A 144,179-nucleotide genomic window follows, 5' to 3' on the forward strand; every position below is an offset into this window, starting at 1 on the left:
TCCTAGTACTGCTTTGCACGCTCTGTGAGTGTTTTTGTATTCCAGGAAGTCTGTATTCCATTGAAGTCTGATAATGCCTCTTGCACCCTTGGATGGAGAACAAAGAAAAGTGTCTGAATGTGTTTGGAAACTAGCCTACTGTACAAAGATACCTTTGGCATTCATTGCTCATTCTGCTCTTGCTTCTAGCCCTGCCTGCCATGTGCTCCTCAGAAGCCTTACCCAGAAGCGAATGGCTGAAAAAGATTCCCTACCCCTCAACTAAGACTTTGGAATCCAGAATTCAAATCCTGATTCAGCCATGAAGCTTGCTGGATGACCTTGGGCCAGTCATTATTTCACCCTAACCTATGTCACAGGATAAAAAGATATTGAGCTATGTACGCCACCTTGAAGTACTTGGAGGAAAGGTGGGATATAAATGTAAAAAAATAAAAAAATGCCCATTGGAGAGGTCCAAAGACTAGGGGTGGGATCACAGCAGCCAGCTGAATGATACAGAGGATCATATGAAATGAGGTAGAAGGCCACGTTTCCCAACTCAGGATTAAATTAATACCCTTTGGAGGCCATGGTTTTGGAGCGGGGGAAATGGAAGAAACTCCTTGGGATAATGATTCTAGTACATACTTAAAGGTAAAGGTATCCCTGGCCGTCAGGTCCAGTTGCGGACAACTCGGGTTGCGTGCTCATCTCGCTCTATAGGCCGAGGGAGCTGGCGTTTGTCTGCAGACAGATCATGTGGCCAGCATGACAAAACCGATTCTGGCGAACCAGAGCAGTGCATAGAAACACTGTTTACCTTCCCGCCAGAGCGGTACCTATTTATCTACTTGCACTTTGACATGCTTTCAAACTGCTAGGTTGGCAGGAGCAGGGACCGAGCAATGGGAGCTCACCCCGTCACGGGGATTCGAACTGCTGACCTTCTGATCGGCAAGCCCTAGGCTCTGTGGTTTAGACCACAGCTCCACCTGCGTCCCTAGTACGTACTTACTAATAGCCTTTTGGAAGCTGGCATCTAGTGAGATCAGTTCAGCTGTTTCATTGCCAAATGCCTATGGATCTGACTGAGAAAAACTAGAAATAGAATGTGCTGAAAGAGCTTTCCATAACAGACAAGCTGAGTGGCACTGTCTATAGAAGAAAATGCTGCATCTGTAGTAATTGAGAGGATTTGCTCATGAAAAAATTCTTTTGTTAGCAATCTGTAGAGTTTGCAAAATTCCATGGAAAAACAATTCTCAGTTGCTTTTTAAAGCAGCCAAGAGAAGGGGAGAATCTAGAAGTACCTATTATTTTTTGTTTTAAATGGAAAGTTCTTTTCTAAGGACTTCCCTCACAAATTTTACAAATGCCATTTCTTAAGAACAACAACAAGCCCCCAGCTCTTTTTTTAAAAAAAAAACCTTGTCGTAAATAAAATAAGTTTCTGTCCTAACTCACAATTTTGAAAGCTTGCAATAAAATAGATAATAGATAATAATTTTTATATTGCTTTTTCCAAACCCTAATAAAATTTATTTAAAAACAGAAAGTGTGTGGGGTGGGGGTGGGGAGAAAGCTTGCAATGAAATAATCAGAACCAACTTAGTGCCCTCCATATGTTGTTAGATTCTAATTACCATCCACCCCAGCCATTATGGCCAGTGGTCAGATATTACGGGAGTTGTTGAAAACATGAAAAGCACCACATCAGAGAAGGTGGGAGTACTGATTCACTTCAGTAGAGCTAAACCTATAATCCATGCTGCCTAGCTCAAAATGTTTGCATTTGTTTTAATCTTGCCTGAAGTGCTGGGAGGGGTCCTGCTCTTTTACCCACTGGATATTCCTGAAAAACAGGGTCTAGAAAACTACCGCTGAGTGTCTGACTTGGCTCGGAGTTCATTATGTTGTTACCTGTGCAACATGCATTGGGTAGTGACCTGAGAAGTGAATACCTTTGCTTCCCTAAGTGGTCCTTACCTCACCTACTAGAAAGCAAAGGCCAATTGATTTAATATACAAAGTTAATAGCAGATAACAGTTAATTATTTGAAAATGTAATGGTATTTTATTTTAGTAAACAGTTTGTGGAGACATGATGGAGTGTGTGTATTCTGTGGTCCCCAGGTGACATTGATCCAGCTTGACCATCAGCTGTTCAGGCTGGGATTGCAGGGAGTTGAAAGTTCAACAGCATTTGGTTGACCACATGTTTCTCAGTCCTGATTTAATATTATGAGGATGATCCTAATAAGCCTTGGGCTTATGCCTCACTCCTCCTCTGGTTCAGCCATTAGGAGGTTGGAAGCTTTTGCTTCTTTTGTTCATTAACCACAGCTTGCTGTGTCATCTGTATCTGAACAAACTGTGGCAGAAAGAAGCCAACTTCAAGGTATAGTTTAAGAAGCTGACTCGTTTCAACATACTGTAGTTCAGATTAATCGTAGTTTAGGGTTAATGTAATGTTAAACTGCGGTTAATGCAGAAACTCTCCCAGGAGGAGGGGCAGAGCTTGTCCTCATTGCACTAAATCATTGTTTTAACGTTATGTGCAAACTGGGCCAATGGATAGAGATAATATTTTTCTCTATCTTATAATACTATTTAGTAATACTGCTTTAAGTTAGTTAGTAGTAGGTTCAGGGTAGAGAAAAGGAAGTGCATATTCTCACAGTGGAAATTCTGTAGCACAATATGTGGGGGATTACTAGCTTAAATGACTTTTGATGGAGACTTTGATAAATTGATGGATAGCTAATTAACATCATTTAGCCATGGTAGTTAAGTGAAGACTCCATGTGCAGGCCAGACAGGATAGCTCATCACAAGAAAGTCCCAGACCTATTACCATGCTGCTAATATTGAGCACTATACAACCTCAGAATTAAGAAGTCAAAGTTACATCAACACTAGGCCATTTCTAATGAATCTTCATTATAATCATGTGAAGAAGTACAACAATTTAGGGCTTGATCACACTTCTGCTTGTCCGGTGCCTAGAAAGCATAGGTCCAAGCAATTTTCCACTGGTCCAGTGCATTCTAGGCATGAGTCTGAGCAGTTTTGCCTTTACCCCACTACTTTCCCCTTGAAAATCTGCTCTTTAGTGCTAAATCAGAACAAATGGCAATCCACAGAAAGCCTGATTGTGTTTGTTCCAATTCAGCTCTACAGATTTGGTTTTCCCTGAGGGAAAGCAGCAGGGGAAATGGAGGTGTGAATAAGTCCTTAGGTAAAATAGGTAAAGGTAAAGGAACCCTGGACAGTTAAATCAAAGGTGACAATGGGGTGTGGCACTCATCTCGCTTTCAGGCAGAGGGAGCTGGTGTTTGTCCACAGACAGCTTTCCGGGTCATGTGGTTGGCATGACAAAACTGCTTCTGGCACAACAGGACACCGTGATGAGTGCCAGAGTGCACGGAAATGCCATTTACCTTCACAGGTCCTAGCCCCCAAAGAAGGAGAAAACAAGCTTGATTCATCTTGCATGTGGTGGCCCTTTGAAGAGGGCTGTCATAAAGAACAAAGAAATGGAGGAACAATTACTATAAAACTCCAACATGGGGGGGGGGGAAGGAAAACGTGTCAATGGCCAATCTAATCTGTATGTTGACACCAACATTTTTTTTTTTTTAAAAAACTTTTCATAACATACTTGTGAAAACAAGTTAATGAATGAATCGATTTATTTTGGTCATTGACGAGAATGGAAAACAGTCAAAGAACTTACTCACCTGTTCCTAAACCAAAAAAGAAACTGCACTGGGCCCTGCAATATCAGGTCAATGCATGTAGTGGGTGGCATAGCTGTCAAGTTATCCCTTTTTTAAAGGGATTTCCCCTTATGCTGAATAGGCTTCCTCGCGAGAAAAGGGAAAACTTGGCAACAATGGTGGGTGGACCAAGCGTCATATCCAACTCCTGGTTCCATAATTGGCTTAACACTGTCCTTACATAGAGAACATACTGTATTACAGGTATATATTCAACTGTTAAGAACAGATACTTCACTTTGATTTTAGCCAGAAGGCTGAGAAGCAATTATAAATTGCTATTTGAGGTGGCATGAATTTTAATGTCTGTTTGCTTGCAGAGTTTAAAAAGTGGTATGGATTTCTTGCACCCATAGCTGCCAAGTTTTCCCTTTTCTCACGAGGAAGCCTATTCAGCATAAGGGAATTTCCCTTAAAAAAAGGGAGAACTTGGCAGCTATGCTTGCACCATGTCTGGGATGGTGAGGGTAAAGCACAGGATGTTATGATGGCCTGGAAGTAGGTTGGGTGTGGCAGTTAAACAAAATACAAACAAAACATGTAAGGGTTTGTTAAATCCTCAGATTATGGCTATGTGATTACATATTACAGTGTGATGTAATTGCTAGGTTTGTGGGCCTGGCATGTTCTCTCTTGAATAAAGCAACCTGACCTTATTTTTATTAGGAAGCAAGCAGAAGTGGCAGTGTTGCATTCTGAGAAGTACAGAATAACCATATATTCACAGCAAGGCTTCTGGGAAATCAGCCCATTTTTGAGGTGAGTAGTCATAACTTGGGCTCTTGATGTTAAATTACATGGTTTTAAGCTGCAAAGACATGTGTACTTGGGAAGCACAATGGGAAGCTAGACCATAAAATGCTTGAGCAGAGATCTCTTTTGGTATCTACTGTATCTGTAGGATTTTCTGACTCCTCTGAACCTTTATGGAGAAACATAATGCAAAAGAAAAGACAATGCAAATGTGTCATCATTTACCTATCCCTATTATTTGAAGACTGAAAATAACACAGTGAATACCAGTTGAATTCACTGGATTGATTTCCTTTCCAGACATGAGATGAATATGTGGGCATTGGCAAATTCCACTGCCATTTTTATCACACACACACACACACACACACACACACACGGTGGAACCTCAGTTTTTGAACATCTCGGAAGCCGAACAATTTGGAAGCTGAACACCGAAAACCTGGAATTGCTTCCATTTTCAAATGTGTCTCGGAAGTTGAAAGGCTTCCGAGGCATGTTTCTCAATTTTCCCCATAGAACTTGCTGACAGCCCGTTGTGCCTCGGTTGTTGAATGTTTCGGAAGTTGAACAGTCTTTCAGAATGGATTACATTCGACAACCAAGGTTCTACTGTAAATATAATATATATAGATACAGACCATGAGCTGTGTTATTGATAAGAATTATATGATGATGTAAGCAGGTTAACTTGATAAAATGTTTTCTTTATTGGTATGTTTGGGTTTTTTGTGTTTACCAACTCAAGTATTTTCTAATTGATGTAATTCCAAATGTGTCATCAATTCCAAACTTCGTGAATGTGTGTTTGTAGAGTGCCAGAATACAGGTGAATGGTGTATTGAGTCCAGATCAATAAAGCTTTGGTTTGCATTGTTTTCCTTCTACTATTTATTTATTCAGACAAACTCTTCAAGGTAGATGATAAGATATATTAAACATAAAATCATATGAAAGTTACATTTAAAAAACCAAAATACCTCCTAAGAACTAATTGGTAGAAACATTGCTACATTAATCAGAAACATAAAAATGAAATATTAAGGGCAACTCAAAAGCTCTCCAGAAGATGGCCATCTTAGCATGGTGTCCAAAAAACCTGGGAGCAAGTTGAACTCTCCTTAAGGCTGCTGGATGTAGGCTTGAATAAACATAGTTTCAGTGAAGTTTTGCCAAAGTTTCTTATGCAAGGTTACCCTTTCCATTTAATAATTTTATACAGTTTTCATTACCGAGAAAGTAATGCTGGCAGTATAGATTATCTATTTTTTTCATATTAATTTGCTTTGTGATGTGTGTCTGTGTGTGTGCACCCAGAAATAAATTAAAATTTATTCACTATAGTGACACATTTCGAGTCTGAGAATATTCAAGGCAGGGAGATGGCCCTGTCTGAATCAAAAGGCAAACATCTTATATGCTGCATTATTTCTAAAAGAGGATGGGGAGTGAAAAGCCACTCCAGTTCAGCGAAGGTAACTCATAGTTAACAGTACAGTATTCAGCTACGATCGTGCAAAGTAGTGTATCTGCTGGGGGCAGGGCAGGAAACAGCAAATCTAGAGCATGCCATGTTTTCATTTGGAATAAAGTTATTTGAGTGTATAAACATTTAAAACTTGCCCTGCTAATTCCAATACTGTTCATTTTCCATATGTTACAGGTATGGACATACACCTATATATGTAGAGATAGATAGATAGATAGATAGATAGATAGATAGATAGATAGATGATAGACATAGATGTATAAACAGGTATTATGCTCCATTTATTTTCACGCAGACATGTTGCATTTATTTTGAATTAATATAATTTTAAAAAACAACAAAAAAGACCTAATTTGCAAGATCTCAGATCTTCATTACTATTGTTTGTATTTGGGCAATAATATAAACAAATACACCCTCCAAATTACTGTTAAAGTATTCAAAAATCTTGGTTTCTCCACTATTTGCTACACGCAGCACACACTTCAGCCCCTATGGTAAACCAGAAGTTGCAGTTGAGCTCTGTTTGTGAATCTACCCATTAAGGCTGTAATCCTGTACACACAGCCAGATAAATGAACTCAGTGGAACTTTCTTCCAAGCAAGGGATGCAAAGGATTTGGCTACAAATCAATGTTCATAAAAGAGATAGAATCTTCCCTCTCAGCAATTAACAGATAGTGATCTTTAAGATTGCAAAAATAGTTGCCCTAAGCAACATTCTTTACATATTTCATATATCTGGAGTTCCCAACATGGTGCCCACAGGCACAATGGCACTCCAGACACCCTACTTGGTTCCTGTTGAAGTTCCTTCTTCTCCCAATGTTTTAATTCATTTTGGAATTTTACAAGTTTTTCTTCTTGGTGGTGCTGCATTGGCTGGAAAACTAAATATGGACCTCCAGCCACCCCACCCTCTTCCTTTCTTCAGAATGCCTTTTCTCAGCAAAGGCAAAGGGAGCAGGGTAGGTGGATGCTAATGCCTAACTACCCACCTGCCTGCCAATTTATTTATTTAAAAGGAAAGGAGACCCCATTGTTGCTTGGTAAGCAACGGAAGGAGTGTTTTGTCCCTTTGGTGGGAGGTGTCTGCTTGCTTTTTGATATGTGCATGCACACACACTTGTTTGTGTAATGCCTGTTTTACCTTTTGGGGGTGTTTTGCTTCTTTCTTTCTGTGTGGGTAGCTTTTTGGGGTGAATTTTGCCTGTTATTTGTGATTTTCTGCGGTGGAATTTGCATCTCTTTTGCAAGGGGGTGCGTTGCTGGTGGCTGGATTTTGCGTTTCTGGTGTGGTTTTGAGGGAGTGTGTGGTTGAGTTATTCCTGTCAATTTCTTTTGTGATGGAGTTTGTATGGTTTTTGGACTGTATATCTTTCATCACTTTTCCTTTTGTTTTGTTGACTTTTGTGTGGCAAATATGTGGCTTGGGATTGGGATTGAATTCATAATTTTGTCTTGCACTTAGTTTCTTGGGAAGTTATTTGTGACAAGTCACGTCTCCTTGGCAGCCATTTTGTGACTAGGCAACCCCACCCACCCACCACAGCCATTTATTGGTGGTGCCTATGACAGTTTCTCAGATTTTTAAATGTGCCCCTTATGGTGGATCCAATTAATTTTGACCATATATTTGTATGAGAAGTACTGCAGGTAAGGCTTCTAACCTACCAGTTGGCAACCAGTTCTTTTGGCCAAATCCACACCATACATTAAAACCACTCTTATTCATGGCTCCCCTCCTCACTAAAGCATCCTGTGAAATGTAGCTTCAGGGTCTCCGATCAATTTAGTTCGCTTAGCAATCTATAATTCCCAGGATTTTTGGTGAAGGTAGGGAAGCCATAACTCTTAAAAATAGAATAATAAGTGTGCTTTAAATGTGTGGTGTGGAAGTGGCTTTAGTTTAGGTATGGGAACTTGTGGCCTTCCGGGTGTTGTTTGACTACAACTACCACCATCCCTGTCCATTTTACCAAATGTCTGTTTCAGCAGCGATATCATAAAAAGCCAATTTTTGTGAGGTTGCGAATTTAAGCCGCACTTTAACTTTTCATGGTCGGAATTTGGAAAAAAAGTGAGGCTTATATTTAGGCCAATACGGTATCTAACCTTTTGATGACATTTGAAGGCAGCTCTGTATGGGGAAGCCTTTTAATGTGTAATGTTTTATTATATGTTGAAAGCCGCCCAGAGTGGCTGAGTCAAACCAGTCAGATGGGCAGGGTACAAACATTAATTATTATTATTATTATTATTATTAATTCTATCAGACTAGGACTGGTGAGTGTTCTCAGCCTAAACTACCTCGCAAGATTGTTGTGAAGATAAAATGACATGTGGTTGAAGGGAATACCATATACCGGTACTTCAGGGGTGGGCGATGTGATGCCCTTCCGCCAGTGCTGGAATACAACTCCCATCAGCTCCAGATGGTCAGGGGTAATGAGAGTTGTAGTCCAGCAAAATCTGAAGGGTACCATGTTAGCCACCCCTGATGCACACCGCCTAGTGGAGGAAATATGGGAATCTAAAATGTGGTGACAAATTGGCTTTGCCAAATGGGCCTAAAATCCCGCCTATGAATCCCATCTGGCTCTCAAACAACAGGGGCGATAAGGTTGTTGTTGTTTTTTTGTAAGGGTGGGAAACAAGCAGTAAAATTTGGGTTAGGGCGCAAGCATCCTCGACAGTATGGGGAGAGGGAAGCAAACGTGTCGCCTTCTTCATAATACCTGGCTGTGAGAAATCTCCAGGCCCTCCCGGTCAATCCATAAAATGAAATATTGCGGCGGCGGCGTGAGGGGATTTTTCCGAGTCCGCCTCGAACTCCCACCTCCTGCCCAGTCTCCAAAGGGGGGCGCTTCCCACATCAACAACCCGCCAGCAAGTGCCTTTCAGAGGGAGGCAGGTGGCCGCCTCTGTCGCCTGCCTGCTTGCCTTTTTTTAGCGGGCCGGCCGGCGAGGCGGGCTTGCTTCTTTCTGCGGGCGCTCGGCGGGCGGCCAGGAAGGCGGTGGTGAGAGCGGCTGGCTGGCCGGCTTCCCCCTGGGCCCTTCCCGCCCTGCGGCAACGGGGAACTTTAGAGGCGGCGGCGGTTCGGCGGCCCCTTTAAGGCTGAGGCCGGCGTAACGCGATCCCGCAGTGGGTGCCTGTCGTGGCTGCCGCAGGAGCAGCAGCAGCAGCAGCGGAGGCCGTTTCCGCCGGAGAAACCGCGCCGCGTGGGCGTGTGAGGGGCTCTTCCCCCGCCGCAGGGACCCGTCAGGAGGAATGGCAGGGCCGCCCGCCCGGCCGCGGTGATACTTCAGGTGAGAGCCGGCGGCGCGCGCGGGGGTGGGGGGCACGGCTTCTCCCATCGACAAATAGGAGAAAACGGGAGAAGACGCGTCTGGGCACCGGGTCGTGTGTCGGGCACGTAGGCCCTTTGCGCGGCGGCGTGTCCGGGGATGCCGCCTTTCTCTATGCGCGGCTGCAGACACTGGTGCGCGGCGCGCGCTTCAGGGCGAGTGCTAGGGCTTATTGAAGGCAGAGGGGAGCCTTCGGGGCGCAGGTGAGGATGCGCGCCAGTCGCGCGGCGCCGCCGGAGAGGCCGGCTCGGGCTCGCAGTTGCCCGCACGAAAGCTGCTCCTGAGCGCGGGAGGAGGAGGCGAAATGCCGTAGCAACCTTTCCTTTCCGCGCACGACACACATATACACCCTGCCCCGCTCCCCGATGCGTTGTGTGGCTAAGGAAAGGAGGAGAACCTGCAGTTGCTGGATCGGGGGCGCGCGGGTGAAAAGGTGAGGGAGTCTCGGGGTCGGTGGGGGACCCGAGTTCCCGGGAGCGGGGGGTCTGCAAGGAGATCCCTCTTCTTCAGGCCCCTCTTTTCTTTCCTATTCGCAGCACCATGCCTGAGTTTGGTTTTGCCCCTCTCTTCTGGGAACTGAAAATGGGGCGCTGCTGGAGAAGAAATGAGAAAAGGGCAGGACCAGGAATCTGGTTGAATTGATAATAAGGACAAAGATAACTGACGCATAGGAGCCAGGGCTTAGGAGACGAGGTCCCTTCTGCAGCCACAATAAAACATTTTATTAAAGTTGGCACCCCTGTAAACAAGGAGAGAGGGCCCAGGTACCAACCACAAATTGAGTGTTAACTGTAGCTTAGGCTGTGCTGCTATTTCCCTGCTGTGAAAGTGGCCTGTCCGCTTTGAAACAATGCACCAAAGATTCGGCCCAGCCTTCTTACACTTTTGGACTTCAATGCTTTTAAGTTCTGTACAGATTTATTTACATCAGGGGTATACCGCTTCCTGGGCACTCCAAGTAGTAGCGGATAATGCTGATTACTTGGATCCATTCCAGCCAGATTTCTGACCCGATGTGGGGACAGAAACAGCCTCGTCACACTGGTGGATGATGCTAGGAATGGACCAGGTTTGCATGCAATGCTGTTAGTTCTCCTGGGTCGCTCACTGGCCTTGGATTCCATTGGCTATGGCAGTGTTTCTCAACCTTTTTTGGGCCACGGCACACTTGTTCCGTGAAAAAAATCACGAGGCACACCACCATTAAAAAGGTTAAAAAATTTAACTCTGTGCCGCCCTATATTATAATTATGACTGTAAGAAACACTTGCCAAATATTGCTTTCCGGTGGGTCAGTGTTTAGTATTGGCGGCCGCCAGGCTCATTTGCACTGAGCTTTGGGAAAGAGGAGGAGAAATATTGCTTTCTGGTGGGTTAGTGCTGACTATTGGCGGCCGCCAGGCACGTGACAATGCAAATCGCCCTTCTCGTCGCCGCACGTCGCGGCACACCAGCCAGCGTCTCGCAGCACACTAGTGTGCCACGGAACAGTGGTTGAGAAACACTGGGCTATGGTTTCCTTCTGGAATTGGGAGCCATTTCTAGAGGGGCAAGCCCAGAAAGTAGTGCTGAGAGACACCTGCTCCACCCTGTGGCCTTTCAGGTGCTTCAGGATTCCATCTTATTTCCTGTGGTTTTCAGCATCTAAATGAAGCCGTTGACTGAACTGATCCAGAGGTTTGAACTTGTTTATTTCATGCCTTTTCTCTGAAGAGCTCATGGTTCTCCCCACTCACATTTTGTACTTGCTGTGTAAAGTAGCTTAGGACTGAGAGTTGACGGCTGGCTTGAGGTCATTCAGCGTGCTCCTCGCTGAATGGGGATTTGAACCTCAGCACTAAGACTACTACACTACACGCTAAAGATGAGGGAAGGCACATTCTCCCACTTCCTGCTGGTGTGGCTCAAACTACCATTTACTGCTTCCCAAGTTTGTGCCAAAGGCTGCTGTGTCATCACCTGCTTGTCCCAGGGAAGCTGCGGAAGTCTTGAACAGTGTCTGGAGGTAGCATGAGATGGCTGAGGGCAAACAAGCTGGTTTTTAGATCAGATAAGACAAGTGTAATGTGGGTGGAGAAATGTGATCTGGGTGAAGGTGTGTGTCACTGGTGTTGTATTGGGTTGCACTTCTTTTGAAGGGCCAGGTGCATACCGGTACCTTGAGAGTGTGACAAGAGGTGTGAAGGCTGTGTGATAAGAGCCTGCAACACCAATTCTGCACCTGCTGCGCTGGCTCCTAATGCACTTCCAAGCTCAATTTCAAATGCTAGATGCTACCTTTTTAAAAGCCTAAACAGCTTGGGGTCAGGTTATTTAAAGGATCTGCAGCAGCCTTTAAGATTGGCTGTGGAGGCCCTGCTCTTGGATCTACCCGTAAGGTCTGTCAGGTTGTCAAGCCTTGTGGCTCCACAGGAATGGTTTCTGGTCAGTCAAGCCACACTAGTACTATTGTAGCCTATTTACTTTTCTGTGTCAAGCCTGTTACTGAAGTGCTGCCTTCAAGTTTCAGTTTTCCAAGTGAGAAAACATTTTGTATCACTGCTGCCATAATTGAGTATTGCCTTGCTGCTTTCTATATATTAATCCCACATGGGTCTTTTGATGCTAATCTCTTACTAGTTTTATATTTGTTTGAATCAATGCGGGGGGGGGGGCACCCTTCTATTTCTGTTTCTTTGTTAATATCATTCTCCTTTGCTCTTGATATGTAAATGTCCAGTACAGCTATATATGTCTATACAGTATATAGGAATAATTTAGGAATAACTTAGGAATAATTGCTACTGGGGCTTACTCTCAGGTAAGTGTGCACATAGGCTGCTTTAAGGTTTAAAATATATGTGAATTTCTTCAGGAATTATATTGCTTCTAATCTGCAGTGCATATGGAGTTCCCCATAATTAAGGCATCTTTGGGAACCTGAAATGCTGGCAATAAGCAGGTGCTAGGAGATAATGTAAACAAAATGAATGTAGTAAGGCAAAATGTCTTTTGAATATGGACAGTTTTGGATTGGAGCTGTTGGGATGAATGCCCTTATTTAATTCCTTTGCATGAGGCATAATTATGTTTGGAGAGGAGATGATGGTGCAAAGAAATGATATTTGGGTAGTTTACTATTTTCTTTGAAACCTGCCTGTTTGGTAGGGTACTTCCATTTGACTGGATTTTTTTCTTGTCCTTTGAACTTTTCACTCTTGCAATTTTATCCACATGATATTGCTTCTCTTGATGCCATTATCAGTCTGCATTGATGTCTTTGGTTTGGTCATAGCTTATTTGGTTGCCTTTTTCTTAAAAGCTGTGGTATCTCGGGGGGCCTTAGCAGTTTTGGACCAGCCAGTTGCGTTCTAAGGGAGATTTGGAATTCAAGTTCTAAGGTCCATGATTAAGACTTGTTAATTCCCCCCCCCCCAACAAATAGCTGGGCAGTACTTCAGGGTGATTTACACAAAAAATAGTAGAAAGCAGCCCCCCCTCACACTGATTGACAGTATGTGTCAGAAACTTTGGTGAAGAGATACAGCTTCAATTGCCATTAAAAAGTGTATAGTTGCATTTTGAATGGGAGGGGAGTTCCCTCACTGGGGTGCCACCACAGAGAAGGAGTCATGACACATCAACTATGATGGGCTCCCGGAAGTATCGTTCCTACAGATCTCTGGGCCCAGGCAGGTTGATGCTGGGAGAGGGTTGAGAGCAACACCTTGAGTTGGGCATAGCAGCAGTAGCAACCAGTGCTACTCTCATAAAACTACTGTTGTATGGTTACAATAAGCCACCCCACTTGGCTCTTGGGCTGCCACATTCTGTACTAGTTGTAGCTTCTGAACAGTCTTCAAGGGTAGCCCCATGTAGATCACATGATAATAAATGAAACTGGAGATGATCAGAGGGTAAGTTACTTTGGTGAAGCTGTGTCAGTCGAGAAATGGCCACAGCTGGTGAACCAGCAGTAGCTGGGCAGGAAATCCAGTCATGCTGACTGGGTATCAAGTGGCAATCCTGTTTCTAGGAGTATCCCCAGACTATGAACCTGCTCTTTCACAGGTAGTGTAGCCCTGTCTAAAACAGGTTGTTTACCACCTACGCATAGCATAGTTCTGCCTTACCAGGATTCATTCTCAGTTTATGTATACACGTAACAGTTTATGTATGTATAATCTATGCAAGGACCTTGGGATGGAAACACCTGATTATTGATTATCCTTGAATTAGGGTGGGTATGAAAGATGTGTGTATGAGGGATGTTGTATCTATTACTACAAAAAGCAGTGGCAAACCTTGAAACGGTATTTTGAAATGGCTGAGTCTGACAATTTCCTATTATCTTTGTGTTTTGTTGCCCCAGAGGAAATGCATGTTGAGAGGTCCAGAAGTCATTTAGAGGAGAATGGCCATGGACTATTTCAGTCAGGAGTGGCAACCTTTACCCACCTAATACTTAATGACAATTCTGAGGCCTTGCCAGTTGGTGAAAATGTACTGTCCAGAATCTGATTTTTATCTCTGTATTGAGCTGTTTCAGTCTTAGAAGATACGTGACGTGGTTCCTTGTTGCCAAGACCCATTTCTTGGGGTTACATTATGGTGTTGAAATGCATGCACAAATGTTCAGCTAGATGGCTGTTTTTTAAAAAACTTATTAGCAAGACTTGGCCAATTGTTAGCTGTTTGGGTTGCATGAAGGTAGCTCAAAATAATTGTCTGATATGGAGTTGGAATATTAGGTATAGGTTTAACATTGCCTTTGATTTTTGTGTAACTTTTACAGCCTAATCCTACTCATATTTATTAGGAAGTAAAACTCTCCACCTCTACTGGATTATTTGAAACTTAAGTGCAATCCTATACATATCTACTCAGAAGTAAGCCCCAGTAAATTCAATAGGATATGTACTCAGGTAAGTATATATAGGACTGCAGCCTAATTACGCATAGGGTTACAGTGTAACAGTTCATTCATAAGCACTCTGGAACAAACAAGAAATGGCTGCTTTTGGTAGTTAAAATCTGCTTACTGGAGGTTCTAAGTGTTAATAATATTTAAATGTATTAGTGTAGTCTTTAGTTTAAAAATGGTACATGTCTAATGTTATTGGTGTAGTGTTGCTCAATAGGATTGGAAATAAGCATTTGTTCAAACTAAAACAGAACTGGTGCACAGTAAAGGTGCACAGGGCGCTAACAAAATAAACTGCCTGTATAGCATCATTTTGCATTTGGGAGAAACAATTCAGAAGGGAAATATTGTACAGAAGGCTGCTTCTGCACATATATTTCAGCTTCTGGTTTTATGGATCAACAGGAGGCCATTAGCTTATGGAGAGTATTGGTGGCATTAAGAATTTTGCTACAGTACTGATTATAGTTGGATAGACCATGACTTTATAATTACTAAATCAGCCCTTAGTTTTAAAAAGCAGACTGGATCCACTCAGTGACAATTCATGCTAGATCTATTATTTTCAGTTGAATCTTGCCATCAGGTTTGCATGGGAAATTGGCAAAATGGTAAAAACAAAAATAGCTAAAAAGTGGTGCTCTTAGCACAGAATTGATAAGGATACGTCCCACATAAGGATATGTGCTCCAAACTTTGTTTTATGGTTTTGAATAATTTACTTTGAACATGAGCTAAACACAATCATGTTTGTTCAAGGTTTTGTTTGCTTTGCCTAGCAAATTAATTCAATGCACCTTGAAAAAAACATTATCTCATTTGTCAACACTCTTTGGAAATTGTTTCTTAATAAGGTCTGTAAATTGCCCCCCAAAGAACCTCATTTGATTTCCTGCTGAAATTAGAAATTGTCTATACAGGGTTGTGATCTAGTCTCTTGGGGTTATGGCTAATTAATACAACACTGTTTTGGTAGGCTGCACAAATCATGTCTGTTTAAACATATTTAATGTAAAGCATAGATACTCTTCTAAGTTATAGACTCTGTTTTTTATAGGTCTAAGCCTGGTTCTTATGAAGTGCTTTTAATTTGCACCAGGGATTTTCAAAGTGTTATAGGGAACCTTGGGCTTTACTGGAGGTTTATTAAGCTTCATCAATAAGATCAGTAACGGAGGACTAGTTTCCCTGAAAGTTTCTTCACATCACTATTGATCTTCCCCTGCAATCTATAACCACTTGAGAGTGTTGGATGTATCCTAGGATGCACTTTCGGTTCATGCAGGACAGTCTAACTCAGGCATCCCCAAACTGCGGCCCTCCAGATGTTTTGGCCTACAACTTCCATGATCCCTAGCTAACAGGACCAGTGGTCGGGGAAGATGGGAATTGTAGTCCAAAACATCTGGAGGGCCAAAGTTTGAGGATGCCTGGTCTAACTATATAAGTTAGACACCAAATGGCACCTTTAAACCTAGGTTACAGTCGCCACAACGGAATGTCTATTCACCAGGGAATTGGACTCGCTGACCCTTGGGGTTCCTTCCAACACTACAGTTCTATGATTCTATGATCTCAACAACATCACTTGACTGTAGCTTACAGTAATTCACTTGTCCTAGCATGCAAGAAGGAGGAAAAACACACAGTGGAAATGGAAAATGGTATTAAAAATGGATTAAGGCAGAGGTTTTTTAAACCATGGTTGCCAACCTGGTGTCCAGTAATTTCCACATAGTCGCAATTGGACCTGCGCCAGTAGCAAAACGTGCCTGACACTTGGGGAATTTCAAACACTGAGTAGAACAATGTGTCTCACTTCTCTTCGTTTTGCCCAGTGTGCCTTGTTTCATATTCTGCAAGGAAAAATGAGTTACGAGTGTGAGGTGGTCACCAACGGCATTTTGAGAACTCCACTTGTATTTTCCTTGTCCAAACTACATGGGGACAGAGTGATGTGGCTGCAGGCTGCAGGTCTTGGTTTGTGAGCTCTGCTTGTCTCCTAGTTTATGTTCCTGGGAAAGTCTTGTGATTGGCTACTGAGCTACTATTTTGCCTTCTGTGGCTTTGGGGTTTGTTGCCTTGAATCAGTGATGGCCAAACTTGGCCCTCCAGCTGTTTTGGGGCTACAGTTCCCATCATCCTTGACAACTGGTCCAGTTAGCTAGGGATGATGGGAGTTGTAGTCCCCAAACAGCTGTCGGGCCAAGTTTGGCCATCACTGCCTTGAATTCTTCTTTTTGTGTGTGTATTTTGCTGCCGTTAATTCACATCAGTGTTGCGGGGAGACCGGACCTAGCCCTGGAGAAGGATAAGTTTCCAACTAGGGTTGCCATATTTTGAAGAGCAAAAGAGAGGACGATATGGCGGCCATTCAAAGCAAATAAATGCAATTTGTCCCAAATTTTACCCCCGAAAAAGAGGGCGTGTTCTGGAAAAAAAAGGACACATGGCAACCCTAGTTCTGACTTACCTGGGCACTCCTCTTCAGCTCCCTCCCTCCCTTTCCCTCCCTTATGCTGTCACAGTTAAACTGTGTAGCTGGCTGACTTAAAGTTATGATGGCACAATGAAGACACTGCACTGTCATAACTATTACTTTTGAGTTATCCTGGTGTAGAGGGTATAGTGAAAACATATCCCTGCCCAGCTGGCATAACTTGAGAGGTCAGGGCCAATCTATTTAGTGTGTGTGCTGGTATTAGAAAGGTTTTAAAACTATAGTTGCAATTCAAGAAAGCTGAGCTGTGAGCAGGGGACAAACATGTATGCAGCAAAAGGTGTTTTTCTTTAGTAGAGACGACTCTGCTGGACACCTCCAACTTTATGCATGCTTGCTTCTCTTCTACCTATGGCTGTTGAGAGTTGTAGCTTCTGTGTTTCATGATGTTATTTAAATTGACATGATTGTTGCTTTGCTTATACTTGACAATCCATTCCTGAATTAAGGAACTCCCCCCCCCTCTTCTTCCCTTAACAGGCTGAAGAATGATGTCTGCCTTTAGTAAACTCAATTTGGGTGTTGCTGTTAGCAGTTTTGCTATATCTCAACTTCTCTTCCATGTGCTAAGTTCTTGGATTTCTGCACGTGTAACTTCTGGTTTTAGCAGTCTTGACCAAAAGAAGAAGATCGAATGGAATTCAAGGTAAAGTTTATAAACAATGGGATACAACTATTAATAGATTTTCAAAAACTTGTAATAATTCAGTTGTGCTTCCTAGCACACTTGCCAAAAGAACATACCTCCAAAACTCAATTGATCTTAGTTCCATTTTTTGGTTACCGTAAAAATACTTATTTTCTTTACAGAAAAGCTGCTTTAGATGTTATATGTTGAAAAGTGAGATATAAATTGAAATAATAAATAAGTACCGATAAATAAATTTGAAATTAAAGTGATTTGACTTAGAATTTAAAAATATTAATGAACCTTGGTTGCCATTTTGACAGTGTCTTTAACTTTGTTTACATAGTGTGCATATTACTGAGTTGCAGAAAAATATATGTGGTTACTTAGGGGTGCCATCTTATTTACTGGCCCTGCTCCTATGCTTTTAAGAGCAGTCAAGGTTGCATATAAACTAATGTAAGCTTTCTCTGTTACTTCAGCTCCGTACTACGGTAGAAAACGTGCTCTGCTGAGTGTTTACCGTTAAATGCACAAAAATGGGCAAAGTGGAAGCATTGTTTCTTGTCCTAAATAAACTGATAAGAACACAAGAAGTACTTTTAATGGAATTTAGTAGGAGACTTATAAGAAAATATTGGATGGTATCCTGTTTGCTGATTGCTTGCCTTCTATGAATTGACCACTGAGATGCAGTATGCTTTTGTTCTTAAATATGAAAATATACACAACAACTGATTTGTGATATGCACATCTTGCCTGCGATCCTCCTGCCCCCCACTGCAGATATCTGTTGCATTTTGTTGCCTAAGTGATATTTTGCAGTACTCTTGTGGGAGAAAACATTAATCTCATACAAAAATATAGCTTAATCAGTTCGCACGGCACTTTACAGAGTTCAAGAGGACAGGTCCCTGCTCTGAGGAATTTCCGTTTTAAAATTTGACACGGGGAAAACGAACTACTTAGCAATTTATAAAATAGTTAGTGCTCTAAATGCATTTTTCACGTTGAAAGTATTGCAGTTGAATGTGAGATCTGCTTGTGGTGTAAGGAAAAATACTACAGTACTCCATATTTCTAAGAGAATATACTTAGTGGTGTGAATCTTTCTCTGTTGGAATGGTGCCAAATGAATGGATATTGGAAGACTGTTTACCAACTGCCATTAAAAGAGTGCCATTACAATAGGCAAAGTTTCTGTTAGGCTTTTCTTAACTGAAGCCCCAAAGTGATTGGAAGATAATGTTTCTTCAGTGTTTTATCTCTTAAAACACTAGCAAACAGACGTGTGGTGAACCAACAAAAGACTAATTTTCATTCTGTAAATTTATCTCTCTGATCAGGGTTCTTATAGATGACAGTTCAATGCGCTGAAATCTATGGCTCCATTCCAAAGATTTGCTGGACCTCTGTATTTTCGAGGCTTCTCCTTGGCTTTAGTTTTGGGGAAGTGGTGACAGAGCTGCTGTTGGTGCCACCAATGGCCTGAATGAAAAAGCACACATAGTTTATGTATTAGTGTTAGAGTTATGTGTCGTGGTGTTGGAGTTCCTGTATGTGCTAGCTGTCATTCTTAAGCGAAGCTTAAACAACATTAATTCAAGTTTCTGATACCTGATGTGTTAAGCTGGCACAGTTATCTGCAGAGTGTATGAACCACTTTGAACCTTGGGACACAAATGACAATGGCCAGAGAGGGACTTCAGTCTTTCAAATTTCAGCGGCACCCTGTGAGGCCAAAATTTTGTGCCTCCCACCTCTGGTCTTCCATTCTGCTCAATTCTCTATGGTCATAGTTGTGGCGCCCTGTGGCACTCCCTAGACTTGGTGCCCAGTATGGCAGAACTATAGCTCTGCCCTAAATCTGCTTCTGCAATGGTCTTTAAAAAAAGGAATAGTATATAATAACTGGGAACCCCCTTTTGGTGTTATCCTACTCTTGTTTGTAGGGAGCCTGGTAGCTGAGGTCTCCCTCTCTCACTATGAAGTAAACTAGATAATGGCCTGCAATGGGTGAGTTCTTTGAAACTCATATCTGCCCAGCTTTTGGATGACATTGGCGTATAATAATAATAATAATAATAATAATAATAATAATAATAATAATAGTTTCCTACATGCAGAACAAGCACTTTGAAACATTCTAGTGTAGGTGACTCCCAACTCAAACTATTTTCCTTGGATACTATTTTGCAATCTGTATTAATGGCAGGCTTTTCCAACTGAGGTTTAAATATTTTGAGAATTTCTAGAAGCATATAATTGTTGCACCCCGCTCCCCCAATTTGAAATCCAGTTCATTCCTAATTGGGTTGTGTTTTTTCTTTTCTTTTTAGGACGGTATCAACATTCCATGCCTTGTTGGTTGGAGTATTTTGTTTGTATATTTTAATGTACGATGAAGCTGTTAATGCTGACCATGTTTGGTAAGGCACATTCTTGCTTGTAAATCTCCTCTCCCCTTTTCCTTGCCCCACTCGTCTGTTCTATTGCTCTTCACTCTGCTAGTCATATTATTATTTCCAAGCTTTATTTAAAGCATAAGACATTTACCTCTACCAATTGTACAAAAGTTCTAAAGTGCTGTTACAAAGACTTTCTTATGTACAAAAGTTCTAAAGTGCTGTTACAAAGACTTTATTTGTGTTGGCTATAATGTGGAGACGAATTCTGAGGCTCTGGATTATCAGAGTTGCTTATTGAAGTTGCCTTTACAGTGATAAAATTCCTGTAAGCTTCCTCACTGATACCATCATCACCACTCTCTGTCTAAATAAATATTGTTTACTGCTATGACCATTGTTTACCCAAGTATTTGATGGCTGAAGGATGCTGCTCCTGGCAACCATGAGACCACTGGATATTTTGAGAATGTTACAATGCCTTTTAATAATAATAATAATAATGATGATGATGATGTTTGCTTGTGGATGTGTTTGCTGCCCTGGGCTCCTTCAAGAGGAAGAACAGAATATAAATTTAATAAATAAATAATAATAACATGAGATACTACAAATAAAATGTGTGGATGAGAACTCTGTGGCAGCATTAAGAATTAGACAGCCAATACTGTGAATACTTTTTCTTAATAAGGTGCTGATGCAGGTAGCTGAGGTTCAACATGGTTTGCTGGTACAGTGGTACCTCGGGTTAAGAACTTAATTCATTCCAGAGGTCCATTCTTAACCTGAAACGGTTCTTAACCTGAGGTGCGCTTTCGCTAATGGGGCTCCCTGTTGCCGCTGCGCCATTCTTATCCTGGGGCAAAGTTCTTAACCTGGAGCAACCACTTCCTGGTTAGCGGAGTTTGTAACCCAAAGCGTCTGTAACCCGAAGCATCTGTAACCCGAGGTACCACTGTATAAACTCTGCATAAAATTATAGGTCCCTTTTTCAGAATCTCTGTTTGAGGCCACTTTGCTTCCTAAAATGTTTTGTAAAGATGACACAAAGCATTGCAAAATGAGGGTGGTCTTTCTAGAAAATGTATGTTGGTATTGATCTTGCGTTTTCACTGAAAAGCAGCACCAGAGAAATGTGGCTAGTTGCTATTGGAAGCAACTCCTTGGATTGTGTGCTTTGTGTTCCCTTTACCTGCTCTTAATTCCACCTGGGGAGCATTACAATCATAACGGCTTAGATTTCTGTACAGGGGATGGGGGGGAGGACTTACCAGATTTTAAATATATTGAGTAAGAAACTGACATAAATCTACTGACATAAACTTTATTAAATGCCTGATTATTCAGGGAGAGAACTAGTTTCTTTTGTTAGAACAGGAGTTCTTTGGATGAGCTTTGAAATAGTTTCAATCTTCAGTTGGCTGTGATTTAGCTAGCATGTGGGGGAATAAGAAGAAGGTTTAAAGGCTATATTAAGTTCTTCTTTCAACAGCATCTACTTGTCTACTGCAGTAAAAAATGCCTGCTTCTTTCTTCACCACTGCTACTAAGTTTTTAATAGCAAATAAAATGTAGGACCCCACTTCCATTGCTGAAGATCAAATTGGAGCTTCTCATTAATTTTGAAGCTTCGAGTTTTTGTTGCTGGTTTTGAGGCGTACAGTGGTGTATACAGAAACAATTCCCTTCTGGATTCATATTTTCAGCTAATTTGTGGAGTGGGACAGTAGTTCTTGGCACTGCAGTTTGTAGGCCTTATCTGCATATGTCTGCTGGGTTTCAGTTTGTTCTCATACTTTCCTTTTTTTTAAAAAAAAACCCAAGCAACAATTGCCAGAAATCTGTGCAAACATTATCACAAGAAAATTCAGCTACAACTTGCTGTTGGCTCGCTATCATGAGAATCAAGGTGAAATGTAATTCATGATGGGCAGAGCAATCTAAACCCTCCCTCCTTATGCTGGGCTTGGGGGAAAGAGTTGAAATGAATGGAGGTATCCCTCTGTCCAGCTTTCCCAGGTAAGCTGGTTACTGCTGGAGTAACACTAGTGTCACTTTGTGCTCACTTCCCCTTTCTCCACAATATGTGTGTGTGTGTGTGTGTGTGTGTGTGTGTGTGTGTGTGTGTGTGTGATTGGGGGAAGATTGCCTATAAGATCCATGCTGGCAGCAGCCTGTAGAAAATGAGGTGTTGTGAAAGTGATGAGAGAATGAACCACCCTGGATATTTTGGTTCCCAATCCAGGCCTATTTGTCGCTCTTGGTTGGCACAGCAGTCTGCTTGCTCCCTTTCATCCTGGCTGCAGATGCTGTGATAGCCTCACAGCTCTGTACATCCCTGCTGTTGGTGTTGGATTGCAACCGAAACCTAGGATCGTGTTTTTTTTTAAAGTGAGCACATTGTTTTAAGTGGAAACAAACTTGCTTCTACTTATTAGGCCTAAATAGTTTTATACAATTTACATTGGTGCAGCGTTTATACACTGTATAGAACCTGGACACATGTGGTCTATCTACGATTGAAATTCCCTTTGCACACTCCTTTTGATGTTTAGTACAGCACAAGTTTGCTTTCCATTTTTTGATTAGTCCGCCATGGTTTGCTTTTACTTGACTTTATGACTGATGAAAAACACTGAAAGAAATGCTGATGAAATTGAAACGATATTGTATGATCATGGTTTAAAGTTTGCCTTCTCCCTAGACAAGGCAGACCTAAACTCTAAAGTCAGGTTATGATAGATTTTCTTTTTTAATTAGGAACTATTTCTTGCCATTTGAGAATTGGAACAATTAGAGGCAAATATAATTAAGTCTGGGAAATTGCAGTTTAAATGTAGGTGAAAATTACAGGGGAATGACAAGCATGCCACAGCCACTTTTCTTCCTTTTATGTTGGCTACATTCTTCAGGTAAAATGTTGCAATGAAGATTCACAAAATTTAGATTTATTTAAGGCTCAAATATAGGTCTTACATTAATTTGAAGCCTAATCCTCTGTCTTGTCTATCAAGTTCTTATGTTGCATCACTGGGGATCATTGTGTACATGTGAGATATATCTGTAGTGTGTCTCTCCTCAAAAACTCCTAATCATTCTCAATTGCTTTTGCCTGGCTAGAATGTGTCCTTGAAGTGTGATAATGCCTTTTGCTTGCCAGGATGAAGGATAGAGAGATTTTGCAGGAGGGTGTATGTCAAGCCTCAGACTTTTGTGAGGCTGGAATGTGACTTTTTCTACATCTGTTGCTCCACACATTTTTACCTCTGGCCCCACCTACTCCTGGCATGTAGCCCATAGAATGGTAGCCCATTTGTTGCAGCTTTGTGTTTTATTGTTTATGCAAGTAAAGATGAACTACAAAGACAGGATAAAATAGCTTTTGACTCCCTGTGTCTCTTCTATGAGACAAGCAGGGGATTGTTTTGTACTATCAAACTGTATTAATAAACATGTTTTAAAATTTGAAAAACACACACCAAAACCCCCAAATGTTTGCCCATGAGATAAATGACTCTTGGACTGAAAAAGTTTCACCATCTCCATTTTCATCTATACATCTTAGCCTAATCAGTGAAGGTTAGGGAGCAGAAGACAATGTACCATTTCCTGCACACAGAGACACAACCCATTCCACCCCCATAAAGGGTGAAGGTGGCAGAAGAAAGATTGCTAAACTGGTTTGGCCATCAGTCAGTAATAGATTAGCATGCTGCTTGTCGGGCCCATAAAAACTAGCAAAGCAGCAGAAAGGAAGAGAAAAAATCCCAGAATGGCTCTGAAAACCATTGGTATAAAGAGGCCATGGAGTTCTATGGATTGTGTTCTATGGCTTGCAAGTGAACAAGACTAGAGAGGCCCAGGTAGTTTTACTTTTTCAGTGAAGAGTTTCTCCATCTTCCATAGTCCATACTCTTAATAAGCTCTTTGTTGAAGAGCTGCTACTTTACCTTATTGTCATATGTCACGGTTAGTTAAATATTTCTTATTCCCTACAGCATCCCAAATTGTGTGGGAGGGTAGAAAAGTGGGCATGAGGGCAGGCAGGATGATTTTTTGGGGGGAGGAGGCAAATATTTCAATATGTGTTAACTAATGTACATATATGTAGTTGTCATGCACGTGCTATAACTTTTGCATCCTTTGTGTCATTGTTTTTAGGGGCGAGCCTTCTACAGTGCAAATAAATCTTGCTATTACTTCAGGCTACCTCCTATCTGGTAAAGTATACAATGTTATTTGTAAAGTCTGTTGTAATTTGCACCATGCACAACTTAACTTTTTACAATAATAATATTTACCACGGTATTAGCCTTTAGGAAACTCGTGTTTCTTAGAAAGCAGAATTTACCTTCCTTGCCTTTTGTGTTAGTGGGGGGGGGAGCATGCTGGTGGGAAATATGATTATATGCTTACTGACAATATTGTAATGTTGTAAGCTTATAGGTTTTTGACATTTTACAATTACTTTACCTCAGATCTGGCCTTCATCTTTTAGTTCCTCTGCCAACGTCTCATACTCCAAGGCTGAATACAGCCAGTCATTCCTCTGAAGCAACAGGAATTACCCTCCCCCCCCCCCCCGCCCCACTGCAGTAACCCTGATCTGGCACCAGTAATTTGATAACTGTAGCAATGCAATGAAGGGGAAGCGAAGCTAACTAAACCAGATGGCAAGCATCTTCTGGTTGGTTCAGTTTTGTTCCTGTGAAAGTTGAACCTCTCCTCCCCCCCCCCATCTTAAAGGGCTGCAAAAAATGCATACGTGAATATGCATCTTTTCTTTTGGGCCCTAAAACATATGGCAAAACCAAAAATAATTTTCAAAAGTGCTTTAGGCATTGTGGGGTGGAATTTATTACTGACTGTGGATGCTGTGCAGGGGTAATGGATAGCAACATCCAAACACCCATATGGAAATTGGCTTGCTTATTTATACCTGAGGTTCATATTAGTGGGAAGCAGCACTGTCATATGATTAGGTGCCACAATCCAGGCTTGGGGCTTTATTTCCTGATGATATGCTGGAAACTATAACCCTGATACCACGGAGAAGGGTTGCTATCTATTTTATAGCTGCCCTTTGCCAATCTTTCACTTTTCTCATTGTCAGTAGTTTGACTGGTGTGCCCTCTCTCTGGAGGTGCCACTGCAGTGGGATGTTTGGACTTGGTTTTTTTTAATAAATTCCATTAAAGATATCCCCAATGGAACTGGCAAGTAGACTATTATTACTTTATCATTATAATTGATTTATCTATCTAGTGGCTCTGTTCATGGGTGCTTTCAGTTTTATTCTGTGATAGGAAGAAAGCTCAGCATGTTCACTAAAAATGTCAGCAGCACATGAAGCATTTCCCTCAGAATAAGATTGAAATCCCCTCTACACTTTATATTGCAAGTCCTCCGTTTCAGTGCTATGACCTCCTATGATTTCTTAAGGGAAACTACTATTGTATTCAATTTCTGCAACAAAATTATTCAACTCTCTGGTGAAGAAGTGCTAAACTTGAACAGCCTACCCAGTAATTGGCATGTGTGTGTTTTGAGACAAAATGGTGAACAACATTAATGCCTTCCAAGGCTGGTCCTATCCACACATACACAAAATCTACCTGAAACAGTGGACACCTCCTGCATTCAAGTCAGCACATGGCAGCAACATGGGAATCATGGGAAAGCTTTGACAGGCTAAGTATCGTACCATGACTACTCATGCAGAAAGGGTTTCATATAGTTGCTTAGGATGAGGTGCCTCACTGTTGTGTCACCATGCTATAGCCTGGCACTGGCTGGTGTGTCTTGCAGAGAGATGCACCAAACACTGTATTTATATTTCTGCTCTCAGCTTTCACTTCAGGAATTATTGCAGATTGTTTGTTGCATAGATTAGGAGAAGCATTATTTTGTCACTTGTTGAGTATTTGCATGATTGGATACTTATTTTAATTCTTCTTCCCACCCCCAAAATGATTGCCTATTAAATGCTTTAAGATGAAATACAATGATTGCAGAAAATTACTGAGCCTTTCCTTTTTTCTCTCTTTTAGATTTGTTGCTTATTATTTTCTACTGGAGTGCGATTGGGGATATATATTTTGTAATTCACCATTTAGTAGCTGTGTATGCTTACTACTTTGTACTGGTGAGTGCTGTATTGTTTTTTGTAATAGCAGAGCAAGGAGCCATGTGGGATTCGTAATTTGAACGTTATTAGTCATTTATAGAGTGCCATCCATGCGCATGGTGCTTTCTAAAGAATGAAAGGAGAGGTCCCTGCCCTAATGACAGAAGAAAGGGATGGCAATGGGGGTGGAGTAAAAAGGTGAGGGATATTAAAATATTTGGGCTACACATACTTAGTTAAGACAGTTTGGGGTCTAGGGGATCATAGCAATGTCTTCACAGAAATATAATTTAAAACAAATTTAAAACTTGCACATTACATAGCATCTCACTGTTCCAGCAGCCAGTGCAGATATTTGAGCAGTGTTGTAATATGAGCTGATGGGACATCACTCCTGTCAGCAGTTGTGTTGCAGCTTCCTATTTTTCAGGTGGCACCAGGGACCCGCTCACTTGGATTGGCTCCTCTTTGGTTCAAATGCCAGTTCAGGGAGCCTTTAGAAGAGGCATCGATGAGGTTCAGACTTGGGAGTTCTACTCTGTTATTTGTGTACATGTTGTTGTTGTTTTTGACTAGTTTGTAACTAACTAATTTCCTTCATGATTCAAAACTTCTCTTCTACAGAGCACAGTCTAATTTGGGACGATGTGCTGACAGTTTAAAAAAATTATGAGCATCCAGAATGTTTGTAAGCATTACAGAGCCAATGGCAAAAGAAAGCTCATCTCCATTAGCTGAAGCCAGAGCTCTTGCAAACAAGGCTACAGACGTCTCTGATAATGCAACTTGTTTCTGTTGAGTATGTGGTTAATGGGTAAAACTACAATTTGTCAGCAGATCTTAATTTGATATCTCATCTGATTTTTCTTGAACCATTTCAAGTATCCTAAAAGGTCACCAATCTGGGTTTGACTTTGCTAAAAGATATAATTCAATATTGAACATTATACAATTTTAACAACAGAATGCAAGGTATATTAAGTACTTGATGTACATAGGTGGTGTAGGGAACCAAACTGAGGGACTTTAAGCACTTTTCTAAAGTGTATTCTGTTTAATTATGTACATTTAATTTGGCATTTTGAACAAATATATACAGTATATTTCAATTTAGTTTATTTCATCTTGTATAATTTTGTTACTGCTTTTCTGAGACGTTCTCTCTCTCTCTCTCTCTCTCTCTCTCTCTCTCTCTCTCTCTCTCTCTCTATCTTTCTGATTGTGATAATGCTTATTTTATCTAGGAAAGAGGATTGTTGGCATACTTTGCTAATTTTCGTCTGCTTGCAGAAATATCTACCCCTTTTGTGAACCAGCGGTAGGTGACATTTTCTTACATTAATGAGCTGTTCTTAACTTGCCTGTTGTCAAAGAGTATGTATTTCAGGGACTACACAGCAAGACCTGTGTTCAGGTCTTTGCTCTGATGTGGTTCATTCAGTAGGCAGTATTCCAGTCCATATCAAAGTATATTAGAAATGGCAGTAGTCCACTTGAAAGGGTTGTTGTGAAGGTAAACATATTAAAGACTGTAAAAGAAAACAAACTTTGGGGAGGCATCCAAGTAAGTTATACTCAGAGTGTGTCCATTGAAATTAATATAATTATTTAGGCTATTGGTTTTATTCAATCTCGTCATACTAGTTTCCAAACACACATGTTAATGGTACTAGCCATTTTATATAATTCTAGCATTCCTAAGTTTATTTTATATTTATTCCACCTTTCCTCCCAAAGTTGCACAGGGAGGAAATCAACAAAACAGCAAAACTATACCCACAATGTTTTAAAAACATGTGAAAACATTTTAAAACAGTCCCATATCCTCACAGTTAATAATTTCAAGGTGCAGTGTATTTCAGCCATCAAATGCTGGGGTGAATAGGTATGTTTTTAAATTCTTCCTGAATGTTGATAATAAAGAGAGCCAGCCACAAGGATGAGCATTTCCTAAATGGGAACTACTTGCAATAAGGCCCTGTCATGGCACCACCAACAGGGCCTCTGCAGCTGTTTGTAGGGTTGAAGATGGTTGATAGTGGGAAAGACACTCTTTTACATACAGATAAATTATTTTAGTTATCCTATCAGAGTAATAAGGAACATTTTTAAATACTGGAGTATTAACTTTTTAAATAAAATTTTGCTTTGTATAATTAAATTTCCCCCTTTTTGTAACTGGCATAAATCCTCTCAAAGCTGCTACACAAAATAATATTAGCAATTACCAATTTTCAGCCAGTCTTCATTTCTAAGCAAGACTACTTTTAGTCACATAAACTGAGGAATCTTTACATACAAGATTGGAATTCCCTTGTACAAGGATACTTGAAATCTACTCAGTAAACTGATGCAATTTTGGCACTTGTATTCATTGTCACGTATTGTGCATGTGCACCCTAATCTTTTGCATGGTATAGACTATTTTTTCCCCTCCTGGTGGTGCTTTTTGTTAAACCATCACTTTAATAAATTTTGGAATACCGGACATCAAAGGTTTCAGTCAAAATCTATGACAAAACATGAGCAGCCTGAGCATTAACATGGTTGCATTTACATATTCCTGGCCAGCCGTAGTTTGGCTTACTGTGCCGATGCAGAGTGTATTCCACATTACCATACTTAACTGTCACAGCATTAATTAACTAACTAGTTTTCTATTTAATACTATTGCTGTACTTAAACAGGCAGCTTTATCCATTAAAAAAAATCAAGGTTCAACCTTGCTGCTTAGAATTTGAGGGTGCCAATTCATTTGCGAAGCGGCTCCCATAGGAACGCATTGAAGTGTGGTTTCCCATAGGGTGCCTATGGGGAAAAAAAGTCTTGCAAGGCACCCTATGGGACGGAAAAAATGCGTCTTGCGAAGCGCGCTATAGGAAACTTCATCTTGCGAGTCTCTATTGAAATCGCAAAATGCATTCGTCTTGCGAAAAATTCGTCTTGTGAAGCATTTGTCTAGCGAGGTACCACTGTATATTGAATTAGTCATGCCTTCACCCTCATTTGGTTCTCTGGGTATTTTTAGGTACAGCAGCCCTTGTGTTTTTTCTAAGTATTTTAAAATCTGGTTCTTGTAGTATTCCCTGATGCCATTGTCTTCCCACAGTCTGTGGCTTAGATACCATAGCAAACTGTGCAGTGGCTTTACATCCTGTGGAATGAAGGGCAATTAGGCTTCGGCTTTCTGCTATGTTAGAACTGTGCCAACATTTTTTCTGGCTTTCTCTGTCAAATCCTTAAGAGATAATGGGCCCAAATAATTTAATTGTTTCTATTAGAAGGCTGCTGAGGCTCTCTGCAGACAATTGAGGGCCCCTTCTGTCATTACCATTGCAATGTAAGAGCATTACTGTTGCACTGTAAGGAGGAATCATGTGACAGTTACTCCCATGCCACATTGTAATGTCTGAATCCTCAAACTGTACTTGATGAACTATCACCATGGCTAACTTCCCATGCTGCCATTACTGCTCCCAGATGTGGGGGCAACACTGGTGTGGGAACAAGCTGTGGAGCTGACATTTCTCATGTGGTGCTGATGGTGGCGTTTTGTAACTAATACACTGCTTGAAGAAGCCACATAGCAAAAGCTCCCATGCAGAGAACTTAATGTCAGAAGGGGGCTAAACTATTATAGGCTAAACTTAAAATTTAATGCAACAGCTAACCGGATAAATACTGCACCCTGTTGGCAGTTGCTTCTTTGAAATGAGGAGTTGCTGTATTTATCAGTATAAAAGAACCTCCAGGACTTCCACTTAAGTACAAGAATAGTCAATGAATGCACAGCCTTTTGTACGAAAAGATCTTGAAAGCTGTGATCTTGCTAATGTACTGAATACAAAATGCCTATCTGCCTGAGAGATCCATACTGAGGCTTTTGAGATTGTGAAGCCTTATCAGTGAAAAAGGACACATTCCTCTTTTGAAGCAGTGTTCTAAAAATAAAACTAACTTGCTACTTTATTTGATAAATGTTTGCAGAAGGTGGTGAGAGAGAGTGAAGGATTTGCTATCCCATCAGCATTCATATATAGATTTATTAAATTTGAGAAGAACCAGATGGTAAATAATGTAAATTGTTGATACTAGCTCACATATACATGTTTGTATCATTAACAAAAATGAAGTAGTCAAGTAATGCTACTCTGTTATATTTTTAACTTTTGAACTCAGTGACCTTTGCAAGCTACCCAAGTATCCTTCTAAAATTGCCAACAAAAAGTTTAACAAGCCTGACATGTCAAGCTAGTGTGTACAATATTAACCAGATACTATTCTGAAATTGGAAGCAACATATTTGATTAATGTGTTGGAGAATATTTCTCAGCCAAACCAAATCCAAGCTTCCTTCCTTCCTTCATATTTGGTAGTTTTAGCTTGTGGATCATTTTGCAGGAGCCTTTGTGGTTGGTGTGAAAGTTTGAACAAATGACATGCTTATTAGCATAAAAAATAGAATCATGGGTCTTTCTCACTTGCACTTTGTGAACACTGACCATCTGTAAGTCAGGCTTTGTTTAAATAAACTTGTAGCAAAGATCAAGAGCCTGCTAGAAATCCTGGTACCATCCTGCTTCATGTTTGAGCCAATATGTAACCCTGTGGGATAGCTCAGTCAGTAGAGCATGAGACTCTTAATTTCAGGGTTGTGGGTTCAAGCCCCATGTTGAGCCAAAGATTCCTGCATTGCAGGGGGTTGGAGTTGATGACCCTTGTGGTCCCTTCCAACACTACAATTGTATGATTCTATATACTTTGTGGGGTAGCATCTCTCGTACTCCCATGTCAAGTAGCTCTCATTAAGTAAAAATGCAAAAACTATTTGGGAGAATGGGATAGTGTAGGGAAAAATATGCCATTGTAAGAAAACTAGATGGGGGAAGAGGTATTGGCAGAGAAATATAATCCTACTTTTTAACAGAGTGACGTGGAAATCAGCCAGTGGAGTATAGTAACAATGCTAACTTGCTGTAACATAAGCATCTGCCCTAAATATGTTTTGTCTGCTCACATGTGGAGAGGGAGAGGCAAAGCTTTGATATTGTCTAGGATTTGGCAAGATATGGCTTTCACTTTTTTCCAGCACATGTCCTTTCTTGCAGGCCAAAATGGAGTAGTGGAACTTTTTGTACTCTGCTTCTAGAGCTTTCATGGATTTCATTTCAGTACTAAGGTTCCATTCGTTTGGATCTGCCAGGAAGATAAAGGACATTGTGTTACAATAATGAAGGAACCACTTAGATCTGGAACAGAGTATTTCACAAAATGCAGCACTGTAGGAAAAAATATCAAAGTACACTAACATTGTATCTGGTTACAATTTGGTATATATAAAAAAAGATTCATAACATTAGCAATTCTGAATATCTTTACAGATATTTTTGCAGCTTTCTAGCTGCATGAAAGTGATGAGAAATGAAACTATGATAAACATCAGGAATTCAGAATGCTTGTAGAGCTGATGGAATTTTTATATCCAAATCTGAGTCTGTATTCAGAGGTTGCACTCACAAAATTTGATTTAATTTCTGTTAATATTTTTTCTCTTGCAGATGGTTCTATGAAGTGCTGGGGTATTCCAAGGCATCAAAATCCAACATCATCAATGGACTACTAATGACAATCACATTTTTCCTAGGGAGGATCATAGTCATCCCAATTTATTATACCAAGGTTGCTGCTGAGGTAGGAACAGAAGGTTTCCAGAGATTAGGATTTGCAGTTCAAAGCGTCTGGTTTATCTCCAGCATTATCTTGGACGTCATGAACTTAAAGTGGATGGTCAAAATCACAAAGGGATGTTACAAAGTTATTTGTCTTATTGGACATGGAGAAGCCAAAGCTAATAAGAATGGCAAATGTAACTAGAAGATTTTTAATGCAACAACAATCTATAACGGGAACTTTGGTTTCTTCGAAAGAACAATGCACACTTTTGCCATAAAAAACTCCTCTTAAGGGAAAAAAGGTATTACCTCTGTTCAATGTAGCCTTCCTCTTGGCACACTGCCTGGGCACCCAGGGCCACTTCATTTGAAGACTTGTATTACATGGAATGGGAAACAGTAACATGCTGCATATACAACCTTGGCAGTGTGTTCTAAGCACTTAATAGACAAACGAACCTGTAAAGGAACAAACTTTTCTAGCAGTACGTTCCTATGAATTCTCACTCAGGTTTCTTAGACTAATGTGTTTTTAATGCCTGTGAATGTCAGGATCTTTGGTTTATATTCTGCTAATATGGCAACTTTCCTGGCATGTTTCTCTGCTTTCTTAATGTATGGTGTTCATAACTGAGGTTTCATCTTTTGACAACTTTTTTACATTTTTGCGATAATTTTGCGTTGAATCTATAATCTTTTACTACGTTTTCTGCTGCCTTGTATGCATGCACATGATCTTTTCTAATTTATAGAACAGTTTTACATAAATACATACCATAGAGTTTAGGGGTTCTTTTTCTTTTAAAACAATTACTTGTATTGATTCTTTCTGTACATAAAGGAAAACTGCAGGTTCCCCCCCCCCCAGGTTGTTTTTGTTTTTTAAAATGTATGTGAATTCTAGCACATGCTTGCATGGTAAACAGTATGGACATAAGCAAATTCTTGCACCAGTGTTCCTTCTCTGTCATGGCTATTGGAACCTATGTATGTCTTTAGTGTAGTGTCATATAACAAAAGGATTTTTGTGGGGTGTGAACTACAGCACTGAAGTAGGAAAAAAAACTAATGAGTCTAGAACATGTGAATCTCACAAGAACTACTGTGCTTGTTAAGATAAGTTTAAATTGTAGCTAATGCATTCATTTTCATTGACATTTTCATTGCTTTCTTTTTTCTTTAAAGCAAGTTAAAAAACATTGCTTTACTAAGTTGGAAAACCCTATTTTAAAATATATATACAGTAAATGCATTTTATTATTTTCAACTTTGGAGCAGCTCTACAAAACTGATAGGTTGATAGTTTCTCTCTAATGATAGAAATTTTTTTCTTCAAGTGGTTTAGCTCTCAACATACAGTATTTGCAAGAGCATGGTGCTGATGAATACTATGTAAAAAGGAAACACAAGAACAGATAATGGTAATCTACTTGTTTGCATTAATTTTACAAATGTTCTCAGCTATAGTGGCCTCCACTTTTATGGTGTATTACAGTCTTGTGTTGATCAACTATTCAGTTGACATGTCTTTATCTGATTGTTAAGGTTGTGTTCATTTTCATGTTTGTGATGCAAATATGCAGGAGTATTGTAGAGAATAAGCTGTTTTCCTATCCCATTGCTTGTCCCTTTCATGGCCCCTAAAATGTTACCGTAGTTCTTCCAATATTGTTAACAAAGGCTGGTGCAAAAGGTTATTTGTCTTACATAACAAATAATAGCCTGTGGTTACTAGTTAGTATAGGTTTTTAAAAGTGAGTTATTACAACATGCAAATTCCCCCTTTTCTTAAGAGTGCTTCTAACTCCTTATAGTGCTTCTAACTCCTAAATGTTGTTGGATTCATAAGATTATAATGACTGCTCTCAAAAGTCTTTTAAATTGCATTTTAAGTGTCATGACAATCAAGACAGTTTGGATCTGTTCTTCATATTAGTGTTATAATATTTTGTATATTTAATATAAACACAGAGGCCCTGTTCAGATACTCATGTTCATCCCTTGATAACTGTAACTTTTAAGTGTTGACTTGCATTTGTGAAAGATCATTGTAGACACCATGAATAAGAGGGATATAAATTTCCTATCACCTCAAATGTAATGTTTGTCCATGGAGGCACTCAACACATTCAGCCTAGGCTCCAAATTATGAGAGATCAAGTGATATTCATGCATGTGTCATTCTCTTTCCTGGGGGCTTTTTTGAGAGTCTGGATGAGAAGCCTAGAAATTTAAATAATAAATATCTTCAATTTTTCCTGGTAGAAACAGAAAGTTGCTAAGAAACATATTAGTTTAGACTCACCTTTTATGAAAAGACAACTGTTCAGTGCAAGCAGTAACAATATTGGGTGCTTTTTAATCCTTCTAATTTGATTTGCCTCTTTTGATTGTAAACTGCCTTCTTTTAACACATTTGTTAATCATTACCTACTTTGGGTTATCCCTGAAACAAAACTGAACACATTTTAACTTTCTAGATTAAAAACTTTTGAAAAAGCAATCCAATATTATGTGTTAGAAGAAATCATCCACTTATGCAGAATAATGGAAGTAGCTTTGAAAGCTCTTCCTGCTTGTAGACAAACTTATCCTCAGATTGCTGGTTCAATGACATGTTACCCACTGAGCTTTTCAAGGAACTACACATACTCTTATTCATTTCAAATGTAGCTATCAAGCAGGACCCAGCAACTTCTTAAGCCAGGTTGGTATGCTTTCCATCCCCCACCCAGTAGCCATAGCAGAGGTATCTCCACAGCACTACAATCGCGTGAAAGTAGTGAAGGTGCTCGTCTTCATGTCCTTATCCCACATTTCTCTGGAATTGAGAAAATAACCCAGTTACAAATTGAAGCACAGTTGCTTATAGGGAAATAGCAGGATCCTACTGAACTGCAAAGATCCATGTCCTTGAACTTGGCAGTTGGCTGACCACTGCCCCTTAACCAGACTCAGGATTTTTAAATATATCTATTATTGCCCAATGAATAGGCCAGCCCTAATTTTCTGGGTTCTAGATACAGGTAGGTAGCCGTGTTGGTCTGCTGTAGTTGAAACAAAATAAATAATAATAATTCCAGTTAACACCTTAGAGACCAACTAAGTTTGTTATTGGTATGAGCTTTTGTGTGCATGCACACTTCTTCAGATTTTTCTGGGGTAGGGGAAGGAATTTCAGTGTTTGCCCAAACAGTGTCATGCAGCAGATTGTGCTTGCAGAAGACCACTATTTATATATGTTGCAAATCACTTCAAAGAACACTTGCTTTGGGCTGGAAAAGTACTCTTTAAAATATTTTATCAGTATTCTTTGCAATTACTCTGTAATTGTGAATCACAATTGTGCTTATGCATAATTTATTTTCCATTAAACTTGCAATCCTGTATTTACATATACAGTAGGTCCCACTGAACTAAGTGGCCCTTGCTTCTAAATAGACATACATAGAATTGCACTTTAATATATTTTGGCTGTGTTGTGCTTTACATATTTTGGAATTTAAAATAACTTGATTTTTCTGGGCGGATGTGGCATGTGCTATTGTGGTATCTTACCAGAAAGTACAAGGTGCATAATTGGAGAGTCCTCTTAATTTCACTACTTATTTATTACAGTACTGTAATACATAAATCTTTTGAGCTGCTTTTCGATCCAGATATGCAATCATTGTATAGTCTTACTTCTTTGTTTGGATTTAAGTTTCCTTATACAGTATATGCTATAGCATGAAGGAGTTGGAATACTGAGGCATTGAGCAGCTTCTGTCATTATCCATTATTGTATATAGATCACTCTATTATACCATCTTCCTTTCCTAATGTTTAAATATGTATCTTGGATCAAATGTGTTGGATCCAGAATAAATCAGTTGCTACTGATTTAATTGAGACTGAAGTTTAACTCACTTAACCTGGATTCAACTCATTGTGTTTTACAACACTGTCATGTACAGCTGGGAAACTTTTACACTCTCAGAAAAGGGGGTGGGGGTGGGGGAGTAATACCGTAGATCAGGGACAAACAATGATTATTGAGTTGTATTTGTCCTTCAACATTATTTTTCTCCAACATTATGATAATTCTTATGGAGAAAGTGAACTGCACATATATTTGATGTCTGCAAGAGAGAAAGGTGGCATGAGGACAAAAGAGGATGGTGAAGCCAGGTTCAGTGGAAGCAAGTGCCTCCTTTATTACTTTTCCATCTACTCTAAGCCTGGTGGCTTGCATCTGTGTACTTAGGACATTCCTTTATCCTCTGAGATAACAGCCAGGAATATTCCAGCTACTCTGTATTTGTTGCTTGATGGATGGTGAGAGTGGGGGTATGGCTTTCCAAGCATAGAAAGCTGACTTTCCCTGCTGTGGGTAAAGGTGAAAAATACCCTATTGCCTCTTTTAACATATGCTAATATTTATAAATCACATTTTAAAGTCTAGCAAGGAACTTGCTCAAATATTGATGTGGCCTAATGTATTGTAACTTAAAGGTTGTTGGCTTTTTAAAGTCATTATTTCCTTGTTTAAAATATGGGTTAGAAGTTAAACCTAAATTTCATTTATCTTGGGAGACATGTGAGTAGAAAAGGGCACCTATAGCTGCTCTGAGAAGAATTACTAGCAGGAAGCCAAAATCACAGCACCGTCTTATGTGAGGATCCTCCTGTTAAATAAGCTTTGGATTCAAGCCCTTTATTATCTAATACAGATTCCTTTGAGCTTTGCTATTGATGCATTCTGATATCGTCCCTCAAAATATTTGGAGAAATAATACTGTGAGAGTTACCGTAATGCACCATGTAATACCGGTAACAATAGTAGTTCAGTATGCAGAAATAATGAATTGTAATGTTCCAGAAGAAGGGGAAGATTTTTTTTGCTACACAGCAGAAATCTTTAATCAAGGCCAGTTGATTAAACATCCGAATAACATGTGTGGGGTAGGGGCTTTGCATTTGTTTCTGGGACTGAAGACCCCATGGCACATTGCTGCTTTTAAAACTCAGATGAGTTTTTAAAAAGTTATTTGTGAACATTTTGCTTGCCGTTTTGAAAATAGAAAAATGAAACTTTATACATGTGTGCAAATCCTAAAGTAAATTGTTTGGATCTTGGTGAATTAGGCTGCAATCCTATACTCACTTACTTTGGCATACATTCCATTGAAATCAATGGGACTTGCCTTTGAGCAGGCATGTATACGATTGTGCTAACTGCTTTGAAAATCCTTTGAAATATTTACTTAAAACATGCCCTTTTGATGTCCTGCTTGAACAATTTTAAACCCCAAGATGGAATAATAAATATATTCTCTCATACCTGGTTGAAGGTGAGTTTTGTTATTTTGTACTATAATTAAAATCCTGTATGCTAGCATCACCATCTTCTTTAACCCTGCAAGGCAAATGAGCCTGATGGGAATCATTTTACTCATACTACTATAGAGATCATTTTATATTCAGTAATATCCAGTAATAGCTTACAAATCATGCCTGGGGTAACACTGGCATTATGAAGTAGACCCTTATGCTAGTGAATTCCAAAATACAGAAGCTGAGAATATATGTAATGTATACCTATGTTTTTGACTGTCTTATATTGTGGCCCCCCCCCCCTTTTTATTAGACATATCTCTGAGTACCAGTAATCAAACTGTGGGTTAAATTAGGGATAATTTGAAAGCCCCATGACTTTAATTCCCGTCACTTACTTTCTTCTTCTTTTTTAAAAGGCAGAAGCAGAAACACTGATCTGGATTGAGCAAGGCAGGGGAGTTAACCTGTTTTGCCTGTCCAAATTTCTGCCAAATATGATCTCACACATGCCCCACAACTGTCTGCTCCAGCATATGGAAAAAAACACATGGAGTGATGTTTCTGAAAGTTATTTATTGTTAAGTTGCTGCAAATATGTTCAGAGCCAGGGATTTCCAGCAGGGAAATACCATGAGGGCAGGTTATAACACCACCACCACTATCTATTTTGGATTAGCGCCCCCTCCCCCTCCATGGCTGTTTTTGTATAAGAAACAGATTTTTGAAGTTCTAGCCATAGAACTCCAGCATCTCACCTAGTTTGACCCTCTTCCTGACAGGGACATGTTTGTGGGATTGTGTCTGTCAGTTATGGAATCATAAGAGTTGAATCAAATTGTATCTTGGAATAATTTTTGATCCAGCAAAGTTTCTTTGAGAACAAAAAGTGGTGGAGAGGTGATTTTTGTTAATTACGACATTCTCTTGCAGCCCCCATACCACTCTTCTAATTTTTTTTCCATCTTTAATCAGCTTTAGGATTAAGCTTTAGGGATCTCCAAGAGAAAATGGGAAAATTACCCCACCCCTTTTCTGATCCTGGAAGCATCCTCTGGATTAAAGAGCCTTCTTCCAGCAGACGGACACAATCTGATACAATCTATAAATATTCACTACAAACTGAAGCAGATGTATAGTTAATGTAGTGTGTACTGCTGAATATATTTTTTAAAAAGCAGTTGCTACTGGTGCCCAAATTCTTAAGGAAAGTGTTCAGAAATCTGGTTCAAATAAATAAGTCACATTATTTTTAAGTTCATTTAAGTGCTTTTTAAAAATACAAGAACCAAATTTCTGTAATAGTTTTCACAGATGTTTCTTTCCAAGCACACTACTGAAATAAGTATAATGAGATGCGTTGCCTAGTTGTAAATCCATGCTGAAAAAGGGGTGCAATAGAATATGATATGGGGCCTTATTAAATCATAGCACAATGTTTGATAAAGGCAGCACTGAAAAGTCCCTAAAAGGGACGGAATAAAGATGATGGGCTATGAATCCTACTGCACTACATTGAAAGCCTACAATATCCTTGATTTGATAGCCCCATAATGATAATGCACAAAAGAGTGAGATAGCACTATTGACTTTCTAGGGTGGTTAAACAATTTGTGAACTTTAACATTTGCTTGAATATTTTTAAATGTTGCTTGTGATAGGCATATAAATGAGTTTGCTCTTCAGTGGTATTTGAAAGCCTTGCTGTTTGTGTAAATTTGTGTAGGCTGCTCTTGTTTGAGGTATATGCAATAATGTCTAAGCAATAAGTTGCATGTGTATCCAAGGCACTGGCAAATAAGAATAAAGGAAGAGAATGCAGTATATCTTCTTGGAATTTATTCATTCAAATTGTGTGTACTATGTTAAATAAAACAGCCTACTCCTGTTATGACAAACAGGAATGACTTGGCACTCATTGCCAGCTTCTGAATATGGCTACTTTATAAAAAGGCTTACCGGTATTTCCTGTGAGAAAGGAGTAGCCAGAATTTTCTTCTGCGAACAGTTTTTAAAATTATTGTATATGCAAGCCTAACACACTGTGAGGTAGAATAAGATGGCTGCCTCTTGTGGCAGAATTAAAGGTAAAGGACCCCTGACAGTTAAGTCCAGTCGCAGACGACTCTGGGGTTGTGGTGCTCATCTCGCTTTACTGGCCGAGGGAGCTGATGTTTGTCCGCAGACAGTTTTTCTGGCTCATGTGGCCAGCACGACTAAGCCGCTTCTGGTGAAACCAGAGCAGCGCACAGAAACGCCGCTTACCTTCCCGCTGGAGCGGTACCTATTTACTTGCACTGGTGTGCTTTTGAACTGCTAGGTTGGCAGGAGTGGCAGAATTAAGACATTATAAAAAAAGTAATAACGATCAGCTAAGTAGATTTTTTTATAGTGAAGTGTGAAAAGTTATCTTCTATACTGTGAAATGCTCTTACAACCAAATATAATACATTTGGTTACATAAACACAATCAGTGTGGACCCACAGAGTTGCTGTGTATCAGTGCTCCCCAACAAATCTGGAACAGGAATCTTGTAGTGCTGCTTGGAACATGGTGGGGGGTGAGGAGTGAGGAAAGGGTGAAATGGGTCATTTTCTGTATGTTTCTCCTTAAATGTTTTTCTGCTGTGCTATAGCACTAAAGTGGTCGGGTTTGCTATATAGTGGTAATGAGAAGATTTCTGAAAAGTGAAAATGATTTCTGATCCCATTCCTCTCCTGTGAAACCTCCCTATACTGTGTGAGACCTTTTTCTGTATAGCAACGATTACGTGTGTCATCAGATATCCTTTCTTCTTGCCGATTTTGTGGAAAATGAGAGATCTGTGATGTGTATCCAAAGACTCTGGAAAGAAGATCTTTAATATTAAACAAGTTGTTTGGGGGTTTGTTTGTTTTTTAATGGGACGTTATGCCCATAGTGTGCACAACCTCAGAATTGCACATGTATGGTACTTTTTGGTCTTAATAAGTCTGCTAATTTGATTTTGTGTGTGTGCCAATTTGAGTTCAAAGTCAGAATACATTGAATACTCAACAGTTGTTTCATCCCATCTATTAAGACGGGCTTTTATATATTTTAATTGTATGTGAAGTATTTTTAGCCTGCTTTTCAGGATGGTTTCCAGTGCATCTAACAAAAAAGAATATAACAGCAACAACAAATTAAAATCCATTCACGGAACTAAAATAATTACAACAAAACAGCAACACTGAAAGCAGAGAACTGCAGTAAGAGCATTGACGTTATAAGCAGAAATCCAGGTTAAAACTTGATTCATTAAAAGTGCTTGCAAAAAACAAAGCAGAATCATCCAAGTGACCTTTAGGAACTAATTTCACAACTGGGGCAGCACCACTAAGAAAGTTATATCTGCTGACTTCAGAAGGCAGGACACCTTGTGCAGGCCTGACCTAAGTGGTTGTTCCCTCAGTGTGCAGTGCTCATAATTTTTATATCATTTCTGGTTGTTGTGCCACTCCATTATTCTACATTTAGTGGATTTCAAATGTTTGCAGAATCTTCTTCTACATTTACTTGTTTGTTGATGAATTGTTGTGTGACTTCCACACAACCTGTGCCTCTTTGCAATCAGTTCCTGGGAATGTTTGAACCACATACAGTATGTTGCTCATGTGGGATGCTAGTCAAGCCTGTTGAGTATTATTAACATACCTTGCATGAACTGAGGATGTAATTCAGTAGGCAGAGCCATTATTTCCTCTGAAGCTGCTTCTACTTGCAAAGTTAGTAGCGGTAGGCAATCTTGTCATTTTGTCTACTCATTTGAACAGTCTTAATAGCAGCACTATAGTGCCATGTGGACATAATAAAGCAATACAATAATATGACTGTGTAACTACTGGCATTTGTTTTTCTATGAGCCACTTAGTTCATTTCTGTTCTCACTTGCTATTCTAGAATTTAGATCTGTATAGCAGCATTGAATAAACTGATAATTCTTTTTCATAGTCTCCAATTGTAGAAATACTAGCAGAAATGGATAAACGATTCTACAGATGTTTAAAGCTACTGGACTATAAAGCTTAATTGTTTTGTGAATCCAAGTAACTTAACGTGCCAAAGCAATAAGAGATGTGGTACAATTAAATATTGCTTTACTGTAGAAAGCAACATTGTAAGTGCTTTTGTAAACAATATTATTGATTATACATATACAGACTAATTCTGTGCACTTAATGAAATTCACTGCAGTCTACACAAGCTAATGGCAGTTTTATTACCGTGTTTCTCATATTATAAGTCATGTCTTATAATTTTTTTTACTCAAGAAAATAAGCCTATGGCTTATTTTCGGGGGGTGTCTTATTATTTTTTTAAAAAATTACAGTATGGTACCTCCCCTGTCCGGCGCCCGGAACTGGCTGCTGCTGCGCTGCTGGGCGCGTTGTCAGCGCTTCAGCAGGGCACGCTGCTGGGTCCCGCCGGGTCGGGGCTTCACACGGCGTGCGCTGAGGCTCTTGCCGGATCCCGGCTCGGAGCAGCGCGCGCTGCGGCTCTTGCTGCGTCCCGCCGCCGGGTTGGGGCTTGGAGCAGCGCCAGCGCCAAGCGCCAACCCAGCGGCGGGACCGGCGGGACCTGCAGCGTGCGCGACAGGAAGAGGAGGGACCAGCGAGTGGCAGCCGCGGCGGCCAATGAAGGCTCGGCCGGGTGATTTTTGTCGTTGTAGCTGCGTCCCGCTGCGTCCCTCCTCTTCCTGTCGCGGCTCGGCGCCCGGAACTGGCTGCTGCTGCGCGCGTTGTCAGCGCTTCAGCAGGGCATGCTGCTGGGTCCCACCGGGTTGGGGCTCCACACGGCGCGCGCTGAGGCTCTTGCCGGGTCCCGCCGCCGGGTCGGGGCTTGGAGCAGCACGCACTGCGGCTCTTGCCAGTCCCGCCGCCGGGTCAGTGCTTGGCGCGGTGCATGCTGCTGGACATTTTGGAGGGGCAGCAGCAGCCGGTTCCGGGCGCTGACAGGCATCTTCCTCTTCCATGGCGCCATCCAGACCTGCTCCCACCACTACGGCTTATTTTGGGAGTATGTCTTATATTTCTTCAACTCAGGAAAATCCTGCCATGGCTTATTTTGTAGGGATGACTTAAAATATGAGAAACACGGTACCTGCCATAGCATTAAACTTGTTGCTGCTGCAAACTAACAGAGCACTATTTTACAATGAATAAAGGACACAAACGCAATAATAAAATGCTAGTAATACTCTGAATTAAGTAGCTGAATTTGTCAGGGTTGTTAGTGTTTCATTTTTTATTTTAACAGTTGGAAAAATAATGTGTTGGGTGCCCTATCTGTTCCCCAATTCATTCAGTGCCACTTGTAAAGCTAAGTTCCGATTAAAGGTCTGAAGTGCTGTTTTTTTCTTTACCTACCAGAATGGTGGTTCTTCCAGAACGGATCATAGTTTTAATTGATCTGTCCACAGCACTGGTGCTGAACTGCTAGCGGAATAATATTTGACATCAGTATGTATTTTTGTCTGTTCAGTTATGCTTTTCTTTTCTTTTTAAAAAAGTTAATTTGGTTCAAGTTTTGCATACTTTAGAACAGGCTTCCTCAACCTCTGCCCTCCAGATGTTTTTTGGCCTACAACTCCCATGACCCCTAGCTAGCAGGACCAGTGGTCAGGGATGATGGGAATTGTATTCTCAAAACATCTGGAGGGCCGAGGTTGAGGAAGCCTGCTTTAGAATTTCACAGCCTTTCCATTACTGGTGGAAAAACTTCACAGGTGGGCAACCTGCAAATGACCTGTTGTTGCAAGAGGGGTCTGTTCTTCCTGCCTTCCACTGGGCAGGGAGGGAGAAGGGGTGGCAACAGAAAGAACGCAAAAGGAAGGAAAGAGGTTATGGAGGGAGAAGGGTGACCTCACCTACTCTCTGTTCTGTTCTCAGCCATCATGAGGAACGCTGTGGTCGAAAGTTTTCAAATCCTGGCCGCTTCAACACCAACAGGTGTCACACTGGAACAAATAAAATAGCCACTCTTTTCGGTTTTCCATTTTTTAGGATTCAGCAGAGCTAAGGCGCAATTTGTCCCACTAGGGACGAGCGGCTGTTTGGGGGCGGTGTTTAGGTTTCAGCCACGTCTGGGGAAATCTGAAGAAAGAAGGGGGGGCCACATGTGGGGATCCCATAAATCCAAGATGTGTCTGCGTGTGATCCAGTATAAATAGGGGACAGGGGAAGCAATCCTAGGAGGCGACCTCAACCTAAATATGAAAGGCATATTCCTGAAAACCCTCAACCTACAACCCCATGGGCAACCTTCCTTCGCGGAAACCCCCCCCAACAACTAGGGATTCCTACAAGTTACTAAAAGTACTAAAAACAGGGGACTCCATGACATTTGGGGTGAGTAAAACCCGGGAGAGACCACCTACACATTCCAATCTGGACGCCATGGTACAACGTCCAGACTGGACAGCATTCTGCTCACACAGGTTCTAACCCCTTTAGTGGAATCAACAAACATAGGCAACATTAAAATCACAGTATAAATAGGGGACGCCCTGGTTATCTATGCAGTCAGCATCGACTAGTAAATGAAGAGGACCCTATGGATTAAATGACTGACACGATAAAGCACCTTTTGCCCCATTGGTCACCACCAAGCCTTAATTTCCTAACGTGAAAAGGGACAATGATTGATCGTGCTTACTCGCCTTGAACCCTCTTTGACATGGGAAGCTAAGCGCCATTGGCTAAGCTGTGAGGCTTATACTGCATGGAGAAGGAAAGGCACTCTTAGCATGCTCAGTCTGTGCTATTATTTACACACACACACCCTTTCAAAACGAAGCCTGAAGGTTCGGGGAGAGGAAAAGCGGGAAGAGAGAAACTATTCTCACGGCCGGAGGTCGCGACGGGAGAGAAGAGGCCTCTGCGGTTACCGTGGAAACGAGGAACCTAACGTCTCTCGGTTTTTTTGCCTCGCGTCCCCGCCTTTTTGAATTCGCGGAGCGCTGCGTTCTAGGCCCCGCCCCTTCCCCCCACCTCCACGCGCTCACAAACCATTCTCCCCACCCGCTCCTTATCCCGTTGGCCCTTTTAGCTCCGCCCTGATCTCGTAGCGTCGGCTCTCGCGGGACGTGGGCCGCATCTCGTGACTGCGCCCCTGAGGAGGTCGAGGAAACAGAGGTAAGCAGCGGTTGTCCTTCCTACGCCACCGGTAAAATTCGGGTGGGTGTGTAGTGGCGTGTCACGCACTTGCGTGACAGGCCTCCGGGCTCCTCTGCGCATTGTGGGCGGCGAAGCCTTCCCTCTGAGGGAGAAGCGCCCTCCAGGCTTTCCCCACTGAACGCATGGTGACCAAGCAGAAGCCCCCCCCCCCCGTCCTCCACAAGTCCAGCTCCCCAGCACAGCTCATGCAGAGTCGTGTGTGCTGCCCCGTCCCCCTGCGCACACAGCTCCCCCTTCTGCATTGAATTAGTGTATGTCTTATAACCGTCAACGACCCCTGCAAGGTGACCCTGGGCAGATCCTCCTAAAAGCCGGAAATCCAGGTTCTCATTCTGCGCTCCCCCCCCATCTCCTTTCCTACTAAAATATTAAAATTAACTAAATCATTGATCCTTTGCCTGCCTTCACATGGCATCTCCAAATGCTGTCGGGCTGCCTCATCTTGGAAGCAGCAGTATAGAAAAAAGTCACATAATCACACAATTGTAGAGTCAGAAGGGACCACAAGGGTCATCTAGGCCACCCCCTGCAGTGCAGGGATCTTTTGCCCAACGTGGGATTCGAACCCATGGCCCTGAGATTCAGAGTCTCATACTTTACTGACTCAGGTATCCCAGGTGTGCAGTAGTTTTATTCTGGTTTTGACCTTTTAAACTGCCAGGTGCTGGACTGGATAAAGAACCCTGTTACTTTTTCAGCTCCCATTCTCTATTTAGAGTGAGAAAAAGAAACCCCCTAAGAATTGTCCTGTTTCTCCCCTCCTTTTTGAGGCCTTCAAGTCTGTGTGGTGGCTAGCGCTTGAAAGGCAGGGAGAACAATGGTAAGTGGAGCTAGAGCCAATGACAGGCGGAACCAACCAGTTCTAGTTTTGTTCCCATCCTCCTTGATAAGTTCAAGGGCAACACAGACTAAGGCAGAGGAAGCTGACAGCCACTGTCAACCATATAACTGGTTGTAAGAAGGCAGGCAGGTGGGGACAGGCTGAGGCTAGTGGAACAGTGCCCCTTTTGCCCTAATCGACCAGTCTCCACTGCTTCAAGAACTATAGTTGTTCATGTACTTCAGGTAGCTTCCGCTGTTTCTGTATGTTTGACGCACAGAAAGTTATCACCATCCAGGTGCCCTGTGGAACGCCCTCCCATCAGATGTCAAAGAGAAAAACAGCTACCAGATTTTTAGAAGACATCTGAAGGCAGCCCTGTTTAGGGAGGCTTTTAATGTTTAATAGATTATTTTATTTCATTTTTCTGTTGGAAGCCGCCCAGAGTGGCTGGGGAAACCCAGCCAGATGGGCGGGGTATAAATAATAAATCATCTCTAAATTATCTGTAAAGGTGAATGGTGGCTGTGACTATCTCAAAGCGCTTGGACATGCACCCCACTTTAATAGGGGGGCATGCGGTGAGGAGGAGGAGGAGGAGAGAGACTCCCATGTGCTGCCAAGGTTGCTGCCCAATGCACCTTCCCTTGCTCAGAGCTGCTGCCTGGAAGTCACTCAGGGTCTCTGTCCTATTCCGAGCCTTCTCTCACTTGGGGCCACTGTCCCGAGTCTTCCCCCCAGTATTTAATAACCGTCATGGCCATGCTTCATACTTGACCATAACTACTCACTTTCAGTCTCTGAAATTATTATTCTTAGCAAGTCACCTTTCTGGTTTTATTTCTTCATTTTTCTAGTAAACAATACACTGTATTAATATGCTTGACTTTGCATTTCAGATGCCCTGTCAAATCTGGTTTTAAGGACGAAGTTGTCATGGGTTCATCTGCATCTTCTCCATCAATCGCACTCCAAGCAAATGTATCAGAACAGCCTCAGGCTGTGCCTTCACAATGTCCAATGCACCAGAAGAACATGGAAGGTAATTACTCACTCAACTAAACAAACTAAGCATGTGAAAAATGATTCTAAAATCACTTCAAAGAGGCTTATTTAACAATAAGAATAGGTTTCCACATTTTTGTTGGCCTGGTAAATATAACTCCCAGCAGCCTCGATGCTACAGAGGTGGGTGAAGATTGCAAAGTTTCTATGTAGTTCTCCCCTTCTCCTACACAAAGGTTAGTAGAGTGAAGGGTGGTGATTGTTTAGCATCTGAGGTGGCTGAAATGCCTCAGCTACACCAGGCCAAGCCTCTGCCAGTCTTTTCAGCTTGAGTAAGAAAAGGTGGGGTGGACAAGGGTAGTGTCTTTGGAGTCAAGGTCTCTGGACCATGCTAGAAGTGTAGGACCAAACCAACAATCCTGGAGCGGGAAAGGGAGCAGTGGGGTATCTCTTCCCTTGTGTGAGGTCTGCGACAGAGGGAAACAATTGGCAATTACAACTGTTTGGCTTGACTTCCAAGGCCAGCCAGTAATTGTGGACCCAGAGCTAATATGGCTGGCTCTTTAAGCTCTAAATGTGTGGATGTTAAAGAAAGAGAGTTTTTTTCATTGAGTTTTTTTATTAAGAAGCTTCTGAATTCAGGTTAGACGCTCTTATTAGTCAACATTAGAATTCTTATTCGATCTTCTCATTATGATAACTGGCTATTGATTCATAAGGTTGCCTACCCACTTCTTCATCATAAGTTAACAGCATTACAATATGCAATTATAAAACATGTAATACAGTGGTGCCTTGCGAGACGAAAGTAATTCGTTCCGCGAGTCGCTTCGTCTTGCGATAATTTTGTCTTGCGAAGCGCAGTTTGCCACAGCAAAAAACCCAAACAAAAAAACCACTGAAAAACTTCGTCTTGCAAGTTTTTCGTTGTGCGAGGCATTCGTATTGCGAGGTACCACTGTACTGTTCCAGATGCAGAGAACTATATAAATTCAACAAAAGAGGCGGGTCTCATAAAACAAAAGTGCACATCAATCTCTGACTTTTGTCTTCCGGGTTTCTGGGGTTTTTCCTATTGTTATTCTGTCTCTCACGTCTACAATAAAGGCAAATTTAGCAGGGAATCAAATACATTTTTCCTTCACTGTAAATTAAAATGTGAACCAAGGTCCCAATCCTAACTGTGGTTGGGCTTCAGCTGGGCTTAACAGAATAGTGAAACAACCAACACAGTCCTACCACTTGTGCTTGATAGGAAAAGGAGGTTGTTTTGCTGTATCAGTGGCAGGGGATGTGCAGAAGCGAGGGCTGGATCTTTTGGCTTGTTGAGCTGGCTTAAGATCTATTTGGATCCATGGGTTCCCTAGCTCTGGAAAAACCCTGTTACGTGGCAGCTTCCACCCATTCATGCTTTCAGTAGGTTGGGACCTCTGTAGCAGAACAACCTTCCTGCCAGGGAAGCCTGGCATAGCCAGGCAAAGCTGTGCAGAGAGACATGCCTGCTTCATTCACCTGTCCCCGTGCCTCAGGGTATATTGTGCTGCATTATAAATATTGACATATAAAATACATTTCCAGTCACACTACATCAAACTGTATAAATAGAAGCATGAATAAAATTCAGATTAAGGGCACAGTGAACTAGATCATTTGCCGTTAAATTTGTATTCAACTGCACAAATCATGCTTTGTTTTGTTTCAGGTTGTCCAATGCATATGCAGTCGGCTGGCAGTCTTAGTGAGAACCAGAGCTGTCCTGTTCCTGCACATCAAGAAAGAGCATACGAATATGTGGAGTGCCCTGTGAAATCTCAAACACATGAGAAGATTGATCCTAGCAATATGGTATCCTCAAAGTTCCCCCCCCCCTAGTGTGCTGCTATCAAATATAAAAGTGATATTTTAATATTATTACGAGGCCAACAAATTCTAATATGTTTCTTCTGCAACTTTTAAGAGTAATGCCTAAAGACTTGGTATTTCATGTTGCAAACATCTGTTAACGTAACTGAACTGAGATTACTTTGAGCTGTTTATCCTGTAGTGCAGAGTATCACCCTGTCTTCAGATTGCAAATGCAGTCACCCTGAATACTGCTTTTTAATATTGCAATATTGCATTTGGCTGCTCTCAACAATAGACAGTAGCCATCAAAATATAATTTTCTCTGTATCTGCTGTTTATGAAATTGTCAGGCTGATATTGTTATTTCTGTTCAGTTTATCATTTTTGCAAGCAAGTTAGAACATTTGTGACAGGCATAGTATTGTTTCTGTATTAATTTAAGACATGTTCTGACTGTAAAGATAGTAATCTTGACTAACACCTGTAGAAAGTGAAAGCTTCAGCCTTTCAGATCCTGCCTCCCTTTGTTCTTCTTCCAGCAATATTTATTAAAACTAGTATCATCTCTTCTGTTATCATTCCCCTTTGAACACCCTTTCCTTTCCTACCAGGGACATCTCTATCCTTGGAGATTTGATGAGTTGTTTTTAGAATGCTAATCATCTGCTCAGTTTACTTATTCATGTGCATTAACTTAGTTCCTTTTTAGCGAATTGAATGCAGGGTGGTATAGAAGTGTTTAAAAGATTTTTTTTAATTAGTAAAGTGCACCCACCCTCCTGGTTTCAGAGTCTATGAATCTCTGCATCCTAAGGCTCAAAAAAGAAGGTAGCATGAAAAGCCAACCTCAGACGTACAAAGCATGAATAAAATAATGTATTTATAAATAAATGTATAGGGTGGAATTCAACAATCCTCTCTTCCAATTCCTCTGGTCTGTGCAACTGTTCCAGACAGAACAATACTTGCCCCTTCCCCTTTGGTTCTTTTTGGACAGCAGGTCGGGAAGAGGAAGGAAGCCTGTTGGAAGTCCTTGCACAGGGCTTCTGCTGAACCTTTCCCATAAAGTCTGTTTTTTAACAGTGCAGAATTCTTGCTTTTGAATATTAAGTAAATCCTGAGTTGAACAGCAAGTGACCAATGTGTTGAGTCATTCAGAGTACTCTGGACAAAACACTCTTCTTTGAAATGTTTGACTAAATGAAACTTGCTCTTGTTAAAGGATGTCTTAAGTAGAGTAGGTGAGAAGCATATCTGGAGTGATAGAAGTTATCACTGAAGATACGGTTCTTTACCACAGAATATCCACTGTTCTTATTTCCTGCTCCTCCTTATTTAGATGCCAGCACCTAATCAGCTACCAGCCCCCGATCAACCATTTCCATTGTCTACAGTGAGAGAAGAGTCTACTATTCCTAGAGCGTCTTCTGAACAAAAATGGGTTTATCCCTCAGAGCAGATGTTTTGGAATGCAATGCTTAGAAAAGGGTAAGTGAATTATAAATTAAGTACAGCATCAGTTTGCTGAGTAGCCTGCTGATGCAGGTACAACAAAAAGTGCATTGAAATCACCCTGCTTGTGCTTCTCATCCTCTCAGATTAACTGTAACCTGTCTCAACACACCTGGGATTTAAGGTGGATTTATAAACATACAGGTGTTCATCCATTGCCTCTCCCATTGCTTTCTCTTCATTTTATTCACCTTCCCCCCCACCCCCGATTTCCAAAATCTAAACTTTTAAGGAACTTGAAATATATTTGAGGCTGTGCCTGTGCTGGCTCATTTATTTATTTGAGTAACCACTTGATGTTGCTATCACTAAATATTAACATACAGGTGTGAACAGGGCCTAGTTAAGTTTACAAAGTCCTGTGTACACTTATCTGTGAGTAACTGTTGAACACAGGGACATACGGTAAGTCTGAGTAAATATACATAGGATTATGCTGTCAATCAGTCTGCCTGGAAGCTATGCTTAAGCTCTCAACTTTCTTTTTTTAAATCATAGTGTATGAGTATTTGATTCTAGACATGACTATAATGCAGACTTTCTATACTGGCAGTTTTGTGATTGAGCAAAAATTTCTTCAAGCTTTTCAGAAGTTAGGCAACTATGGTAAAAGGCTAAAATGTGTAGGTGGTATATATAGCATGCATCTTTCAGCCCCCTGAAAATCTGCTCTGGAGGGTTTTGGGCAGGCATCCCCAAACTGCGGCCCTCCAGATGTTTTGGCCTACAACTCCCATGATCCCTAGCTAACAGGACCAGTGGACAGGGAAGATGGGAATTGTAGTCCAAAACATCTGGAGGGCCGAAGTTTGGGGATGCCTGGTTTTGGGTATGCTTGGGAGCAGTGTGAGTTGGGGCTGTAGGGGAAACCACAGAAAATTACCACCTCCACCTTCTGCCTTGTGGGGATGATGTACATTTAGCAGAGCAGGAGCTTCCTCTGGATCAGAGTCTGCAGACAGAAGGAATTGATGGAACCAACCCTTTAAACTTACCCTTTTTGACTGTGCTTTGAAAAAAAGGCCCACAGTCTGTTACGCAAACACCCAGTTCAGCTGAAAAACTGGGTGTTTGCGTCACAGCAAGAAACAGGCAAGTAGTATACAGTATTGCTGAAACTTAGTACTGTTGGCATATTTGAGTTTTGTGCCAGCTTGGTAAATAACTTCTCTACTTAGTTATTTCTTTGTTCAGTGGAGGAAGGGCAGAGAGATGGGGAACTTGATTTCAGTCAAGTAGTTCCCCCTCCCACAATAAAATAAAACTTGGAACTCCACAGTTCCCCTCTGATACCTCCTTTTTCAATATTACTTTTTGTAGATGGAGATGGAAAGATGATGACATAAAACCTGAAGATATGAATAATATAATCAAGATTCATAATCAGAATAATGAACAGGCATGGAAGGAAATTTTAAAATGGGAAGCACTTCATGCAGGGCAAGTACAGCTACAATTTATATTCACAGTTTGATACAGTATCTTGTAATAAAAGATATACAGGTGAGTTTTTGTTTTCTCATAGTAATTCTAGGTTTTGTGCATTTTCGTGTTGCAAGGAAATGCATATGGAAATGAGAAGTTAGTGCAGGTCTTTCACTGACATGATTAGGCCTTTTTTTTACTTTCAGAACTAATTTGTTCCTCTTTAACTTTCTGAACCAAAGAGGTCAAATAACTCACAGAGACTGTTGAAAGTGGCTTTGAGGTTCTGCAACTGGCATCTAAAGGTCACACTAGATTAGGTAGTTTTGTAAGTTAAATTAATGTGACAATTTTTTGTTACATAAATAATAGCTATGGGGAAGCCTGCCACAGCCCTGACAAAAGTTGCTTCTCTGAAGCTGTTTGCATTTAAAGGGAGAGGTGTGTGTGCATATATGAAGTGTATATATGAAGTAAAAAAAGGGGTCAATCTGCTGCCTTTGACACCGGAAGGTGTGATCTCCACAGAATAAATATTTATCATTTTATAATTTCATTTTGCTGTTGTGAAATTGAAGTTAAGAAGCTGTATGGTGGACACATTTAAGTCATGAACAAATACTTCTTAGTCCTTTTGACTGCAATTGTTTAGCCTCAATTGCTGATTATGTGTTTCTGAAATTGCCTTTAGGGAGTGTCCATGTGGACCAGCACTTATTCGGTTTGGTGGTAAAGCGAAGGAGTACTCACCAAGAGCCAGAATAAGGTCTTGGATGGGGTAAGCTATATAGAGCAGATTGCTTTCTATTTAAAAAACAAAAAAGTCTTAAAATTTGGAATCTTTGTGTTTAACAGAATGGGACTTGAATGTTAGGTACCTTAATTTTAATGTTTGGTACATGTGGCATAATCAAATCAAATCAAAGTTTATGAAACGGTCACAGACCAATTCGACTCATGTGGTGAGTTGGCAGAACATAACATAGAAAGATACCGGGGACAATTTCAGTACAATTTCAGTACAAGTTAAACAACAATTGCACTTTAAAGTTAGAAAACATAATAAGATTAAATGTTAGCATTCCCCTGCGAATTGCCGTTGGGAAACTCTTGTTTCCTACGTCTAATAGCAGATACACAAAATTTTGCGACAATGGGTACATGTGGCATATGTAATGACTGATTTACAGTTGGACTACTTTTTAAAATTCAACAACATTAAGACTTTTATTTATTTCTAGCTATGAACTACCTTTTGATAGACACGATTGGATTGTTGATCGCTGTGGAAAGGAAGTTCGATATGTAATTGACTATTATGATGGAGGAGAAGTAGATAAGAACTATCAATTCACCATTTTGGATGTCCGTCCGGCTTTTGACTCCCTAACTGCAGTATGGGACAGGATGAAAGTGGCTTGGTGGCGCTGGACTTCATAACAAAATTTGCACGGTATGAACAGTTACACTATTTGGGCAGAGTTGTGCTGCTCTAACTTTGGACTTTAATAAAAGTTTATGGTGACTTAAGTCAACAGCATTCTACTTTCCATTGGAGGACAAATTACATTTATTTAAACTCCTCTAATTAAACAATACAGTGTGTGTGTTGTCCACCAGTGTTGACCTTTCAGAAAAACTCTATGGAAATAAGCTCAATAAGGAATACGGAAGGCACTCAACTAGTGAATGTAGTATATCAATGCTATGAAATGGGAGTGGCTGTAATCTTAGTGGATGAGCAATTACACCTTTTAACGGCGATACCTTTAAACTTGAAAGATGAGTGCATAACTGTTTTGAAATTATACTTTCTGCTGTAAAAAATAAAATGACAATTAGTCCTTTAAAACCCACAAAATCCTTTTTGAGTGACTTACATACTAAAATGTCCATAGATTTTATCTTACACTGATAAGATCATTCTCAAAGTAACCATGATTCATGCACAACCATATGTGTAACTGACTCAGTTTAAAAGCAATCAGAAGTCACCTGAATAAACAGCTTTCATATCCTGCTTTTTATATTAAGTTGAAATTAAGGTGGTGCTTGGCTAAAAAAATGCACTTATGTCTGAGTGTGGTCCTGCATTTGCCCCTTTAAGAAGAAAGGTGTCTTAAAACATATCAATGCCAAAGTTAGTTATGCAGTGCAAAAATGTATTGTTCATGGAACTGCCCTTTAAACATTTCATTTAGTTTGACGAATGTAGGCAAAAGTATTGGTTTCCAGAGATGACAGCGTTTGCCACTAAATCCAAACTTGCACATAAATAAGACTTTCAGCTTGTTTTGGAAATGTAACAACTGCTCCCAAGTTAAAACCTGAGTGTACCATTACACTGTTCAGATGGCTGTAGACAAGTCACTTGGCCAATCGTAGGTGCAGTTGAGTTGATAACCAGTCTATACCAGTGCTGCTGCTTGTATCTAGGAAAACACAATAAAAGTTATGAGGATTGAACACACAGTTTGTCCTTCTCACCTCCACTCCTTTTGGCTTTAAAAGGACAGAGCATAAGGACAAGCAAGGTGAGTGAAGACGGAGTTGGGTGATCTTGTATAATTGTTTGCAAGGCTATTGTACATATCCCTTGCAAGAATATTCTTCAAGAGCCTTCGAATAAAGAAGGAATTATTCACACACAAAAATAAAGATATAATAATAATATTTGCAAAGAGGAATTTTTAGGGGGAAGCAAGCCTACCGTTATATGCTGCTAGGGAGAAAACCATTGATAGAATATTATTATTATTATTTGAATTTATATACTGCCCTGTACATGGGGGTCTCAGGGAGGTTCACAGAATAAAATCAAGATATAAAACCACAAAGCACACATACAAAAATATTGATTATTAGGATATCAAATAATGTTTTTGTTGAAGGATCTCTATACTCAACATTATTCACAATTGATTTGCTAAATCATCTTGGAATTGTGTTTGAAAATGCATACAGATTAGCTATAAAACAGCAAGGAGTATCTATATACCGGTAGATATGTAGATGCAATAATTCTACTTCTTGACATGCTGAATGAATGTTGCATCTAATTGATGTTGTTCAAGGAATATTGACATGCCTACAAGATGCACTTGCTACCCAATTATCCATTGTTCTAGTGTGTGTACATTTATCTTTATTGTACATAGATGAATTCAGTTACATGCCAACTACTTCATAGGTGTGTCTTTGGTTTTAATAAACTATTTGTTACTTTATTGCTTGTCTGATTTTATTTTCTTGGGGTAAACACTTCAGTGATTTGGTGATAACTTAGCAATGCACAAAGCATTCAAAGCATTGGAGTTCCTTAAATGTTTCCATGCCTGTGGGCTTTTTGACTAAGTCAGTAAGGCTGAAACAAAGCATGATACATGTGTGTGTCCACATCAGCTGTGTGTGCAGAAGCCTGCTTTAATTGCGGATTGCTCTTGCTGGGTTGGGGATATTTTGTGCAGCCTTAAAAGTCCCCTTCAGGATTGCCAGGGTACAAAACCAAACTGCCCACTCTTGCCATGGATGCTAGAGGACAAAAACCTATATATGGGTTCCAGCATGACATATATTGGGCCAAATGCACAGACACTTAGAAACTGAAAATACATGCATCTGAATTCATCAGTATGGGCCATTTAAGCACAGAAGTGTAACATCAAAATTTCCAGGAATGCTTGCTCTACAGAATATGTATTTACTGAGTACCCATTTGGCAGAGTTCATCAGAAATGCATTAAGCCAAACTTTCGGATTTGCCTCCTTTGCATTTTGTGAGGAGAAGCTGTTTCATGGCATGAATATTACCAGGAAAAACATTCTTTCAAATGAAAATAAGTTTCTTAAATTGCATTATGGTTTGTTTTTAATTCATCATTTCACTCAGAATTTTCTGTGCCTTTTCTGCTCCTTTAAAAGGAGACACATGGATCATACTTTGCTTGCTTGTATGGGAACAAAAGATGGAGTGTTCTTGTTTTGGGCCTCTAGTCAGGTTTTGGTTTTTTTTTTATTAACACTTTTAAGTTCATTCAGGAATATGTTAGCACCTGTGAGCCATTTGCTCAGATCTAAATGATTAACTCTGCCTTGCAAAAATAAGGGACTTGATTTCCCCCCTCTGAAAATGACAGCTATGTTTCCCTTTGTGATGAAATAAAACCTGTAGTTAAGAATTTATGAAGATGCAGATGGTCTCAACTTAATCTGACCTTTCTCAAATTGTAGGTATGAATTAATTGCACAGGATGATGCTATTGTGACTGCATTAACACCACAAATGTCATGGTAGGCCATCAGATAACTTGCAAAGTTGAGGAGTCATAAGAAAAAGATTAAAACTCTGTTTACAACATTTAAATCTGCTCTGACCTTTATAAAGTACAGTTTACTTTCCAAAGAAATATGCTGCCTGACTGTATAATAGCAATTAAACATTCAAACAAAACTTTTTCTTTAATGGTTTATCTAACATACTTTTGCATAGTTTTTTAATTCCTCAGACAAAACCCTCACGGTTTCAAGTTTCTGTGAAATGCAGAATTTTGTGGTTTAAAAATGCATGTCTCATTTATTTTACATCATGCAGGTTAGGGTATACATACAGTATTTCAAAAACACCATGTAGGTCATGACTTCTGGGCATACAATATTGAGCTCTTCTTACTAGCATCTCAGCACTACTGCCCATCTGTTCTTGTTGCAAATAGACCTACCCCTCTGATCCTTTTGATTTCGCAAGCAGTTTGGGTTGTTTGAGCAGTTAGATAAAGGTCATTTAAAAAGAAAAAAGTCACTCAAAAGAAAATGTTTGAAAGGAACTGAAATTCTGGAGGTATGAAAGTTTCTGTGTGTGGAAAGTCTGAGTGATACATTCCCCAGGTGGGAAGGATTAAGTAACAAGTGTGTTATCCTTGCAGCTAAAGTTACGAACACATTATATGTTTACCATACGGTCCCTGACATTGCCCTTGCGGACCCACATTAACATTTTATATTACATGGTGGTAAAAAGTGAATGTATTAAGTACTCTTCTTCTAAAATTGCTGCCTATGGCACACTTATAAACAGTATTATAAAACAGTGGTTCCCCAATTTCTCCCAACTCCAAGACAACTTGAGGGTATTACCAGACTACTTAATTATTTTTTCTGCATGCTGTAGCAAATGTGATGCACTCTGTGCTTTTTAATTGTGCTGTTATTGCTTCTTTTACTTCTTACTGAATTTATTGTATAGAACTCAAATTATATTGTATTTTATGGTAAGAATTCAAATAATCCATAGAATTCAAAAATTCAAATTGCAATACAATAAAATACAATATAAGAAATAAAAGAAGCAATTGAAATGCAATTAAAAATCAAGAACATTTAATGTGATGGATGGGCCGTCGCCCGTCTTCAACCACAAATCCATACACACACCACAGACCACCTGAATGAAGCTCAGTTCGCAGACCAGTTTAGGAAGCCCTGTTCTAAAACACAGACATGTTTTCCAGAAAGTGTTATTCTCTGAGTCTGCAGATGAACTTAATGGCAGCATTTTTATATGCAATGAGTGCACAGTGCATTAAATGAATTTGTTCATTCCTCTCAGAAGTATGGCATCTACAGCTGAGTTGAATACCAGTTAATTACTTTGAAAAGGATGGATTTTTCTCCAACACATACATATAATGATTGAACAACCAAAGCAGACAATATACACAAAGAGAACAATTACTGTACAACATAATAATATAGGTTCAACACAATGAGCATTGTAATAAAGTAGAAAAATTCAGGAGTGAAAGAAATGGTTACAATTATTATAAATGAGGTGTAAAAACACAAGTTGCATACTTCAATAGGGAAGACCTTTTCCTTCCTATCGCTGTAGGATTAATTTCTGAACCTTATTCACTACCGTAATACGTCTTTAATCAGTCATTCTGACTACTGGGGATCAATATTGCTTCTGTTTGGCTCCTGATACCTTGCTAACCTTGGTTGGTGAGTTTTAAAGTGATAAAATTTGTGTAGAAGAAAGCGGAAAAAAATATTTGCCCAATAATAGAAACCTACCCTTGCATAGTGCAACTGTGGGTGTGCAATATACTCTCCTCCCTAGCTGTGGGACATGCATGTTTACTGCACCCTTTCAATTACGGTAAGCATCAGTACATCTCAACAGTATGGCTTTAAGAAGCCATATTCTGATGGCAGTGCCATTTATCCACACATATCTTTTATATGTGAGTTAAGTTTGCAAAGGGCTAAGTTATAAGTGTTTGCATACCAGGAATTGGTAGGCCTTTCTGACTATCGGTCGAATAAAGTATATTGTATTGTATTGGACCCAGGTGGCGCTGTGGGCTAAACCACTGAGCCTAGGGCTTGCTGATCAGAAGGTCGGCGGTTCGAATCCCTGTGACGGGGTGAGCTCCCGTTGCTCGGTCCCAGCTCCTGCCAACCTAGCAGTTCGAAAGCACATCAAAATGCAAGTAGATAAATAGGAACCGCTATAGCGGGAAGGTAAACGGCGTTTCCATGTGCTGCTCTGGTTTGCCAGAAGCGGCTTTGTCATGCTGGCCACATGACCTGGAAGCTATACACCGGCTCCCTCGGCCAATAATGCGAGATGAGCGCGCAACCCCAGAGTCGGTCACGACTGGACCTAATGGTCAGGGGTCCCTTTACCTTTACCTTTATTGTATTGGAATTGCTAGGCTACACTAATTAGCTGGTGTGCTAATAATAAGAACAGCTAATAATATTGCCGGTAGTTTTTTGTGAGCCACACTGTTGGATTTTTTTTTTTTTAATAGAAAAGAGTTACTGAGTTCCTACACAGTAATAATGCAACAGAAGGCCAAGAATAGACATTCATCTTGAATATAAATATTTAGCATTTTCACAAGCCTGTGACTACAAGAGAACGTATTACGTTTAGATGGGATTCAGATCTTTGACATGAAGCGGATATTTGCATAGTGTGACAAATATCAAACTGACATTATGCTGTCTCATTTGATGACTTCCAAATGTCAGAGTGCAAGAACTTGTGTGTGGGGGGACCTCAATGACTTTAGATAGTGTCAGTTTAAAAGACATTTACATTGACTTATTGTTTTTTTAAAAAAATTATTTAAATGTATAAAATGTATTAAACAAAGCATTGTTAAGGAAGGAAGATGGTTGCTGGGGGAGTGCGAAGGGAGGAAAAGATTGTCATAAAAGAAGAAGGTGGTAAGTTTCAGCTAATTTTCATAGACGCCTTCTTGACAGGAGCAAGCAATACTTTGCTGCACTTTTGACAGCCTCCCTTCAACTGTTTCTGGCACCTGCCGCTCATTCCCCTATATTGGTTTGTAAATATTTCATACTTGCAGGTATGAAATACGTAGACTGCTGAAACATGGCCACGCTGCTGTTTTTAATTGGTTTTTTTTTGCCTTAGTATTTGTAAGTGAATTTTTTGTGGGCCTGTTACTTTACATGCAATTGTCCTTGCACAGCAGCAGAAAGGAAACTGTGGTTTTGTTAAGCACCCTTTCACTTGGGCAGCTGTGGCCGTGGTACCCTGGAAAATGCTTGTTCAGATATATTTCCCACCTGACCCTAAGAGCTCATGGCCTACACTACACCAACTATGAAGGCGACATGTGGTCCCGTGTACTTTTAAGCACCCACAATAAAATACAGACTCTCATTTTGAGGGAGCCTTGGGCGAAGGTGCCGCTGATGGTTCCCTCCTCTGCCAGCGGACCCTGGCCATGAGCTTATCCTGCAGGTGGCTGTGTATAACCAACCGTTTATTTTCCCACAATGCCCCAGGATGACACTAGCTGAAAGCAGCGGTGGTTGTGAGGGTTTTGCGCTGCCTTCAACCTGACTGCAATACAAACAGAAAGTGTGTCCTTGATTTCCCCCTGTATGTGCCAATAAGGCACAATCCTGGGCCCTGCCCTGCCCACATATAAGTCATGGGCGCAGCATATCTTGGAACACCTGATTCCCTATGAACTCTCCTAGTTATGGATATCTTCACAGGAAGCCTTGTCTCCATTTAGCTGACAGTGTCTTTTGGTGGAGACTTTCGAGATACTTTCCATATAATGCTTTTTTCTTTTGTAGGTAATTGTTTTGAGCCACCTCACAAGATGTTACTACATGGGTTGGGTTGCTCTATTTATTTTTTGCCATGGATTGCTTATTATTATTATTATTATTATTATTATTATTATTATTATTTGCCACCTTTTATTTCTCTCTCTCTCCCCCACCTGCGTTATTTGTCCCCTTTTTATCCAGCCTTTTGTCAAAGGAGCTCAAGCAGCTCTTTTCACAACAACCTTGTGAGGTAGCTTAGGCCAGGCACCCCCAAACTGCGGCCCTCCAGATGTTTTGGCCTACAACTCCCATGATCCCCAGCTAAGAGGACCAGTGGTCAGGGATGATGGGGATTGTAGTCCAAAACATCTGGAGGGCCGAAGTTTGGGGAGGCCTGACTTAGGCGGACACAAGATGACTGGGCCCCAGCACCACACCGTTTGAACTCTGTGATGGAGATGGGGGCAGGATTCAGACTCGGGTCTCAACCTGTTTTACGTGCAGTGCTCTAACCACTATGCCATGCTTAGGACTGAACTACTTTTAGCATTTCTTTGAATTGTTCAAGATTACTTAACTGTGAATTAATGATTGCCTATTCAATGGAATTCAGAGTTACAAAGTACCATATAACCATAATTTTCCAATTTGCGCATTTTCAGTTTATGTTGTTTCCTATGCACAAGTTCTGTTTAGAGGTCCTTTGTTAAAAAAACAATTCTGAAAGTTTTGTTTAAAGGTCCTTTGTTAAAAAAACAATTCTGAAAGCAATCAAACTTCACACTTCAGGAATGCAGAGCCTCTGACTGTTCGCATTGTTAAATTTACAGTGCTTTGTCCCGAAGGAACGGGCTTCTTTTTATCACAAAGTACACAACCTTGGTTATTGAGGAAACCAGAGGTAAGCAGGACCCAGCTGTCAGCGGCAGAAGCCGCATCCTTTGCCTTTGCCTTAATGAGCGAAGGAGGCGGAGCGCCCCCTTGTGGACACGGGACTCCTTTTCAAGCCCGTCCCCGTTTTCAATCCGGGCGGAAGGGGCGGCGCGTCTCTCTGCCATGTCGGACTTGGCTTTAGAGGAGCTCTCTGCGATTGCTGCTATTTACTGCGGGGAAGATGAATGCGAAGTGCTGGAGGTGTCAGGTGACTGTTTCTCAATCCTAGCACCGTTGGCTTAGTGACCCATAACCGGGAGTTTTTGCTGAGAACCTCGTTATCATGACAGATGGGAGCAGCTTTTAGCACACCTGCATTAAAACAACAACAACAACACGGGGAGGGAAAAAGACCCGTTTGAAAAGCAGGAGTTCAAATAAAAATGAGGAGGGGGAAATTCCGCGCGGCTCCTGGAGGGCAGAGAAGAAGCTATGAAGGCCACAAAAGTAGCAAGCGGTAGATGAAAGCAGCGTTATCGGCCCATCAAAATCAGAATTACTTTTCATTCTCATTAGCAAAGATGAACTTACCCCTTTCAGCAACCCCCTAGTTTCCCTTCCCCTTTGAAATTGCTGTACAGTTGTTGGCTTTTTATGATAGGAATGCTTAAGGCATCCCCAAACTCGGCCCTCCAGATGTTTTGGGACTACAACTCCCATCATCCCTAGCTAACAGGACCAGTGGTCAGGGATGAAGGAGTGTCTCCACCCCCATCGTTCTGCCCGGACACTGAGGTCCAGCGCCGAGGGTCTTCTGGCGGTTCCCTCGCTACGAGAAGCCAAGTTACAGGGAACCAGGCAGAGAGCTTCTCGGTAGTGGTGCCCGCCCTGTGGAACGCCCTCCCACCAGAGGTCAAAGAGAACAACAATTACCAGACCTTTAGAAGGCATCTCAAGGCAGCCCTGTTTAGGGAAGCTTTTAATGTTTGATGGATTTCTGTATTTTAATATTTTGTTGGAAGCCGCCCAGAGTGGCTGGGGGAACCCGGCCAGATGGGCGGGATATAAATAATAATAATATATTATTATTATTATTATTATTATTATTATTATTATTATTATTATTTATTGGAATTGTAGTCCCACAACACCTGGAGGGCAGAGTTTGGGGATGCTTGGATCTGTCCAGGTGCCTGTGGTGGCTGCTGCATTGGTTTTTATCTCCACTCCCTCCCTTAAAAGAGCATCCTTAAGCACGTACAGAGTGCCATTGTCTGGTTGCTGACACCTCCAGCTGTTTTGTATGCAGCCATGGATAAAGGGGGAACGGGTTGCATTTGAGAAGGATGTGAGCATAATTGAGAGAAAACCCCGGCAGAAGTCCTGGAGTGCAGCTGCCTGTCAGTGTAGACAGTACTGAGCTTAATGGATCCATTGGTATTACTTAGTATAAGCTTCCTATGTTCCAACAACCGGGAGATGCAGGCTAGGCTGAGACTTTCTGGCCCATGGTCGTCCTGTGAGTTTCACGGCTGAGTTGGGGTTTGAGCCCTGGTCTCCCAGGTCCAAATTTGATAAGTCAAGCTACTGCATTACAGGGCCTAAGTTCTTGAGTGCATGGTGGTTTTTAATGGCATAAATAAGCACCAATGAAACAAAGAAACAAACAAACAAACAATCCATGAGCAGATACACCAGGTAACTCTTGTTCCTGCTTGCTTACGGTTCTTCTTCTTTTAAAGTATATATATATCTATATATCTATATATATATATATATATATATATATATATATATATATGTATGTATATTAAAAGGATAAAATCATTGGTTTGATTTCAGCCAGGCCACCTGAGACATTACAAAAACTTTTTTCCCTGATTCACTGCCACTTTCCTCAATAGGCCTACGAACAAGATGTAATATGAAGCAGAGGTTCAAAAACAGGCAGAACTAAGTTTGTTGTTAGTTTGTGTGTGTTATGTGTGTGTAGGCGCTGCCCTTTGCCTTCAAGTTATGCAGTGTTTCTAAAAACAGTTTAAGCAACGTGCTGAGACCATAGCTATCAAGTTCTCCCCTTTTTTTAAGGGAAATTCCCTTTTGCTGAATAGGCTTCCTCACGAGAAAAGGGAAAACTGGACAGCTATGGCTGAGACATTCCCTTGCCTTTCTCTCCCTCCATATAAGTTCCTTTTCCTTCCCAGAGATACCCCTTTAAATAATAGACAGCAGGTTCAGAGGAGCAGCAAGTGGTCTGACTGCTCCCGTAGGCAACATACATGACCCCAGAACTCCAGTTTTCAGAGCCAAGCGGATGTTGCCTTCCTGTGTGTTTTTTTGCCAGAGGGTGGCTTGATGGCAATATATTTTGGCTTAGATGTGTGCAGTGAGATGTAAGCTGATGCCCACATCCAAAATAAAATACCCGTGAGACTTCTCTTGCATTCCTTTATCTGTACTGTACTTTCTTGTACAAAAGGGCGATTGTCCAGGATCAATCAGGTGTTCAGGAAAGATCAAGCACTTACTGAGTGAGCCCATTAAAACATGGTCCTGAGCAGCTAACTAACTTGAGCTGTGTACACACCATACATTTTAAACACCTCCCCTCAAAATTCTGAGAGCTGCAGTTCCCATCACCTTTAACAAACTGCAACTCCCAGGATTGGTTGGTGTTTTTTTTGCCAGGAGGCGGGGAATGTGCTTTACATGTACTGTGGATACACAGCCCTGTTAATGATATTTGAGAATCCCTTCCCTCTCTGCCATCCTCTCCCCCTTTCCTTCAACTGATACCCTCTTCCTTTTATACTAAGTGGCGGCAGGGGAAGGAAATCCCAATTTTCTACTGGATATGTTTTCTCTCAGGTGGTTTTTTTTTTAACCTTAGCACGGGAAAATAAATAAAATGAATTTATTTTTCTGCTCCCAGCTCAAATGTCTGTAAACATGCAAAGTGTTCCCATCCTGTTCCCATTTCTCTTGTAAGCATTGCCCTTGTACCCTGCTTTTCTGTCAACACCTGCTGGCAAGCTGAACCAAGCGTTCTCCGCTGCTGCCAGTCGCCTCCGAAGACCCCAAGGCTGCTTTGCACGAGTTTACTGTCAGACTGCTAAACATCACCAATGCACATTAAATATGCACCTGAGTATGCACAAGAAAGTACAGTTCATCTGTTTTCCCCACTGTGGTGTGTTACAAATGTGTGGCAATTTCTCTGTTAAAACTCAGCGTCCCCTGCATTGTAGCTTTTCAAACAGCTTTTCAGGGGATGTTGAGTTCTTCTGAAACCTACAAGGCCTTTTTTTGAATGAGATCAGTAATGGTAGGCAGACCTTTCCTTTAAAATAGAGCTGGCCCATCCTTGTCCCCTCTGCCTCCAGCGTGCAGCCATAGGAAAGTGTGTTTGGTGGGTGCATTCTGTGCTGGTCTGTGATTTGCATGAAATGAGCTTAGAAACCTCTGCAACAGACAGAGTGTTCCTTGGGAGAAAAGCGCATGTGAAGAAAGGGATCCCCGGAGATCTAAAATTTGAAAACCACTGCTCTGAGATATTGAGCCAGATTGGATAATCATGCCTCAAACGGTCATTGGATCAATCCACACAGAACACTTTCACCCCTCCATTCACTCAAACTGCCAGGAATCTTCTAATTAACCATAGTTTCCCATTTCATCCAGTTTGAGAAACTATGGTTAATTAGAGACTTCCTGGTTTGTTTACTTCCTGGTTTGTCTCCACCCCCATCGTTCTGCCCGGACACTGAGGTCCAGCGCCGAGGGCCTTCTGGCGGTTCCCTCGCTACGAGAAGCCAAGTTACAGGGAACCAGGCGGAGGGCCTTCTCGGTAGTGGCACCCACCCTGTGGAATGCCCTCCCACCAGAGGTCAAAGGGAATAACAGTTACCAGACCTTTAGAAGACATCTTAAGGCAGCCCTGTTTAGAGAAGCTTTTAATGTTTGATGGATTTCTGTATTTTGATATTTTGTTGGAAGCCGCCCAGAGTAAATGAATGACACTAGCCAGAATTTGCTTGACTTGCTAAAGGGAATTGAAGAAACTGGAGATTTATGTTCTACTGTATTTTCCAAGAGTAACTTCTCCAGGTTTAAAGAGGGGATGGGGGAGCTGCCTTTTGTCTGGCGGGCTAGATCCTTATTTCCTTATCTCTCCTTGTGAGCCATTTTGACAGGTGATCTGGGCCACAGTGTAGCCATCTCTGCTCAAAGAACAGGAGAAGCTTGCTGTCTTTCTCAAAATGATTGTCATAGGCTGCAAACAAATGCACATTTGATTTATTAATGTATTAATCAGCGAATATTAATCAGCAATTTTGTTAATCAGGTGTCAAACCTTATCTTTGGTCTGGTTAAAATATATATTTAAAAAACTCTATAAATGTCAAAAGAGGATTCTAAAAAATAGATGATAATATGCTTTGGGAGTGCAGTCAAGACATTTTATTTCCAGCACCAAGCTGGAGATCTTATATGCCTCCCAGTCTTGCAAATGTTCCAGTATGAGATATGTATCAGTTTTGCAAAACAAAACTAGTTTTGCTGATGTGGATCCCAGGAGTGTCTTTGTAGCATCCAAATTAGATTGAATAATTTATGAAAATGCTTACTGTTAAAATACAAATCGGCTGAAACGTTGCTTACCCACATTTAGGGTTGGAAAAAATCCCATACGCCTGTTCACCGAGGCACTGATATATCAATATATCTCCCAGGAGCAGACCGCGATGTCGGCTTCACTCAGCAGTATATTGCTGGTGAAACCGCCACCGCTCCTGAGTCCCTCTGCTAGCGACGTTCTATAGTGCAGTGTTTCTCAACCAGTGTGCCTCCAGATGTTTTGGGACTACAACTCCCATCATCCCTAGCTAGCAAGACCAGTGGTCAGGAATGATGGGAGTTGTAGTCCCAAAAACATCTGGAGGGACACTGGTTGAGAAACACTGCTATAGTGAGTGCTGCACAAGCATCTAATAATTGTTTGCTATCAGGCATATCTTTCTGTCTAGGTTTTCTCATAAGATTGGACCCTGCTATTGCTCGACCGTTTGCTTTTATCTCCATTTTGTATTTTGCACACTGCCTAGATGTTTCAAATATATTCAGCAGCTTGGAAAGGCTAATCAACTGAAAACAAACTACTGTATGCCCATTATTAGAGATGGTTGTGTTAAAGTCAAGGGACGTGAAAAGGTCAGAGTAGAGATTTCATGAGGACGGGTGAGTATGGGGTGCTCTCCCTCCACTCGGTCTGTAAAAACATCCGAGTTTTCTGAAGCTTAGGAGTGACCCGCTCAACATGCAGCAGGCGTTTTATTGAAAATGATGTGTGAATGAATTTAAATCAGCTAATTAACAAAGGTCTGCTTTACTTTTTCTTGTCTGGCCTCAAAGATTAGTGTTGCCGATAGACCGACATAATTTACTTGTTAATCCACTCTCTCGTCCTCCTCTACGGTTTGCTCAGCTATCTTGCCATAAAACATATATTTGTTCATCAAAATTTGGATTTCTGTAGGTAACGCTCAGAAATGCACAATGAATGGGTGACACAGAAAGCCAGCAAAAAAAAGAAAAAAAGAGGAGGGGTAGAGAGGGAGCCCTTTCTAGCTGACACCAAACACAGAAAACAATTTGAAGTATGCCAGCACTAAATTTACTGATGATAAGCATGCAGCTGGGGGAAATGAGTGAGAATGTGCTGGGTTTCCAACTTATTAGCACAATAAATGTCAACAGAATGGTAATTCACTGCTCTCTATTTCAGATAGCACCTCTTGTGAAAAGAGTCAGGCAAATAGAAGGTGCTATTACAGGCAGGTAGGGAGACTTCTTGTAATCCTCCAGCTTCAGCTGCCAGCGGCCCTTCTGAGTCAGGGCTGTTATCCTGTTCAGCCAGATAGGTCAGTATTACTTTGAAATGTGCAAGAAAAATAACCCCAAAGCAGTGGCGGAGCTTCATGCTCCGGCACCGGGGGGGGGGGCAGAGAGCATGTGGGGGCGGGGCTGGCACGCATCTCAGGGGCAGGGTGTGCTGCCCGCAGGGGTGTGCCGCATGTTCTGGGGGCATGGCGCGCCATCTGCGGGGGCATGGCACCCAGCACAGGCGGAGGGGGGCAGCCGCGATGGCACCCCACCGGGATTGCGCTGCTGGGGGCAGTGTGCTCCCCCCGCCTTCCTCTTCCTCCGCCAGTGCCCCAAAGCAAGCTCAAGGCACAAAGGTGGCTGGCTGGTTTTGCATTGCAGGCCAGGGGCGCAGAAAGCGCATGTAGCCCAAAACATCTGGAGAGCTGAAGTTTGGGGATGCCTGCTATAGTGTTAAGGTTCAGTCTTATTATAAGTTACAAGTAAGTTTAAGTTAAGTCTGCTGCAACTAGATTTCTTATGGGCTGTGCCTATCCTGGATGTATTGGATTTGTGACCATTATGCTCAGTTGCCTTCAGTAGCAGTAAAGGTCTGCTGGGTGAAGTACAATTGCCTCTGGTCTATTTTTTGGGAACGCTGCAGTGTGTTTAAGTTTTTTTCCTGCACACATGATGTACCCGGCACTCCATGCGGCCATGGGGGGGAGGCACTGACACCCCCCCATTGGTTGCATGGGGTGGGAAAATGGCATCAGCAAGTGAAACAGGAGACTAGGGTTGCAGTTTGATATGCTATAGGCCAGGGTTGGGAAATCTCTTGACAGCAATCTAGATCATGAGCTCTTGAGGCCTCATGATTTAGACCAGGGGTCAGGAACCTTTTTCAGCCGTGGGCTGATCCACCGTCCCTCAGACCATGTGGTGGGCCGGACTATATTTTGGGGGAAAAAAATGAACGAATTCCTATGTCCCACAAATAACCCAGAGATGCATTTTAAATAAAAGCACACATTCTACTCATGTAAAAACACACTGATTCCCGGGCCGTCCGCAGGCTGGATTGACAAGGCGATTGGGCCCACGAGCCATAGGTTGCCTACCCTTGATTTAGACAATGGTAGTCTCTCCAAGCTGTTTCTGATGATGCTCTGTATTTGCTTTTTTGTATTTGCCTGTCAGTCAGTGCCTCTGACCCTCTTGTTTCCTTGAAAGTGGGTATGGAATTGAGGAGCAATGTCTTCTTCTTAGGGCAACACACTCTACTGAGAAGGAGACTTCCTTTCTTGGTGTGCTGTGCATAGTGCTCAGGGTTGTCTGAACCATTTCAGCTCATGTCACTCACTAAACCGTCTTCGTTTGTTGTTTGGCAGAGGGCACTGAAGCTTGTGAAGCCGTGTCAGCTGTGAGGAAGGGGCGGGAGGCAGGAATCAGACGTAACTCTATTGCCCGTCCCATGAAGCCGAGGTAGATCTTGGGAGGTAGGGAAGAGACAAGCCACTTCAAAAGAACTCATCTGAAACTTGGGACTGCTTCGCTGCGTCTTTCAAATCTGTCTCTCCCAACCCCTTTAGAAAGAATCAAGTTGACATTTTAGCAACTTTTTGAAGGAATGGGGTGAAGTGGTTGGAACACATCAAAGAAACGATGTAGTGAAGATCTGAAAAAAGAGCACCTTTCATCTTACACCCTAACTTTTTTTCTGTTTTAGTAGAAGCAGATGAGATCCTTGTCCCTTCTTAATTTAGCGAAAGTGCCACTATTGTTTCACGCTGGCTGCATTGCTGTTGGAAAACAGAACAGTACAAAAAAAAACCATGTGCCGTTCTTCTCCTTTTTTCCATTGCCTTTGATTTCATGTGATTAGTCTGATGACAATAATGAAACTCAGCATTTTTATAGCACGTTCCGAGTGTTCAAAGCCTTTCGTGTTGCAGTAATTCTTTCAGCCGCTCTCTAGAAAATAGGGCTGTAATGTCCCTCTTTGGCAGACTGCGTTGCCAGTTTAGTGGCTATGGCTGAGGAGGGAAGATTTCAACAGGGAGCTTCCCGGCTCACAGTTTTAGTCATACAGTTCCATATACACTTAAAATAGAAGTAAAATTTATGGTACTTTGAAGAACCGCTTGCAAGTCGGTTGTTTCTGTTGGCTTGGAAGTGACGTATTTTCAAGCAAGTTTTGTGCATAAATAGGGTTTCAAAGGATATTCTCTCTGACCTTATTCTGTACTGCCAAAATGCCTGTTGTTATGACAAGTGTGGTATGTGTAAATGGTTCTGTTTCATGGCTGGAAACTGGCTCTTATATAAATATAATATCAAATAATTCTCCACCAAACCAAACCTTACAGTCTTCTAAGTGAGAGTCATTTTCATTGATTTCATTGTCTCCTGAAAATCTGTCCTCCTGCAATGTCTGAACATTAGCTGTAATTTTTTCTTCTTCCAGTAGCACCTTAGAGACCAACTAAGTTTGTCATTGGTATGAACTTTCGTGTGCATGCACACTTCTCCAGATATCTGAAGAAGTGTGCCTGCACACGAAAGCTCATACCAATGACAAACTTAGTTGATCTCTAAGGTGCTGTTGGAAGGATTTTTTTTTATTTTGTTTCGACTACGCCAGACTAACACGGCTACCTACCTGTAACATTAGCTGTAAGTTTTTCTTCTTCTGTGGGACTGGGTTATTTACAACAACAACAACAACAACAACAACAACAACAACAATTAATTTATACCCCGCCCATCTGGCTGGGTCTCCCCAGCCACTCTGGGGAGCCAAGGTTTTATCTTGCCAAAGACTTGTGAACTCCCCCCCCCCCCGTTCTGAAGCATTAACAAGAATTGTGCAGCATTTTACAACGTTTAAAGCAAAAATCAAACGTTACTGTAAAGCCATCACTTTAGCTCAAATTGCAAGTTAATGTTAAGCATGCACTTCAAATTGCCGTCTTACCATTCTTTTTTGTTCTGCAGAAAGCAGCTTCAGGCAACACTGATACACCGGTATTAATCCTTCTTTCTCTGCACTGTTTTCTCCTTAAAATGATCCTGCCCTATCTGTGTCTGAGGTTCTATTTGCTGTAAATAGTTTGGCGCTTAAGTAACACGACTTTCCTCGCATGAGAAAAAAAAAATCAAAGTCTTGCTAGTTCACCCTAAATCAAAGAGTCCTGGTTTATCTTAACTAATAGTTCTTGCTTAGATGGAATCCATATTTGTATTCCCAAGACTTATATTGAATTTCACTAACACTTAAACAGACCCTTCCACATTGCTTTCCATTCAAGATCTATTGCTATGAATTCCGGTCCTGGATTAAATTCTTACAGGTGTGTTAAAGCATTAATCTCTTCTTTAATCCCTAAACTAAAATGCTTACAATTGGCTGCACGACTTCCCTGTTAAGCATAAAGGACAGAGAAGTACCAAAGGCAGAATCCAGGAACCTTAGTAAGCGTAATATCATTTAGACACACTCCCCCCACCCCCACTTTCTTAAAGTTGTTTTGAGCACTCTCCAGTGTGACTTGAAAATGATAGGCTTGGCCTGATTACTGATTTTCCTTCGCCTCTTTTGGGAAGTTGCCTATCCAGTTCTTAAGTCACATAACAACATGCCACAATACTTTGCCATTTATATATTGGTTTTTGAATGTCCAAAATGCTTCACTTAATGTTTTATTTACATAATTTATAACTTGTACCTTCAGCATATTTCAGGTTGGGAAACCATGCTAAGAAATATTTGTTTTATTTGATACATTTATATATCACCTTTTTCCTGCAAGGAGCTGAAGGCGATACTCATGGTTCTCGCTTCCCCATTTTAGAGACAGTGATTGGCCCAAGGTCACTCAGTGAACTTCATAGCAAAGTGGGGGTTTGAACCCGGCCCTCCCAGGTTACACTACCCAACAAATTCATGGTGGATGCAATATCTTAGTTTCTCAAAAACAGCTCAGTGTGCAATCTTATACTTGTTTTGTTGTTTTTGTTTTAACTGTCCATTTGTGCTTTGACCTTGTATTTTTATCCTGTGAACCCTAAAATCTTATGATGAAGGGCGGTATTGTAAGTAATGGAAATGAAGAAGTAAATCCTATTGATTTAATATGGATTACTGCCAGGTAAGTAGATACTGGATTACAATCTTAGTGTCTTAGCCACTGCATCGAGGGTGGTAAACCTCAGGCCCAGAATCTAAATGTGGCCCTCCAGGCCATTTTACCTGGCCCTCAGGCTTCTACCCTAGTGCCTTCCCACTCAGTCTGCGCCACTAACTGGCCCTGCTGTGGTGATATTTCCACTGGTGATATTTCCTGGTTGGACTATGTTCATGAACTGGGATTATACGTCTTGAATGGAGAGTGGTGTCTGACCACATTTACTTTAGCTGCCTGTACCACTGATATACATATACATCAGCGGTACAAAGTTGCCCACAAATGAATGTGACTCTCAGGCAGAAGCAGTACAAAAATAACTCCACGCCAGACTTTTTATAGTTATATGAAATATTAATAGATCATTCAGGTCCCCCCCCCCCGAGAGTAAGTAAAGCTTTTTTTCTGAGGGTAAAAACCAACCAACAACCAACTGTTGCAAATATGTTAGTTGACTCTCAGTTGATCATTGCTTTTGGATGCTTTTTCAGAGGCGGAAGGAATCTGGTTTAGGATTCAGACCAGCGCAAAAGGACCTTTGGGCGCAGATATATTGCTGAAGCTGTTGTTTCACTTGCCGATCGGTTACCCATCAAGCCTGCCGAATATCTCTGTTAGCTCTGAGCAGCTTACAAGGACGCAGTGTGCGGCCGTGAAAGGGAGATTACTCGAGGAAGCCAAGAGGCATTTTTCACAGCCCATGGTACACGAGCTGATTCTCTGGATACAGCAGAATCTTAAGCATGCTGTCGAGCAAGCTGAAACTTCAGTCTGCAGTGGGGAAAGTACTCTATCAACAGACGGACCTAAGGAGGATGGTGTCTGGATTGCCCTTCTGCGTTTAGATCATATGAGAGCTAAGGGAAAATATGTCAAAACGGTGGAAAAATGGTGTGCAGATCTAAAGCTGACTGGAAGACTGATGTTCATGGGCAAGATGATTCTGATTCTTCTTCAAGGAGACAGAGGAAGCATTAAGGTGCAGACATTGCTCTCATTTGCCGGTTCGGTTGCTCATAACTCAGAGAACTATGTCAGTTCAAATACATTCAGGTTTTTTAGTATGTTTGTTAGGCGTTTTGTGAAACTGGTTGTTTTATTAACAGCAATCAATGTCTTTTAAAGTTTAAGCTCTGTGTCCTGCCCCCCGCCGCCCTGCGTGCCCTTTGTATTTAGAGCAGGGTTTCCCGAACTTGTGTCTCCCGCTGTTTTTGGACTACAACTCCCATCATCCATAGCTAGCAGGACCAGTTGTCAGGGATAATGGGAATTGTAGTCCACAACCATCTGGAAACCCAAGTTTGGGAAATCCTGATTTATAACAAGATTTAGCATTGGGTTAGGAGGGTCTGTTCAGCCACTAACTTCAACAGGGAGCTTATTTCTGAATTGAAGAAGAGCCAGCAATATTCGCTATGCCCACTGATTCCCCCCCCCCCCCGGCAAAGGGATCTTTTAATCCTCATTTCTCCAGAGGAAATAGCAACACTGGGTTAGCCAAGAGCTGTATCTTGGCTGGCATTTTCCTGCATTTGCCTCACACATGGAAGAAACCTGATGAAGTCCATGTTGGGAAAACTTTGTGCTGAACTTCTGTGGCAATCTGCACAGGATCTTTGCTCGGGAGGAAAAAAAGATAAGGAAAAAAGCTGGTTTTCAGACAGGAAGCTGGTGGGAGACTGGGGCCTACTGTTGCCTATTTCTATTCTAGGAACAGATGGAACCAAATGCTAACTAGACCTCCGGTAAATAGTGACCATTGCACTGCCACATCCCTTAGAGACTAATGTATGTGATTATGGCTGCAATATGGAGAATATGGTGTTTTGTCTTCCTGCAACCAGTTTCTTCATAGTCAGTGCAGCAGAATTGTAGTGGAAGCCTGTTTTCTAAAATAGATTACATAATTTGGATCAGGATAAGCCAACTGCAAACCTAGACATAACTAGGATTTTTTTTAAAAAATGGATGAGTACATGTAATATAACCATAGAGATAGGAAGGCCAAATGTCCCTGTAAACTACTCATAAATGTTTGCTCTTTCAAAATGTAACTTCCTATATGTCTTATTCGTTTAGGGATTTCTATACCACTGTTTACCAAATGGTCACAGGTTGGTTTTTAAGTTATGAAGATTGTAAGTGTAGAATGTGAAACACTAAAACAGCACACTAAATTAATAGCAACAATGGGTTGTTATCCAAAGTAGTGCTAATTACAACCCTGGTGGTTTTAAGAGGTTTGTGGGTAGCTCCAGTTAAGAACACTGGAAGACTTGGTACATCAAACAACAACAACAACAACAACAACTGGCCAACACAACTGAAGCATGTCATCAACATTCCCTCGTGTATCCCATCATGGGTGTATATTTTCCATGCTTTACATGGAAACACAAGTGTAACACCGGTCTTGCAACTTCAGACTTCACCTGGTCGTTCACCTTTAGTCTTAAGAACCTTGAGATTTTGACCAGGGCAATGCTAAGGACGAGCTCCCTCCCCTTTTTATTTTTATTTTTCAGCAACAAAGTTTAATCAACAGACACTTACAGTTGATGTTTAATGTTCTGATGTTTTTTTTGTGTGTGTTTTGTGTGTGTGTGTGATATTTAGGAATATCTTCTTCTTCAGAAAACCAGCAAGGTGGATGTGGATTCGAGCGGAAAGAAGTGTAAAGAGAAAATGATTAGCGTTCTTTCAGAAACAAAAGCCCAGGCAGCACACAGAAGGTATAATTTAGCACTGTTTCGGCTAGAAAAGCAGCTTTGAATTGATAATTACATTCTGACACGAAGCAGGCATATTCATGAAGTCTTTCTTGTACAACATAGGTTCCAGGCATTTGAAGTCAAAGAGTACTCAACGCTGGGTGAGCTGCAAAATGAATTCAAGGCTGCGGGCCTGGAAGAACTGTTCAGTGAGTTTGTGCTGGCTCACCTGAAGTAATTCTGAAGCAGGCACATGTGGCTGAGACTAAAACTGTCATTGAACGTATCAAATGGATGCCGAGAGAAGGTAAAACGAAAGGTTTGGTGGAGGACAGCTCTGAAGTGCCTCTTGCGAAATGTCAGGAAAAAGCTGTCTCCTTGGGAAGTTCCCCTCACGCTCAGAACGGGTGATGTTTTGGATTGTGACAACTCTTTGCTGGAACACTTTGCCTATTAATGATATTTAAGAACCGTAGGTCAGATGGGCAGCATGGGCAGCTCAGAAATCACCCAATTCTTTGGGGTCAGGGTAGATTGTTCCTCCTTTCTCCTATAATTAAATGATCTTTTAAAATAACTTGTTTCCAGTGTGACATTTTTGGGGTATGTTTATGTTACTTGGAAAGCCGTACCAGAACCCCCCCTTTTTTTCTTTCCACCATATTTTAAATGAATTCTCTTGGGAATAAAGAAAAATGGCAATCGCTTATACCTCATCTCTAGCCTGCCTTTCTGCTCCAGGAGTTCCCAAAGCAGCTTAGGCTGCAGTCCTGTGCACAAACTCCTGGAAATAAGTCTGACTGAACTCAACAGGACAGTTTTTCTGAATAGACATGTGTAGGATGGCACTGTTAATTTGTGAATGAGATGTTACATATCCCAGACTGCAGCCATCTTAAGTTTTATTTGCTTTTGTTTAGATCTGGGGAAATGAGGGAAAATAACTTCGCAGAGATGACTTCTTGGTCGAACCCTTTCACGCTCAGGTTTTCATCTACCACCATTCTAATTATGATTTTTTTTAAAGCCTGTATTTCCTCTACAACTTAACACCATTAGCTCAGAGGTGGGGAACCTATGGCCCTCTGAATGTTGTTGGACTCCAACTCCCATGAGCCCTCTGAGCAGCAGACAGGGATGATGGGAGTTGTAGTCTTGCATTCTCTGGAGGGCCACAGCTTCCCTAGTCCTGTTCTAATTTTATAGCTAGCCACTTCCTTATAGATCACTGTAGCATTCCTATGTCAGATGTATCAACACCTCCAGCAACATCTGGAAGGCTACACATTGACTTCCTTTCTCTAGAAACCTGCACCTGGCTGTGGGTAGCCCTTAACAAATTGTGGTGCACCTCTCCCCCACCCTCTGCTTTCGTGATACAAAACGGTGCTCAAACACTTACAGAAGGTGGTTAACCTTCTTTGGAGTTCATCAAGCTGTAATGAGCTTTGTGATCCCCCCCCCTTCATTTCAAAGCATATGGTCGATGTCATTTCAATCCACACTTGCTTATTTACTGCGACAATAGTAAAAAAGAGAGGAGAAAAAGTGTGTGTGTGTGTGTGTGTGTGTGAGAGAGAGAGAGAGAGAGAACCTCTTTCATTTTTCTGTGGCAGACACTTAAGCATTTCATCTACAGATGAAATGGTTTTGAAACGGCTCTTCGCCATCAGATTTATAGCTCGTGTGTTTCAGATGGCAGCATCTGCCTTTGTGACATTTAGGAAACAACCACAAAACATGGATGTTTAAAAGAAGGGAGGGGTTGAGCATAGCACAACCTTGGCTGGATCAGACTAAGGCAGTGTTTCTAAAACCTTTGATACAAGGGGCCTATTGCACCTCGTGACTATGTGGTATGCTTCGCCTTCACACTTCAGATACTATCCTAATACTTTCATCCCTCCATCTGTCTGGTCTCATCTAAAACCCATTATCAGCCAGTAGAAGTTAAATGTATCTAAGGCTTTTAAAAGGTGTCCTTCCAAGAGATACCATGAAGGTGCCACTATAATTGCAGGTGAGTCGTCTGGTACATGACACCAGTTGAAGATGTGCGAGGGAATCTTTGACCCTCCAGATATTGTTGAACGACAACTTCCACCATCCTTGGCCAGGTATGATGGTGCTGATAGGAGTTGAGGTTCGGCAACATTGGAGGGCTAGGGGTTCCCCATACCTACTGGTCCAAGGAACTACTTTTCTTCCCCAATGTTTCCAGATGAAGAACTGTGAGGGGAGAGAGACTTTGTGCTGGTCATCAGCCAATGGCTTTTCCCACCTGTGTTGCCTCACCCTCCAGCCCTAGGAGCCTTTCCCAGACCATGACTTTGAGAACAGCAGAAGCAACTGGGAAGAGAGGACAGGAGTTCAGGGATATTCAGTTTTTTAAAAAATATATATAAATTGTGCACCCTTGTTTCTCAACTTGACCCTTTTACATGGTTTTTTATTTTTTATTTGTATTTTATGCATTGTGACTTGCTGTTATTTTCATTGATTACAGTTTAGGAATACTTTATTGTAAATGGCTAAGTGTAAGCTGTTTAATTATTATTTGCTGATATTTAATTATACTGTTTACTATTCTAATGGATTATTGAATATTTCTTTATTTTATATGGGTTGTTTATTCTAAAGTTGTTTTCGTTAGTGACATTTTTTGTATGGGGTCAGATTGTTAGTAGGTGTGCGGTCTTTGCTGTCAATTTGGTTGTTCCTTCAGCTTGTCATCTGCCTTGCATATAGTAATATAGAAAGGCAGTATGCAAATTCAAAGTGAAATGAAATGAAATGTTGCTGAACAAGCTGCTTCTGTGCTCCACGTGAATCAAGCCCTTTTATATACGCACATCTATGTGATCTATCACTTTTCGTGGCAAACTCTTCTAACAATACTGTTTAACCAGTGTACAATTTGTTTGCTCCATGGTGATAGTGAGTTTTAACAGGGGTGGTGCCTAAACATTGTTATCATTGTTCCGCTACATTGCTAGTAGTAAGAAGCAATATCTGTCAGCGCCATCTCGCCAACCTTGTGAATTCAGCACTTGGTGGCGGCTAGGGAACATAGTCAATGCTTTAATCACCTACCATCACAAACCGTTCCTCCCCGCCCTGGTTTGCTACAAACACGGTGTGCATGTGAGTTCTTTCTTTCTCTTGCACACAGTTATGCACATGCTACAAATGCAGGGACAACACTGCAAACATTTGGTGTATCTAGGGAAATGTGTGCTTGCAATTCTCTGACGAAGCTCTTTGACTAAGTGGCAGGTTCCTGCATTGTTATTTCAAGCTTATTGAGTGGAAGTCATGATGATTAAACCTATTTAGCTTCACAGTGTTCACATTCTGCCTATTTTAATAAGCATCCTTATGGTCATAAAGCTTTTATGCATACATGCATGTGGGTCCACGGACAGTGCACAATTCACTACTTTACTAGACAGAGGTTCTCGCCCCTCACTTATGTTTGTTCCATAAGTGCGGATGTTATTGCAAAGTTTGTGGGTTTACGAAAAGAACCCAAAGTGGCTAGCATTGAGTGACTTCCATGGCCACTCCTGTCAGGAAATATCCCGTGGCAGAATGGATTGTTCAGATCCTTGCTCTGAAAACTTTGCTGTGACATTTCAGGAAAGCTTTAGCCTCTGCGAAAAGCTGACCACGACCCAAGTCTGGTGATGAAAATGCTTTGCATTGAAAGCAGAAATTGCATATGGTAGTTAACAGAAAAAATATAAACTCTGTTGCCAAAGCTGATGGTATAGTAAGTCACACAAGCGGCTCTGAAGCCTCATTCATATTCAAACCCTATCGCTATAAATGGTGTTCTTGATGGTGATCCTTGCTGACTTGCTCTATTATTAAGGCTGGAGATGGAAATACAGCTTAAACTCTTCAGCACTTTTGGTGCAGCATTTGTACATTCAGAAATGAGCCACAACGCAATGATCCTGGGATCCTGTTGCAACCACCTTAAAACATCTCGTTCACCAGGCAAGAAGGGTTGATTACATGTTCAACAGAGCTTGATTATCTGTCAGGTCCAGAGATAATAACAGATGCTTTGTGCATCGATCTTCTATCACCTGCTTAATTTGTTACTCACTGTTCTTAAATTGTCTAAATCGACATATCAATTCAGCATAAGAAATGACTTGAGTTTTTCTGCTTAATTTGACATACTTTAAAAGAACATGCTGCTGCTCAGGCACCTGGAGAACATCAAAGTAGACGTCAACCTGATTCCATCAAAGCAAATACTCTTGCTTCCTCATCTATCAGCCATTGACAGTAAAGAGCATGCAGGTATCTTGCGTTCAGGCAAGTAACTGGCATCTTTAAAGGGTGGTGGTGGTCCCCTGCTGTAGGCTAATTTGCATGTGATGTAGGCATCTTCCTAAAAGAGAAATGGGTAAGGTCCATTGGCCTCATGGGGCAGAACAACTGAGAAACAATGTACCAAGGTATCAAGCATTTCTTATCCAAAGTGAGCAGATGGAAAGGGTCAGTTTCTCATCTTCCTTGTCCATTAGCGAAGTTGCCTGAGGTCTATGGGAGTTTGGAGGGTACCAATTCCAGGAAGGCTGGTGTAGACTACATTTTCATTTCGAAAGGTAGGAGGAAGCAGTTGGTGTGAGGCGCAGCTTATTATCAATGCCCCAGTGAAACCTGTGTGGGAGAAGACAAGGTGATGGTGGGTTGGAAGACAGGAAAAAGTTGTGTGGATTCCAGATGTATGAGGTAAACTGCAACTGTTTTTAAAGGGCTCCCCAATTTAGTCCTGGATGGTGCTTGGGTAACAGTGTCATCAGTTTGTAGGGCTAGAAGGATTCAATGGGATGGTGAAAGTGCAATGGAAGCTTTGTGTTGTTGTTTTTAAATGGGTATGCTGATAAAGAATATGCCTGCGAAGTGCTTGGTCATAGATTATACCCCCAATAAGCTAAATAATGGAGAGACATTGCTGCTTTAACATTATTCTCTATATTTGAACTGGACAAAATTATAAAAGAGGCTACAGGGTGCCCTAATACTGAGATAAATCAGATTTTGAAACTAATCGTTTGTAAATTTGAAGCGTAAAGTTTTCTGAAGAGCAGAAAACTCAAAACGACATAAAAGCAAAAAAATCACTACCTTCGGGGTGGGTGTGGGTGAGAAATGTTATATTTTATAAGAAGCCATTTCTTGGGGCTGTTGGGTAAATTAAAAGAACACAACAATGCTGATGTTCATGAGATTGATAGATCGTTGTAAGTTCTATGTTTGCCTTTCAACTTAAGCCGGTAATTGTCTTTATGACAATAAACTGTAATTATTGGAATAATCTCATACATTTTGTAGTATTGGGATGTATTTTACATCTTTTTAATGTTTTACATTAGTTGCATTGTTGCCAATTTGCAGTCCGTATATTTATGCTTAATTTTGTGTTATCTTACTCGGGAAATATGTATTGTGTAACTTAATTATGGGATTTATAGACGTAAATGGAACTTGAAATGAAAATATGCTAATAGCATTTTAGAGTTATTGTTCTGAGCTGTTCTCAGATATGTGCTCTTGAATCAATATTAGTTTGGCTGTCTAGCCTCGTTCACAGCAATATCCTCCAGCAAGAAAATGTTTGGGTTTTTTTCAGAGAGAGAAGGAAAGGAGAGGGAGAGGGGAACTAAACAATTTGCCTGTAAAATAAGGCAGCATTGCATCTTAATTTAGTTGTACTTTAAGAATAAAATCCTTTAATACTTTGGGTGTGGAACAATTATGTATTCATTGGCTTTAACCTTATGCTAATAAGGGAACAAAGCTTTAATTTCTTTCCTTTTCCTTGTTTGTATTTCTTGTCCATAATTTAATGCAAACAATCAGTTCATACATGGCATTAGTGTTCTGGTGATCAGTTCCACTGACCATGGTTCATAAGCATTTCTGTTGCAAACCTTGATTATATATGGTTTATAATTCAGAGGACGAAAATGAATTCTGGGACCTGATTAAACATACCTTGAAGGTGTGTTAATGGCTCCTTCTTTGCCCACTTCCCCCTCTTAATAGATACTGTATTTATGGTGGGAAAACCAAGGTTTGCACAAATCCAGAATTTCATGTGCAGACCTTTCCATTCATTTGAATGTGTGCTAATTGTCCATTCAGCTGAATGGGAAATCAAAGTGTTTCCTACCATGCATAGGAAACAATGCATTACAGGTTTGGTGGGGAGGATAGCAAAGGTACAGTGGTACCTTGGTTCTCAAACTTAATCCGTTCTGAAAGTCCATTCCAAAACCAAAGGCGTGCTTTTCCACAGAAAGTAATGCCAAATAGATTACGGTAATCTGTTCCAGACTTTTAATAACAACCCGATAAACAGCAATTTAACATGAATTTTACTATCTAACGAGACCATTGATCCATAAAATGAAAGCAATAACAATGTGCTGCAGTCACACAATCAATCAATCAGGAACTGAACTGGGTTCCACACAGTCACAAAAACAAAACAAAAAAGAGCCGCAAAAACAAAAACACAAAATAAATAGAAAAAACAGACAGACCTCAGCGTAACACTCAAAACGGAAGTGTGGCACTCAAATCGAAAGCGTAACACTCAAATCGGAAGCGTAACATTCAAAATGGAGCACATTCAGCTTCCAAAAAACGTTCACAAACCAGAACAATTATTTCCGGGTTTGCAGTGTTTGGGTTCCAAGTTGTTTGAGTACCAAGCCGTTTGAGAACCAAGGTACCACTGTAGTTGACTTTCTGCCTCTAGCTTGTAAAATAATCTGTGGTAAGGTTGTGGCACTCATCTTGCTTTACTGGCCGAGGGAGCCGGCGTACAGCTTCCGGGTCACGTGGCCAGCATGACTAAGCCGCTTTCTGGAGAACCATCCCTGTTACAGATACACAGTAGTCTTGGAGTGGGTATTACGGGCCATATAACCTCACCTCTCCTTATCCCTATCCACAGGAGCAGATTTTTTTAGAGGAAAGGGAGGTGGAGAAAATCTTGCTCTTAGAAGCCCTGTTCATGGAAATTTGTGCCATTGTTCTGAGGCAGGAAATAATAGCACTATAGACTATGCCATTGCAAGTATGATGGCTTTCCTTAGATCAGCATTCAGATGAGAACACCATCAGTGGCAAAAGAGAAGGGAAAAGCTGAAAGGATGTTTAAAATATCCTTATCAACCAAGATGATAAAAGTTGGAAGGCAAGCTTTGTGATGAAAGGCTTGAAGGTGTTAAATATGTTCATCCTGGGTTAATATGAAGACACCTTTCAAATATCTTTACAATCACCAGGAGGAAGACAGAAGAAGGCCAGAAGTGTTCATTGTGTCCTATGCTATCAGGACAGGATAGAAAGCAGTGGTTTTAAATTAAAGAAATCGGACATGCGGGCATGCTTCTTCTTTTTTGGGTGAGGAAATCAGAATGTATTTTTATTAATACATCACCCAGCCAACGTTAGTCTTCTGTCTGCTTCATAAAACCTTAAAAAACCTTAAAAGGGGTAATAATTAGATCTAAAAGCATATCACCGTTAATGACAGATACTTATGCTATTACTTGCAGATTTAAGACAAATAAATGGGTGATATTAGTATAACTGCACAAGGGCACTTACTGGGTGCTGTTAGAAAGATGTGATACCATTAAAACAGCCCAGGCTTCAGGAAGGTCTAGAATTTTAGAATAGCTGAGTTTGATCCTACAAAGACAAATATCTTTTTAATAGTGTGAGGCTCTTCTGTTCTGACAATTGAATTATCTGGCAAAATCTGGTTGATTTAGAGTGGGAAATGGCACCTTCTCTGCTAATGTGCAACAGCTGTATCCCCAATTCAAGTCGAAATATACCTTGTGTTCCAACAGCGTATGGGTGCGTGTTTGTGTTTAGGAGCGATCCTGCCCTGCCCAATAAGCAAAACTCCAGGACAGGATCTCTCCATTAGATGTGTTTAACTTCAGTTGCCAGGGAAACCTTAGTATGAATTTAGCTTGCTTTAGCGCTTGTGATCCGTACATCTGCAGTCTTTCAGAAAGGTTGACATCACAGCTATAAAAGCCTATTTTCAATAAATGTTTGAAGGATGAGTCATTATTGGAAAGTGCACGTTGGCTAGGAACAAGCATCTCATGTTCTCTGTTACAGACAGATCCAGCACCTATAAGAGACATCAGTGCCAGCAGTCTTTCGGTGGGTGATATTTATGTATATGGCAAATTCTCTCTCTCTCTCTCTCTCTCTCTCTCTCTCTCTCTCTCTCTCTCTCTCTCTCTCTCTCTCTCTCTCTTTCTCTCTTTCACACACACCACTACCTTGTAATGTAAAATTCCCAACATGCTTAATAATGTCAACATTTTAAGTCTTTTGAGTGCTTTTTTAAAATTAAAAAACAGAATTTCTCGATATTTTAATAACACTCATTTGACATGTATTTGGTACCCCTTTTTGCTGTTAAAAGGGCAGCATATTTCAAAATTGTCGTGGTGCTCAGGATAACACATACAACCACTGGCCGAGTCAGGAGTGGGGTACCAGATGTTTTTGGACTCCAGCTCCCATCCGCCAGTATGGCTAATGGTCAAGGATGAGAATCGTGGTCCAACAACAGATGGAGGGCCACAGGCTCCATAAACTATATGGAGAAGAGAATTTCAGAAGTCTCCTGCTTTCTGTAATTCTGACATAGTAAAATAAAATAAAAACCTAAAAATCCTCCTTAGTTCTCAGGATCCTAGGGACAACTGACCAACCCAGAGTTGTGCATATCCTGCTTGCAAGTAATTGCAGCTCTTACCGGTAATTCCCCTTTCTGGCTAGTGAGTCTGGCTTTCCTGCGAGTGAGTTGAGACACCTTAGTGGTGGTGGCGGCTTAAGGGGAGTGAAGACAGGAGCAGCGTCTGTGGAGGCAAAACCGAGGCAATTTGCAAGGCCTTCTTCAATGCAGAAGAGTCCCTTGGTGATGCAGAGCTGTGCATACCTCCAGGGAAGGAGGTATTGGGGAGGATAAAGCAATAAGAAACGTACCATTCAGATTCAAGAAGACTGCATGCCAATGGTATAAGCAGATAAATGTTTAGGCATGGGGAAGTCTCCATCACTAGTTTTGGCAGTGTTATGCCATCGCTCAAATATATAGTTACTAGAAGCTCAGGCAAGCTTGTGAGCTGTTCAGGGCCACCTGGTTCACCACTGCTGAAGAAAATGTTCAGAGTTTCCAAAACTTGGGTCTCCAGCTGTTTTTGGACTACAACTCCCGTCATCCCTAGCTAGCAGGACCAGTGATCAGGGATGGTGGGAATTGTAGTCCAAAACCAGCTGGAGACCCAAGTTTGGGAAACACTGGGCTAGATGCACCAATTGGTCAGCTGTGCCAGCGTAGGTACTTTGTATGGCAATGGGTGAAATTAGATGGAGCTAGGCTGAAGATGACTGAACTAAGGACCACTCTAAAGCCATCTGATCTAATGTGCGTCTGTCTACATCTTGTGGGGAGGAACCTGATAGCCACATTCACAACTAGGCAAGGCAACCTTTCAGGGGCCGTATTCTGGTAGTGGGCAGAAGCAAAAGCAAAAGTGGGGAAAGTAGTGAAAGGAAGTTTTAACTTTTTGCAGGAAGTGTGTCTTCATACTTGCACACGCCTTCTTTATTCTCCCAGCAAAGGAGCATTGTCTGAGATCAAGGACACATTCCAGCCAGGGGAAAAACACCCAAGGAGGATGCAAAGCAGAACTGGTGAGGAGGTGGTGGTGGCCTCAAGAGTGTGGGGTGTGACTTGGAGAGGGGGGAGCCCTGAAAGCCTGAGGTTCCCTACTCTTGATCTACCTTGACAAAACTTGTCGGGTCTGAGACACGGTTTTCAGGGCTTTCTGGAGCAGAAGTGACTCACAGCGGTTATTCTGTTTGCCTCTTTTATATTGTCCGCAAGCGGTGTGCAAACACTGAAAACTGATGGGTGACGAGGGACGCAGGAGGGTAGACATTTGTCTTGACAAAAGCGGCGGAATGGACGGATTGGAAGCTTGCACCCTGAAAGGAGCAAAGGAGATCAAGGAGAAACGAACATTCACACATCACAAAACTGGCATGGAGAATGCCGGGGACAGTTTTGTGATGTACGAAAGCAATGCACACGAGACAACCGCGGTATCAGATAGCCTCGGGATGACAAGCCTTGTTCTCTCCCGTTCCTTTCTTCTCTTTTATCTGTTGCTAGGACCTGTTCCCAGCCTCCCAAGTGAACCTTCATTAATTTTGCTGTTGCTCTGATAAGGCCCGAATCCCCTGCTGTTTGGGAAGACATCTTTTATGGTACAAAAAGATCTATAGGAAGATGATATTCATTGTCTTTAATTAAACTGGGAATTTCCACTTGCTGCGAGTACTCTGCTGATATATATATTTGTGGCATTATTTCCCCTCAACGCTTTCAAATTTACAACAGAGAAATGGATAAATAACTTTTAGTGGGTTGCCATAAACAGTGTGTTTCAAAACAGCGGGATGCTCCCTTTTCCTGCCTCCTTTCAGTGGAATGAAAACAGCAATAATTTTTAACTAGAGTTGGCAGATCTGAATTAAATCCACTAATGATCATTTTCTAAACAAGCATTATTAGTGCACACAAAATGTGAAGCTTTGGTTTCATTAGCTTGTTTACAGAATATTACAAAACTATTGGCAAGGTGAATTATTAATTGAAATGTCTGCTGTGTACTTAAGGAGCACAAATCTATTTGCCAGCATTACCAAGGGGTGCATTCTAACATGGTTTTTATCTGTCGGGCGTGTTTTAAGTATCTGCTTGTGTGTGTCCCTAATCACAAATGACAACAGTTCCTACAGAGCCAACTCAACGCTAAGCATTTCATAATGCAGAAAACAATCATTATGTTCAAGCTGGACTTCTGTAGCCTTACCATATTGTCTTTTACATTTGTTAAGTCTTTTGGCTTGCTGGGGAAAATTCAGATTCTATAGATCATGGGTAGGGAGCCTGTGTCCCACTAGATGTTGGATTGCAACTCTCATCAGCCCTGGGTTCAGTCATTGTGAGAGAGTGGGACCCACTACTCATCATTATATGAAGTTATAGTGCTATTCTGATTCTAAAACTGCTCTCTGCCAATGCTCACAAGATATCACAATACAGATGAGTGTGGGTGCAAACATGGCTCATCACTGAGTTTTAGAAGGGGATATCTGGTTGTGAGCAAGAGGTCTGGGAAAATACCCCAAAGATAATTAATAGCGGAGATTGCAATAATTCTTGTATTTTTGTGTGAATGTGTTCAGAAAAGCAGGATGGGAACATGGATGTTCAAAGAAGAATGGTGAACTTTTCCAAGCAATTGGAGACTGCGCTTGCATCAGTCAACCTTTCCTCTGCCCTCTTCATGCTTCTCCCGGTTCTGAGTGACAAGGAGGGGAGGGGAGCTTGTCTCAGCAGGAGGGGAAACACCTGTGATTCTTCACCAGCCTGACCCATCTCTGCCTCTTGGCATCCCTCCTTCCACCCTGCTGCTCCAGCCTCTGCCTCTGATTCTGAACTTCTCTCTGCCACCAACTCTACCAGCTCACTAAGCCCTGTTTCCTCTTCAGCTTCTGACACCTCCTGCTCCTAGTCTTCTCCTGCTTCTCCCTCTTCTCCCTGACCACTCATCATTGTCCCACCACCACTCCCTGGGCTCTGAGCCTATGTTCCTTGGTGGTTCCCCAGCTGGTTCCTCCCACCATTTCTCTGTGTCCAACCAGTCCATCTCTGTGTGTCTGTCTGTCTGTCTGTCTGTCTGTCTGTCTGTCTGTCTGTCTGTCTCCCACCCACCCACCCACCCACCCACCCACCCACCCACCCACCCAATGTCAACCTGTTCTCTATAGTCCTTTAGTTATCTCTTTTGGAAGTGGCCGATCTAGCTAAATATAATAGGTGTGTATGCTTTCTGCTGCTTAATGTGCTTAAAAATATATATATCAAAAACATTTACCCACTATATAATTATGCAGAAATTAAAGTTTCTTTAGCCGCTATTCAATAGTATTTTAATTGGGCTGACAAAATTGCTTTTGGCTTGCATTAAAAGACATTAGTATCTTATTTCTAGTAACAAAATAGTAATCAATGCTAAATTCTAAAATGTAACCAAAGAAGGCTGTATTTTTTATTAACTGCGGAAAGATAATGAATCTGCCCTATATAAAGATTTGGAATAAATCTTCTGAGATGCTGGGGATGGTGTTTTAATTAAAGTAATCCTTATTTGCATCTAACAAACACTATTGCTACTTAGAAATCTAAGACCTCAGTGATGCATATTAGTGCATTACCTAAACAAATCTAATAGTGACTTAATACTTGTATTTGAAGTAGCAATCTGTCATAAATTAAGAGCATTTGCATAGTAAATTTACAGGTTGTTATTCCTTGTAGAGTTTTATATAATTAAGGGACACGATAAGCCTTAACATTAATAATTTTTAATGGTGCAAGGGAGCTGGGTTTTGATGTTAAAGTGGTCCTCACTTCAATCAGAACCAATTCTCCAGTCTTTGAGAATTATAATGATTGCAGACTCTGGGTGCTTCCCCGAAAGAACCAGGCAGCAGGAGGAGGGGGGAATGCACCCCCTATAACTTGGTGCTGCCAGAATTCTAAGTATTTCTCTAAGTGTCTTGGCTCCAAAATCTCCATTCTGCTTGGGAAGGGTATAAGACTCCTGGACTGGGCATATGTCCTCCTTCCCACTGGGAAGCAACCATGTCACCTGGAAATGCGTTTGCACCCATTAATAGTTAGAACATCTACCCAATGGATGCACTGACAACCTGGGCAAACAGCTTGCAGTCTTGCTTCACTTTCATTGGCGTTTATAAGTGCCAAACAAACAGCTCTTTCGGCCCCCAATCATGGTTGCAAGGTACATAGAAAAAATATTGATGTTTTCCTGATACTGTTGGACAACAGCATCAAAAAGGTCAGTATGCTTCGTGTTTTACAATTTGATACGAATATGTAGTTTTTGTCCAGCAGCTCATCTCTACTTGGTTGTCATGATATTAACCCACAAATTGCAATATTCAGGGTGTTGCCTACTTTCTGGGTTGACTGCTTTCTTCTTCCCGTCTGGTAATTTGGGGGAGGATTCTGAATGGAGGTGGAAATTAAAAGTTCGATCCCTTCCCCCGTGCTTGCTCGCGGGAAGACCGCAGCTACCAAGGTCAACAATTTGCAAACTTTGTGGAATTACGTGACAATTTCCTCTCATGATCCCCAGCTGAGAGAACTCGAAACAAGAGTTGTGAGTCTAATAGTCTGAGTCATAGGGTTAGGTCTTGGGGTCTACAGAGAATTTGTTTGAACTCTTGGCTTAATGCATTGACGATTTTCCATTAGCAATGAATTACAGTAGTAATTTCATTAATTTCTTCACCTCTATAAGGGTATGTTAGTATGAGTTGCTTAGCCAAGCATCAAAGGAAGCATTGCATTTAACCTTTAGCCCTTTGCAGTGTAACCAGGACCAGTTAAGAAGTAAATTAGTGTAACATCCCTTTAAAAAAAATTACTTTAGATAAGCAGTGGACATAATTTTTGTGTGTCTTTAATTTAATAGGGGTTTATAGTTTTATGCAAAACCATTCACATTACATATGACCCTCTGGGAACTCTCCCCCCGCCACTCCCAGTCTGTATAATTTGGTGTCTAATAATCTGCTGTCTGTTAAATCCAGCACAGTCTTGATTAATGAATTGTGATGAACCAATGCATTCATTTACAGGTTTGGTCTAATACCCTGAAAGCCTATATCAGTGCTTGCCGTTATTCATGCAAATAAACTCTGGGGAGAAAGCACTGTGAGCAAAAGGACTGAGGGAACATACAGACAGACACATTTGCCTTCCTGGGAGGCAAAGGGCTGAGCTACAACCCAGACACCCTGGCTGAATCTGCAAATGAACGTCAGTCTTTCATGTAGAATAAGGCCCAAAGTACATGTTACAGAAAAATGCATGTAACAGTAGCCCCAAGGCTCATTTAGATCACTGGAAGCAGAGAATCACCAGGAGGAAGAGATACTTGATTGGCTCTCTGCCTAATGTATATGTATTTAAAGCCCTATGATACAGAGAGCAGCCTTGGGGAGTGGCCAATTTGGAACATGAAAATAGTGCGTAGCAAAAATTCTAAGCTTACCATCACCTCATGGCTTCTCTGCTCCACTGGAAGCAGAGCCGGATCTACCGTTAGATTATGTGAGGTAATCACCATCACAGCAGCACATCCCTGGCTGTTCTTCCTGTGTGTGCCACATAGCCTTCCCTTTGCACTTTAGGCTACTTGTTTGCCCAAAAGTGCAGTGAACAGTCCTGTCAACAGTGTTCAGCCACCTGTCCAACCAGTTTCTGCACACAGAATGAGGTAACGGGGCCGCCATCTTGTCCTTTGTCTCAGGCAACAACATGTCTTGGATTGGAAGTGTCACTTCCTGTTTTAAATGGGCCATTGGGCTACCGTTATACAGGCAACTCTGTTTGCATGGGGGTCTCGTTCCGGGTCACCGCACACATCAGTGGTGCACACATAAGCCTGCCATGCCACACACCCCTCCTGGGCCCCCAAAATAGTGTGTGGGTCGGCAGCCACACGCCAGTTGAACGCACACAAAATATCCACTGCCTGCACACACTTGCGTGTGACACATAGGCCTGAAGTATCAAGGGAACTGTAAAGACGAACTGTGAAGCAAAATATATTCCATCCATCAGCCACAAAGCTGCTCTATTGTATGTTCTTGTATGTTCAGTGCTCCCCACAATTTTCTGTGGTGTCAAATGTCACTGGAGCCAACCATTGGCCAACGACAAGGATTATCAGTGGCTGTTAGTCATTATGCCTATGTGCTACTTCCAGGATCAGGGGCATGGATGTTAGTTGCCGGGGAATAACCGTAGGAGAGGGTTATTGCCCTCACGTTATGCTTTTGGGCTCAAATAGGCATCTGGTTGGTCACTGTGGGAAATGGAATGCTGCACTAGAGGCCATTGGTCTGATCCAGCCAAACTGTTCATATGTTTTTAAAGTCAGCACCATTACCTGGTGTGCTGCCACTATGCTTCAGAGAAAGATAGGTACCTCTTGAGAGGAAGTGCTGGTGTGGAGTCAGGTGACCTGGAACAAGCTACTGTGATTTTATGACTTTCCCATACACATGCCCTTGTCTGTCTGAACTACTGAGCCTCAAGTTTGAAAGAATTACAAGCCTGGTAGATGAAGGGAACGCTGTGGATGTAGCATATCTTGATTTCAGCAAGGCCTTTGACAAGGTGCCCCATGATATTCTTGTAAAGAAGCTGGTAAAATGCGGGCTAGACAATGTTACCATTCAGTGGATTTGTAACTGGCTTACTGACTGAACCCAAAGGGTGCTCATCAATGGCTCCTCCTCATCCTGGAGAGTAGTGACTAGTGGGGTGCCACAGGGTTCTGTCTTGGGCCCAGTCTTGTTCAACATCTTTATCAATGACTTGGATGATGGGCTTGAGGGCATCCTGAGCAAGTTTGCAGATGACACCAAATTGGGAGGGGTGGCTAATACTCCAGAGGACAGGATCACACTTCAAAATGACCTTAACAGATTAGACAACTGGGCCAAAGCAAACAAGATGAATTTTAACAAGAAGAAATGTAAAGTACTACACTTGGGCAAAAAAAATGAAAGGCACAAATACAGGATGGGAGACACCTGGCTTGAGAGCAGTACATGTGAAAAGGATCTAGGAGTCTTGGTAGACCACAAACCTGACTTGAGTCAGCAGTGTGATGCAGCAGCTAAAAAAGCCAATGCAATTCTGGGCTGCATCAATAGGAGTATAGCATCTAGATCAAGGGAAGTAATAGTACCACTGTATTCTGCTCTGGTCAGACCTCACCTGGAGTACTGTGTCCAGCTCTGGGCACCACAGTTCAAGAAGGATACAGACAAGCTGGAACGTGTCCAGAAGAGGGCAACCAAAATGGTCAAAGGCCTAGAAACGATGCCTTATGAGGAACAGCTTAGGGAACTGGGTATGTTTAGCCTGGAGAAGAGAAGGTTAAGGGGCGATATGATAGCCATGTTCAAATATATAAAAGGATTTCATATAGAGGAGGGAGAAAGATTGTTTTCTGCTGCTCCAGAGAAGCAGACACGGAGCAATGGATTCAAACTACAAGAAAGAAGATTCCACCTAAACATTAGGAAGAACTTCCTGACAGTAAGAGCTGTTCGGCAGTGGAATTTGCTGCCAAGGAGTGTGGTGGAGTCTCCTTCTTTGGATGTCTTTAATCAGAGGCTTGACAGGCATATGTCAAGAATTGCTTTGATGGTGTTTCCTGCTTGGCAGGGGGTTGGACTGGATGGCCCTTGTGGTCTCTTCCAACAGGGGCGTACCCAGGATCAAAACTAGGGGGGGGAAGGGGCGGGGCCAAGGCACGGGAGGGGAGGGGCCACAAAGTGGGAATGTGGGCGGGGCTACAGAGCCCAGGTGAAATCAAAATAAACAGTAAAAACTACAGCAAACTGATCACATATTTTAGGAAGGGGTCCCCAGAGTTGTTGACCTTTGGGAACTGACACCACACTTGCGTATTATACCCCAGAGGACAGGATCACACTTCAAAATGACCTTAACAGATTAGACAACTGGGCCAAAGCAAACAAGATGAATTTTAAAAAGGAGAAAAGTAAAGTTCTACACTTGGGCAAAAAAAAATGAAAGGCGCAAATACAGGATGGGGGACACCTGGCTTGAGAGTAGTACATGTGAAAAGGATCTAGGAGTCCTGGTGGACCACAAACTTGACATGAATCAACAGTGTGATGCAGCAGCTAATAAAGCCAATGCAATTCTGGGCTGTATCAATAGGAGTATAGCATCTAGATCTAGGGAAGTAATAGTACCACTGTATTCTGCTCTGGTCAGACCTCACCTGGAGTACTGTGTCCAGTTTTGGGCACCACAGTTCAAGAAGGATACTGACAAGCTGGAACGTGTCCAGAAGAGGGCAACCAAAATGGTCAAAGGCTTGGAAACAATGCCTTATGAGGAACGGCTTAGGGAGCTGGGTATGTTTAGCCTGGAGAAGAGAAGGTTAAGGGGTGATATGATAGCCATGTTCAAATATATAAAAGGATATCATATAGAGGAGGGTGAAAGGTTGTTTTCTGTTGCTCCAGAGAAGCGGACACGGAGCAATGGATTAAAACTACAAGAAAGAGGATTCCACCTAAACATTAGGAAGAACTTCCTGACAGTAAGAGCTGTTTGGCAGTGGAATTTGCTGCCAAGGAGTGTGGTGGAGTCTCCTTCTTTGGATGTTTTTAAGCAGAGGCTTGACAGCCATATGTCAAGAATGCTTTGATGGTGTGTGTGGGGGGGAGGCGGACGTGAACCTGAAGCGACGGCGGAGAAGGGGAGAAAACCAGCGGCCGCCTAGAGGAGAAGAGGGAAGTCTGGGGGTGGGCGGGGGGGGGGAGAGAAGGGAACCAGGCTTGGATCGGGGCCTCCGCGGAGGTCTGGAGCAAAGCCCCGGCCTCCGCGAAGCCTTCCGAGGCTCCGTTGCTGCAGCGGTCTGGCAGGCGCTGAACGACTCCCGACGTTCGGGAGACCTTTGAGCACAGCCGCGCTGTGCGCATGCGCCCTGCACGGCGGCCGCCGGAGTCCACAGCCGCGCTGTGCGCATGCGCCCCGCTTTGCGCATGCGCAAAGGTCTCCCGAACGTCGGGAGCGTCAGCCCTTGCCCCCTCCCACACAGCGCGGCTGTGTGGACTCCGCACGGCTCGGGCGCAAGAGACTGCTGCGGGCGCCGAACTCGCTCTCCGCTGGGCTGTCCTCCGCCTCTGCCCACCAGCCCCGCCGGCAGCGCCACTCTTGCCCGCAGCTGCCCGACCGGCCCTGCCTCTAGAGTAGGGCAGCGGCCCCTCCCTGCCCCGCGGTGGGTACGCCCTTGTCTTCCAACTCTATGATTCTATGATTCTAAGTTCAACACTGCTTGTAGTCTTAGATTGCTGTCCAAGGCTTCCTGTCTTTCTGCATCCACCTCACCCTTTATTTTTACCTGGTTCCCATGCCCTTCACTTTGGATTGATTCACACATGCGTATACATCAGTTGATCTGGTTTATTATTTTTTTAAAAAAGATGATGCTCTAATTAGTAGTGATGGGCAAACTGTCTTGTTCATTATTATCATCCTAATTGAGAAATAAACTTCCAAGCAACCTCAGGGTTTCCCAAGTGCAATTTACAAATCCTTGGAGTACCATGATCTCCATTGTGATTTAGGATGAGTGAAATTCCACTCCAATTGCACTATACAACATCAATTTCCTTTACTTTTGGAGCAAGATTAATTATGCTGCTGTATCTTCCGTTAGCTTTGATAACATACAGAGCAGATGATCCCAAAAGATATTGAACCCGAGGCAATGTCTTTTTAGATTTGTAATAATTACATGCAAAAGTTATTCAAGAGTGTGGCAATTAATGTTGATGAACTTTTATTAAATTCTGTTGTCGATTTGCAGAGATTAGTGGTGACATTTTAAAAGAAATACTTCCAAACTTGCAGTTATTTGAAATCCCTTTATGACTTGTCCTGTACTGAATTTTTATCTAGCAGAAAATAACTGGGCTATTGAAAATTTGTTGGATTAAGACTTGACAATAACATTTTCTAAAACTGATATGACTCACAGTGTGATGTCATAAATGAGCACACCTATCAAATTCACTCAGATGATGCACTTTTACCGTGGAGCACACAAGAAAGAGGGCAGTCCTTGTAATGTACAGATCTGTTCAGTCTTTGCCCATGCACAAAAATCTGCCTCTCTTTGTATCCTTTGTTCTGTTGGTTTTGTGTCTGCATGCGGCAATGAACCACTATGTAGGGGAAGGAAACCTGAGCCACGTATTTGGGGGAACTCTTACCAATTCTGTATAACTCTGGATGTGTATGAATGGGCAAGGAAGATCCAGGCACCCTCATGCCTCTGAGCATGTCAGAGTAGACAGTTCTGGGCATTTGCCAGGGAAAAAGAGAAGTGCTATGTGATAATCTCTCTGGTCTGGGACCAATCAGGCCAGTACCCAAAAGTTACTTTAGGTAGGCCAATGAGATTTCTGGCTTCATTGAATGACATACACAAACCAACATGCACACTATGAGTATCCAGAAAAATACAACGAACTACCCACCATTTTTGCTTCTTTTTGTTTTTTTTGGGGTGCAAATATGGTCGCCATATTTTGAAGAGCAAAAAAGAGGACATATTTGCCGACCTCTACTTTTAACTATGGATCGCTATGACGACTCTACCCGTGAAAAAGAGGATGTGTCCTGGGAAAAGAGGACCTATTATAAAAGGCTTGAAAAGGAATCAGGAAGTGCCTTCCCTAGATTGTGGGTGTGTCACTCTAGTTGTCTCCTTGTCTGCCTAGCTAGATCTGCTTCCCTAAATGTCAAATCATTTCTATGACTTTATTCATTGGCTAAAACCACAGGAAGGTAGAGCAGGCTGGTTGCCAACAAAATAAATAACGAGAAGAATGCGGGCACTTCTTGCCACACAATTCAGGTTCCACAAGGGCTAGAGATTTATGTAAACGGAAGAAAAGATAGAAAGCTGGGAATCCAGGGAATATGCCTCCCTGTGGATGCCCATCTCTCTCTCATACACACAATGTTTTACCACAAACTTATTTCTAAACTCTCCTTAGGTTGGCCTTCAGGCATAGTGGGCTGCCATTCAAGAAACCCAAATCCACACCTGACTCAGGAATGCAGAGCTAAGTTGTGAGATTCTTTAGATTCTTGCCTTATTCCATGGGTGCATGGCAAGTTTGTTAAATCAACTTTAATTATTTTGTATGTGAACCAAACTTCTGTTTTAATGCTAAAATTTCATTCATTTTTGCCTACCTCCCTGCACCACTGCAGCATTCCCCCTGCCTGAAAAGAAATTATGTTTGGGCTCAAGCAAGCAAATTTCAGTAATGGATAGACAGATTTGGAGGTTTGGAGTTCCCTGCTGGGACTTTTTCACTGTTATCAGTGCTGGAGCAAGAAAGTATTCAAATAGTGGAAGGGTTGAAGAATAACATGAATGAACGAAGAGATCACAAATAATTGCTTTGCTTCAAATTGTCCGTGATGGATGCTATGATACTAAGCGAGACTTAACAGTTTTGATACTTTAGCCAGTTGAAGAAAAAATGATGATTGAAATTCTAACTATGGAACTTAGCCTTCTTAGTTGTCTGTTTAGCTTACATTCAGCAACTCCATTCCCCTCCACCCTCATTCATCTAATCCCCAAGTAACACAAGCTTTAGATGGTGTTATTAGGAGCACTACAATCCAGCTACTTTTCCTTCCCCCAGTGTTGATGTAGCAGAACTATCCAGACATTTATAACTTCAGATATTGAATCCCATTGAGTTCTTTTTCATATCTCTTTGTTTTCACCCACTGTGCATTTCTTATATATTGAATGCATATGAAAATTAGATTGTTTCCCTCCTTCTTCAGCTGTAGCTATATAGGGAAATGTTTAATGTTCATTTCCCCCCCCAAATAACATAGCTTTTGTAACATCGCTATTACTATTTAGCTCCAGCTGAGCACTGGGGATGTCCTAAGCATTACACACAGAACCAGGGGTGGGGAAAACATTCAATTCATTTCACATTAAAAGGTGAACCAACATAATTCACAATTTCTGAAACAATGCGTGAACCGAAATACACCCATCCTTTGAAATCCACATTTTCTCTGAGATTTCTGATGCACTTCTCTGGACAAGAAATGTGCAGAAATGGATATACTAGGGTAAAGTTTGTATAAAATCCACATATTTATGAAAGCAACGGATAAAAAAAAGGTTGCATTAGGCAACATTGCTTTGTTAAAATATGTACACCAGAGAAATGTGTATATACAGAGAAATGTGGATGAGTTTTCACAAATACTTTTTTAAAAGTCTGAGAATATGTGGAAATGTGGAGAACTGAATTTAAGATTGGAAAAATGAGAAACTGAGAGAAACCGAAATAGACACCCATCCCTACACAGAACATACATGGAATGTGGCAGTGCTTCTCAGACAACTCACAGCTTGCATTTGGCAGAGAAGACTGAGGTAGTTCCAGGACAGACAAATACATTTTGCAGCCTGAAGTGAAGGACAAACAAGATGGCTGCCCCCTGTTCCATGTACAGAAACCGACTGGACTGTAAACTAATTCTTACTTACTTACTGCAACTAATCCAGAATGCGGCAGTTAGACTGGTGACTGGGAGCGGCCTCCGGGACCACATAACACCAGTCCAGAGAGATCTACACTGGCTCCCAGTACGTTTTCGAGCACAATTCAAAGTGTTGGCGTTGACCTTTAAAACCCTAAACGGCCTTGGTCCTGTATACCTGAAGGAGCATCTCCACCCCCACCGTTCAGCCCAGACACTGAGATCCAGCACCGAGGGCCTTCTGGCGGTTCCCTCATTGCGAGAAGTGAGGTTACAGGGAACCAGACAGAGGGCCTTCTCGGTAGTGGCACCCGCCCTGTGGAACGTCCTCCCAGCAGATGTCAAGGCAATAAGTAACTATTCTACTTTCAGAAGGCAGCTGAAGGCAGCCCTGTTTAGGGAAGCTTTTAATACTTAATGCTATATTGTTTTAATATTCGATTGGGAACCGCCCAGAGTGGCTGGGGAGACTCAGCCAGATGGGCGGGGTATAAATAATAAATTATTATTATTATTATTATTATTATTATTATTATTATTATTACTACTATTACTTCAGTGCTTCCACTCACACCTCTGTCATCCATCAGAGGGCTCTGGAGGATGCAGCCCAGAATTTGCCGCCTGAGACAGTCACCACATTCTGCTTAATGGTAGGGCCAGCCTGGAGTAATTCTTAAAAGGTAACGAGACCCCTGACCATTGGGTGCAGTCGTGACTGACTCTGGGGTTGCGGCACTCATCTCACGTTATTGGCCCGGCGTACAGCTTCCAGGTCATGTGGCCAGCATGACAAAGCCGCTTCTGGCGAACCAGAGCAGCACACGGAAATGCCGTTTACCTTCCTGCTGTAGCGGTACCTATTTATCTACTTGCACTTTGACGTGCTTTTGAACTGCTAGGTTGGCAGGAGCTGGGACCGAGCAACGGGAGCTCACCCCGTTGCGGGGATTTGAACCACCGACCTTCAGATCGACAAACCCTAGGCTCTGTTTAACACACATCGCCACCGGGGTTAAACCTTTGTCATTTCAGGCTTAGTCACTTCAGTCTTAAGCTGAGTGGATTGGTTCCTGTTCTTTAGTTCCATGCCAAAGTATTTATTGGGGGTGGGAATGAAGGCATAAGTGTTCTTGTCAAAGAGCGGTAGGGTTGTGTCTTCACCGGTGGCACCACCTTTCCTTTTCATCCATCAGGAAGAGTTCAGAGAGGACCCAAAACCAAGGATAATGCAGGCAGAAATTCAAAGACTTGCATCTACCAGATGCCATTATGGTTTACGGTTACTACTTTTTATCATCTATATCTATCTATCTGTCTGTTTGTCTATCATTTATTTTTAAAATACCTTTGACTAAAAGCAATAGGTGCAACTTCATTCACCTACAAAAATAAGCACATTTCTTTTGTTGCCATCCACCATCCCTTACGTTGAAAAACCAAGGGGACTTGTGAAGACAAGAAGCAGTAACTGCCAAAGAAGTCAATTCCCCCCCACCCCCCCTCTAGGCTCTCCATATTTTGAAGAACAAAAAAGAGGACACATTCGCTGTCTTCTACTTTTAACTACGGATCGGTATGACGACTCTCATTTTACATACCCATGAAAAAGAGCATGTGTCCTGGAAAAAGAGGACATATGGCATCCCTAATTAGCCTTCAAAAAAGGTATAACTGTTTTTGCCAGTGGAGCATCTATAGTTACTCCGGTGTCTTAATGAACAATATAGAATTCCAGTCAATTAACCGGAGCTGGTGAGGATATTTGTTCTCCCTCTACGGGACCTTTAAAAATAAATAAATGGCTGCAATGTAAGTAGTAAAGGAGATAGGATAACTTCTGCTGCCACAACTCTCATAGCATTTGAACGCTGCTGTGACCTGCCGTTCAGGGTAGTGAGAGGCTCAAACAAACTTCCCCCCTCCGCACAAGGGTTGTTTTGTGTCTTCCATTTGCGGGAATGTAAGCCAGAACTCTTCATAATAATAGGTGTGCAGCAGCAAAGGTTCATAATAGGCTCATGCTTGTGCTGTTTCTTGCTTTGACTTAAGCCATGCTGAACATTATTCCGGAGTGCTTCCCTCCCCCCCCCACCTCCACCCCCTGGTATTATTCAGTGGGTAATTATTAGACTTCATGCATAAAATGAATGTGACAGTCCAGACAGATGTATATTGTTGCCTGTGTCTCTCTCCTACTCCCCCCTCGGAGTGACAGCGGCTGAAATTTGCAATGATTACCATGACAAAGGCCAGCGTTTTCAATGTCCTGGAGGTCGCATTCTGACTGTGACATGCCAGCAGCAGCAGTTCATGCAGGCCACAGCGAGCGCACAAGCAGAATTTGCCTTTTTAATGCAGTCTCTCTAGGGTACATGGTTTCACAATTGGCATTGGTTTTTGCAAGCTGCCAGGGTCTGCGGGGTGGGTTTGTATTGAAAAGGACCAGACCAGCAGTACTCCTGGTTTCCACTAGGGGCTGCTGTTGAACTTCCAAAGCAAGCACCTTAAATTATATATATATATATATATATATATATATATATATATATATATATATAAAAAAAATTTAGAAGAACAAACTGGCAGATCATTCTGGTGTTGATCAAGCCTTTCTGATGCAATACATGAAATCTTTTGGATGTACCAGTAATAAATACTACTTTCAGAAATCTTCATACCCTGTATTGCTGTATGTCATACCCCAAGGAAAAGGAATACTAAGATATTACCGGCAGTGTCTAATTTTTGCTTGAAAACTATAGCGGGCAGGGAAATGTGTCAGGGTTATTTCCCTATGAATGAAGTTTATCTTTCCCAAACAAATGAATGCAGGCTTTTAATTAATTTCAAAGTGCCTCCCATGACGTCTTTTTAAAAAGTCTAAGCACTAATACCATGACTTAAACTTGCATGATAAAGCCGACAAGCTGTTTTTAAAGGCTTAGCCCATGTTCGGTCTTATCTATAATCTGCACCTTATTGTGTTTACAGGAGAAAAATAACACCAGTCCTTATTCTTCCCCCCCTTCTTTATTTCTTTCTTTAAAAGCCTCCCTCAATATGATTTAATCTTGGGTATATATTAAAGATTGCCACCTGGCTTGTGAAGGTGTTTTTTTTGTGTGTGACTTTACTGCTGCTTACTTATAAAAGGCATGCAATGACTGTGTGTGTGTGTGTGTGTGTGTGTTAAAGTTTGGGCTTTCAAAACGCCACTGTGAAATTAATTAAAATGACACTACTGAAGACAGCTTGCACTTTGTAACTCGAAGTGAATAGAAAGTGCCTTTACGCTGGTGAACAATGTAATAATATTAAAGATAAATTGACACCAATTATTTTTGACTTCTTCTTCTTCTTCTTCTTCTTCTTCTTCTTCTTCTTCTTCTTCTTCTTCTTCTTCTTCTTCTTCTTCTTCCTCCTCCTCCTCCTCCTCCTCCTCCTCCTCCTCCTCCTCCTCCTCCTCCTCCTCCTCCTCCTCCTCCTCCTCCTCCAGCTCTGCATCCAGAGCAGAATGTATGAAGAGTATTTTAAAATTCCGAGAGATCTGAGCTCATTGGATAAGGCTAACTGCCAGCAAGGAAAACATGGTGCGTATTTCATTCGAATGACTATAGAAAATCAATCTGTAGCAACTCAAAATACCGTTTCATTTTATTGAAAATAAAGCCGTACTCATTACCAAGTGTGACTTGGATATGTTTAATACAGAGGTGTTTTTTTAAAAGAACAACAAACACGTAATAGTTAATATTGTTGCCATAGCTGCTACTAGCAAGCAACACACATGCACACAGAATATCTGAGTAATGGCACTCTACAAACTGTGTGACTTTCCCTTTTCTTAAGCTTTGTTATTTCCTCGGGAGCGGTTGCAAAGAGGTCAGTTAATTGTAAGCTCTGACAATGTTTGGGCTCATGACAAGAGCTATCTCTTAATTGTATACCAAGCTGCTGGAGCGCTGCAAAGGCTCTCTTTAAAGAATCTTAATAATGAGAGTGTTAATGGGCTGCAGCATTTAATTTACAGTACTGGCGGGGAACCTCTGGGCCCTGGGCCTTATTAGACTTGGAAGACTCCCAGGGGTGGCTTTTTTGGGGGTGAACCACATTCACCTGATGTAAATTTTTACAGGAGGCATTTGTAGTGAAGGAATTGTTTACCTTCTCAATTTTGGAAACGTACGGAATATGTTCCTTTCTCCCCACCACGCTGATTTATTGATTGCACCTGCAGGTTGGGAATCCCCTCCAATTTGCTAAATATGTAGCAATCTGGGAATTTCACACTCAAAATACGGAATCCCCCTTGAGGAAGAAGTATGTGTATAATTCCTTTGTTAGCCACACAGGATTCGTCATTTTGCTTAGGACCCTGCAGAGTAGGCCCCGCTCAGGCAGCATCAATGGTGGCATGATCTAGGTGTGAAGAACAAACCCACTTAGATACTGCTGCCCGTCATTTTTCATATCTGTGGCTGCTCAGAATACAGAAGTTCTTGCTCAGGGCACTGTATTACCAAAGTCCACCCCGGCTCCCCGCATAAGAAGTTAAGGAAACATATGGTACCTCCGAAGAGTGTGTACAGTGGTACCTCGCAAGATGAATGCCCTCCAAGAGGATTTTTTTGCAAGACAAATGCGTTCCCATGCAACCTCTGAGGGAAATCTGGAGGTGGCGATGAGAGAAAGGGCCAGGCCCGGCTCTAGGTAGACCCCCGGTGGCGCAGGGCACCATGGCGCCGGCCTGCCAGAAAGGCGCCGCGAGCTGCGCCCGCCCGCTGGCTGGCCGATCCGCCGGTCCGCCGCGCAGCTGTGCCTGTGGGAGCCGCGCTGCGTGCTGCGCCCACCTGCCCACCGCGCTGGGAAACGGGGCGGGAGGGCGCCAGAGAGGTCGCGCTGTGCCTGCCCGCCCGCCCACTGCTGCGCCCACCCACCCACCACGCTGGGAAACGGGGCGGGAGGGCGCCAGAGAGATCGCGCTGTGCCTGCCCGCCCGCCCGCCGCTGCGCCCACCCACCCACCGCGCTGGGAAACGGGGCGGGAGGGCGCCGGAGAGATCCGGCGCACCACAGCGGCAGGGGCGTTTAAGACGGCCCTGGAAAGGGCCTTCTCTGTAGCAGCACCGCCCCCCCCCTTGTGGAATGCACTCCCAAGGGAGGCCTGCCTGACCCAAACCTTGTCATTATCTTGGTGCCAGGAAAATACTTTTTAGTTTTCCTGGACATTTGGGTGCTACCAATGATATGATATTATATTGTTAAATGTGTTCTGCATACGCTTCTGTGATTTTATCATGGCATTTTCTCTTCTTGGTAGTAAATGACTTTGGGACTTTTAAAAGTGAGAAGTGAAATATAAATTTTATAATCCTAAAGCAGACTTTGCATTGCAGGGAGAACGGTCAGATCTTCTCGTGGCACCTCAAACCTCAGTGCTTTTCAAGCGGAGTCAGTTTGCAAGTCATGAGCTGTTCAGTAATCAAACCATGTATCACACGTGAAACTGACCATTATAGTCAAGGAATGAAGACATCTACAAAGCTAGATGCTGCTAGATCAGCAACACTAAGAGGAGAGTCAAGTAGCCAGTGTGCAGCTGTCAGGCTCTAAAGAACTTTGCTGCACAATAGACAATTTATCTGAATTCACAACATTAAATGGGAAGTAAACCCAAGGTTAAGTGTTGGTGCTGACATTGCCATTAAACCTCATTTTGCCTTCAAACAAGAAATCTCTGCTTTTTCATGTGCTTTCATAGGGTTGAACAAACTTTGCAAAATTTTTATTTTATTTTTTTAAAAAATCATTCTGCTCTTGTGCTACTTCTCTTCATGCAATTAGCAGAGCCTCAAACTGGAACCTAAACTTTGGCTCGGTTAGAGGGAAGGTTAAATACAGAAAATGATAACAAAAATAGCATAAAAGTTTCCTTTTCCAATGATGATCAGCAGGCAACAACTGGAGTTGTTATGATAGATTTCGACGAGGGGAAAAAAAAACGTGAATTATTTTAAGAACACATTCGGAGAAAGAAATGTTGTATAACAGCTTCTGTAATAGGGCAGGAGTGCTGCTGCCTGAAGACAGATGTACACTGATCCCACACATCATAAACAACATTATAATGGTGTGTGGTTTGTAGGGAAGGAATGAGTTAGGTGGGTAGGAATAAACTGGCAAGGCTGCGGATTTAGGTTTACGTCTTAGTTCCTACCTCACTTGTAACTTTGCAATGAAAGATTCAGAAATTGGAGCCAATTACCATAATATGTGGTGGTTTGGTGGGAGCATGTTCAACATCAGACAGTTAAAAGGTTTTATTGCTATTAGGAGGTTGTTAATGCTCTTGATAATGTCTCCGGTTGCTTTGTAATGTCTCTTGTTGAAGTATAGAATTCTTTTTATCTTATTACATTATGCAGAAACTTAAATTCAAAAGATATTTGCAGGAACATTTAAAAGAGTGCATCAATCAGTTTCAAAGAAGGGAAAATGTTCTTAGAATAGCTTATAAAAGGATAACTGTCAGTCTCCTTTTAGATGAACAAAGGAACCAACGTTAAAAAAAAGGGGAGAGAACACTTTATTGTAAAAGCACAGTGTGCAATTCAATCAATATTCCATATAAATATAAAGGAGAAGAAAGTTCATAATTATCCAATGACTTAAATGTAATTTATGTAATTCTTGCAGAAACAGCAAGGCAGAAAGGAAAAAAAATCTTACCAACAGTATTATTTGCCCTTGATGGAATTGGCAGTAAGCGATAACTTATATCTTTCTAATAATGACTTGAATAAATAACACACAGTTATGATTTGTAATAATATCAGTGACAAGTGCAACACTCTTCGTCAAACTATGACAGAAAAACAACAACCCCATCTTCACCACCGTCTCCTTATTCCACCATTAAAACTTACTCTCATTTTCCCAGCTGTTACCTCCTGACAGTACAAGTGTGTATATATGGAATCTGAGGGCCTAAATCCATGACAGGAATTAGGGCCAAACCACAATGTGTTGTTGCATTTAATGGGCAGTTGCTGTTTTTTAAATGCAAATAGCATCTGGGGTGGGGTGGCTGAAAATGATTAAAATTGCAGTGGGCACAGAGTGGATGTTTAACCCTTTTCTCCCCCTGCTACACTCTTCAAGGAGGGAGGGGGAAAGCCTCTTTTGAAGCTCATATTTGCTTTGGGTGAAGAATCCACATTTGGTTTCCTTTTTGGCACTAGGGCATCAGATCACTATAATCTGCTTCAGTTGCACAAACCTAAAATTCTGGGACTTAGATCCCTTCTGCAAAATACTAAAAGTCTGGAGTGCCGATACTCCTTTTTAAGGCCAATCAGCTTCAAAAGAGGGTTGCCATATCTGAGCACAGCAAGGGAAGCAAGCTGTTTGTGTAAAGAAACCAAGCCCAGAACCCTTTTGGGGTATGGACCTACTTTCCAAGATCTTTAGCTCCCAGTCTAGGTGCTTGGACTAAGGTTGTCTGCTTGACTCCAGTCTATGATTGGGAAGCTACCAAAAATCTAGCCTTTGAGAGTACATTGGTAGCAGTCTCTATCCCTCTTCATGAAAGCATTTCCATGTTAACATAATGCAGGGACAATATTTCCTTCCAGTGGCTCAAGGGGTGCCACTCTGACCCGGAAGTGTGGCATATCAGGGTGAGAGGCTTCTCCTTGAATACCTGCATGTACAAGCAGAATTTGCTGCATTTATTCGACCCTGCGGCAACTCAAATGTATTGCATGAATAAGGGGGAACTGATGCTCTGAACTGACCCGCAAAACATTATATGATGGGGAAGTTACTGTGGTGTCAAATTTCTTTTGAGTTGCATAGACAGCCAACACAAACACAATGAAATGAAGATTGCACACTAGTGTTTGATGGAATGTGCCCAGAGTATTTTGTTTTTTTTTGTTCTTTTGTTGAAATGCATTCTGCTACAAAATGTTTTGCTACTTTTATTTAAAACACACACATTTGGGGCACATTTCCACCAAGTTATGCACTTTAGAATCCCATGAGTTTCCACAGGAAAGAACAAAGCATGTGGTTTAATTTACTATAAAAACCAATGGGACTTTTTAAAAAAGTCTTTAACTTTGGCAAGATTGTGTTTTGAGGCTGTGTTTTTTTAAAGCCCTGAAAAAAAAGCAAATTGTACATTTTGACATTTCCCCCACCAACTTAATTTTGGTGCAGATTTTTACTGCATATCTGTGATTTCCATCTCTTTTTACACTGTAATAATTTCATTTTCCTAAGCCTAGATTTCCATTAAATCTAATGGGATAATTCAAATACCCACATGTGGATTTTAGACACTCTCTCTCACCCCCCCAAAAAACCAACCCCCCTCCCCGATTAAGCGCAGGTAGAACATGTATTTGAAATACCAAAGGATTTCCTTTGAAATGTTTTACTTTTTTTTTTTTTGCAAACAATGTCACAAAACGCACTGAGGGCCTGATCCAGCCATATATAAACACTTTAAATGAGAGAGTTAAGCACACACTTAAAGATCTCCCTGTGGGATTTTAATAGGCTTAACTTGGCTGAGTTCTACCCTCAATCAATGTGTAATTGTGTGTGTGTGTGCGCGCTTGCGTGCACTTTTTTTTTTTAAAAAAAACCCAATATATTTTTCCTAACAGGTTTTGCACTTTTAAAAACAAAAATCACTAGCTAATGTTTCTGCTGTAAATAGCATTTCATGTGACATGTCTCTGATGGCTAGCTTTCTGGCAACAAATGCATTTGTTCGTGTTAAAAGTATAGTTCTCTCATGTTTGTTTTTCTACTTTTCTCAGTAGGATGACTGTTATGTACTGAGCTGAATCCTAGAACAATAGGATTCAGAATCAGCGGGAGCTACCCAATCCAACTCCAGGTGGAAGTGAATCCGCAACCTGATTGGCCTGCTGGAGCAGCCAATCAGGCGGCTGGCAGAAGTGAATCTGCTACCTGATTGGCCTGTAGGAGCAGCCAATCAGGCTGCAGGCAGAAGTCAATCCACAATATAATTGGCCCACAGGTGTAGCCCTGAAGTAGCCAATCACGCAAGGCCCATTGTGTAAATAATGTATATAAGCAGATGGTTTGGGGAAAAGAGCCATTCGTCTTCTCTTCTCCTCCTTGATGACTATGAGCTGAATAAAGAGCATGGAATTCACTCTTGACTCCGAGTATATTTCACTGGCGACGAAGGTGGGATCCTGCTGAGCTGACCGCCACCACGCACTGCACCGCAGCACCGCCACCTGCTGCACCGCTGCATCGCACCGTGCATCCAGGCTTCAGCTCCAGGACCCAAGGAACCCAGAATGGCAACCGACAGCAGCTTCTCGCCATTCAAACCAGCATCAGGAGACTGGGAAGGGTACGCCGCCCGTTTCAACTTCCTCCTGCAAGCGAAAGAAGTCACCAACGATGCCATGAAGAGGGCAACATTCTTCAGCGTCTGTGGAGAGGAGACGTTTGAAATCGCCCAGGCTCTCCTTGCACCTAGAGATGTCGCTACCGTCTCTTACAAAACAATAATGGAACGGCTGAAGGAGCACTTCTCACCACAGCCCTCGGTGGTAGCTTGCCGAAATGCCTTCTACGCAAAGCGGCAAGCCCCGGGGGAAACCATAACTGGGTTTGTGACCTCCCTCCGCCAAGCCGCCCGGTTATGCAACTTCTCAGAATTGGAGAACATGCTTCGTGACCGCCTCGTCGGTGGCCTGAGGGACGAGATGTTGCAACGACGCCTCTACGCCAAAAAAGACCTCACGTTCCAGATTGCTCTGGAGGAAGCCCTGGCAACCGAAGCCGCCGAGAGGTCAACGCAAGAGGCACGACCGGCCCCGCCATCCCAACCGAGGGTCTACCACGAAGACCTCACCGACGAATCCGAATCTGACAGGGAGGAAGTACACCGAGTACAGCGGCGCACTCAAGCAGCACACACACCACAGCAGCCTCGACGAGAAGGAGGGAACTGTGCAAGCTGCGGGAGAACCACGAGAGGAGGACCTGTCGTTTCCGCAACGCAGAGTGCAGGCAGTGCAGAAAATTGGGACACATCGCCCGGGTGTGTCGGGCTCGACTCACCCGTCGACAAGCATCAGATGACCGACCCAGGAGCCCCAGGTCACACGGCACCATGCACCAAGGCAACTCGACGGAGATCACGGACTACCAGGTATTCCAGTTGCCCCATCCCAGCACAGAGAAAATTTATATAGAGGTACAGATAGAGGGAGCCCCATGCCGCATGGAGCTGGACACGGGTTCAACTCTATCCATAATCTCGGCCCGAACATTAAGGGAACTGTGCCCTAATGGGGGTCCCAAACTAAGGCCGGCCCCATTCACCCTCCGGGACTTCCAGAAACGTAAGGTCCCTACAATGGGGGTGGGGACCTTCAGGGTGCAATATCGAGGGCGAAAGCAACAATTGGACTTGCTGGTAGTTAAGGGCCCCTACGTTAGCTTACTGGGACTGGCATGGTTTGGACCTCTGGGGCTAGCCGTTACCGGGGTGAACCGCACTAGCTTACAAGTGGACGTGGACGCCATATGCAAAGAGTTTCCAGGGGTTTTCGATGGGGCATTGGGACGATATACAGGACCCCCCATTGCCCTACAGCTAGACCCCGCTGTACGACCCATCAGGCACAAGGCCCGCCGGGTCCCGTTCGCCCTGAAACCCCGCATAGACGAGGAATTGGACCGGCTCGTGGAGCAAGGAGTGCTGGAGCCGGTGCCCAACGCCCCCTGGGAAGCTCCAATTGTCACACCCGTCAAGCCTAACGGTTCGGTCCGCATCTGTGCAGACTACAAATGCACCATAAACAAGGCTCTCACGGCCCATGCATACCCAGTGCCAGTGGTCAGCCATGTCCTCGCCACCCTGGCTGGGTCAAAAATCTTTGGCAAACTGGACTTGGCCCAAGCGTATCAACAGTTGCCTGTGGACGAAGCCACAGCAGAGGCTCAGACGATTGTGACGCACAGAGGGGCATTCAGAGTTAAGCGGCTGCAATTTGGCGTTAGCGTGGCACCAGGCATATTCCAGAATCTAATGGACTCTCTCCTTAAAGGGATTCCTGGCGTCACCCCCTTCTTCGATGATGTACTGATCGCCGGGCCCACACCAGAGGAATTTGAGGACCGCCTCCGCTCCGTCCTGCACCGTTTCCAGACGGCGGGCCTCAAGGTGAAGCGGGAAAAGTGTTTACTGGGAGTGCCGCAGGTGGACTTTCTGGGATTTAAGGGGGACGCAGAAGGGGTCCATCCAACCGGTGACAAGGTACGGGCCATTTGTGAGGCCCCAGCGCCCAAGAGCAAGCCCGAACTTCAGTCATTCTTGGGACTATTGAACTTTTACCATGCCTTCCTTCCCCATAAGGCAGCGGTAGCGGAGCCCCTACACAGACTCCTAGATAAAAGGGCCCCTTGGGTGTGGGGCCAGCGACAAAGGGCCGCATTCCAGGCAGTCAAGGACTTGCTCGTCTCGAACTCGGTCTTAGCACACTTCGACGAGAGGCTGCCAGTGGTGCTGGCATGCGACGCCTCTCCCTATGGCATCGGCGCTGTCCTGGGACACCAACTCCCGGATGGAAGAGAGGTGCCGGTGGCATACTTCTCCCAGATGCTTGCTGCAGCCGAACGAAACTACTCACAGATTGACAAGGAGGGTCTGGCAATCGTGAAGGGCGTAAAAAAATTCCATGATTTCTTGTACGGGCGGCCCTTTACCATAGTGACTGACCACAAGCCGTTGCTTGGCCTGTTTGCCCCTGAGAAGCAGACCCCCCAAGTGTTGTCTCCACGTGTCCTCAGGTGGTCAATTTTCCTTGCCGGCTACCAGTATGCACTAATCCACCGCCCTGGGAAGGCGATGGGCCACGCAGACGCCCTCAGCAGGCTACCACTACCAGAAACAGGCCCCGACCCAGCGCCTGCGCAAGAGGTTATGACCCTGGAGCTGCTTCCCGACCGACCCATTCAGGCACAAGAAGTTGCGCACCATTCCACAAAAGATAGGGTCATCTCCCGGGTCCTGGACTGGGTGTGGCGAGGATGGCCCAGCAGCAGCCCCGGGCCAGAATTCGCTGGCTACACAAACCGCAAACATGAACTGTCGGCCCACAAGGGGTGCCTGTTATGGGGAAGCAGGGTTGTTGTTCCCCAGCCCCTCCGCAAAAGGGTCCTCACAGCCCTACACGAGACACACCCAGGGGTAGTGAGGATGAAGGCCCTTGCCAGGAGTTATGTGTGGTGGCCGGGGATTGACAGAGAGATAGAGGCCTGGGTCCAACACTGCCAGACCTGCCAAGAATCCCGCCCGGATCCCCCAAGGGCCCCAGTCCAGCCCTGGGAGTCCGCCCGACATCCATGGTCACGCTTGCACGTGGACTTCGCTGGCCCCTTCCAGGGAAAAACATTCTTCATAGTGGTGGATTCCTACACCAAATGGCTGGAGGTCGCACTGGTACCATCCACTGCTACGGCGGCAGCCATCCGGGTACTCCGTAAGCTGTTTGCGACCCACGGGCTCCCTGACACCCTCGTCTCGGACAATGGAACCGCATTCACGTCAGAGGAGTTCCAGACCTTCACAGCGCAGAACGCCATCCGCCACATCCGCTCAGCACCATTCCACCCTGCCACCAATGGCCAAGCGGAGCGCATGGTGCGGACCACCAAGGACAGCCTCCGCCGCATGACACAAGGGGACTGGGAATACCGCCTTGCCGCATTTCTTCTAGCACAGCACAGCACCCCAAGCACAACGACGGGCCGGAGCCCAGCTGAATTACTAATGGGCCGGCGCCTTGCAACTAGACTGGACCGACTTCACCCCGACAGAGCTCAGGATGAGGTAGTGGTGGGGAAAGGCAGGAACCCCCGGACATTTGTGGCCCAGGACCCAGTGTATGCAAAGAATTTTGGGGCAGGCCCAGCATGGGTACCCGCCACAGTCACCAAGGTGACCGGTCCCGTGTCGTACGAGGTACTAACGGAAGGGGGGCAATGTTGGCACCGCCACTGTGACCAGCTACGGCGACGATTCCCAGGAGGAACCCGGGAGGAGAGCGGGACAGAGGGGTCCCAAGGCGACAGCAGGGCAGTGAGGCCTGTAGAGCGAGAGGGGTGGGCAGGGGAAGCAGAAGCAGTAGGCACAGAGGGGCGCCCCGAGGCTGGAAGGACACCGGAACCAGAGCTACAACCTAGTGGTTCAGTGGCGCCAGACCAGACAGCCCTGGCACAGCCAGCAGCCTCGGAACACGAGCCAGAACCAGAACCCCTGACCAAGGAACACCCCAGGCCACAACGCACACGGAGGCGGCCAGCAGACCTTGGGGACTACGAATGCAACTTCCCGGGCAGGACTGGAACTTAGAGGGGAGGGGTGTTATGTACTGAGCTGAATCCTAGAACAATAGGATTCAGAATCAGCGGGAGCTACCCAATCCAACTCCAGGTGGAAGTGAATCCGCAACCTGATTGGCCTGCTGGAGCAGCCAATCAGGCGGCTGGCAGAAGTGAATCTGCTACCTGATTGGCCTGTAGGAGCAGCCAATCAGGCTGCAGGCAGAAGTCAATCCACAATATAATTGGCCCACAGGTGTAGCCCTGAAGTAGCCAATCACGCAAGGCCCATTGTGTAAATAATGTATATAAGCAGATGGTTTGGGGAAAAGAGCCATTCGTCTTCTCTTCTCCTCCTTGATGACTATGAGCTGAATAAAGAGCATGGAATTCACTCTTGACTCCGAGTATATTTCAATGACCATAGGTGCCAAGTTATCCCTTTTTTAAAGGGATTTTCCATTATGCTGAATAGGCTTCCTCGCGAGAAAAGGGAAAACTTGGCAGCTATGAGGATGACCAACAATCCTATGAAATAAAGTAGAATGCAGGCAGCCCAATCCTATACATGTCTACCCGGAAGTAATTCGCACTGAATTCCCTGGCACTTTCTCCAGGTGTGTGTAAAATTGCAGCTCCGGTAATTTTACTTAAATATCTTCATTTCACTTTCGCCTCCGCAGCATGCATGCATATTTCTGATCTCTGTTGTCTTTAAACAGGTACAATTGCCCCACAGCTCTCAGAGGAATCTTGAAGTGATTTCCTTTTTTTTTTTTAAAAAAAAAGCTTCATAAGTTATTGATACTCCCCCCCCCTGAAAGCAATAATTCACAGGTCGCAAGTTCATGAATTGTACACATCTGTACAGATTCAGAAAATAAAGGTAGTTACCATAGCAACGGCCACATAGTATGGAACATGCTTGTGAATTTCAGAGCTTCATATTAAGGGCACCCGTCTGTTACATGCCCCCTCCTGCTCGCATTACATGAATTTGTGCCTCGCTACTGTGTTTTTCTATGCAGTGTTTTTAGCATTTGTGTGTATCTTTAATTATAGCTTTTCCTCTGCCTCCTTTGTTCTAAATTGCACTCTTATCGCTTGGATTTTGTATTGTGTAATTTTAAAATCAAAAGCATATAATCACAGAGCTTTAATGATGATGAAAGAATGCAGACAGCCCTGGAAAGACCTTGCACTCTTGCAACTGGAATCTGACTGAGCTCCCCCTGTGAAAAGCATCCGTTCCTCTCTGCTCCTCTCATCTGATTGAAAGCTTTCATTCCCAGCTATGTCCTGGCTCCCTGTCCTGCCCTGTACTTCTCGTTGAAAAGGGGCAGGAGAAGCGGAGGGGATAAACAGCTTGGCCGTTCTCAGCAAAAGCACGTCTCTTGGGGGAACAGATGCCATTGCATAAAGGACTGAGAACTGATCATTGTTCCTTTCTTGTTAATATTTGTGGCATTTGCTGCATGATGATGATGATAATGATAATAGAATCATAAAATCTTAGAGCTGGAAGGGACCCCAAGGCTCATCTAGTCTAACCCCCTGCAATGCAGGAGTCTCGGCTAAAGCATCCATGACATATGGCCTCTGTTTAAAAACACCCAAGGAAGGAGAGTCCACCTCCTCTCATGGGAGTCTGTTCCACTCCTGAACAGCTCTCACTGTCAGAAAGTTTTTCCAAATGTTTAGTCGGAATCTCCTTTCTTGCAACTTGGAGCCATTGGTTCAAGTCCTACCTTCCAGGGCAGGAGAAAACAAGCATGCTCCCTCCTCCATGTGACAGCCCTTAAGATATATGAAGATGGCTGTCATATCTCCTCTCAGTCTCCTCTTTTCCAGGCTAAACAGCTCCGTCAAGCGCTCCTCATAAAGCTTCGTTTCCAAACCCTTGATCATCTTGGTTGTGTCAGTAATTCAGCCATCCCGGGGGCCAGTTGTCAGACTGGTCCCACAGGCCAAATATGTGATTGCTCTCACAAACGTGATGGACAACACACAAGTCAGTAAATAAGGCTAAACTGCTTTATTTACATATAAACAAACTGGGAGCTCTACATCATGGCTCCCTCTCTCTGGCATCACAGCCAGTAAAGAGAAAGAACAAAGGAACAACAGTCCCACGTAAACATCCTGTCTACGTCACTTCCACTCTGTGGACACATACAGTCATATGATACACAATAACCCTATGGCTGCAGACGGGGAATGAATCCTAACAGGTTGCCCTCCTTTGCACGCGTTCCAGCTTGTCAACATCCTTCTTAAATTGCGGTGCCCAGAATTGGACACAGTATTCCAAGTGTGGCCTGACTTAGGCAGAATAGAGTGGTACTATTACTTCCCTTGACCTGGATACTATACTTCTGTTGTTGCAGCCTAGAAAAGCATTAGCCTTTTTTGTTGTTGCTGCATCACATTGTTGACTCATGTGAAGCTTGTGGTCCACCAAGACCCCTTGATTCTTTTCACTTGTACTGCTAGTAAGCCAGATGTCCCTCATCCTATATTTGTGCATCTGGTTCTTCCAGCCTAAGTGGAGAGCCTTACATTTGTCCCTACTGAAATACATTTTGTTAGCTTGCACCCAGTTCTCCCATCTGTTAAGGTTATTTTGAATTCTGTCTGATTCTGTCTTCTGCGGCATTAGCTACCCCTCCCAGTTTGGTGTCATCTGCAAATTGGATAAGCATCCCCTCAATTCCTTCATCCAAGTCATTTATAAAGATGTTGAACAACAATGGGCCAGGACAGAAGCCTGTGGCACCCCATTTTTCCCCAGGATGACGAGGAACCATTAATGAGTGCTCTTTGGGTTTTGTCAGTCAACCAGCCACAAATCCACCTAACAGTTACCTCATTCAACCCACATTTTACCAGCTTCCCCGCGAGAGTATAATGGGGTACTTTGTAAAAAGCCTTACTGAAATCAAGATACACTATGTCCACAGCATTTCCCTGATCCACCAAGTTTGTAATTCCATCAAAAAAATAAATTAGATTGGTCTGCCATGACTTATTTTTGAGAAACCCATGCTGGGTCTTTGTAATCACGCATCCTTTTCTAAATGCTCATAGACTGACTGTTGAATTATCTGTTCTAGGACCTTCCCTGATATCAGTGTCAAGCCCACCAGTCGGTAGTTATCTGGGTCCCCCTTTTTCCCCTTTTTGGAGAGGGGGACAATATTTGCTCGGCTCTAGTCTGTAGGGACCTCACCTGTTCTCCAAGAATTCTCAAAGATAACAGACAAAGGCTTTGAAATTACACCAGTAATTGAGTAGTTCTGCCTTTTCTCTGTCACCCAAGAACATTTCTCCATGTTCCCCATACAGAGGACCTACCACTTGCTTGTTCTTCCTCTTACTTCAAACATAGCTGAATAAACCTTTTAAAATTATTTTTAACCTCTTTTGCAAGCCTGAGCTTCGTCTAGCCAGTCTGACTTTCCCCCTGCAACTGTTGGCTACTTATGTATACAGTGGTACCTTGGTTTATGAACTTAATCCATTCCGGAAGTCCGTTCTTAAACCAAAACTGTTCTTAAACTGAGGCGCGCTTTCCTTAATGAGGCTTCCCACCGCCGGTGCCCTTCCACTGTTTGGATTCCGTTCTTAGACCAAGGTAAAGTTCTCAAATCAAGACACTATTTCCGGTTTTGCGGAGTTTGTAAACCAAATTGTTCTAAAACCGGACTGTTCTTAAACCAAAGGTACCACTGTACTCCTCCTTTGTGATTTTCCCTTTTTTCCACTTCTTCTTACACATGTCCTTCTTAACTCTCAGCTCATGCTCAGGTGATGTGACAGCTCTTAGGGCAAGTGCTCAGGTTGGGAGGTCATGTGTTTGCAGCTCTGTCTTTAGCATATGCGCTGCCGGGGTGCAAAGATCCACCCAGCGCCCCCAAATTTAGTTTAGCCCCCAAACTATCTTTTATTATGCTTATGTCAGACACCACGCTTACGCCTTATCTCTTGTTTATGAAAGAAGGGAGGAAAAAGAAACAATTTTTTTTATTTGCTCATTTATACTTAAGTATATAACACCACCACACTTAAATTTATAAGTATTGTTTAGGCACCTACTTAGGAGAAACATCAGTCGTGTCAAAGGTGCCGCTGATCCTGCTGCCGCATAGCAGCTCAATACAATACGTAACGTAATATTTTGATGTAAGAGTTAATTTTGTGTGAACAAGCACCATTTTTGAGTCTGATAAGCGCCGCCAATGTGAATGAGAAGCACCGCCGCTGGCGCAGCACGTCTTTGGTAAATGAGCACGCAAAGTCGAAAGTCCTTTAGTGAAACAGTAGGTATACATTTCGGTAATACCTAGGTATATATGTATTTTGTTTTTCTAGCTTGATCAAAATTATTTATTATTTGATAACAGGTAGATTATTAAGAGCTTTGGCAGCTTCAGCGGCAGGTGCCTGGTGCCCACCAGATTTTGGCGCCTGGGTGCCGCACACCCCTTGCACCCCTGGGTAAAGGCAGCCCTGTGTGTGTGCTGGTCCCTCCCCATTCATTATTGTTCATTGGTTCTAGTCTAGTTAATTTCCTCGCAGATCAGGTTATGCCACTAGCCTTGAGGGGAAAGAGTGAAAGGAGAGCAAGTTCGCCATATATTTAACCATTTTATAAAAGAGGGAATTTCCAGCAGGTTCTGTTTTCCATGGAATCCATGCTGGCTGAGTCTCTGCCAAAGTTTGCTAGTAAAGTTAATATTCTCCATCTATAGATTCCTACCACCCGAAGTCGAGGTGTTAACTCTAAAGATTAGTCCCAAATGGCACTTGGAGCCTGTCAGAGATTAAAAAGGTCAAACAAGGAGTTCTAGAAAATAATGAAGTGTTTACATGGAGTCTCCTAGTTTTACATGCAGCAGGGTGACACAGAAAGCAGGAAATGCTTGTAATTGGCCTAGAGAAAAGACTCTCCTGTTCCCTCTACCTGTAACATCATCTTTTTTCATAGCTCTTCTCACCTCTAAATTAATACCTGCCACAATAGACTGATCCTCTCATATGGCTTTCTCTCGTTTTGTATTTTGCTAAACCAATCTCCCTGCCCCATGATGAACTTAAAAGCCAAGGCCAGATTTTGTGTGACAATACCATACCCTCCAACATTTCTCTGTTGAAAATAGGGTCGTCCTATTCCATAATAAACTTAAAAGCCAAGGCCAGATTTTGTGTGACAATACCATACCCTCCAACATTTCTCTGTTGAAAATAGGGTCGTCCTATTCCATAATAAAAATAGCAATTTTATTTTTTATATCCCACCTATCTGCCACTGTGGTGGCTTCCAACATATATAAAAATGCAATAAAACATAAAAAAAACTTCCCTATAGGGGGCTGCCTTCAGATGTCATCTAAAGGTTGTATAGTTACTTATCTCCTTGGCTCGGGGGGTCACCTAACTCCATACCCTCCAACATTCCTCCAGTGAAAATAGGGACATCCTAAGGAAAAGTGGGACATTCCGGGATCAAATCAGAAACCGGAATAGCTTCTGTAAATCCAGGGCTGTCCCTGAAAATAGGGACACTTGGAGGGTCTGCAATACAGGTTTAAAAGCTGAGAGGGGCCTATATTGCTGGGCCTCAGAGAGCTGTAGGGAAAATCTTTTGAGTTCTAAGGCATAATTTCTAGAAAAGGAGAGCAGATGGTAATCCCCAAGTCTATCTGGAAATGTCATCTTCTGTCTCCAGTTGTCAGCAGTGCATATAAATAGCACTTTTTCTTTTTGTTGTTGTTGCAATTTTGCCCCAGAAGCTCAGCAACTTTGGATTTTATGTCAGTGGGTAGAATGGCACAATATAGCTTAGATGTGTCTCTGACCAAACCTTGTACAGTGGTACCTCGGTTTATGAACACAATTGGTTCCGGAAGTCTGTTCATAAACTGAAGCGTTCATAAACTGAAGCGAACTTTCCCATTGAAAGTAATGGAAAGTGGATTAATCCGTTCCAGACGGTCCGCGGAGTAACCGTTCATAAACTGAAGTGAACTTTCCCATTGAAGGTAATGGAAAGTGGATTAATCCGTTCCAGACGGGTCCGTGAAGTACTTAAACTGAAGCGTTCATAAACTGAAACATGGGTGTAATTGGTTCCGGAAGTCTGTTCATAAACTGAAGCGTTCATAAACTGAAGCGAACTTTCCCATTAAAAGTAATGGAAAGTGAATTAATCCGTTCCAGATGGGTCCGCGGCGTTCATAAACCGAAAATTCATAAACCGAGGTGTTCATAAACCGAGGTTCCACTGTACTCCATTTAGGAATAGGGACATGGGGTGGGGGTGGGGAAAGTGATTTTCATTCCACTACAGTTCTGCTTCCAATAAAACCTATATTATTTGTCTCATTATCCATGGAGGATGAAATCAATACCATTAACTTCAATGCATTTCAATAAAAGGGAAGCATCTAAAGCCATGCAGAAAATTCGGTAACAACTATTTTGGTAACGTTTGTGGATTAAAAAAGAAGAGGCATGATTTCAACTACTACTCATATTCACTTACGTAATTTCTACTCCTGGCCCTGAACACACATGCAAATTGTGGCAATTTCTGCTCCCATTTCCATTGCTGACAGAATTCTCCGGCACCCTTAGTTAATAATGGCTGCATCAGCCAATTTTTGATCTGTTTTGCTTTCACGGTGTTGTTCCACAAGTCTATCCTCCCCCTTTTTCCAAATCAATCTGCATTTTTAATTTTTTTAAAAATCACCATAAAAATTCACATTTCAGCATGCATTTTAAACAGCTTTTCTCTCAAAACATGCAGCCCTTGAAAATAATAATAATCAGTATTTCAAATAACCAACTAAACAAAACTCAGAGATCGCCAACTGCTTCCCGATGTTGCAAAAGAGATAGTGACTCAAAAGCATGTTGTCTGTGAATAAATTTAAATGTAGCAAATTTCAGAGAGATTGGCAACTTCCCGAAATCTGAAGAAACTTTTTTGCTGTCCTTCCGTAAAACAATTAGAACAATGTTCAAGAAAACATAAATAAGCCAGGTCCATTAATTTCAATACGCCTGAGTAAAGCTTAGTTGAATACTACTCATGTGCATGCTGAGCATTTGATGGCTCCCAAACCAATAGATCTAGAAAAATCAGTTTTCTCCAAGAGTGCCCGGATCTGGTCTGCAACCACCAGCTCAAGAACCTTGCCCAAGAAGCTGCAATTAGCAACTGGCCGGTCATTACTTAGATTTTCCGTATCCAGGGAGTTTCTTGAGGAGGTTTTTAAATCATTGCCTCCTTCAAGCAGACAGGGCCCCCCGCTCTGGCAAAGGAGGCATTAATCACCTCTCGGGCCTCGAGCCTTACTAACTGAAACTCATCCAACATAACAGATTCTTTTTCAGAGACCACTGGAATCAAGAGAACGAGTGGCCTTTGGGGCTTTGAATCAGACTCTTCCTTATATACTGGTTTTGACAGTGCTATACGAAAATCAGAGAGGGAAAAACGGGACTACGAAGAGAAGTACGTGTAGAAGAGAACATGGAATTGGCAGGAGATGAAAAGTAAGGAAGCCCATGGCTGTGTTGGATGGTCTCAGTAGCATAGAAACTGGGCGATCATTTATTTTCTTTTCAAAACTCCTGAGGAATATATAGGACCCGAAATTGCAGGGAGATTATTGCCCATACAAATGAGATTCTCATCTGAGGTATCGCAGGAGTGGGTGGGTGGCAGGGAGGAAAACCACTCTTAACAATCGTACTTTTCAACCTTTTTTTGTTCTTGGGGCGCTTTGATAGCATTAGCAAAAATTTAAGAGCTCCTCATTTCAGCTTCTATTCACATCCAGCACACACTGGATTTTTAAAATGTAATTTGAACAAAAAAAGAGAGGTGTTGCTAAGCAACAGCCTCATTCAAGTTGGTATCTCAGTCAGAATTTGGGGGCCATCTTGAGGAACTTGTCTATATATATAAAAGTTGGGGAGGAGGAAAGGATTGCAGTTCATCGAAATGGGGCATTTGCAAAAAGCAGAATTGTTCAGATGAGCCAGAGGCAGTTCATGTGGTATTTGATCCAGGCTTGATTTAAATATCAGGTTCAATGTGTAAATTCAGCACAGCTCTAGAGTTGTTTTCCTTGAAGTGAAGCTGTTACGCAGAATGGATGGTGTCTTTTTTGTTCTTTACAAAGAAATCTGGAGAATTTCTGTAGCAAAGCATGTACGCTGAATTTCCTTCAAAGTGCTCTGTTGCGAAATTGGAGCATTACAGTCATACCTCGGTTTAAGTACGCCTCGGTTTGAGTATTTTCAGTTTAAGTACTCCGCGGACCTGTCTGGAACGAATTAATCCACTTTCCATTACTTTCAATGGGAAAGTTCGCTTCAGGTTAAGTACGCTTCAGGTTAAGTACAGACTTCCGGAATCAATTGTGTTTGTAAACCGAGGTACCACTATACTCAGCAACAACTAGCAAGTATGGAATGTTTAAAGAAGTGTAGCTCTTATCTGAAGTTTCAGATAGGTTTGCCATATTTCCCGGACATAGCCAGAATACTGTGGTTGGTAGCAGTGTCCGGGCAGAAAATTGGCCCAAATGTCTAGGGGAATCCGGATGAATGGTTTTGCTGATTTTTCATTAAAATAGCTCAAAAACGTCATTTTGTAATTGGATTTTGCACACACACACACACAAAAACCTTTGGGCAAAACTAAACAACTTTCCCAATATGGCAACCCTATTTTAGGGATGATCATCGACTGGGATGGTGGAAATCTCAAAACCTGCTCTTTTGCTAAACTCCCTTCCCTAAAATAGTACTACCTTTTAGGGAGCCCACCCCAGAAAAAAAAACCTGGACAAAGGAACATTAGAATAACCAAATTGTAGGTGGTTTATTTTTTATTTTAGGAAGTATATGAGTATGCTAAGTTGTACAGGAGAAAGGGGGAAGTATAAAAAGTATAAAAGAGAGAAAGCAATTCGTTTCATAATAAAAGTGGCTGATTTAATGTTACATTACATTTTACAAAGTATATAGTGATTTCCTTTTTACTTAGTGAACTATCAAGGATCTTATGCCTTCCCTCAGAAGCTTCTGGGAATGTGGGCATTGTTGGAGTAGCAAACTCTTGCTTAAAATTGGCTAATGTATAAAAATACATTTATAGATGAGATTTCTTGGGGGGTTTCTTAACCACTAAGCAACCTGTTTGGACACACATACGTGCACACTGTTACTGAAGGAGTCCAAAGCATGTCATTCCACGCTGTCATCCCCATAGTTGAAGAATAGCAGCAGGGAGCCTGGGGAACAATACATCAGAAACACAATATGAAATGTTATCTGTGATATGAAATGTCACAGCGAAAACATGAAGGTTAGGCCTTTGTGCCCAAGCTATGTTGTGACTTCGAGTAATTTTCAACTTCATTTAAGCCCTGTTGCTCTTTCCAGCAATGGTCACTGCCTGTGCTTGATCAAAGATGTGGAGAAAATAATCCAGAGCTTAATTGGTTGGACATCCACCTCCCCCCTCTCTTTTTTCAGCATTTCCTGCAGAATAGCCTGGTGCTTCTCAAGAACAGAACCCAGAACAGAATAGTACAAGTGTAATAGGCTAGGGGGAATGACCCTTGTACACAACAGTGTTGCCGGGAAAGAAATGTCAAGAGGACCACAAGGCCAGGCTTCCTTTTGCATGCCATCTCCACCCTCATCTGATGCACCTGGCAGGAAGGTCCATCTCCACAGGTTCTTATGCTCCTCCTTGGCTTCTGCTGTCTGACTGAAATATGGGGAAAATGCAATAGTTTCCACCAGGCCCAAACAACGTGCTCCTTTTGTGATTTCCCCCTCTCAGTTTCTTCCTTCCCTACTGTGTTCATTTCACATTGGCCTGGTGATGAAATTATGCAACTACTCCAGGCATCGGTAGATTGTTGTTGTTTAGTCGTTTAGTCGTGTCCGACTCTTCGTGACCCCATGGACCATAGCACGCCAGGCACTCCTGTCTTGCACTGCCTCCCGTAGTTTGGTCAAACTCATGTTCGTAGCTTCGAGAACACTGTCCAACCATCTTGTCCTCTGTCGTCCCCTTCTCCTAGTGCCCTCAATCTTTCCCAACATCAGGGTCTTTTCCAAGGATTCTTCTCTTCTCATGAGGTGGCCAAAGTATTGGAGCCTCAGCTTCACGATCTGTCCTTCCAGGGAGCACTCAGGGCTGATTTCCTTAAGAATGGATAGGTTTGATCTTCTAGCAGTCCATGGGACTCTCAAGAGTCTCCTCCAGCACCATAATTCAAAAGCATCAATTCTTCGGCGATCAGCCTTCTTTATGGTCCAGCTCTCACTTCCATACATCACTACTGGGAAAACCATAGCTTTAACTATACGGACCTTTGTTGGCAAGGTGATGTCTCTGCTTTTTAAGATGCTGTCTAGGTTTGTCATTGCTTTTCTCCCAAGAAGCAGGCGTCTTTTAATTTCGTGACTGCTGTCACCATCTGCAGTGATCAAGGAGCCCAAGAAAGTAAAATCTCTCACTGCCTCCATTTCTTCCCCTTCTATTTGCCAGGAGGTAATGGGACCAGTGGCCATGATCTTGGTTTTTTTGATGTTGAGCTTCAGACCATATTTTGCGCTCTCCTCTTTCACCCTCATTAAAAGGTTCTTTAATTCCTCCTCACTTTCTGCCATCAAGGTTGTGTCATCTGCATATCTGAAGTTGTTGATATTTCTTCCGGCAATCTTAATTCCTGCTTGGGATTCATCTAGTCCAGTCTTTCGCATGATGAATTCTGCATATAAGTTAAATAAGCAGGGAGACAATATACAACCTTGTCGTACTCCTTTCCCAATTTTGAACCAATCAGTTGTTCCATATCCAGTTCTAACTGTAGCTTCTTGTCCCACATAGAGATTTCTCAGGAGACAGATGAGGTGATCAGGCACTCCCATTTCTTTAAGAACTTGCCATAGTTTGCTGTGGTCGACACAGTCAAAGGCTTTTGCATAGTCAATGAAGCAGAAGTAGACGTTTTTCTGGAACTCTCTAGCTTTCTCCATAATCCAGCGCATGTTTGCTATTTGGTCTCTGGTTCCTCTGCCCTTTCGAAATCCAGCTTGCACTTCTGGGAGTTCTCGGTCCACATACTGCCTAAGCCTGCCTTGTAGAATTTTAAGCATAACCTTGCTAGCGTGTGAAATGAGCGCAATTGTGCGGTAGTTGGAGCATTCTTTGGCACTGCCCTTCTTTGGAATTGGGATGTAGACTGATCTTCTCCAATCCTCTGGCCATTGCTGAGTTTTCCAAACTTGCTGGCATATTGGGTGTAGCACCTTAACAGCATCATCTTTTAAAATTTTAAATAGTTCAGCTGGAATATCATCACTTCCACTGGCTTTGTTATTAGCAGTGCTTTCTAAGGCCCATTTGACTTCACTCTCCAAGATGTCTGGCTCAAGGTCAGCAACCACACTACCTGGGGTGTGGTAGATAGTATCACCATGTTTATATCAGATTACCTCTTGGGCTGATTATCACATTGCTGTGTTTACAGAATTTATAGTCATCCACGAGGAAGCTCTTGATTCTGGGCAGCAGTAATTCCTCCCAATGCTGAATCTAGTTTTTGGGGAGGTGTCACAGCGTTGTCAGGCAAAGAATGTTCATAGTGAGGAATTAACTATTTGTTGTTAAAAGTACACCTATCCATCAGTTCTGCGTCTCTCAACTACTCCTAAGTGTGCACTGGATGAGTGTCAGGGACCAGCTGGATGAAGAGGAGTGGTGAGAGCCACCAGCCCAAGAGCCCCCCAGGGATGGCTTGGACTGGCTGGATGAAGAAGACTGGTGGGAGCCTGCTTCTCAAGAGCCCCCCGGGGAAGGCTCTAAAGGTGACGTCTTACAGCCTGGAACCTGGTGGTGGGACACTGAGGAGCAGAAGGGATGATCTGGGAGCTGATAGAAGCAGGAGACTTGGGAGCTCAAGGAGGGTCAGGAGAAGGAGGGCCTTGGAAACTGAGAGTCTCACGCACAGTCTCAGTCTCAGTCCTACTGACTCTGCTCCCCCACTCCAGGAGGTTCCTGCACATTGCTGAGCAATATGTCAGACAGGCCCAGAGGAGGATCTCACCCCTTGATGCAGCCTTCCAGAATGAGAGGCTAAAGGGGAGGGACATGCATGGAAACCAATGTCCCCACTGTGGAAGGACGTGTGGATCCAGAATTGGCCTCCACAGTCACTTACGGACCCATTGTTAAAATCGTGTTTATGGAAGACAATCTTACTCGGCTACGGGTGATCTCCGAAGAAGAAGAAGAAGAAGTAGTAGTAGTAGTTTCAACAACACCTTCGTTGAGTTAGGGACACTGCTGTATTGTTGTTTTTCTGCTAATAAAAAACTAATTGCATCCTGTGCCTTCCGTGTGTGCGCCTGCCCTGGGGATGACCTGGTTCGTTGGCAGCTCCTTGACAATGAGGCCTTGCCTCCAACTTCATCTTATGTATCTCCCCCACCCAAGGGGTGTGGAAGCAGGTGAAGACTCCACCTACATGTACCCTGTTTCTGCTCCTCTCTCTTCAATCCTCTCCTGGACCTGGGAAACAGTAGAGCAGGAGAGATGGGGAGAGGTGGTGGTGGTGTGGAAGCCGTTGACTCTACACTAGCCTGGCCTACCTCTTCCTCCTCCTAGACCTGTTCTTCAGTTTCTCCTGCTTGTGACTCTCGTCTCCTGGCTGTTGCAGGCTCCCCCAGATCACTGATCCTTTCTTCCAAGACCCCCCTCTTCTCATCTTCCCTCTCCCATGTTCTGTGCTGTCTCTGAACATGCTCTGGAGGGTCAGGGGAATCCCAGAACAGATTTAGGGGCATCATAGAAGAGGGAGGAGAAGGGGAAAGCATTCAATTGTGCACGGAGAGATCTTTACATCCAAGGAATGATCTCATCAGTGCTAGGTGGAATTCAACCCTTAGTAAATTTTAGAAAGGCTTCGCGGTTAATGTAATTTCATAACCTTTGAGGAATGCTGGTTTAGAGTGTGCTCTTTCTTTTTAATGTTAGCATCACTAAGCCAAGCTATAACACAGTAAAGGAAGCCTGCCCTCTTTCCGGCAGCCTCTGGCCATTGAAAGCACAACTTTAATGAAGCTCAGATAGTTTGATACAAGGGATCCAATTTTATTGCCCTCTCGCTCAAGAACTCTCACCGAACTCAGCCTCTTTCAAACAATAACACATTACAGCACATTATAGGCTGCACAATGCATTACATAAATATAAACAAAATTGCAACTCATGCCATAAAACTGTCACCGAGGCCCCCCTCTTTCCTTCTTTCTCCCCCCCCCTTTTGGCTAACTAACAGGTATTCATTGGGTTGGGAAGATTTATAAAAACGGGTAATCACATTCAACAGAGAGGCAGCCTTGAAAGAAAAGTTAATCTTTGCAATACAGTGGTTAAAAAAGAAAGAAAGGAAAAAGTGACCAGACCTCGCAGATGCTTAGAAAGAAACTAATTAAAATTCTGCAGCGTCTCTGCTTTGTAATGGGGGTGGTGCAGGGATAGGGGGAAGAGAGTAACATCCTTGTGTGGTTTGGCTTGCCAATTCATTTGCTGAAACAATTATACAATGCAAATATTTATGAAGCACTGTATAGGTTGTAATCTTATTTTCAAAACAAACATTGCCTTGCACAGTAGCTCCTTAATGCTCTATGAGGGTTTTTTCGGGAGGTGGGGTGGGATGGGTTCTGGTGTATGTGTGTGTGTGTGTGTGTGTGTGTGTGTGTGTGTGTGTGTGTTATATAATTTCAAGCAATGAGCTTCCAGGGATGAATGCTGAGGCTCAGAAAATTACATCAGCTGCTAAATCTCTGGATATATTCATGCAGGCTGGTGGCTCCCATCCAACAATGTACTGCATTGGACTTTGCTTTTAAATCAGCAACTATGGCTGCCTAGGGGCGGACTTTGGCCTTTCAGATTTCAGCAGCACCCTGTGCGAGGCCAAAATTTGGCACCTCCTGCCTTCCGCTCTGCTCAATTCGCTACATTATAGTTGCGCCCCCCCCCGGCTCAGCGCCCAGTGTGGACGAAAATGGTCGCGTTGCCTTAAATCCTCCTCTGCCTTCGATGCCCACTGAAGTCCAATGACAAAACCCACTTTAATGGAGCTGGGTGGTCTCCTACATCTCATTTCCATTGTGTGCCTCTTTCTTGTAGCTCCAGCACAACCTGTCTACATTAAGCTTGCGATGAATTTCTCCATGGTTCGTGTCTGAATGCTGAGATGCTACTTCTCAAGCCTGCTTGCTATCTCCAAACACAGTGCTGAAAGAGCGGCTGTTTTTATACGGTCAGGAGCATGTTTACAGTGGTACCTCGGTTTACAAACACAATTGGTTCCGGAAGTCTGTACTTAACCTGAAGCGTACTTAACCTGAAGCGAACTTTCCCATTGAAAGTAATGGAAAGTGGATTAATCCGTTCCAGACGGGTCCGGGGAGTACTTAAACTGAAAATACTCAAACCGAGGCATACTTAAACCGAGGTATGACTGTATTTATTAGTTGTCTGGAGTGAGTCCTGGCATCTGCAGCAATTCAAGACTGCTGTCTTGCTGAGGCTGCGTTCTGACAATAAACTTTTCAGACACTTGAAGATGGTGTGATAAAGTCCTCATGATCTCCTTTAAAGCAAGCTTTGCAGGGGTTTGGCTTTTGTTTAGGAACCAGTTGGGTTTGCCTGCCAAGAGAGACCTTTACTGGAGAGGGAAAGATCCTGTGAGTTCTGGAGAGTTCCAGAATGCCATTCTAGAGAGTTCCAGCTGAAAGAAAGCCCTGGGCAGATCTACTATGAAACTAATGAAGCTTAAGCTTGAGGGGCCCTAATCCCAGAGGGGCTCCAGAAGCGACTTTAGTCCAATTTTCTTAAATACCTTGGGTCTAGTAGACCCAATTTGAGTCACACGGCTCAAACTGATTAATTTTGTTATTATAGTATATACCAGTATTTCAACAATACCAAAGTTTGAGAGTCAGTAGCACAGATGCTACAAAGGTGGAGTGTGGCAGTAAATTATCAGTTCAGAGCCTTAGGAAATCCAAAAACACAGAAGAAAACACACCATCTAAAATTCAATGTGCAGAAGTTCTTCGGCTTATTGGTGAGCAACTTTAATTAGGTTACATTAGATAATATCAAATGAGAAGGTAAGCTGTTGTGGACAGCAGACTGAGATGCTTTTGGGAGCCAAGGATCTCCTGAAGGGAAGAGTTTTGAGAGCCAAGGATAGCTGTCGAAAAGCGTTTCCAACAGACCCAGCTTTTCTTAAAGGCAGCATCTTGTTCACATTAATCTGAATATATTTAATTTGCCTTCCCCTCTTTCCCCCAGGGTGCTATTGATAATATCTTAGTGTGCAAGGATCTCTTTTGTATGCCATCCCCTTTGTGTTTGCAGGAAGCATTTCTTCCCTTCAGCTGTATTGTGGAATGGACAAAAACTATTATAGTGCTGACTGGGTTCTTTCCCCCCTTTTACTTCATTTTCACTGAGTCAGGCGGTTTTCTTGGTTTCTTCCTTCCCTATTCATAGGGTGGCTCCTGTGATACTTTTTTGTCTGTGTGATATCTCGAAAAAGCCAATTTATGATGCAATGCTGAATATATACATTGATACACTTGGAATAAGGAAAAAACAACAACTCAACCTATCAGTAATATGCTGTAACTACTAATTAAAAGATTCAAGTAGGTAGCCGTGTTGGTTAATATATATATAATTGTCCAGTAGCACCTTAGAGACCAACTAAGTTTGTTCTGGATATAAGCTTTCGTGTGCATGCACACAAATGTTATACCCAGAACAAACTTAGTTGGTCTCTAAGGTGCTACTGGACAATTTCTTAATTTATTTCTACTAATTAAAAAGGTTTTCGGATAATGTGTTAAGTTGCAAAAATGGCATTCTTGGTTGCAGTTCAGGATTATCTCCATTATCCATAGAGATATTACACTTAATGACTATAAATCTATCTGAATACCATGTATATGTAACATACACATTGTGTCCGAAACCTTGAAAACGGATTCAGACAGCATTACCTTACTTGTTGCATTATTGCCCTATCATCTTTTTAAAAAATCCTCAAAAACAATGAAACAAAAAACATGGCTTTGCTAAATCAAAGGCTCTTTCAGTGTGGTGTAGTGGTTAAGAGTGGTAGACTCGCAATCTGGTGAACCGGGTTCGCGTCTCCACTCCTCCACATGCAGCTACTGGGTGACCTTGGGCTAGTGCTAGTCACACTTCTTTGAGGTCTCTCAGCCCCACTCACCTCACAGAGTGTTTGTTGTGGGGGAGGAAGGGAAAGGAGAATGTTAGCCGCTTTGAGACTCCTTCGGGTAGTGATAAAGCGGGATATCAAATCCAAACTCATCCTCTTTCACAGTATTCAGCTAAGTCCTGTTAACAGCAGGCCCCCTTTGTTCCTGATGTAGATCTTCACCTACTCCTTCTTTCCTGCTGGGAGGGCATTTTGGGGTTTGCCTCAGGTGCCAAAATGTCTTGGGCTGGCCTTAAAGACCTACATCGGCTCCCAGTACATTTCCGAGCACAATTCAAAGTGTTGGTGCTGACCTTTAAAGCCCTAAATGGCCTGACCCAGTATACCTGAAGGAGCATCTCCACTCCCATTGTTCAGTTGAGATCTAGCGCCGAGGGCCTTCTGGAGGATCCCTCCCTGCGAGAACTGAGGTTACAGGGAACCAGGGAACGCCCTCCCATCAGATGTCAAGGAAATAAACAACTATTTGGCTTTTAGAAGACATCTGAAGGCAGCCCTGTTTAGGAAAGTTTTTAATGGTGGATGTTTTATCGTGTTTTTAATATTCTGTTAGTAGCTGCCCAGAGTGGCTGGGGAAACCCAGCCAGATGGGCACGGGGTGTAAATATAATAATAATAATAATAACAACAACAACAACAACAACAACAACAACTCAATGAAATATGTTGCAACTGCCTACCCTTACTCTTGCATCGCATGTGGTCAGCTGTCCAAAGAGCAGGTTAAAATAAAAAAATACGGGCTAGCACAAGGCTTTTGCTTGGCGCAAGCAGGCTTCAGATCCCAGCTGCTGTGGCAAACATGATGCTTTAAGCCTTAAGACTGCTTGGCCTTCTGTTAAGACTATACTCCGGTGGCACAAGGGTCAGTGCATGTGGCTGTTAACCACAAGGTTGGTGGTTCGAGCCCAGCCAGAGATGAACATGGGCAAGATTCCTGCATTGCAGGGGGTTGGATTAGATAGATGACCCTCAAAGGTCCCTTCCAATTCTACCATTCTATGATTCATTTATATTCAGGTATCTAATATGTGTTAGAATAACTGATAGTATACTAACAGAGAATAGCATGCCTTATGCACACTGGAATCTGAAAGAAGCCAAAATAAGGTACGGTACCTCTCTTGTGCGTTTTCATTACACTGCACTAGTATTTGGTGATTATCAGGCCGTATTTCCATCCCTGCTGCTTAAATGCCTTCTTTTATGCAGCATATTTGTTCTACACAAACTATATTACTTTAATCTTTTTTTCTTTTAGTGAAGCAATCAAAGAGCACAGATGGAAAACAAAGTGGTGGTAATCGGCTATCACTTCCCGTAGGTACAGAACAAATAGGGTCAAGGAGGATGATTAATAGTTTCTGAAACATAACATTATTAGCAGAGCTTGTAAAGATCCCACATGCAATGTTTTGTTTTTAAAATAAACACCCTATTATATCACAGAACAACTTCGTCAGAGTATTTGGTGAGGGCAAGCTGGATAATGAGGGAAGCCAGGAACAAAGGTTGAAATTCAGAAGTCAAATGCGAATAGTCAAATTTTGAATAGACTCTGGTGGAGATGAAGATTTCATCCATTTTTTTTTGCAGGACTAAAAAGAAAACAAAAGACAAAGCTTTGTACTGAGGGAAAAAGGCTTGCTTGTGTATGGTGAAACTATATGCCCCTTTAAATGTCCCTCACTGGAAGTGACATGGGATTTTTGGTGTTGCTCCTTTGGGTTCCAAAATGGTCAGAGATTTAAGGGCAGGTAAAACACACACACACACACACAACACACACACACACACACACACACACACACACACAGTGCAGATATTAATATTGTGTAGCTTGAAGCAACTGCATGCATAAAAACTGATTCCTTTTGAAATAAAGCATTGTCCAGACCTATTAGATATTATTCCAAACTTTACTTGCAGAATCTTCTTCAAAACAGAACAAATACATCAAAGAAACATCCAAATGGTTGTACAATATCTTGTGTATGTCCAGCACAGGCTCGGCATCTTAAAATAAATAAAATAACTTGCAATCAGGAACTGACAAATAATTATAATAAAATGGAGTGTTCAGAAGGGTACACATGATTACGATGAAAGAGACATGCAGGTTTTGTACTTAGCTGTTCTCTGTTCTACCACAAGAAACATTTCCTTGGTTTTCAAAAGGCTTTCTAAAAGCACCTGAAGCTGAAAAAGTAACTGGAACAACATGCTAGCTAATAATAAACCCTTCTTTTCATAACATTAACGTTTAAATAGATCAAGGCTTCTATGCCAATTAAATGAACAATTTGAAAGTGCACACTCTTTCATTCTCTCAACAGCGTGATGATTAAGGAAGGCCATCAATTCTATTGCAGTCCATATATAGGATCCAGGCCTAAAACCTTTAAGGTTTTCCCGTTGCTGCTGCTCAGTGAGAGCTTGATTTATTTTCACATCCTCCTGAATCTGCAGGTTTCTTTATTATTACCGTAATTCTTCTGACTATTTTAGTGGCATGTGCATACCCTCCAACATTTCCTGGATGAAAATAGGGATGTCCTAAGGAAAAGCAGGACATTCCGGGATCAGCTTCTGTAAATCTGGGACTGTCCCTGGAAAATAGGGACACTTGGAGGGTCTGCTTGTGTACAAAGCCAGGCTTAAAAATGGCAAGTTATGTAATGTGGAAAATGGACCAATTGCCATGGTACAGTCAAAAGCTCCTCCCCACCCTCCTTCTTCAATACAGACTGCTGAATGATGGGTACTGCATATAGAGTTTTCCTTGCATGAGAGAGAAAACACAAGGCCTGACGTCATGTTATTGACGGGACTGTCACCAGCAAGCATTTGTGATGATGAGTCTTTTCTGTTGACTCATCAGTTTTTGTCATAATGGAAATAACATGGTGGAGAAGAGTTTGCAAAGCTTTTCTAATGTGACTAGGCCTACTAATGGTTTCATTTTTATTTTAAAGAAATTGCAGCCCCACTTTCCCCTTAAAACCAGCACAGTTTGCATGAGGGGAAATGACAACAGTTTCATCATTGTTTTAAATGAATTTCTGTTTTTTTAAAATAATACTGTAGTCTCTAACCTAGCCAAAGATACAATGTGATGAAAGGAAGGTGGCTTTGTATGCTATGGGTAGGGAAATATTTGGGATTCTATAAGCTGTTAGGATGTGTTCTTCTGGCACATTGAGGGTTGCATCCAGCAAAGTCATCCTATTAGTGCAAGGGCCTCCTTCTGCACAACAGAACTTCTCCCTCAGCTCTCTCTGTGCCCCCTACACTACCCCTGAATCCACTCTGAAGGATTGAGGAACCCCCAAAATTGTAGGGGGACATGCGGAGAGGAGAGGGAAAGGAAGTCCTTATGCTAATGGGACAACGTCATTGGATGAAACCCGTTGCTTCAAAATGGCATGCTTTTCTGCATATATAGAAAATTTTCTCTTCTCAAATATAGATTCTTGATTGTATCCCAATTCAACCTCTGGATTAGCAAGCCAGAGCCTTGGTGTGGTTCAGAGCAGACATGGGGGATTTTCACTCTGTGGGTTGCCATCTCTGAACCAATCCCCGAGGCAAGAGCCTGGCTTTTTTAAAAAGCTAGGTTTGATTTAAAATCTAATTGCTGTATGGCGGATGACATTTTTTAGGGGAGGGTCACAGCAAGGGAGGGAATGATTAGCACTTCTCTTCCTGTGGAGTGTGAGCTCCCCTAACCCCCCCCTCCTCCTGCATAGCAACACAGCTTTCATTGATCTATATTTGGAGGCACATTTGAGAGGGTTGAAGCTGGGTAGGGAAGGGTTAACTCTGGAGCTTTCACATATTCTCTCCTCGCCAGGAAAAGGTTAAAAGCCGCCTTGCTTCTGCTTGGCAGTGTTCCTTCCTTTCATTACAAAAGCTGTCTAAGACACCTTCTGTTTCTAAGAACACTATTTTCCCCTGATCGCTTCAGGGAACTGGGTTTTTTTTTTTTTACCATGATTTTATTTATTTGACTTATTTGATTTCTTCAATAGATGTTTAGACTGCTCTTTGGGCAAAAATCCCCCTCAGGTGGTGTAGAATATAAACCCATAAAATCTAACAAGAATATCATTCAAAATGAAGGAGAGTTCAGCTGGTTGAAAACCCCTCCTAATATTTATAGAGCTTAATTGGCTCCCAAGGGCTATGATGAAAATGAAGGTTTTAAGAGCTGTTTAAAATTAACAAGGGGTGGGGTGTGTGCCTGATTTTATTTGGAACTGAATTCCAATTGGGGAGGGGGCACCACTGAAAAGGCCCTGTTCTGTGCATCTACCAACCTGTTTTTAAAGGTAGGTTTCTCAATAGAGCCTCCAAAGTAGATCTTAAGATGTGGGGCAGATTGAAATGGGTGAAGGCAATCCTTTAGATAACTTGCACCTAAATTGTTTAGGGCTTTGAAGAGCATCAAAAGCACTTTGATTTGAACTGTGTACTCCAGTTCAACTAATCTGGTATTGGTGTGACATGTTCCAGCTGATGTGGTGAACTTCAGCAACAAATCCGTCCCCCCCCCCCAACCAGACTTTTTGCAGTAAAGAAAGTGACAGGAAAACGAAAAGTATGGGAATGCCACTTGCTTGACACAACGTCACACAACCTCCTGGCAAACCATTCATAATGAAGGCCCAATAAATATTTGACATGGTTTAACCTGCTTTGTGCAAACAAATCAGGCCATGAAAGAGGTAATCCGGAAGCCCTAGCGTCCTTCCACATGGTGACTAGAAAATAAGAAAATGTGGAGGTTTTCAAAGAAAACTAACCGGAATAATGGTCTTCAGTAGTGGGTGAGGTGTGTGGGGTAGAGGTTTATGAGCCACTGGTGTTGAGTATTGCTCTGCAATGGTTTTCAAACTGTATTCTGGGGAGCAAAGGGGCTTATCAGGAGTTCCTTAATGAAAAGATCAATAATGGGAGAAAGCTTTTCTGAAAGACAGCTTGCCCATCAGTACCAATCATACCTTGTGTTTAGTGGCCCAGGAGAGTGTTGATTGCACACTCAGTTCATCAGGTATGTGACGAAGCCTTTCCAATAGACTTGGCCAGAGCTGCAGCCATGCAGAGGGGTTCACTGTAGACTAGTTTGATGTGGAATGGGTTCCTTGAAGGTGCAAAATCTTAAAAACGCTGGAGTACTTTGTGGAACAGAGGCCACAGGAGAAGCAATTTGTTCTCAGGATAAATGGCATATTTGAAATACGTAATGCAAGAGTGTGTACCGAAAATAAATGATCACCTACACTGCTGGTCCTGCAACTTTCTGAGAATGTATTGTGATATCTGAAATTACTGAAATTTGGCATGTTTTTAACAGACACTTGATAACGTGTGGCATGTGGATTTTGTAAAAATTGGCTAGATGTTTAAATATCCATGACAACGACTGCAACAATGGTTTTACCCTGTTAATCCGATTTTCCATAGCTGTATAGATATGTATATAAATACACTGCAATGAATTAATGGTATTGTTAGTATGCAGATATCATTGTACTAGACTGGCATATAAGAATTTGAATTCATAACTTTTGTTGGTGATTCGATTGATTTTTTAATGCACATTTCACCCTTATTGCCAAAGTCTGCTGCTATCATAACTCCACTGGAACCAGCACTGTTCGTTCACTGGGAATATGGGATGTACTACATTGAGTTTTTGTTTATGAAAATGTACCCAAATGGCATGGCATATGCATTCCATATTATTTGAAAGTGTAGTTTTGGTGTTTAGCAGATTTTAGGTGCCTGTTATTGACAGTAATATTCCCCCCCTCACCTTCAGCAAATGCTCAGAAGCTTAAAAATGACTCAGCCTAGAGTGGGGGGGGGAGAAATGGTGAAAGGAAATCTCAAGGGGGGCAATAGAAGTCAAAACCTGTCAGGGGGTTGGAAAAAAGTAATAACCAAGGTTAGAATCTCAGAGTGCTAGAGTAGTCCTGTGTTTAGTTTGAAAACCAGACAGATAAGCTGTTTGGAGACTGACCATCAAAGAGACTTAAGGGTAGACAGGAAATATCCCAAACCCATTTTGAGCAGTGACAGAAAAATGCCCTTCATTCATTTATCATCTTTAAAATGTCCAGCTACAAAACACAAACTAATTCCAAAGAGACAGCAAAAGAGATAGCTGCCATATCAGTATTGAGTAACTGTAGTGTTTCACTGGGCTACAGATGGCATTTTGCAAGGTTATTTCAAAATGGTGCCCCTCCCCACTTCCATATAGTGCTTTTCAGAAGCTCCTGGGGAGGCGTGGAGCTGGTGCGGCAATCTCCTAAATAGCCCTCCTTAATGACATGTTTACCAAGGTATAACCAGAGCTGGGGCAAGGGGCTCTACCATGTCCTACACAGAAATATGGTCTAGAAAGTGTGTTTTGACAAGAAGGAAGCTCTGACCTACATGAACGAGGGTCTGAAAACGGAAAGTTGTTGTAGCCTGTACTGGAGCTGAAATTGTTTTTACAAATGAAAATTACCAAGAGTGTGGAAGGAAAAAGAGCAGGACAGTGAAACTGATGGTCAGAAAGCCCAGGGGGTTGGGAGGGGGTTGACTGCTGGGATGTGGTCTTGGGTCCAACAATGGTAGGTTGTTCCTGGTTCTTCCTCCTTTGTGCTTCAAAGCAGGGGGGGGGGAACCTGTGGCCATCCAGACCTTGTTGGATGCCAAGTCCTATCAGTCCCATCCAGCATGGGCCTGTCAGGAGTTTGTGCAGGAGCCGGGCGCTGGGACCAGCAGGGCTTTGCAGGACTGGGATCCTCTCTGGCTTGTTTCAGAGAGGCAGGTCGCGGCCAAACAGGTGAGGCCACTTGGTATTTGCTGCACCTGGTGGCAAGAGCCAGCAGGGGATACAAGGCCAGCATTTCCCCTCAGCTCTTTGCCACAGCAACGCACTCTCTGCCTCGCCGTGTGCCTCCTTACCTTTTGACTGTGACTTTGTGCCTTGACCCTTGGACTGTGACTTTGTGCTTCGACCTTCGGACTGTGACTTCTTCCCTTGTGCTTCTTGACCGTTGGACCTCTGCTCTTCGGACGTTTGTGCCTAGCATCTTTCCTCCAGTCCCGACGCTCCTTGCTGGGACTTCGCTCGTAAGCAGCCCGGACCGTGACAGGGCCTAGGTCAGAAACTGTCAGGCTTCAGGGCATCTGATTCCCCCTCCCTCACGGCTGGTAGCCAGAAATGGGAAAACAAGAAGTTCTTACCATGGTATTTTATTCAATATTCACAGAGATAGACGGATGCTGCTGCCTCTCATATAATGGCTTTGCTCCGAGTACGGTCCCACCCCCTCCGTCTCTCCTATCGTATGTCATCCCTGCACTAGCTGAACTGTGCTTTCTGCCTCTGAGCTTTCTGTTCTACTACTCTCAATGCTTGCCGGGACCTGGCATGGGAGGGCGGTTTTGGGTCTGGCATGCTTTCCAACGACACTGAATCTGTCAGCTGTCCCTCCCCTGGTGCTTCTTCTTCCTGCTGTTCCTTTCCCAATATTCCCCAGCTTCTCCCCTCTGCACCCTCCGAGCTATGGCCTCTATACCAGTGTTTCTCAACCAGTGTGCCTCCAGATGTTTTGGGACTACAACTCCCATCATTCCTGACCACTGGTCTTGCTAGCTAGGGATGATGGGAGTTGTAGTCCCAAAACATCTGGAGGCACACTGGTTGACAAACACTGCTCTATACTGTCCTCCTGTTCTCAGGAGGGTTCATGAGGAAGGGTGGTGGTGGTGCCCACCATTCTTCCACAATCCAGTCCCTGGCATCAATGAAGAGGACTGTAGTTTAGCTCAGTCTGTCTGGAGGAGCACTCGTTCGCCATCTCTGCTCAGAAGCATTCTCACAGAGCACTTGAATTTCCCCAAACCTATTTACGGAGAGGACGGAATAATTAATATGAAGGCAGATAACGCTGTCAATAGTGCTGACACTCTTTTCTGTGTTTGGTTTTGTTTGCAACTGTGCATACAGCCCGCACAGTTTCCTCTTTCAGGTGTGTGACACGCCCCTGGTGAAATGTGGGATTGAGTACATGCTCAGTAATCCACACCTGAGGTTCTCCGTGCAGCCTGATCCAATGCAGTCTCACTCCTGTTTCAATGGGACCCACTGCCACGAGTGTGTGCATACGATGGTAGCACTAGTCTGATTTTCTTTAGGTGGGGTTCGTGAAAGCACCTTTAGTTTCTCACCCTGGAGCTTTAGGGCTTATTGAACTTTATCCAAGATCTTATTATTTGATAGAGTTGGGATCTCATATAGTGGGAAAATACAACCTAGATAATGAAAAAGATCACCCATACCCCAACCTTCTCTCTCACACTAGCCCAACCCAGTAGATGCATGAAACAGAATCTCCATTACAAGTGAAAAATGGAAGCCCCATTCCAAGTCTCTCTCGGAGCTTGCTATCACAGGAGTGAATTAAAAAAACAACAGGTGCTATTCAGAAACTGTATTACCGCTAAAATGGGAAGGACTGGGGGCTTTGCCACATGGGAATCTGAATACAGATATATAAAGAACTAGAGTTCAGGAACAGACCTAATGAATAGATATTCTATTCTATATCAGAATGTCTCTGGATCATTAGTGTTAGCTTCATGTCTATCTATGCAGTGCCCAGAGCCCTTCTCAAGTCCTTGGATACTTCATTCAATAGGTGGAATCTCTTCTACATCCCTACAGTTCATTTATGCAACAGCCTCTGCCCTATTTTCTCTTCCATGTACCTTATTTTTTATTTATTAGACGACAGAAAGGAGCTAGTCAACCAGGGAGGGGGAGCTGGGGACACCCTCCAGATGTTGTTTGACTCCATCTCCCACCAGTCCCACCAGTCCCAGCCAGCATGGCCAACAGTCAGGGATGGGGGGACAAGAAAATAAAGGGACAAGAAAATAAAGCTAATGACCTATGCATGACCTATATTAATAATTACCTGGTTGTGTTTTCACAACACAATGGGGAAGTGTAGATTGGAACAGAAAACCAACGGTTGCACATGCCAACGCCCGAGCTAGAAAAACAAACAACACGTGTTTGCTTCCTAATCCATTAGTAGTATGGCACTTCTAATACGTGCAACTCTACTTGCCAGGTGATGCGTCGACAGGAAATTAATAGACACGAAGGCAGAAGCTGAAGCTCAGAAAGTTCATAAAACTTTGTCTCCTTCTGGAAGAACGACAGACAAATGATTAATTTAGATAGAAAAGAGAAAACAGTTCTTGAAGATACAGTGATACCTTTAGAAGCCTGAAATTAAAAACAGGTTGGTGGTCTCCACCCCCCCCACGCTTTAAGCCATTCTAGTCGTCATTCTCCTAGTCGTCATATCAGGGATGAGTTGATTGTTTTTCACCTTTAAGGGGGGGGGGAAAGCACAGTTACACCTATGGAGAAGATGGATTCTATTGAAATTAATTCTGTATGCTGGCAGGCACCGGAGGTAGCTCAGAAGGGGACAGAGATACATTTGCTGACTGGCAAAAATAAAAGAAAAAGTTTGGGGGGATTTCAAGTTACCTTTTGACATATGTCAGTCCTAGAAAAATGAGCCATCTAGGGGTGGAGTTAATCTGCAGTGGTTGTGTTAGAAAATGTACTGTGAAGGGAGAATGCAACGAGAGAGAAGGGGCGGGGGAAGAGAGAGAGAGATCGAGAGAGATCGAAATCGAGATCGAGAGAAACTTTTTAAAAACTCATCAGAAAAGTCCTGAGATGACAGCTACATTTTAATCAGCCTGTGTGACCTGGGCTGGCTTAAAGAAAAGTTAATTACACAGCGAAAGTAGAATTTGAAGACTGGCTATATGACAGTAGCTAAATGAACATTCAGCAGCCAGGTCAGGATCAATAGTAACAAGCGAGTGGTTTATTTTCTTAATTTTGAACATGTTATTTCTGCCTCTTCCTTTGTGCGCAGGGAGGCTATCAACCATTGCGAATAGATAATTCCCTTCCACCTCACTTTGCAGTCTATTTTGTACCATCTCCTGTACTTTGTACTGTCTTTCCCTTGCTCTTTTTAGCCAGCTCTCCACCCACTCATGCTGCCCACAACACAAGAAGGAGCCAATGACTAGTGCACAACCTTTGTCAACTGCCTCGTCTCCTGCCTTGTCAAATAGATGCCAAACTGCCCTCCCCTTTGACATCCCACTCGCTTGCTATTACTTGCAATTAGGGTTTTACATTTGTTGCATGATTTACAATCAAACCAGTATAACCAAACTTTAGGACTAGTTCTCACCATCAGAAGGCGAGGGGACAACCCTGTAACTCCCACATGCCTGAATGGTCATATCATACACCCCCACCCCCTAGGCACCACATCACTGTACATAACATTGGAATGCCAGTATAGCACACTTTCTCTAGCTGTGGGTCCCGGGAGTTGAGTATTTCCTTGAGTTTCCATGCCCATAGAGCAGAAAGAGCTAGATTTAGAAATAGTTTCCTTATCACTAGGAAGAACATAAATAAAGAGCTGATCTTTTAAGACAGTGGTTCTCAAACTTTTTCCTCTGGGCCATACTTTCAGAATGAAAATTTGCTCACACCACACAAAAGGGTATCTACAGCCGCCATGATATACTCCAGATATACATTGAAGAGGAAGCTCAAATATAGCCAGCTCCTGGCGAGTCTATGAAACCATCAATATTTTCTTTAAAATGCTCAGGTATTGATTCTCTTGAGTGAAGATGGTAAATATTCACTGTTCCCATAATGAATTTAACTTGATATTACTTCTGGCTTCCAAAATGGCTTTGGCTGAAATCCAGCATACCATTAAACTGATTACATCCCAAAGTCAGCTGGATTTAAGTTGCCTTGTGCTGAAACGTTTCTTATTCTCTTCTCTAGTCCATCGGTAGGAAAGAGCTTTAAGCATATTTGCTGTTGACTGAGCAACACAGCAAATTTAAATTTAAAATTAGTTCCCTCCCCGCCCTTTGGCAATGCAGGCCCCATTTGAACGGTTTCTTGGATACTCAGGCAGTGGTGATGAAAAGGAGTGCCTTTCACCACCTTGGGCTGATTCCAACTTTTCCTGAAGACTTGAAAGGCTGCCTATCTATTATATACCCAATAGGCCACTGCGGTCTGTGGGAGAATTTAACCTTAACAGTTCCAGAAATATCAGAAGCTCACTCCACAGTTACTCAGAGCAGGCCTTTTAGTGTGGCTGCCCCCGCACTTTCCAGAAACAATTGAAGACATTTTTTGTTCTCACGACATTTCTCAGACAGGTAAATAGGCCTCTGCCGTGGGTGGCTCCTTTTATTGTTTTTCAATTAATTTGCTGTGCCATTTTAAATTATGCTACGCACTATTTCGCTTTTATACTGTAAACGATCTCGTGATTCTCAGATGAAGGGCGGTATATAATTTTAATAAACAAAAAATAATTGTTTTTAGCTGTTTTTATTATGTTGTGTCCATCACCTTGAGACACATATATAGATAGCACTAAAGATGATGAAGATGATCACGATACAAACCTTCCCCCTGTTATCCCCTAATTATTTTCAGGGGAGATTATTGCTATATGAGGCTGGTTTTAAAGACAGGTGAAGTTTCTGGACTAGACCAAATGAGCCTTGTCTGGATCCATGGAGGCGCAGGTTAATTCTATGTCCAGGGCGGCTGTCTACCAGCTCCATCTGGTAGGCCGGCTGAAACCTTACCTTCCTGTGCACTGTCTTGCCAGAGTGGTACATGCTCTGGTTATCTCCCACTTGGACTGTATGTGGGACTACCTTTGAAGGTGACCCGGAAACTACAGCTAATCCAGAATGCTAGACTGCAGACTGGGAGCAGCTGCCCGGAACCATATAACACCAGTCTTAAAAGATCTACATTGGCTCCCAGTATGTTTCTGAGCCCAATTCAATTTAAAGCCCTAAACGGCGGTGACCCTGTACAGTGGTACCTCTACTTACGAATGACTCGACTTACGAATGTTTCTACTTATGAATGGAGCTCCACCCGCCATCTTGGATGGTGTTTAGATAGGATTTTTTCTACTTACGAATTTTTAGATAGGGTTGCTTCAACGTACGAATTTTTTCTCCCAATGCATTCCTATGGGATTCGACTTACAGATTTTTTCGACTTACAAATGTGCGTTCGGAACACATTAAATTCATAAGTAGAGATACCACTATATATCTAAAGGAGCGTCTCTACCTCCATTGCCCAAACTCTGTCCAGCTTTGAGGGTCTTCTGGCGGTTCCCTCACTGCAAGATGTGAAGTTACAGGGAACCAGGCAGAAGGCCCTCTCGGTAGTGTCACCCATCCTGTGGAATGCCCTCCCATCAAAAGTTAAGGAGACAAACAACTATTTGAGTTTTAGAAGACATCTGAAGGCAGCCCTGTTCGGGGAAGTTTTTAATGGTTTATTTTTTTTTACTGAGTTTTTAAAATTTTGTAGGGAGAGTGGCTGGGGCAACCCAGCCAGATGGGTGGCATATAAATATAAATTAATATCTATCTATCTATCTATCTATCTATCTATCTATCTATCTATCATATTTGCAGTTAATATGATCATTTATGATGCTAACTCTGAACGTGACTTTGCAAAACTATCGCAGCACTCTAAGTTGCGAAGCACATGTTTGAGGCTTCAAGTTTTATCATGGGACTGGGCTGCCTATCTTTGAGCCATGCTCCAAGAAATGCTCAGCTGAAGGAAAAAAATATATACGGGTGATTGAATCTAAGCTATCAGAGTATAGGACGAAAGTATTGTAAAGGCTGGATAGTGAGTCAAGCTCTTCCCCAGGAGAACCAGTAGCATTTTGAAGATTTATAAGGTGGTTCAATTCCTATCAGATCAAATCGAAACCAGAACCTAAATTGCTTCATTTTTATTATCGTCTTGATGCTCTATGGCTAGAAGCTGCAGAAATTCAGGAAGAGCCTCATAATACATCACCTGACAAAGAAACTTCCCTATAGAAATGCCCGAGCTTCCCAATATAATATTTTAGGCATTATTCTCCTCCCAATCAGTACTGCTTTTATTAAATACTCACAACTCCTGGCTAGGATCTCTCTTTTAAATCACATTTATTTTCCTCTGAATACAGAGGTAATCAGAATTCAGTCAAGTGGGCTGACTCTGTGAGTCCTGACATCAAAGGGCAGTACGATTTGATTGATATCACTCAGATGGCAATATTGTTTGAAGAAATGTAGTCAGTAGGCTGGCAATTTAAAGGCTGTAAAAAGTTACAGGAGTGCAGTGTTCCATACTGATTTCCAGTGTACAAGGCTATGTCTTACAGGATTGGCAATAACATGGCAATCTTGCCTCTCCAACATATTTGTTGTTCGAAAGGACAGCAAGAAAGAAAATTCAGCAGCTGGTTCCCAAGGATGGCATACTAACACTACGGTAGTAAATGATTCCTTGGGCGATTTGTAATCCACAAGATTTGTGTGTGCGCCTTATTTGCATTTGTGCTTGTGTGAACTTAGTATATACCGTATAAGAAATGTTTGAACATTGTGGGCAAAGGCAGACAATAGCTTTTATTTCCCAGACAGTTGCAAGTTATTCATGGCATGTTCTTTTCCCTCTCTCTCAGATCTTGATCCTAACAGGTTTTGCAGCGTTTGGTAATATCTCAAAACCTGCAAAGCCCATTTAACTAGAGGCGTTAGTGGCAGCGGAACAAAAGAAATGATCATGTATGGTTACCAGATTTTTTCCAATGAATCTGGGGACACTTTTTTTTTTTTTGAAGTTGAGTAGCAACAGGGAGTCAGTAGTGGGGATGGTGAGGCAAAAGACCCTGGGCTCAAGCAAACATGCATTTTGTATAAAGGTGCAAAGCCCTTCTTTTGCACCCTGTGAAACATAAATGTGCAGAGTTTTTTTTAAAACTGGGCAACGGTGTGACTCCTGAGCCTTCCCCGATCTCCTTCCCTCTTCCCCCTTTGTTTTGACAGATCAGGGGAGGCTCGGGAGTCGTGGGCAGGTGGCCGTTGCCCAGGAGGGGCGCAAGGCACATGGTTTCTCTGCCAGGCAAGGTGCAAATCCCTTCTTTTGCACCCTGTGAAACATAAATGCCCACTTCAAATTTGGTGATGACCTGTTCCTCCAGATCAGCGGCACAGCCATGGGCACCCGCATGGCCCCACAGTATGCCAACATCTTCATGGCAGATTTAGAACAACGTTTCCTTAACTCCTACCCACTCAAACCTCTCCTGTACCTGCGATACATTGACGATATTTTTATTATCTGGACACATGGACAACAGACCCTGGAAACCTTCCACCAGACATTCAATGACTTTCACCCCACCATCAACCTAACAATGAACCAATCTATGCAAGAAATACATTTTTTGGACACTACTATAAAAATACAGGATGGACATATAGACACCACCTTATACAGAAAACCAACTGACCGACAAACATATCTACATGCTTCTAGCTACCATCCCAAACATACCAAACAATCCATCGTATACAGCCAGGCCTTACGTTACAACCGCATCTGTTCCAACTCTACAGACAGAGAATCTCACCTAAGAGATCTACAGCAAACCTTTTTAGAACTAAAATATCCACCTGATGAAGTTAAACAACAGATCAACAGAGCCAGACAGATACCTAGAGAGAACCTGCTGCAAGACAGACCCAAAAAAGAAAATAACAGAACACCACTAGTCATCACATACAGCTCCCAAGCTAAAACAGTACAACGCATCATCAGAGATCTACAGCCTCTCCTGGACAATGACAGCTCCCTTTCTCAAGCTCTGGGAGGAAGACCTTTCATTGCCTACAGACAGCCACCCAATCTTAAACAACTCCTCACCCACAATAATACAACCACCAGACTTAACATGGACACTGGTACCAGAGCCTGCAATAAACCCAGATGCCAACTTTGCTGCCACATACACCCAGACAACACCATTACTGGCCCCAACAACATCCAACATACCATCTCAGGACTATTTAATTGCTCATCTTCTAACATTGTGTATGCCATCAAATGCCAACAGTGCCCTTCAGCTCTCTATATTGGACAAACAGGCCAAACCCTACGCCAAAGGATAAATGGACATAAATCTGACATCAGGAACCAGAAGACAGAAAAACCAGTAGGAGAACACTTCAATCTCCCAGGACATTCTATACAAGATCTCAAAGTAGCTGTCTTACTACAAAAGAATTTCAGAAATAGACTGGAAAGAGAAGTTGCTGAATTGCAACTTATCACCAAGCTCAAAACCATGGAGGGACCTGGTTTGAACAGAGATATCGGATTCTTATCTCATTATACATGATAAGCGATCTTCAGCCATCTCAACCCTTGCTTTTTCATGCAAAACCATTTGCAGTCGTTTGCGGTCATCAACAGCTATCAGTCAGTCAATCACCCATTTCCACCACCCTTCTGAGTGATCCCCCCTCCCCCTCCCCATCCCCACCCCTCCCCACCCCTTCTCTACATAAGTGCCTGGAAACTTCCATTTCACTGTATCTGAAGAAGTGTGCATGCACACGAAAGCTCATACCAATATAAAAACTTAGTTGGTCTTTAAGGTGCTACTGAAGGAATTTTTTTTATAAATGCCCAGGGTTTTTAAAAAACTGGGCAACGGCCGCTTGCCCGCCACTCCCAAGTCTCCCCCAATCAGTCAAAAGAAAGGGGGAAGGGGGCAGGAGATCTGTATTGCCGGATGTCCTCAGTTCCCCTCCAGCAGTGGCAGCGGCAGCGGTAGTCAGCAGCCCGGAGCCAGCCTGGTAGTGCAGTTGGCTCTGGCTGGCTTAAGGAGCTGCTCACTGCTGTGGCGCCTGCCATTTTTCCTCGCCGGAAGTCCCCATATGATGTGTTGCGCACAAGACACATCGCATGGGGACTGCCAGAGAGGAAAAATGGCGGGTGCCACAGTAGTGAGCAGCGAGCAGCTCCTGAAGCCAGCCAGAGCCAACTGCGCTACCAGCCTGGCTCCAGACTGCTGAGGCTGCAGCTGCCACGTTTCCCAGGGACAGATTTGCAAACCTGGGGACATTCCGGGGATGGAATTTGTCCGGGAACAGATTTGCAAATCCGGGGACTGTTCCCGGGAACCGGGGATGTCTGGTAACCCTACTGTACCCTAATGTACACCCCAAATGTGTAGCTCTGGACTACTCTGTTCATTGATGACCCCATACATAAATAAAACTTTTCTTCTCTCCCCACCTCCCACATCAGTTATCCTCTCTGTAGAAAAGGCTGCTATGGTTGCTCTGCCTAATTTTGTTCTACTTTGATACACTGTGCTCAGAGAAATAGGGGGGGGGGTTGAATGTTGCTGTATTACAGCTTTTTTTATTGCACAAACCCTGATTGAGTAATCCGCCCCCACAGGCAGAAAAAGAGTTTTAGCTTCATGAAAACTCCATGATGGAAAGTGCATGAATTACAGAGAAATAAGCAGAGATTGGCAAAACATTAAAAATAATAGAACATACTCATAAAAGTTGGTAGGTCAAGGTATTACCCTATTGCAAGGCGAGGAACATCAGGTAAAGATGTGTGTGTGTCTGTGTGTGTATCATGAATATAGGGGTAGCTTACATGAGTAAGGAATGTAAATCTAAACCTTTGGCTGCAAATGCTGACTTTAATAGTACAGATTCAGGAAGGAGCAGAACACCAATTACTGAAGAAATTCACATTTCAAGGTGTTCTTGCTACTTAAATAATGGAGATAGCTAATAAAAGCATGGTACTGAGGTAGTTTAACAAAGAAAGAGACTTGGTTAATAAGCTTCCGTCTCCTTGCCCTCGTATCTCTCCCTGTAATTATATATATTTGATAACAGCACGTAGTGTTCTATTTTAGCAGGAGGGCTGCAAGGCAGTTGAATGGATCCATAGTCCAAAAATCCCCAGATGGATATATGTTCATTTTTTTTTTAAAAAAAATACTTGTATACAGTATGTATTTTGTTAAGGAAAAATCCCACCACTTTTGATCCCTACCCTAAAGCATTGTATTTATTTTTTTCTTGCGATACAGTGTTAAAAAAATACCCGCTCCTTCAGGGGATGAACTTGAAAAAGAGACAGTGATCTCACCTAACGCTTTCTCTCTTCTCTGATGCGTCTCCTTTTATTCCAGTGGAAAGAGCTTGTATGACAAGGCTGCAATCCTAAATTTGCTTATCAGGGAGTGAGTGCTACTGAAATGAGTGGGACTTACTTTTGAATAGACACATACAAGATTCCACTGCATCTCTCTTAGCTCTGTCTTTGCACATGGGTATATAAAAAAAGAATACCTTGTTGTAAGGCTTTGGGTGCAGCGATGCTTGCAGGTACATGTTTGTTTGTTTAAAGCATTTCCCCTTCAGTGCAAAAACTCCCAGGGCGACTTACGTATCAGTTACTCAGGCTCACATTCTAAAAGATGTGGCACTGAAGGGAAAAGGGATGGGGAGGCAGGAGGAAGGAAGCAAACCCAGGGACCAGTTCTTAAAGTTACAAGATAGCCTAGTGGACCGGCTGCTGCTAGGTGACAACAGAGGAAGAACCAAATGTCACTGGTTTCTCAGCACAGCCAGTGGAATTGCCCCCTTTCCCTTCTCTCCTGCTTTTGCAGTCTGATAGGACTGCCTGTTTCTCACATGCTTGATGATCATTTGGTGCTGTGAAGAACTTTTTAGTTTCAGGGTCTGTGTGTATTACTGTGAGAGTTTAGAACTAGAGGTGGGTAACTTTCAGATGTCCATATGTTGGTGTACTCCAACTTCCATCAACTTCAGCCAGCATGGCCACGGACAATGGGAGTTATAGTCCAACATCATCTACAGCAGGGTTCTCAAACTTGGGCCTCCAGCTGTTTTTGGACTGCAACTCCCATCATCCCTAGCTATCAGGACCAGTGTTCAGGCCAAAAGCAGCTGAAGCGACCCAAGTTAGGGAAACCCTGGAAGGATGCAGCATCCACCTGGTTTAGAAATAGGGTGGCAGTAAATGAAGGGACATGGGTGGCGCTGTGGGTTAAACCACTGAGCCTAGGGCTTGCCGATCAGAAGGTCGGTGGTTCTAATCCCCGTGACGGGGTGAGCTCCCATTGCTCGGTCCCAGCTCCTGCCAACCTAGCAGTTCGAAAGCGCGTCAAAGTGCAAGTAGATAAATAGGTACCGCTACAGCAGGAAGGTAAACGCCGTTTCCGTGTGCTGCTCTGGTTCACCAGAAGCGGCTTTGTCATGCTGGCCACATGACCTGGAAGCTATACGCCGGCTCCCTCGGCTAATAAAGTGAGATGAGCGCCGCAACCCCAGAGTTGGTCACGACTGGACAGGGGTCCCTTTACCTTTAAATGAAGGGAAATTAATTTATTAATGGAAATTTTAGGAACTGTCTGCCATCCAGTGAAATGGGAAGGCTCTGGGTTTAAGTTAAAATTGATGAAATGGCACTTCACATGATGTTGACCTGAATGATAGAACTCGCAAGGGGCACCTAAAACAAAATGTTGTGCTTTGTCGCCTCCTGACAGAAGTGTTCCTGTTCAGGGAGCCATCCATTCTTTTCTTTGCATGATACTAAGCAGCTCTTTCGATCCTGGTCCTGTTGAGAGGTGATTCTGAGGCTGAGGATGATATGCAACAGCAGGTGCCTGGCTTGTGAACCTTTTGACACTTCCAACTGACCACAGCCAGAGGCAGAGCGCTTGTAGTACCCTGGGAGTACTCTGGGTCTCAACACACTATGTTTATTTGATTTTGTTTTCTGGCAAAAGGGCTGAAGTCTCCATAATGATGCCCAAAGCCTATTAGCACGAATCTGATTAGAGTTCCCACTCAGTGCCAATTAAATGCAGGTAAACTTGTTAACCTGAAGTATTATTATTGCTGTTTTGTTTTTGTTTTTGCTTTGTTTGTCTTCGACTGAATTGAACTGACAGAAGTAAAGAATTTGGAAACTCCTTTAGATGTCGGAGTGAATGTTTTGTTGCCCACAAACTAAGGAAGAGAGGCTAGCATGCAGCTTGTTTCTAATAGCTCCCTTGCGCACACTGTTTCTTTATTTAGAGTTTCTTTACCAGTATCAATTAAACCCCCGTTAAATCTGACACATCTTAACCTTGCGTTGGATCCAATTCTTTGCTACAGCAGAACCCATATGGCACCAAGACAGTTTCAGGCATCAGTTCATTGCTTATGTAGAGTTACTGGCTGAAAGCCAAGCAGTAATCACTGCTTTTCTGTTAATAGACATGTTTGCTTTTGCAGTCGTTTCTATACACAGTGCTCTAGATTAATTAGAACAAAATCTGTCATCCAGTTAAGAAACAACTAAAACTAACCCACCCCCTCCCCGACCTTGCGCTTCAAAACTAAAAGGGGAAGAATGAGTTGGCCATAATGAAGTTTCATCATGCGGTAGTCTGGTTCCCTTTTGTTTGGAAATGTACATGAATGCGGTTCACTTCTAATAACTATAGGGAAAGACAAAGGCGGGCAAAGGAGTTCTGGGCATCATCACAAATGTACAGCATGCTAACGCAAATTAAAGGTCAACAGTGAACGTATGGTATGTGGGAAATAAGACCGCTTCTCAAGAACCCAACTTCTTTTCATTGCTTGTGTAATGTGCCTCCAGGAGACTATTGATGGAGCACTAGATGGGCCACACACAAGTCTATAGGGTGGTGAAAAGGTTTTGCAGTCACCACTCAAGGCTCTTGTTTTTTTAAAACATTTATTTGTTTTTATACAAATTCAAATGCAAATGCAAGAACCATTAAACACTTACCCAGCAGTACATCTAATGGTGTTTGTCTCATCCATTGACACAAACTTACACATTCAACATTCAAACATATCACTTAATGTAACCTCTCCACTGAGAATGTTAAGCTGCTGGTATAACGAGGTCTTGGTTTTTGGCCATTGACACAGTTAAGGAAAGGGCTCCATGTTTCTTGGAGGGTGTCTCTATTCGTTATGCCTTTAATTGCCCTCCTGTGTCTGTTGAGATGCTCAGACATTGCTGCATCCCAGATACTATTTCCCCACATGTCCAGGGGTATTTCTGTCTGATTCTTCCATTGTCGAGCTATCGCTAATTGTGGCGCAGTTAGTAAAAAGCCTACCTGTTCTCTGGGTGCAAGGTGGAACCTAAGTCTATGTCTAAAGATAGTAGGGACAAGGCAGGATTTGGGGAAAGGGGTTGGCCTTGTAATTGTGGATATAATGGAGAAGACTCCAAATACATCCAGAAGTTTTTAACATGTGGGCATTCCCACCAAATATGAATAAATAGACCAAGATTTCTACGGCACTTCCAGTGCCCTCAGAGGATGAGGCATCCTGTAAGTGAGCAGAGATCTCATTTGTGATCTTCAATTGGGTGGCCTAAATCCAATTCTCAAGGCTATTGTTTTCTGTTCCCCTACATTTCACAAGATTCTTTGAACAGGGAGGGATTAAGTAAATAAATCAAACCATTTTCGTGAGAAGGGACAATATAACAACAGGAATCAACTTTTGACTCTAACAGGATCTGATTTGTTTTGAGGTGGACTGTCTCGATTTCCAACCTTAGCATTCCACTTGATATTTCTGTGAGTAGGTTGGCAGTAAAAAAAGGCCAGGAAAAG

The 144,179-nt window shown here is 42.5% G+C and overlaps 3 protein-coding genes, 1 long non-coding RNA gene and 1 other non-coding gene across 8 annotated transcripts; 3 read left to right on the forward strand and 2 right to left on the reverse strand.

Moving 5' to 3' along the window:
* Positions 1 to 3,840: 3,840 nt before the first annotated feature.
* On the reverse strand, positions 3,841 to 4,030 carry LOC118089569 (U2 spliceosomal RNA). The gene has a single exon (XR_004693131.1). It is a non-coding gene; the product is annotated as a U2 spliceosomal RNA (small nuclear RNA).
* Positions 4,031 to 8,994: 4,964 nt separating this feature from the next.
* TLCD4 (TLC domain containing 4) lies at positions 8,995 to 35,825 on the forward strand. 2 transcript variants are annotated; one of them, XM_035123023.2, is made up of 7 exons: positions 8,995 to 9,312; positions 17,235 to 17,400; positions 19,722 to 19,811; positions 23,949 to 24,007; positions 25,838 to 25,932; positions 27,159 to 27,232; positions 31,473 to 35,825. In XM_035123023.2, the coding sequence occupies exons 2-7, from the start codon at positions 17,243 to 17,245 to the stop codon at positions 31,786 to 31,788; spliced, it is 792 nt and encodes a 263-aa protein (XP_034978914.1). In that variant the 5' UTR covers positions 8,995 to 9,312; positions 17,235 to 17,242; the 3' UTR covers positions 31,789 to 35,825. The 2 variants fall into 2 exon arrangements, with proteins under 2 accessions (XP_034978914.1, XP_060132707.1); XM_060276724.1 differs by lacking the exon at positions 8,995 to 9,312 and adding an exon at positions 9,396 to 9,784.
* Positions 35,826 to 35,886: 61 nt separating this feature from the next.
* Positions 35,887 to 43,897, reverse strand: LOC118088876 (uncharacterized). The gene is made up of 3 exons (XR_004693060.2): positions 43,705 to 43,897; positions 42,791 to 42,880; positions 35,887 to 36,984 (listed from the first exon to the last, which is right to left on the reverse strand). It is a non-coding gene; the product is annotated as an uncharacterized LOC118088876 (long non-coding RNA).
* Positions 43,898 to 43,978: 81 nt separating this feature from the next.
* LOC118089244 (holocytochrome c-type synthase) lies at positions 43,979 to 53,933 on the forward strand. 3 transcript variants are annotated; one of them, XM_060276722.1, is made up of 7 exons: positions 43,979 to 44,057; positions 45,819 to 45,961; positions 47,627 to 47,769; positions 49,109 to 49,257; positions 50,602 to 50,725; positions 51,402 to 51,484; positions 51,948 to 53,933. In XM_060276722.1, the coding sequence occupies exons 2-7, from the start codon at positions 45,856 to 45,858 to the stop codon at positions 52,144 to 52,146; spliced, it is 804 nt and encodes a 267-aa protein (XP_060132705.1). In that variant the 5' UTR covers positions 43,979 to 44,057; positions 45,819 to 45,855; the 3' UTR covers positions 52,147 to 53,933. The 3 variants fall into 3 exon arrangements, with proteins under 3 accessions (XP_060132705.1, XP_034979626.1, XP_060132706.1); XM_060276723.1 differs by lacking the exon at positions 43,979 to 44,057 and adding an exon at positions 44,079 to 44,099; XM_035123735.2 differs by lacking the exon at positions 50,602 to 50,725 and having other exon boundaries at positions 51,398 to 51,484.
* A 3,674-nt stretch (positions 53,934 to 57,607) lies between these two features.
* On the forward strand, positions 57,608 to 80,721 carry RWDD3 (RWD domain containing 3). The gene is made up of 4 exons (XM_035123691.2): positions 57,608 to 59,947; positions 70,220 to 70,707; positions 72,345 to 72,460; positions 72,563 to 80,721. The coding sequence occupies exons 1-4, from the start codon at positions 59,863 to 59,865 to the stop codon at positions 72,675 to 72,677; spliced, it is 804 nt and encodes a 267-aa protein (XP_034979582.1). The 5' UTR covers positions 57,608 to 59,862; the 3' UTR covers positions 72,678 to 80,721.
* The last annotated feature ends 63,458 nt before the right edge of the window (positions 80,722 to 144,179 follow it).

This window comes from Zootoca vivipara, chromosome 7, assembly GCF_963506605.1.
Source record: "Zootoca vivipara chromosome 7, rZooViv1.1, whole genome shotgun sequence".
NCBI classification, from domain to species: domain Eukaryota; kingdom Metazoa; phylum Chordata; class Lepidosauria; order Squamata; family Lacertidae; genus Zootoca; species Zootoca vivipara.

Bases quoted from the DNA above. Each gene is read 5' to 3' on its own strand.
- TLCD4 (XM_035123023.2), top strand. From the start codon at position 17,243: ATGATGTCTGCCTTTAGTAAACTCAATTTGGGTGTTGCTGTTAGCAGT. The intron at 19,812-23,948 runs GTAAGGCACATT...CATTGTTTTTAG, and splicing joins GTTAATGCTGACCATGTTTG to GGGCGAGCCTTCTACAGTGC. The intron at 25,933-27,158 runs GTGAGTGCTGTA...TATTTTATCTAG, and splicing joins ATGCTTACTACTTTGTACTG to GAAAGAGGATTGTTGGCATA.
- LOC118089244 (XM_060276722.1), top strand. From the start codon at position 45,856: ATGGGTTCATCTGCATCTTCTCCATCAATCGCACTCCAAGCAAATGTA. The intron at 45,962-47,626 runs GTAATTACTCAC...GTTTTGTTTCAG, and splicing joins GCACCAGAAGAACATGGAAG to GTTGTCCAATGCATATGCAG. The intron at 49,258-50,601 runs GTAAGTGAATTA...TACTTTTTGTAG, and splicing joins AATGCAATGCTTAGAAAAGG to ATGGAGATGGAAAGATGATG.
- RWDD3 (XM_035123691.2), top strand. From the start codon at position 59,863: ATGTCGGACTTGGCTTTAGAGGAGCTCTCTGCGATTGCTGCTATTTAC. The intron at 70,708-72,344 runs GTGCAGACATTG...TGTGATATTTAG, and splicing joins GAGACAGAGGAAGCATTAAG to GAATATCTTCTTCTTCAGAA. The intron at 72,461-72,562 runs GTATAATTTAGC...TGTACAACATAG, and splicing joins GCCCAGGCAGCACACAGAAG to GTTCCAGGCATTTGAAGTCA.